Below are 144,179 nucleotides of genomic sequence, written 5' to 3' on the forward strand. Positions count from 1 at the left end.
TACTCTGGATTTCCAGCATCTGCAGAATCACTTGCATTTATTATCTTAATTCAAGTGGCTATATGAGTCAGAAAATGCAGAACTTAGCTCTGCACCACAAATAATTCAGCCATTATACTTAATAGGAGGTAACCAGAATTGTAGAGAGACAGTTTGGCCATAGTGTTTCTAAATGAAGATTTAATATTGTTATATCACCATTTTCCTACACTTCCCTGCCAAATGCTATGACTCATTATGAAGAGAATTTCTCATGCTTCCATTGCTGCTTCTCTATTCACTGCTGGTACTATGTGTTGAGTATGGAAATGCTATTCAACTAGATGGCATCATAGCTATTGATTTCATTCATGCCCTCCCATGGTGACCACACACCGACTTTTATGTCTACAACTGAATCTAACGCTATTAACTTGTGCATCATCTTTTCAAATCAACTGTTAACTGAGATCAGTTTGCTCAACTCAGATTTGAAACCAATGGAAGAGACGATCATATGAGCTTTAAGTCAGACAATTCCTTCTCAAAAAGTTTCACAATTAATAGTTAAATTTATTACAATAGTTATAATTGTTTTTGAAACAATCTCAAAAGAGTTCAATCTTAAAAGAAACTTATTATCAAAGCACCATATGTATATGTCACCAAATACTATCCTGAGATTATTTTTTGTGTGGGTATTCACAGTACCGTGAATGAGATGGAATGAATGAATGAGAAAGAAGTAAAGTGAATGAGATTTTGGGGAACAACGCACACAAAATGCTGGAGGAACTCAGCAGGCTTGGCAGCATCTGTGGAAAAGAGTAGTCGACATTAAAAGATTTTAGGGAGCTCAGTACCAAAATAAAAAATATCAAGAATACAGAAACATGCCTACCAAAGGGCTAGATGGAGTGCACTTGGAAGGGATGTTTCCATTAGTTAGAGGGTCAAGAATCCAAGGGCAGAGCCTCAGAATAAAAGGGACACCCTTTAAAAACTGAATGAAAGGGATTTCTTCAGCCAGAGGGTGGTGAATCCATGCAATTTGTTGCCACCAGGGGCCAATGAGGCCATGTCCTTTGCCGTTTTTAAGGCTGACATTGATATATTCGTGAATGGTAAGGGAGTTATGGGTTACACGGAGAAAGCAGGAGACTGGGGTTAGACAAAAGCAGTGAAAGTTATTGTAGGTTACAGAGGATCTTGATCAGTTAGGGAGTGGGCCAACAAGTCCAAACGGACTTCAATGCAGATAAGTATGAAGCAGTGCAACTTTAAAAGTCAAACCATTATAGGAATTATACTACAAATGGTAGGGGACTGCAAATTGTAATGGAATAGAGGAACTTAGGAGATACAAGTGCGTTGCTCACTGAAAGTGGTGTCACGGGTAGACGGGGTGATACTAAGGGTATTATCACACTAGCCGTCAATCAAAGCATTGAGTATTGGGGTTGGGACATTATGTTGCAGTTGTACTAGTTGCTGGTGACACCATATTTGAATGCTGTGAACAGTTTTGGTCAGCTCATTAATGGAAACGTGATTAAACTGGAAAAAGTGTGGAAAAGATTTATGAGGATGCTGTCAGGACAAGAGAGCCTGAGTTATTGGGAGAGGTTGGCCAGATTAGGTCTTTATTTCTTGGAAATAGGGGCAACCTGATAGAAATGTTTATAATTATAGAGGCATAGATAAGGTAACAGTCTTTTGCCCTCACACACAAAATGCTGGTGGAACACAGCAGGCCATCTGTAGATGCTGGAAATTGTAGATTTCCTCGTGTTTAGGCTTTTGCCCCAATAGGGGAGTACAAAACTAGGGGGCATAGATTTAGGGTGAGAGGGAAATGTTTGAAAAGGGACCTGAGGGGCAATCTTTTCATGCTTCTCAGGTGGTGAGTATATAGAATGAACTGCCAGAGTGGTTGAGAAAGACACAGCAGTATCAATCAGGAGGCATTTGGATAGGTAAGTAGAAGGGCAGGGCATGGAGGGATATGGGCTGAATGCAAGAAACTGGGACCAGCTGTGTGGGCAAGGTCAGCATGGATTCAATGGGCTGAAGGGCCTGTATCCAACGATTGAAAAACCTCTTTGAAATACCACCAAGCAAAATGTCACTTAGACCTCAAAAGCAAAATACTGCCAATGCTGGAAATCTAAAATAACAACAGAGGTGAAATTCTTTAAAAGGTCAGGAACCATCAGATCAAGAAGTTAAAAGGAAATATGGCATGCTTGTCTTTATTAGTCCAGACATTGAGTTCAAAAGTCAGGATGTTATGTTGCAGCTTTATAAATCTCTAGTTTGGTTGCATCTGGAGTATTATACATTTCCCGTCACCCCATTGTGGGAAGGATGTTGAGGCTTTGGAGAGAGTGCAGAGGAGGTTTACCAGGATTAGAGGGCTTGTGCTTTAATGAGAGGTTAGACAAACTTGGGTTATTTTCTGTGGAGCAGCGGAGGCTCAGGTGAGATCTGATTGATGCACCATCAATAACTCTCTGAGACGTGAGGCGAGATAAAGGCTTTTATTGGCTGGAAGAAAGAACAAGCAGTAATTGACCACCACACTGCATCCTGGAGACTGAGGCCAGGGCGGTGTCCCCAATCGCCTTTATACCGGGGTCTGTGGGAGGAGCCACGGTCAGTGGGAGGAGCCACAGGAGCAGTCAGCGGGGGGGGGGGGGGGGCGTGTCCAGACAGGTATATTTAGTTCACCACACTGATAGAGGTTGAAAAGATTGTGAAAGGCATAGATAGGGTAGGCAGACAGTTTCTTTTTCTCCCCAAGGGTTGAAATGTCTAATACCAGAGGGCATGTATTTAAGGTGAGGGAAGGAGATTTCAAAGTAGGTGTGGGGGCAAGTATTTTTTTTAAATTTTTTTAAAAAACAGATAGTGGTGGGTGTATAGAATGCACTGCCTAGGGTGGTGGTGGGGGAAAATACATTAAGGACTTTTAAGAGACATTTAGATAGGCAGATAAATGTGAGAAAAATGTAAGGATATGGACAATATGTAGGCAGTTCAATTTGCCATTTACTAATTTAACTGGTTTGGCACATTATTGTGGGCCAAAAGGCCTGTTCCTGTGTTTGTACCATTCTGTGTTCAATCTGTGGCTGGAAAAACTGATTCTGATGCAAGAATATTGACTGCAGCATTAATGCCAGTTCATGCCTCACTGATGTTTTACCTGCTGAGTATTTGCCACATTCTGCTTTTACTTAAGCATTCAAAGCCCTATAATTAAGGGCTGGTCACATTGTACATCAAGTCAGTCAGTCGGTCATTTAATCAATCGTGTAGGAGTGGGCTCTTGGGAAGTGCTTCAGATCCTCTCGTTATACTTTTATTGATGCCCCAATTTCTGCACTGGTTCTTAATATCTTTCTGAGATACCTGTCTGCTATGACGTGCCAGCCCTTTAACTGAATCCGTGGTAAAACTGTAAGGGCAAGATAAATAAATTCATCAGATTTTTTACAGTTTCTCCCATTTATTCCTGCAGTACAGGGCCAAGTAAAAATCTACTCATTTTTTTTTAAAACAGCATTATATTAAACCAAGTATAGCATTGATGTTTAATATTAGAGCAGTACAAATAGTTTAATAAATATTTCTAATAATCTGGAACTGCTGTAAAATTTGTGATTTTAATAAAGTGTTAATAAATTGGGTACAAGAGTCAGATACAACTGGTTGTCGGTTTTCAAACCAGCTACTGAAAGCCATAGAAAAGCACAAAAAGGCAGATTAACATATAATTTTAAGGGTTCCTACATCAAATATATCAACACAGAAATTCTTATATTTAATATAACCTTTCACACATTGTATCGGTGTGGAAAAGACGCCAACAGTTACAGAATGGCAAGGTGATACAAAATCCGTTCAGCTCTGATTGCACCACATAATATAATCAGATTTTTTTTTAACTGCATTTTTCATAGATTTACTAAAATAACTTGGTTTACAATAATTTTAAAAAATGTTAATTCATTTCCTCCTTCAAAAACAAAATGGATATGGTAAAAGAGAACTGTCTGGAATATAAAAAGAAACCTCTTCCATGTACAAATTACGGAAACTAGATGAACAAGAGCAGTGCAATATTTATTGTTTACAGGGTCTTTAATTCAAATTGAGAAAATAAACTTGCAGATTTCACTACAAAAATGTGTGTAAGCACAAAAACTACAAAAAGGTTTAGTATCTGAGGTAGTAAAGATACATAATGGCAGACAGTTTTGTTTGAAAGGCAGACTTCATAAACATTTAAAGTACAAAGTTCAAAAGATTTATGATTTACTTTGAACTTTGAAAGGTAGACTTTATAAACACTCAAAAGTTACAAGTACAAAAGGCAATTTTAACATGTAACAAAATAACTTAAATAACTTCCAACAGCTTGCTGTTTGTGAGCAATATAGTTTTCTTAAAAACAAATATCAACATTATACTATGTTTCACATACTAAATAGCAGAATGTATATTAGCGGGCTTACTTTCAAAAGGCGTACTTCATAATCTATGTTGTCCCATCTATGTATAGAGAATGCTAATTTTGTTCGGACATTTATTCAATTACTTTCTAAATTTCTAATTTATATATTCCAATTTGGCATTTTGGGCAAGTGACTGGAATTTGTGATATAGTCTGGTGTGAAATGATGTCACTAATTGAACACAACCCCTAGGATACTGCCTGAGGCCTGCTCAAAACTGGGCCTCAAGGCTTCTCTGCTGCAGATGTCAATCAAGTGTTTCAATGCAGCTCAAATGATGAGCTAATTCTGACACTAAGACAGGCTGCAGGTCAGGAGACATGGGTAAAATTTCAAGAGGGGGTGGGAAAATGAAGGGACTTTCAATGATGCACAATACTTTAGAAAACACGGGAGGAAAACACCTAATCTACTTGATTCAACAGATATATACGCAGTAAGGGGTCTCCAGCTGGAGACCCATAATCAACTGGATAGCATAAAAGGGACAAGCTCTGTTCAGTTGATGAAGTTATAAAGGGCCCAATACAAATATTAGGAAATCAGTTCAAGGCTTGTTTCAGTTGGACATTCTGATACTTAGAAGCTACTGGCTTCTACTTATAGATGCAAAACATCACCCTGAAAATATGTCTTTCACTCCTCTCCCATGATTGTACAAGCTGATTACTCTACCAAAAATACAATATTATCATCAATTAATTTCCTGGCCTGCAGGAATAACTGCCAGGTTCTTAAAGCACTAGATTAGTTCAACCTAATCATGGGTTTCAGTCTGAACCTTGGTGTTCAACAATTGGTTGTGTCATTGAGTTAGCAGCATGCTGTTAGACAACAGCAATTTAAAATTTTTAATTAATTTTGTTTATGGGGCAGTTCCATTATTGATATAATTACTGCTTATATGGTCTTAACCTTCTGCATTACCCTTCCTTAATACATGGTGCAGAAAGTTCTGGTTTGCAATAGATAAAACTGTTTCTGCCAATATCCTAACACAGCAAAAAAACCACAGGAAATAGTTGAAACACTTTCCTTTGCTTCTTCCAAGTCCTGTATTAAATGTGGTTACATTTGACCAGAGTCAAATGATTGCAAATATTCTGAATGCTTTGGCTCCAGGTGGATTTTTCAGGCTAAAAAAGAAGAAAAAAAAGAGTAAGTAAATGTTAGAACATGCTCTCTTTCAATGATCAATCCCAAATCTTATTACTTGCTGTAATTAGTTTTAGCTGTTTGTAGCACTTCTTTTTTTCCCACAAAGAACTAAAATAAAATATTTAACGTATATCTAATATATTCTACACATGGTATGTTACAGAGGGGCTACCCACATGTCTTGTTATTTCATAAACTCTGAATGTGGCAAAAAACAATTAAGAATAATTCACAATAGAATCTGATAAACAATAAAACTCATGCTCTGGGCTGTGAAGTTTTGGGCAAAGCTTGGAAATAAATTCTGTCCACCGTTGTTTATACCCAAAGCAGACATTTATGTCAAAGGGAGTTACTTCAAAATGAACTACCTCAGCCAAGCCATGCTGAAACAAAAAATAACTAAAAGATGAGAATTAGGGTGCTTTCTCCCTCCCCTTCCCCACCAAACTGCTTCTACAACTGACTTCTGGGTAGAACTTTTCAAACAGTATCTGAAACTGCTTGGATAGTAATCAACAGGAGTCACTGTAATAAAAGACTTTATTACTGGGGCATGTTTAATACTATTAACTACTAAATTCTTAATAGAATATTCTTTGTTTATAGTAAAAACTGCATTATTTCCCCCGTGCTCATGATGAATTGATTGTAACAAACACTTAGAATGTTCATAAGACAATTAAGATTCTTGAACAATATAGGTTTATGCACAGGCTTTGGAATCTTTATCAGAATATAATTTCTACAGATTGGTCCAGAATATTTTCCCCCCAATCTGACATCAATGCTAAGGAACTTTATTAATAAATTCTAAAATTCATCAGAAATATTTGCTGTTTGTCTACGAGATCCAGACATTTTGTAAACAACAGTTATAAAAACAGTATTTGTTATGATGTAATAGTAAGCAGCTTTTAAGGGGATAGGTTTTATCAGCTTACAGGAACCAGGCAGTTCTGCATACTATACCCTCTACTGAATTAACTAATTGCTTTGCTAAACATTGGGATGGGACAGACTGTTTCAGCCAGTTTGTGTTTCACATACCAAATAATGGTTCAATAAGCTCTGCTGTTCAAAATTTAACTCTGGCATCTGAATAAGTCTGCTGCTTTAGATTACAGTTCTAACCTTTCCGAGAATATTCCATTCTGGTACGAGCCAAAATAGCGTTGCTTTTTCTCAACTGGCATCATATCAATGTAACCTCCTTCATAATTACGAATAACCCCAGCATGGACCGCTGCTCTGCAAATACTGGACCTCTAAAGGGGATAAATAAATTATAAATTATTAATATCAGAAATAAATACATCTCTGTGCAACTTCTACCCTCAAATCAGAATTATCCAGATGACTAAATTAATTTGGATTTGAAATCCTGTTAGACAAATAAAATAGATTTGAAAGTGAAAATTTGCTTGCATTTGATATTTAAAATGTTTGACTTCCACAATAGAGTTAATAGTTTGTGCATGAAATCTTCATTCTAAAAACAGTAAAGATGTCAGGTGAATAAAGCATTTAAGGTGATGTATTTTCAACTTTGAAGGAAACTTTTCAGCTCTGGGGTAAGTAAAGAGGTCAGCAACCAGACCAAAATAAGTAGCATTGTAATCGCTCGAGTACGATGTTCTCCAGAGGGATTGTCGACCGGTTGGTCCTCAGTTGCTGTCGAGGCAGATCCAAGATCCACACATTCTGGTGCAGTATGGACATGAGTAAGCGGTGGCTGTGGTTAGTGGTTGGGTCATTTGGTTGTTCAGACTCTCCTTTCACAACTGCCGCTTGTTCCCTGTGGTACAGCGGAGATCGCTCTCATGCAATGCAACTCCTTCTTCAAAGGATTTCCTGCAGGTTAATCTATTGAGCGGAATTTCCCCAGGAAATAAAGACTCAATCGTAATTATAATGAGGAATAGGAATGAGTGTGGTGATGAAGATGAGCTCACTGTGTGTTCTACACAGGAAAGAGAGCTGTGGAAAAAGATTCCAGAGACAGCAGAGGACCCAGGCTGAAGACACAAGGTAAACAAAGACTCTGACTTATTAGAAGACAATTAAATAAGCAACTTTAGCTGTTAACATATAATTAATTACATTGTTCAAATACAAATAGTTGTTCTACATGAACTGTGATATCCAAAATCTGTCAAAAACACTGTCTGAAGCTCATCACAGAGTCCAATGAATAATACAGCTTTGACTCTTCAAGCCCATTTTATTGACGTGCAGGTCAAGGTATTGAATATTTTATAAACCCTCTCATGTTGGACACTCACTTGAGCTATAGTGCAGCCTTACAAAGAGCAAGGCTGTTTCTACTCTGATCTAATAATGCACCTCAGTCTCAGACCTGCAGGAGCTCATATTGGACACTCTCTCATCTCTGCTCACTGTCAGGGCCTGTGTGAAATGTAGTCAAACAGAGATTTTTACTGGAAAGGACTTTGTGTTCAGTACACTTCCATGATAAGCTCTACCTCAGGAAGGAAGAATTTGGAGATGTGAGTGGTACCAATCCCAGGGCCACCTGCTTGATGGTAAACATCACGGAAAACAGGAGAAAAGGCCAATCATTTCAAGTTTGATTGTCATCACAGAAATTTACAGCACATTACAAGACCTTTGGCCCACAAAGTTGTGCTGACCACATAACCTACTGTAGAAACTGCCTAGAATTTCCCTACCACATAGCCCTCTATTTTTCTAAGCTCCATGTACCTATCTAAGAGTCTCTTAAAAGACCCTATTGTATCTGCCTTGACCACCGTCGCTGACAGTACATTCCATGCACTCACCACTCTCTCTGTGAAGTCTGTGTGAAATGACACTCTGTGTGTCATCCTGGTTAATGGTTTTGCCACTGTGCAAATCAGCCATGCTGCCACCATCACTTGCAGGACAACTACGTCATTAACAGTGAGCCCTACTGACTTTGTTTCCTCCACAGGAAGGACTTTCCTTTTGATCGTGTACAACCACTTCCAGGCAGGACCATTGCTTGTGGGGGTAACACACCTTTGTAGTTAAGGACAATTCAACTGCATCAGCACTTTATCAGGCATACCCAAAAGCTGAACCAGCCTTGCATCTCTGCAGCTGAGAAGTCTTGACATCCCTTCCTTCTTCTGTTTTACTGGGTTAACCACTTTCAGCCTCCTGCAACAACGTGGCATGCTTTCAATCCTCACACCAGTCATGCTGTGATCACTGAGATTTCCAACTTGTTAAATTAGGGGCGGCATTGTGTCTAGGATCAACAAAATTACGAACTGGTTGAATTCATTTCATAAAAGGACCCCTACAGTGAGTAGAGAGAACAGAATGCCCAATCGGAGCAAATTTTATACAAGGTACAACAGATCTAACTGAACAAAATTTTGGGATAAACATGCTTATAAATGTTTGATGGCCATTTCTTGAAAATAAAATGTGATTTACTGGCTTCCTATAATCGTATAATCTGAAAGGTTATTACACAACATTTTAAGCAAGGGTTTCAACCATGTTGACAATTAAGAGCTTGTGAATCCTAATCAAGAAATTTCATTCTGGTACAAATTACACAGCTTCTTGTACTCCGCTAAAGTTAAATGAAGCCATTCTTTCATAATGAAATACTGGTTAGTCCTAAAGAAAACATAAAGACCCAGTAATAATTTTTGTAAATTTCCCTTTCATTGAGCCCTGTCATTTTAAGTCTCTCCTCTAATAAGATTCTGCTTAGCAGCTTCAGACACTCTATCAATACATGAGCATTACATAAAAACCAGATTAGATCAGCACTATTTACCAGAACCACACATAAACGTCTGAGTTCACACACCACAGAGAGATTGGTTTGTAGCTTGGTTGGAGGTGCTGTGTTTTGACTACAGCATTTGGTTGAGTCCCACTTAATTTGTCATGTGGACTTAAAAGATTACACTACTATGAGGTGGACAGAAAAGATGATCCAAGAATCCCAACCAATACTTACCCCACACTCAACATTAGTAAACGCAGATTATCTGGTTGATATCATATTCCTACTTGTAGGAGTTTGCTACATACAGTTTCCTACAAAAATGACTTCACTTCAGCATTACTTCCTTGGCTGAAAAGCACCTCGAGATGTGGCAATTGTAAAGAATGGTGAAAAGCAAATGCTAATCACTTCTTTTACTGGATGCTGGTTGTGGATTTGATAATAACATTAATACTATGTGCATCAGTATTTGACTGGTCTCAAACAAGTCCACACTATGTCATTTCTAATTAAATCACTCAATTTCAGCCCCAGGGTTTCCATTAATTGCTTGGCATCCTTCTGCAATGCATAACTAAAAATGTTTCCTTAAATTTCCATCACTTTCTTGCAGCATGACACAATAATTGCATCATCTATTGAACCAGAGGGGATAATTTCACTCAGCCCAAAACTGAACTGTTTCCATAACCTATGGACTCACTTTGAAGGATTCTTCATCTTATGGTCTCGATATTTATTGCAGAGATAATTACTATTTTGTTTCATTTTTCTTTTTGTATTTGTACAGTTTGTTGTTTTTACGTCTTGTGTGTGGCTTCTCATTGACCTTATTGTACTTCTTAATATTTATTGTGAATGCCTGCAAGAAAATGAATCACAGGATAGTATATGATGACATGTATACTTTTAGTGTGTTTCTTGCACTCAAAGTTAACAGTACTTATAAATAGATAGTATTATTTTGTATTCCAGGTAAGCTTTACAAGTGTCATTATTTTTATGGTGCAGTGTTGCTCCTGAGAAATTTCTGTGAATTTCGATGCATTTTAAATAGATCACAGAGCAACACATACAAGATGCTGAGGAACCCAGCAGGTCAGGCAGCATCTATTGAGGAGAATAAACAGTTGATGTTTCGGACCATAGATGCCGCCTGACCTGCTGAGTTCCTGCTGTATTTTGTATGTTACATAGAAACATAGAAAACCTACAGCACAATACAGGCCCTTCAGCCCACAAAGTTGTGCTGAACATATCCTTACCTTAGAAATTACAAGACTTACCTATAGCCCTCTATTTTTCTAAGCTCCATGTACCTATCACTGTCGAGTTAGATCAAGGAATGAAGAGCTTATTAGAACGTCTCAGATTAAAGACAGATTGAAGACCATGGTTCCTCACATCATACGACATGGCACATAATGATGATGATAATGAATAGATTAGGCATCAGTTACATAGAATTGTTTTGTCCTGGATAAGATTGAGCTTTGAATTTTGTTGAAGAGGTATTCATCCAGGCAAGTGAAGAGTATATTCCACCATACTACTAACCTTCCTTGGAGCTGATAGAAAGGCTCTGGGGTGTAATGGGTTCTGCTGAAAATAACTAGTCTCTGATGTCCTATTATATATTCACATATGTATCTGGTCCAAGTAAACTTCTAGTCAATTATAGTGTCTAGGACTTGGGTAACAAGAGGTTCTTGCTCCTCACTGGAACCAAAAGAAAGCATGTGCTGGCATTAGAGATGGTCCAGAGGAGATTTATGAGAATGATCCCAGGAAAACATTAACATATGAGGAGCATTTGATGGCTCTGGGCCTGAACTCACTAGAGTTTAGAAGAATGAGGGGAGATCTTTTTGAAGTATACTGAAATTCAAAGGCCTAGATGGAGGGACATGCAGGGGATGTTTCCAATAGTGAGGCAGTTTAAGACCAGAGGGCAGATCCTCAGAATGCAAGGGGATCCCTTTAGAACAGAGATGAGGAGGAATATCTTTAGCTGGAAGGTGGTGAATCTGTGGAATTCATTGCCAGAGATGGTTGTGGAGGTCAACACAATGGGTATATTTGAAGCAGAAGTTGATAGGTACTTAATAAGGGTGTTAAAGTTTATGGAGAGAAGACAGGACAATGGAGTTAAGAGGGATAACAGATCAGCTGTGATCAAATGACATAGCATCTCAAAAGGCTAAAGGCCTAATTCTGCTCCTGTGCCTTATGTTCTCATAACAGTCTGTCCCTCACAAGCAGCTAGAATTGGCCTCCCTCACCTTCTCCAGAATGGTAGGACAATATTGTAGTTAGAGCAGCAAGCTACTATACTGTATATCCCTCTCCGAGGTAGAAGAACATGCCCACAGAGCAGATTCAGCTCTGAAAGCAGTAGGAATTTGTGGGTGGTTGCACACCTGCATTATAAGAATACTCTGCTCTTCTTTATGTATCCTGACTGGAGTCAACAGCCAAGTGCAGAGTGGTTAAACCTCATCACCCACCAGCTACTCATTGGCTTGGCATAGCAACGGGAATACAGTGGCACAGTGAATTGGCTTAACGTGGAAATGTCATGAAAAACAATATCAGGGTGACTGCTGTCTAGAGGCCAGGTGAGCTGGTTACAATCACAAGCAGAAACTACATTTTGTAGTGAAAAACGATAGAATTTCAGCAGAGTTCCCATGGTTGTCCTCCAAGAGGACCACAACATTGCCATAGGACTTGGAGGCTTGCGTGCCTCAATGACCTGAAGAGCTATGTTGGCTGGAGTCAGGGCCTTGTGCTTTGAATCTTGATAAGATCACCCATGGTAAACAGGTCAAAGGGTAGAGGCCAGACTAAGAGTTGTCCTCCAGTTTTGATGGTTCAGCTCAGGGCTAACAACCTTGACTGGTTGTTAAAAATTGTTACAGAAACAGCAATGAAGAATCCTTCTATATTTGTGTGACAGAAATGAAGGGTATTTCTGTAATTGCTGTTTGCCTTATGATATGCTTGTAATCAATCACCTTGTCTACTTTGCCTGCTGTTCTTTATATACAGAAAAGATGAAAACATAAACAGGAAAAGATTAGAGCCATGGACCTTTCCAGCCACAGGCAGACCAGTCTAGGTAAGGCTCTATGGCTGCAACCGTACACATGTCATCACTTCCATGGAGAATCACAGTCTCAGAAGTCACAGCTTCTACAACTATGTGTGTTTCTTAAAAATGTCTAGTAGGAGGGCTCCTCCTGACTAGAGCCCTATAGCCCTCCCTTTTGCTGGCACTGCTCAGAACTTCTCCTGCTCTTTAGCTATTTAGGCCTTCTAGTTGTCCCTACTGTACAGAGTCCTAACAGTGGGTCCCTATTTGTGACAAAAGATATCTAGATGCTTCATTGCAGCTTCTGCTCGGTTGTCTGTGCAGAAAATATTGAGATTATTTCTTATTCAATGAAGGGAATTAAGTTGCTCTTCGATTATCTTTTTTTCTGTATGCTTTGCATATTGTATTGGCTGGATTATAGTCACAAATTTCCTTTTCTAAGATCTTCTGGCATGCATATACACTCAGTGGCCACTTTATTAGTTACAGGAGGTGTACAAGTATGTGTGTTTTGGCACGGTATCCATTCAAATTCACACATATCCCATTTACACTATAATGCAAACCACAAAATAAAAGTCACCAACACCATTTCGAATGTATAACCTGCACGCCATTAGTAAATAAAGTCAAAATCATGCACTTCAGCAAATTAGAAAAGGAATATTGCCTCATGAATGCCAGTGTTTCAAGCTGTGGATACTTGATGGTTTATGTCTGTAAATCTGGTGATAAAATGTTGAACCTTCATTTGTATCCTGAATAAAATACTGGAATGATTACTGTAAGATACATATTTCAATAAAATAAATTTAATATTGAGTTTGGAAGCCTTAAAAATCTCATTTTAATTGGTGTATACGTACTGGTGTGTAGGCATATGAGGGATTCCCTCTGAGATTTAGAAGGGAAACTTTACAGAGTTCATATAAACTCTTTGGAATAAGTGAGGTCTATAGCGTATCAGGTACATAGTTTCAAATGTACAGTAGATTGAGAATCAATTTTAATGAGTATAAAAACACTACAAATTTTGCAGTACATTCAAAAGGTATGAAAAATTTATTACAGAAGTCAATTTTAACTTAGTTAACCCATGCTGATGTAATGTGGAGCTGCCACTTGTAACATTTCATACTTTTACCACCCATGGATATATGACTTACTTCCCTTCATTAAATTCATTCAGGAAAGGATGGCATTACTGAAGCACTGTTGTTCTCTGTACCTCTACTGTAAAAATTTCCACAGAATTTTGGCAAGAGAAAAGTAATAATAAATATCAGTTTGGTTTTTGATTCTAATTTCTCTGGAAGTACATGTACCTCAAACATAGAACCTGAGCTGGTCCAAGTGGCGGCATCCTTCCTAGACTATATTGTATAAATAACTTTGACAATCAAAGTTATTTTCCCCCCAAATTATAAGCAGGATCATTCCAAAAATCACAGTCATATTTTGCCTAGGAACTCACAACAACTTAGAGTTTGAAAGTTGTGATTCTTGGTCAGATCAAACCAGCTACACTGGAACAAGAGCAAGTCATATGATCAGTATGATTTCACCTAGATACAACTGCTAGCATGATCTACTCTAGCTGAAATCAAATTTTACATTGTAGTACGTGCGAATTGGATTGGCAGTAAGCAATCCAATTTCTCAGCAAATATACCCATTTTTTGTTTAATAAAATTCCATCAATTCCAGATTTAAATGCAACACTTAACGACTTGTGGATAAGTTCATAATCTCCACCACCCTTTGTGAGGAGAAGCTTTCCTCATCCTGCTTCTGAAAGACTTGCTTCAAACTTTTAGACAATGGGTTATGTTTGAGACATCCAGACCAAGATACAATTTCTCTATCCATCTACTTCACCAGTTCATCTTAATGATTACAAAACTTCAAGGAAAATGTACATAAATCCTCCAAATTTGAGAGGATACTCCCTTGGTGTGTGCAAATTAGTCTTACAGCCCTAGTCTTTAAATTCAGGTGTCATTCAGGTAAGTCTTCATACACTCTTTTCAAGATCGATATATTTTTTCAATTATGCTGCCAAAACAGTTCATTGTATTCTGGGTGTGATTTAACAAGAGCATGTGTATACCTAGCAACTTACAATCTCATATAGTCCTTTTTATCCTCTTAGTTCATTAACCCTTTTGGGTTATTTTCTATTTACCTCTTTGGTATTTTAATGTTACAAAAACATGGGTATGGCAGACAACTACCGGTAACAGTTATTAATTATCTGGGCTTTCTTGCTCACAGTTTATCAGTTCAGTTTTTTTTAAAGCAAATCACTTTATGGTTTTGTCAGCATGTTTCATAGAAAATGGAGACCAAACTCATCAATCACCTTTTGTTATTAGGGAGCCAAAATGAAAAATTTCTAACTAGGTTGTCATTTCTGTGAGTTCTACTTTTTGTTTTGTTTAGTGGAAAAAAAATCTCAAAATCTTAGAAGCCTTAATTTTCTATGGTACACTGTTCATAATTTTTTTTAAAAATTCAATGTATTTGATAATAAAAATGCACAGCATATCAAAGATTGTAGAGCTCCAAGATGCAGAGGGATCTGAGAATCCTGGCACATGATTTGAAAAATGGTAACATGCTGCCAGTACAAGCCAGATAATAAAAATAATAGAATGAGATCCTTATTTCTGGGGGAGTTATGCTTCATTTATGAAGGGCATTGATGAGACCACATCTACAATACTAGTCACCTTACTGAAGGAAGATATTAGTATGTTGGCAGCACTTCAAACAAAGATCCTAGACTAATAGCTGGGATTGACAAGACAGCTTTATGAGGAAGGGATTGGCAATTCAAATTTCAAAGTTAATTGTTATGAAAGTACACTTATGTTACCATATACTACCCTGAGAGACATTTCCTTATGGACATTCACGGTAAATAGAATGAAACACAATAAGATTCAAGAAAAACCTGTTTTCAATATAAGATCCGTTGGAGATTAAAAGATGTAGAATGAACTTGGCAGGAAGATCCTGAGGGATCTTCCCAGAGTAGAGGCAGAAAGAATATTTCATCTTGTTAGAAGTTACTGAAGTGTGAGGTACTGTGGGAGAGTTGAGATTAAAATCCAGGGTGACATGGCTTTCCCCCAGCATAGCCTCGGCTGCATTGGTTGTTAACGCAAATGACACATTTCACTGTATGTTTCGATGTACGTGTGATAAATGAATTTGCATCTTGGCTGATCTAATTAAATGTTTGAGGAAACTTGAGCAGTTGAGTGGCTCATTTTTTTATGTTAATATATTATTATGATACTTTGAAAACAAGTTCGACATAATATTCAATGAAAGAAATTGAGATGATGTCAAACCTTTTACTTGGAAATGGTCAACTTGATAATTATAATGTGAGAAAAATTATTGCACTTATGTTCTTGCTTTCACATCCCTTTTGAAACATCTTAGAGAGCTTTAGAGTTAATAAAGTACTTTTGAACTGTAGTCGCCATCATAAAATAATCAATTTGCAGACATCAAATTGCAACAAATAGCAAAGCATAGTGACCAGGGGAACAATTTTAGAATTGCTGATTGATGGATAAGCATGAAACAGCATTCCCGTTCTTCCTTAGAATAGTGCCACAGAGTGTATTAAATTGTTTAAGGGTGGACTAGATGGTCTGAAGGGCCTGGTTCAGTGCTGTCCTTCTCCGTGACTCTAGGCCCACATGAGAAAACTGATAGGGTCTCGGTAAAAATGCTTCTCTGCTTTGCATTCAGTACTACACTAGTGTATTGGTCCAAATTTTTGTACTCCACTCTCTGGATAGGCCATGAACCAGGAAACTCCTGAGTCAGAAGTCAGAGCACCACCAGCTGAGCCACCACTGACACTGGTAATATTAAGTACCTTATACACTAACTAAAAGAAATTATTCAGCAAGAGCCATTCTAGCTACTTACATCAGAGTAGAATCGGGTACCAATTACCCGCGCTAGATGTGGATTTTCTTCCATACAGTTTGATGGACAATACATCCTGAAAATTGGGAGGGGAACACACACATTCAGAACTTTAGTCAAGTAAAACAGACACAGGTATCAATAACATATGGGCCAAGTAATGTGATATTCATTGTTAAAAAAGTACTTTGTTAAAAGCAAGTTCCTGTCCTATGAGTGCACTACTATACAAGTGATACACAAAGCAATTTAGCTTTTAAAGTCAGTCAGCTTTATACATCCTTCATTTGTATCAGAATCAGGTTTATTTGATGGCAAAATTTAATAAAAAGTACAAATGTAAACACATTCCATCTCTACATCCAGAAGGAGCAGTGAAATATACAGGTGTCCAGCTTTGAAAAGATATAACACATTAAGAAGATATTCTAAAAGGGCCAATTTAAGGTTAACCGCTGATGGCCAGATTTTCCAAAATTTAATAAAAACAGCAATGACACTGAGCAAGGAGCAGCTATCAGTAACTCAAAGTTACTAATTACCTGAGTCTATCGAGGTGCTCTACTCCTGTAATTGTCATTCTGCACTAATTCCAACCCAGTCCTCTGTTCTCTAGACTGCATTCAGGCTCCACAAGCCCACATTGACAATGGAGAGGGACCATGTACCAAACAGGTTAGTCAAGTGACTCACTTACCTCGGACAATGTGAAAATGGCTTTTTGAATGTGCACATTTGATACGCTTTAGTCTGGCAGGTAGCAGATCGGACTAGAGAAAATAAAAGTTACAGTGAATAATAATAAAACATAATTGGAATAAAATATTTAGAATTTACATTTAAGGAACTAACCTGGTACTTCGGAGATAGTAAATGAATTGGCAGGTCTATATTTACTGAATCAAAGGAAGAAATATGTTAGCTGAAGACCACAGAGAAGGTCAATCAATAAAATATAATCAAATATAGAACAATAAACTTCTTTTATAATTGTTGCAAATATCATCATGAACACTTTTCTTAAAACACTTCCTTCTAACTCTCTCTTCCTTGTCACTTCCTCCATTTAATCTCACAGTCTTTCCTTCAGAACTCAAACCCACAACTTTTCCTTTCCCTCTAGTTGCCTTCATGTTTAGCATAATGAACAATGGGGCACTTTAACCAGTCCCAGAGTAAGACTCCAGACTGGGTATGACATGCACTGGATAAAAAAGGTATTAATAGGTCCTTTGGATAAATTGTAGTCTCTTTGTGCAACATCCTGGACCTTCACAAATAAGAGAAAATCTGCAGATGCTGGAAATCAAAGCAATACACACAAAATGTGGAGGAACTCAGTAGGCCAGGCAGCATCTATGGGCCAGAGTAAACAGTAAATGTTTCTTTTTCCCAGGGCTGAAGAGGACACAGATTTAAGGTGCTGGGGAGTAGGTACAGAGGAGACCTCAGGGGTAAGTTTTTTTACTCTGAGAGTGGTGAGTGCGTGGAATGGGCTACCGGCAATGGTGGTGGAGGCAGATACAATAGGGACTTTTAAGAGGTTTTTAGATAGGTACATGGAGCTTAGTAAAATAGAGGGCTATAGGTAAGCCTAGTACTTTCTAAGGTAGGGACATGTTCGGCACAACTTTGTGGGCCAAAGGGCCTGTATTGTGCTGTAGGTTTTCTATGTTTCAGGTCAGGACCCTTCATCAGGACCGTTCTGTTAATATGGTTGCTTGTGTGAATGCAGTTGCTTCTTGGGGGCTAACAAAAGGCACTTTTTTCTTTGTAAGATTTGTTTTTTTATTGTCTAAAGACAAATCTACTCCAAGAAAATTGGGTTATGCAGGGCTACTCCATCAATGAGCTGCTTGTTTATTGGAGTAGCTGGACTGGTGTTGGCAGCAGAGCCAGTTGAGATGTTGGAGGAGCCCACCGGGGTGTAGATCACGTTGCTGCCTGCTACTCAGAAGCATCTTAGTTGCTGCAGTATAACCGTGGGAGATTGTCTTGGACATTTCACTTGTGATCGCAAGACTCTGTTGGACAGAGTCAATGAAAGATGCTGCAGGCCTGTTGCCCTTGCCTGGTGGTGGGACAGTCGACGTGGGAGCTGCGTAGCTTCAGTTGTAGCAAGAACTAGGCCTCAAGCCTCGGGCTTGCCTTGCTGCTGCAGACCAGGTGACTGACGTGGAAGCATTTACAGCATGGTGTCTGTGCTCAGCTGGGGACTGGCCTCATCCTTTGGTGTTGCCCTCCTGTGTCTGAGCGGTGGAAAGACAGGCTGATCTACATGTGTCTGTACACTGCCAGGAGACTGTACCATCAATTGCTAGACATTGACACTCAGGAACTTGGACTATATGTAGGTTTTCTTTTGAGTGAATATGCTTCTTTGCTCGCTATTTTGAATTATGTTACTGGCTATTTTTGAATGTTTTGCACCTTGGCCCCAGAGCAACGCTGTCCCTTTCAGCTCCATCTATGTATGGTTTGAATGATAATTAAACTTGATTTGATTTGATTGTGATTTGGATATTATCATAGACCTTCAACCTCTTGAATTTTGGATCACAATGCTTCTGTGAGTGGGTAATGGGATTGCATAGGGACCTGGTCTGGAATCTAGCTGTGTTAGACATGGTGAGATTGAGTGCTTGGTCAATTGCTCCTAGTACAAGGCTCTGGAGCTTCTGGCAGCATTGATCAGTAAGGTTCACACTATGTTTGCAGGGATATGCGCATCTTCCAGTCTCAATTAAATGTTCTACCCTCTTATAGCATTGGCACACTGCTACACTCCAAATTGCTCATCTCGTCCATGACTCAGTGACAAACTGTCAATAGACTTCATTAATGAAAGACTGTTCTAATTTCTTCACAAGGACTACCTCAAGTCCTTTGAACTTATGCACTATGGAGAACAAATATTCAGGAGTAAATCACAAAGTGTTCCAGGAAGATTCAACACTCCTGATCCTTCGGCGTGGTGCTGCACATATCGTAGTTTCACAGTAGAGAACTAATTGCTGACTCTTTGTGTTGGTGGACAGAGGCTGTAAATGAAGTCAAAAATGCTTACCCGAGTGATTGGACCCCGTTGCGGTTAGATTTTATAAAGAATGGCTTCTTTCCCTGTCTTGTAATATCTACCCAACCACCATCGTTGTCCAGTACTCCATAATGCATTGCAGCTCTACAAATGCTTGATTGCTGAAAAGTACACATGATATTAATGAATATTATCATCTTACATATGTGAGAATCTATCTGAAACAGAACACTATAAACACAAGAGATTCTGCAGATGCTGGAAATCCAGAGTAACACATACAAAATGGAGGAACTCAGCTGGTCAGGGAGCATCTATATAGAGGAATAAAGAACCTGGAAAGGATGGGGTTGGTGGGGCGAATAGAAACCAGAATAAGTAGGTTGGGGAGGGAAAGGAATACAAGCTAGAAGGTGATAGGTGGAAGATAGGTAGGAGGTAATAGGTGGAACAGGTGTAGAGCTGAAGAAGAAGGAATCCCATAGGGGAGGAGAGTGAACCATGGGAGAATGGGAAGGAGGGGGACCAAAGGGAGGTGATTGGCAGGTGAGGAGAAGAGAAGAGGTAAGTGGGGAGCCAGAATGGGACTGGAAAAAGAGAGGAGAGAGAGTGGGGAATAAATTACCAGAAGTTGGAGAAATCAATGTTCATGCCATTAGACCGGAGATTACCCAGATGTAATATGAGGTGTTGCTCCCCCAATCTGAGAGTGGCCTAAGGATGCCATGGACTGACGTACTAGAGAGGGAATGGGACCTGGAATCAAAATAGTTGGCCGCCAGGAAATCCTGCTTGTTGCGCAGGACACTATTGTACTTTAGTAGGGTACTAACAAAGATTGTATAGATGTACAAGTAAGTAAAGTTCAGAAGTATGACAGGAAACAGGGAAACTCAACATGGACAGAAAATAAACTTTAAAGTGGGCTAGTTAATAAATGTGTCTAATTATGGAAACAATAAGCCTAATTTACTTAGGATACAACAGCCAGCTTTGGCCTCTTCTGAAAAGTAACGTTAAAGTACTTTGGCCATTTTTTGAATCATTCCCATGAGGTCTTTTAATTATTGCAGATTGATAAAAAATTATCAATAGAACTCCTCAAAAACAGCTTTTATATTCTAGTAAGTGAACAAGCTTTATGCCTTCAAAACGGGAAAAACCAAAATGATTATCATCTGACACAGTATGGATTACTTTGTTTAAACTCACCATATCATAATGCAGAGTCCCAATTACTTTTCCTTCACTATACAAGCAACCAGCTGGGCATTCATATCTATAACAAGCGAAATAAGATTAAAGATGGATGCTTGTCTAAATTTTACAAGTTTATTACTTTCTATTTCTATTTCACTCAATACATCAGAATTCCAATGAAAATAATGTTCTGAAAACAAGGGCTTCATTATCAATTGGTTTCAATTTAAACTGAAGATTAAAGAAGCATTTTTTAAAATGATTTTGTTACTTGACTAACTGGTACAGTACAGGAAATGGGTTTTGTCTCCATTTCTCACCTATTACAAGTAGTTCCCTTGCATCTGTCACGTAGTTTGGTTTCACAGGACACCAGCTGAGCTGTAGAAGAAACAAATGATGAGATTTTTCTGGAATGAGTTTCAGAATAGACGTGGTATCCCAATGCATCTCAAAGTAAATGTATTATCAAAGCACACCTGTGTCATCATATACAACCCTGAGATTCATTTTCTTGCGATCAATTACAGTAAACACAAAGGGATCCGTGAAAGACCACACCCAACAGCCAGGACAATAAGCAATGGTGAAAGAAGAAACAAACTGCACAAATACAAACAAAAGAAAAATAAGCAATAAATATCGAGAAAATGGGATGAAGCATCCTTGAAAGTGAATCCAAGTCAGTGGGAACTGTGTTGGAGCAAGTGAAGTTGAGTGAAATCACCCCCTCAGCTTCAAGAGCCTGTTAATTGACCTGAACGGTGGGGAGGGGCCTTGATGATGGATACTGCTTTCCTGTGACAGAGCTCCATGTAAATGGTCTTTACCAGTGGTGGATTGGGCAACATCCACTACTTTTTGTGGCCTTTTTTGTAGAAGGGCTCTGATAATTCCATACCAGGCTGTGATGCAACCAGTCAACATACTTCCACCACACATCTACTGAAATTTGTCAAAGTTTTAGATGACATGCCAAATCTTTGCCAAAAAAAAAGAGGTCCACCATACTTTGTTCGTGATAGCACTTATGTGCCGGACCCAAATCAGATCCTCTGAAATGATAACAAAAGAACACTTCTCTGCTCACCCTGATGAGGACTGGATCATAGACCCCTGGTTTCTCCTCCTGAAGTCATTACTCATCTCCGTGGTCTTGCTGACATTGGGTAAGATGTTGATGTTATACGAATGCAATTATGCCGTTAATGCGGTCTTGTGTTCTTAAGATATCACTATTCTGGGATTTTATTGTTTGTAGAAAATGCTATTTTACAATCAAGGAATTGTGAAACTACATCATGTATTAGTTCCACCACTCAATCCTTTAGCAGGATAATATTACAAATCCGTGATATTAACAGCAATTTTAGAATAAATGACAATTTCAGACTTATCATTGGGCTAATTTGTTCTCATAATCATATGGCAAGGTATAACAACAACAACTACATGGCACTGCAATTCATTTCATTCCCACTTCTCACAGCATTCCAAAGTACCTATCCTTCCACATCAATAGTTGCTTCATTTGAAGTCCCCTTCCTCAAGTTCATGGCATCTTCCTCTCCAATCAACAAGAAAGCAATAACTATCATTTCAAACTCGTTCCCTAATATTCGCAGTACCAAAATCCCCTTCCAGTAATACTTATTCTGCTGCTTCCAATCTGTTATAAAACTATAAGACCATAAGATATAGGAGCAGAATGAGACCATTTGGCCCATCGAGTCTGCTCCACAATTCGATCATGGATGATTTATTTTCCCTCTCAACACTTTCTCCTGCCTTCTGCCTGTAACCTTTCAAACCCTTACTAATCATAAACCTTATTGACCTCTTCCTTAAATATACCCAAATGACTTGGCCTCCACAGCCATCTGAGGCAATGAATTCCACAGATTTACTACACTCTAGCTAAAGAAGTTCTTTCTCTTCACTGTTCTAAGGGGATGTCCTTCTCTTCTGAAGCTGAGCCACTCTTGGGAGCATCATCTCCACATCCACTCCATCTATATTCAGTAGGTTTTAATGAGATCACCCCCGTTCTTCTAAACTCCAGCAAGCACAGACTCAGAATCATCAATGCTCCTCATACATTAACCCCTTTAATCCTGGGATCATTCTTGTTAACCTCCTCTGGAGCTTCTCCAATGCCAGCATGCTTCTTCTTAGATTTTGGGCCCAAAGCATGCTAAATCACAACACCCCTCTACTCTGATGTGCCCAAAACAACTTGGCTGATTGCCCTACTGAACAGCCCTTTTCAACAAACAAGGGTTATTCAGTTACTTGCCCATTTCAATTATTTATCTATGTTCAGTTCAAATCTTTCTGACCCTTGCTTCTCATATGATACTCGTGAAACACTTCTAGATCAACAAGCATTGACAATTGTTATTCTGTTGTAATTTTTACCTCTCCTGATAGATTTTTGCACCTTTATTTGTGTCATTACTATTTCTTTTTATTTTGCACACTCACTTCTTGTCATTAATTTACCCCCTGACTTCTGACTTTCCAGAGACATGATTTACTGTTCATTCCTCCTTTCCATGATCCTGTCCCATTTTATCCTATAACTTCCCAATTGATTTCATTTCTAAAGAAAGATCAGTGACCTGAAGCAATAACTCTTTCTCTCTCACACACAAATGCTGCCTGGCCTGCAGCATTTCGTCTTTAGAGCTTCAGCATCTACAATATCCTGCCCTTGTTTTAGAAGGATGGCAGTGTGGAGAGACATCTCTATCAAAGGAAGTGTAAAGCGCTCGTTCCCTCTGCTAGCCTGTTAGTCACCCTTGGGCAAGGTGTAGCACCTCCAGCACCCCCCCCCCCCTGATCAGGTCACATAAAGCCATGGGAACATGTGGTGGATGGTCGTATGAGCAGCTGGCACATATCACAAGCCCTGGTTATGCGACCACTGTCACAAAGTAGACAATCTCTGAAGAGTATTCATAATGGTTGGGGTTACCAGCTTTGTAAAGACACTGCCCAGAAGGCGGCAATGGCAAACCACTTCTGTCAAGACCATGATCACCCACGTCATATGACACAGCACATAATGAATGGCTGAATTTGTTTTAGAATATAAAGCAGGCCATTCTTACACATTTGCTGGGTGTTTATAATCTCATTTGCATCAAGGTGCTCTGTTCTTGTGGATTCGGTTTGTGTCCATGGATTCAATGGTGTTTCCTGAGGTTTAGTTCCTTGTCTTTCCACCTCATTAGTTTCCTCCTCTGGTTCCGAAGGAGAATAATATGGATCTGGTCCATCAGCTTCCAGATGAAAGAAAAAATGAAAAGGGATAAACGACAAGCAAGATTTTTCTAAAGGAAATTAAAAATTGCCATTCAAAGCTACAGAAGTAAGAGTGTGAGTGAGAGTGTGGAAAGAGCTGCCAGAGGAAGTGGTGGATGAGGGCTCTAATTCAACATCTAAGGGAAATTTAGATAACTACTTAAATGGCAGCGGTATTGAGGACTATGGTCCTGGTGCGGGTCAACAGGACTAGGCAGGATAATAGTTCAGCATGGACTAGATGGGCCAAAAGGCCTGTTTATAGTGTTCTATGACTGTTTTAAATAGGCAATCTCTTATTTTTAATGTGATTCTGAGATCTAGATTCTCTCATAAAGAGGAAATATTCTCTCTACATCTACCCTATTAAATCCCTTTGATCATATAAATTTAACTCAGTTTGATTCTCCACATGCTCTGCCTGACAGCATTATTTTTAGATATTGTTGCATTCTGTGTGTGTGTGTGTGTGTGTGTGTGTGTGTGTGTGTGTGTGTGTGTGTGTGTGTGTGTGTGTGTGTGTGTGTGTGTGTGTGTGTAGGCCTCCGTTAGTCTTAATAGACCATCGATTTGCGCCTTGGAAAGTTTCCAGGCTGCAAGCCTGGGCAGGGTTTTTTAAAAAAATGTAAGACCATCAGTTGCCCAAGCTGCAAGTCACATGCCACTGATGTTGTCCAAGGCCACTGATGTTGTCCAAGGGAAGGGCATTAGGACCCATACAGCTTGTTGCAAAGCAATGTGTGGTTAAGTGTCAAGGATACACACACAGCCTCAGCCAAGGCTCGAACTAGCGACCTTCAGATCACTAGACAAATGCCTCAACCACTTGGCCATGCGCCAACTACATTCTGTGTAGATACCACATGAAAAGCCAGACTAAAAAGAATATACAGATGCAGAGGAATCATTTTGCCAATTATATTTTTACCTGCCCTTTAATAAAACAATTCATGCTAATTCTTCTGCCCAGTGTCCTCAGTAAAGCTCTAGATCAGTTTCAAGCTCCACTTAAATTCTCTTTCAAAACTGTATAAAATCTGACCCTCTAATTCATCTTGAGAAAGTATTCCATATTTATTAATATATTGCTCCTGCCACATTAGTGTAAACACTGAAGACTAAAAAAAACTTCTCAAACATCTGAGATATTTTTATCTGCATTCCACTCACATGGCAAACAATACAAGTCACAAATGCTAATACAAGAACTTAAGTTATAGGGAATTTCAGCTGAATTTACAGCAAGATCAATATTTGGAATATTCAAACATAGATGTGATATGTGTACAGGGTCTTTAATATCATGGCTTATAAACAATTTTCAAAGGTTTTCAGTATAGAGTAGAGTAAGCTAATAGTACATACCTTTGTAACATTGATTATCTCTGCAGCTTCCTCCATAGCTTGGAGGACAGGCAGAACAAGGAGACCCATGTTTATAAGGAGCATGGCCCCACCAATTTCCCCTGAAAATAATAAGCATAGGTATATTAAAATAATATTTCATGGAGGGATGTTTATTATACTACACAATTTTTCCAGCATAACTATACAGTCATTTATCCCCTCATACATTTTTTGCAGAATTTTTTTAAAATCATCTTTATCTTTGACTGGAGATTTGAAAATAAATTGGAGATACTATCATTATTTCTCAAAGTGACCAAACAAGGTTACAGGCCATAATTAAAAGTTTACTTTGGCATGAGTTGTAGGAATCCCTACCTGGTGAATTACAGCCAGAGAGTCCACAGTATCCAATCATGCTGCCAATGCCCCTTTCTCCCCTTTCTCTTCAATAATCCCAATCTCAACCCAATCAGCACTCCCTCTAAGTCAATCCACCTTCCTTCCTCAACAATTATATCCCACACCACCTACAGCACTATTCATTTTTAAAAACACCCAGTCCCATTCTACTGCCTAACTGTTTTGCTCTGTGAGTGGACAGAAAAATACACACTCACAGTCGACAGTGAAATGCTGCAGATGAAAACCCTTTGTGGACAATCAAACTGCTGTGAGTACCCTTTTGGTGCATCGCATTCTAGGCCACTCACATAGATGGCAATGACCTCATGCAGAGCTGCTATTCTAACCTGTTACAGCCCACAGGTTAATTCTAATACTGGAATCAATCCCTCATGTTGGATGTGCAATTATGTTGATACTTCAGAAACGTTAACTACAATGTCATTTATACAAAACCTTGGAAAAAAAAATTACATGAGGTTCTCAGGTTAACCAGAATATGAAAACACTATTAATACTTGGCAGATTATAGGCATGTTACATTTTCTGGAAAATGGTGTGTAATTTTCTCAGTAATATACTGTTGTGTATTTTAATATTTCAGAAATATTTGAGTTTTATATAGAAGGCAGCATGATGATGTATGCATTTCATGTATGTATACATATATCCTGTAATGAATCATTTAAACAACGTAATCTACATGCACGCACCTCGCTTAAAGTAAACTCAAAGTTAGACCCGTATTTTGGACTCCCATCTTTCTTAGAATTAATGTTTAATGTTTTGAAGTTACAGAATATAATATATGTCAATGGAATTTCACTTTTTCCCCCTATATATATATAGTTTTACTCACTTAGGAGAGTAATTGCAAACTAGGTAGACAGCTTGTTGCCACACCTGGCCCCAGACATTCATGTTTATACATAAATTCATGGCACAGCCAACTTTGTTACTTGTTGCCCATACTACCTAAAAGAAAGAAAACAGAAAAGTAACTTGTATTGCATCTGACAGCATGCTCATGGTACTACAAGGCATAATAGGAAACAACTAGAATCATACCCTCCAAACTATAATGGCAATCTTTTTTCTTCCTAGAATGTCCCTTGAGATTCATGGTAACTAGTTACCCCTGTTTCTCTACCCAGACAGATTTTGTGGTGTCTGCTAAGGCCAATATGGGAACTGTTGCCCATTAAATAGTCAAGAAACACCTTATGTGCAAATTGCAAGGGCCCACATTCCTGCTATTTATGCAGAGTGGCACATGGCTGCAGGGTTCTTAATATCATCCCAAATACTCTTTCCCTATTTTGAATGGTCATGTACGTATTCCCAGCCTCTTTAGAACATCTGGTATTACAATTTCACAATAAAAATCCCAACAAAGTGTTAGTTTTACTTTGGAATCAGGTATTTTCAAACTAATTTCATATAGGTTTAACTTAAAACAGCAGACACATAAAGATCTTACTCAAGTTAACTATACCTGGGTATAATGGGTGCACACTGGACCATCACATCTAAAGGGACACCAAGGGTTACATTCTTGTGGATAAGGATATACAAAATCTCTGACTTCATCATACCAAGCTTGAACATGAAATGTAGGAGGCCGGTATCTGAGGATTTAAAATGGAAAAACAAATATACAATTTCTGAAGACAAAAAATAGCATAAACAATACAAGTTTATTTTAGCCTTTTATCGCATACAATACCTGCCCCAGTGCACACCCAGATTCTGCCCTATAGAAGGTAGGAGATAACCAGGTCCATGCTCCCAGAGACACTGTGAAGCCCAGGATTCTGCAGACCTTTCCAGTTCAACGTCCCACGTCTGCATAACAAATGGTTTAAAAAGAAGTTAGTTCAGAAACTTGGAAGGTTCACTTTCCAAGAAAGATTTCTTAAAGTATAAAATTTGTAACCTATGATGACACAAAATAATCAGTTGTTTTCTCTTCAGACCAGTAGAGCGTAAAAGAACTCTGTATAAAGCTCCCTATAGAAGTTAGAAATTAGCTTTGATATAATAAATTTTCAATGTTTTAATAGCACAGAAAGAGTTACAATAGAACCAGAATCCAGCAGTAGAGATACTTGTACTTTACAGTTTGAAGTTGCTTCCAAGTTTGGAAAACCAGCAGCTTAACTTCACTATAGACATCAAATTTTGACTAGATATCTCTGAAAGTCTTATGGCCAGATTTCATTTACTTCCATATTTCAGTAAATACATAGACCACTGAAAAAAATACAAAAATAATAGCTTGGATGACAAACATTATAATAAACTGATTCTATAAGCAACTGTTGAGGTGATGGCATAGACAGGCTGCTCGGTGGGGGGGGGGGGGCGCAGAAGGAAAGGTTGCCTAAAAAGTAACACAAGGTAGGTTACTGAGAATTGGAACACCATTGCAGAAAAATTAACATAAGAAATAAGAACACACAGACTAAAAGAGGTAATAGAAATATTTGGGAGAAATAATAAGGAAAATGAGAGTTTCAGGGAAAACATTATTTGGAGTTTAGAATATGACACCAGATGATTATGAACTAGTTACGTTCATAAAGAACTACCGGTAGTCAGTTCTAACGAACTGAGAGGAAACCTATCATGGGTGCATTCAAGGAGCAAGAGAAACTAATGAGAAGTCATAAGGATTGAGACAAGGCCTTCCCACTGGTTCATCTTGCTTATAGCTTGAAAGTAGTGGATAGATATAATAGAGAGAGGATGAGAACACTGAAGGTTCTCATATAGAGAGAGGTTTGGAAATTGAAATTATACAAAGAAAATGTTGGAAACAATTTTCAAGACAAGACAGCATCTTTAGAAAATGAAATGGATTTAACATAGTCAGTCTGAGAGCTATCAACAGACCTCACCTGAATATTTATATTCTAGATTTGTAGCATCTAACTATTTTTTCAATTTTCATTTACTATTGAGAGGTTGAATTGGATGAGGGCACGAGATAGAGGGGAAAAAACACGGAGGTATAATTTCAAACACAAATTAACACATCAAAGCCCCCAGTAAACCATTAGGATTATAAATTCACATCCGTACATTGTGTCAGAGTCATAACGCAAAGATTTTTACTTCCTCACGTGGGATGCATGTAAGTTTTAAATAAATTCTAAATTCTTACTCTGCTTAACATTCTTCACTGAAATAAATGGAAAAGAACAACTAAGCAGTTTGTAACACATCTTCCACCATCAAAATTCAAATCTCAACTCTAAAGCAATTGAAGAGAACAAGTGAAGGTGAAGACCTGATTATGGTAGAGGTCTCCATTCCCAGTTTCTGATCCATCTAATCCAAAACTGGATACAAATAAAGATGCACTAGTCCAAATATTCCAGATTAAAAGGAAACAGTAAAAGGCTAAAGAGCCTGTTGCAGGTTGGAAATAAGAGAGTTATTCAAAGAAAGAAGCAAAGAAATTATCAGCCACAACAAAACTTTGAAAATCAGACTGAAAATCTTATACATTTGGCTGAGTCCAAGAAAAGTGCTGACAGCCAAAAGAGGCAGTCCACATCATTAAGACCTGAAATGCACATTAGTAATCCAGGACTATAATCAAAATACTCTGTACAATTTTGTAAAGAATGTCTAGGGGATAAGCAAGGGTTTCATATTTCAAACTTCAATGTTAAAATGGGAATGTGTTCCAAATTAATCCCATTGTTTTTGGGTCAGCTGCTGGATACATTATTTTTCTTTGGAATTTCCTTTACGTAGCTTTAGGTAAATAAAACTGCAAAATCTTGAAACTGGCATTAGAGGAAGAACAATGAGTAAATGCAGAGTCCCAGCATCATCAGACATGGTCTGAAAGGAACCCGGTGGGTAACAAGAGGATGTCCTTAATTAGTATCTACAGCCTGAAGTCCCAGTTCACCAGAGGGGGTGAATGGTGTCAGCATCAGCTGTCAGGGATATGCTGTTAGATAGTGAGGGCAGAAGAGAGAGACTTTTCCCTAAGGAGCTACAAAACTATTGTTCCAAGTGCAAGCAAACTGACCCTCTCCGTACTCCAGTCATTATCACCAGAATATCTTAATGACCGGGCATTGAAGCACAGATGACACATTCACACAATGTAATCTTCATGTATGCCTATACTGAATATAATGCATTAATATTTGTTCTAATTATTTAACTGACTTAATATAATGTCATTTTCAAATTTCCTAACATCACTTAAAGAAACTAAGCCTCCACACAAGGTGTTCAGACTTTGTGACTCTCCATGCTGTGAACGTATCTGGCAAGATCACGGAATTTCTTCCTGCATTGCTCCACTTTACAGGGAATCTCAAATGGGATAAACTTCAAAAGTCTTTAGCCTCCTGGTACATAGGACCACTAAACTTGCATGTCCTTTTGAGTTTATGTGGGAGCAATCTCACTGCCACCTCCATCTTACACAAGGAATACTTTAGCTCCATGGCAGCTGAAGCATTCCTCCTGCATGGCTATTATGGGGGGTAGTGGTGGGGGGGGTGCAGAAAGGGGGAGAAATATTTTTAAGCACTGACATGCTTATCCAATTGCAATGCAGCAATGTGTTGAGAAAAGGGGTGAGCTCCTTTAGGAATCACTCAAATCTTGCTTTTGTTTTTTTTTAAAAAAGTGGGTGTACTTGGTACAAATTTACAATTTCTATATTTTTCTGTTATTATAGACAATAGGTGCAGGAGTAAGCCATTCGGCCCTTCGAGCCTGCACCACCATTCAATCTAATCATGGCTGATCATCCACAATCAGTAACCCCTTCTTGCCTTCTCCCCATATCCCTTGACTCCGCTATCTTTAAGAGCTCTATCTAACTCTTTCTTGAAAGCATCCAGAGAATTAGCCTCCACCGCCTTCTGAGGCAGAGCATTCCATAGATCCACAACTCTCTGGGTGACAAAGTTTTTCCTCAACTCCGTTCTAAATGACCTACCCCTTATTCTTAAACTGTGGCCTTTGGTTCTAGACTCCCCCAACATCGGGAACATGCTTCCTGCCTCTAGCGTGTCCAACCCCTTAATAATCTTATATGATTCTATCAGATCCCCTCTCATCCTTCTAAATTCCAGTGTATACAAGCCCAGTCGCTCCAATCTTTCAACATATGACAGATCCGCCATCCCGAGAATTAATTATGTATTCCATTGTACTGCTGCCAAAAAGACAATGAATTTCATGACATATGCCAGTGATATTACACCTGATTCTGAATTTTTGGGCAAAACAAAAATCACTGAGCAATGTTTTAATGGGGAATAAAAAAGCATCAGTGCACTTCAATTTCAAGGCACAAGTACTTCTGAGGACCTATAAGTATTTTGCTCCTGTGCAACACTGCTTCATATGAATCCCACTAATCTCTACAAACACACGTAATTTAAACTTTTCACCTCCTTCCACTTTCACCACCTTACCATTCCAATTCCATCTTTTCTCGTGTGCAGTCATATTAAAGTTTGTCCAAAATGTAATACCCCATACAGAATCACTTCTGCCATCATCCGCATGGTGTTGGAACCCTGCAGTGAACATGTTAAATATAAACCCTATCCTCAAACCTTTATCGCTATCCAGTACACTCCAGACTGATATTCCCCTACCTTCACACCCAGCGATGTAATGATCATCCAGATTCACCTTTCTTTGCAGCCGTTCTCCTTCATTCCACCATGGGTGTGTACAGTCTGCCAATCTAGTCCTACTCTCTGGAACTTCCTCCCAAAACTGCTTGCTTCCTTTTCTTTTGATATTCATTGTTTAAAAGGACATCCTTTTGACCAGACCTTCGTTATGGCACCTCAGTGCTGCTTCTCCTTACTCGTCTGCGTTCCTTGCTGTTTGTGAGACATTTCTGTGCTCTCTTATTCCCTACTTGAGAACTGTGAAAGCACCTCAGTAACTGTAAGTGTCTGCAAATTTCTGAAAGGAATATGATGGGCATTGTAGTTGAAAGGCAGCATTTTCTCCTCCCCGCTCTGTCAGAGGACAATGGAGACAGCAATGGCAAACAAGCAAGGACTCAAGCAAAAGACACGACAGTCTGGGATTCACACTTGGCCTCCTCCCCAGCTTCATACCTTGCTCCACCTTCCTCTTCCCTCAGATACCATCATCATCAGCCCTTTCTCACTCCCAGCTTCTCATTCTATTCCCTCTCTCCCCTCCCCGTCTGACTGTCATCCTCCCCACCAGGATCCACCTACCGCCCACCAGCTCTTGCTCCACCCTTTCCTTCCACCTTCCTATGCCAGTCATCTCTCCGCTAGACCTCAGCCTAGATGGAAGGTCTCAAACTGAAATGTTGGCTGTCCATTTCCCTCCATTGATTCTGTCCACCCTGCTGGGTTCCTCCAGTATGTTGTGCATTGAGTTACTTTTTAAAAAAAGGATCGCTAATCCATCATCTTGACTCAAACACTAATCCATGCATCATACCCTCATAATCTACATATAAAATATCCTATCAGGACTTTTACCTTACTGTCAATGTTCCCAGTCCTCACTCACAGAACATTGCTGAAATCTTCACAAACATCCCTCACAACCTACACAGTATGTCAGTCAGTTATTCAGTCACAATACCCAATCAGACAACACAATGTTTAGTGATATACTTTTTACTCCTTTGCAAACAAGATAGCATGCAGATAGGCTGATGGAAGGAGGAGGATAAGAGTGCTGCTGCACTATCTTACTCAGAGCTGGACCTTGAGGATCTGGCTTTGTACTTGACCTTGACAGGGCCGCAGTATTCTGAACTGACCAGCTGTAGTTCCAACCTTGGGAGGGACCGTCATGGGGTCTGTGACCAGAAAGTGTGATTTAACCTGTAGTTAGGGTCCTAATAGCCAAATAGCACAGAGTCCGGCCCTGTAGCTCACAAGGGTAGGGAAAGGAAGAGGAAGGCAGTAGTAATAGGGGACTCTATAGTCAGGGGGTCAGATAGGCTATTCTGTGGACGCAATCAGGAGACCCAGATGGTAGTTTGCCTCCCTGGTGCCAGAGTTCCGGATGTTTCTGATCGTGTCCAAGATATCCTGAAGTGGGAGGGTGAGGAGCCAGAGGTCATGGTACATATAGGTACCAATGACATAAGTAGGAAAAGGGAAGAGGTCCTGAAAGAAGAATATAGGGAGTTAGGAAGGCAGTTGAGAAGAAGGACCGCAAAGGTAGTAATCTCGGGATTACTGCCTGTGCCACGCGACAGTGAGAGTAGTAATGGAATGAGGTGGAGGATAAATGCGTGGCTGAGGGATTGGAGCGGAGGTAGGGATTCAAGTTTCTGGATCATTGGGACCTCTTTTGGGGCAGGTGTGACCTGTACAAAAAGGATGGGTTACACTTGAATCCTAGGGGAACCAATATCCTGGCAGGCAGGTTTAATAGAGCTGTTAGGGAGGGTTTAAACTAATTTGGCAGGGGGATGGGAACCAGAATGATGGAGCGGAGGAGAGGGAAAACAGAAATAGATCTAAGGTAGTGAGCAGTAAGGATTTCAGGAAGGACAGGCAGGTGATGGAGCAAATTTGCAGCCATTGGGATGAGTTGCAGTGCAATAAAGTTGCAGTGCAATCAATGCAAAAAGTACCAAATACTGGACTTAAGGTGTTATACTTAAATACACACAGCATAAGGAATAAGATGGATGATCTTGTTATACAGTTACAGATTGACAGGTATGATATTATGGCCATCACTGAGACGTGGCTAAAGGATGCATGTCTCTAGGAGCTGAACTTCCAAGGATACACAGTGTATCGGAAGGATAGGCAGGAAGGTAGAGGGGGTGGTGTGGCTTTAATGGTAAGAAATGACATTAAATCATTAGAAAGAGTTGATATAGGATCGGAAGGTACAGAATCTTTATGGGTTGAGCTAAGAAATCGCAGGGGTAAATGGACCCTGATGGCAGTTATCTACAGGCCTCCAAACAGATGCAGTGACGTGGACTACAAATTACAACAGGAAATAGAAAAGGCTTGCCAGAAGGGCAGTGTTATGCTAATTGTAGGAGATTTTAACATGCGAGTGGATTGGGAAAATCAGGTCGGCACTGGATCTCAAGAGAGAGAATTTGTAGAATATGTACAAGATGGCTTTTTAGAACAGCTTGTTGTTGAGCCAACTAGGGGATCAGCTGTACTGGATTGGGTATTGTGTAATGAACCAGAGGTGATTAGAGAGATGGAAGTGAAGGAACCCTTAGGAGGCAGTGATCACAACATGATTGAGTTCACTGTAAAATTTAAGAAAGAGAAGCCGAAATCCAATGTGTTGGTATTTCAGTGGAGTAAAGGAAATTACAGTAGCATGACAGAGGAACTGGCCAAGGTTGACTGGAAAGGAACACTAGCGGGAAGGACGGCAGAGCAGCAGTGGCTGGAGTTTATGAGAAGTGAGGAAGGTGTTTATGTGAAGCAGAGTCATTCCCATTCAGATATGTCCATACATGGCCTCCTCTACTGCCATGATGAGGCCAAACTCAGGCTGGAGGAGCAACACCTCATATACCGTCTGGGTAGTCTCCAGCCCCTTGGTATGAACATAGAGTTCTCCAACTTCCGGTAATTCCCTCCCTCTCCCTTCCCCATACCACTTTCACTCTGTCTCCTCTTCTAGCTGCCTCTCACCTCTCATGACTCTGCCTTCTTCTACTACCCATAGTGCTTTCCCCTTAGATTCCTTCTTCACCTCTCCTGTCTATCCCCTCCCTGCTTCCCCTCCCCCACCCCTTGATCTTTCCTCTGATTGGTTTTCCACCCTCCCCCCACCTTCTTTACGGGGCCCCTGCCCCCTCCTTCTTCAGTCCTGACGAAGGGTCTCGGCCCGAAATGTTGACTGCTCATTTCAACAGATGCTGCCCGACCTGCTGAGTTCATCCAACTTGTTTGTATGTCTAGATGAAAAACGTTTGGCATCATCAACCTAGCTTGCATATTCCCAGCAAATTCTGGTGTAGCACGTAACAACAACTTTATCAAAGACCATTAAGCATTATGTAGGCCACAAAAGGTACACAGTGTCCACCAATCACCTGATTTGAATTAATTCAGCATTTCTTCTAAAAGTAGGAATTTTGGAGTTGAAATGTATATGTTTTTTTCCAAATCTAATCTTATAACCTCAGATTTTTAGTCCCACACTATAAAATCCTAAACTTCCCTTCATTCCAGCTGTCCATTTGTAGTGAGCACTTCTGAACAAAGTTAACAGACTTCTTACTTATAAATAAGTTTACCTAGTATAAATAGATTTCTTTAATGGCTGCTTTCAGCTTCTGAAAACTCTAATGCACTCATGTGGAATTAGATGAAAATGAAAATGCCTTTTTTAAATCTGTATACTACATATTACAATGCTTTTTTATCCCAGCATTTAATGCTGGGCAGTTCTGCTATTTTCACAGCTCTGACAACAATGAAGTCCCAACTACATTACTTCCCTTTCTATATGATTGATTTCGGGGGGACAGTTATGAGAACAATTTTGTTAATATGCACAACTTCTACAAACTGTGCTTAAAGATAAAAAAATTTAGTATTGTGACTGTGCAGTCACATCATTATTATAGTAACACCCCTGTAAAAATGAAGGTTGACAAACTGGTATTTGTTACAGGCTTAACAAAACTGCTATAGTCCAAACGACAGAATGAAGAAACCACCTTTTGTTATCCTGTTCTCTACCAAGTCTGTTCATTCATGATCACACATCATTTGCATTTCAATCATTCACCAGTCTTCTGCCACAAGGGATTTAGCTGTTTATTTTCAATCCATGGAGGCACTCGGCTCTACTCACTTTTCCCAGACCAAGCCACCAGTGCGGTCAATCTACCGTTTGTACCACACTTTCAGCTCTGGAAACATTATCTGTATGTTCTTAAGGCAAGGAGGCTTTCATAGACTTAGACTAGTATGTGCACACATGAGCAAACACTTCCTGAAATAGATGTTTCACACAGTTATTAATGATTGTGGCCAGTGCAGATATTAGTGGAATTTTGCATTAATACCACTTTATTTCAAATTCATTTCAGTAATTGTTTTTATATAGAATTGATAATGAATTTATCAATTTGTTTTTTTCAGTATTCAGTGAACCAATACTACACTTCAAGTATGACCCAAGGTTTGATCAATTTAAGCATCAGGTCGAATTGAAAAGGTTGGGTACGGGCCTAATTGAGATGTTGGGGCCTGAGCCCAAGAGCGTATCAAAGTGGCAGGACCCAGTCTGAGGGCAAGGAATGAACTGAGGTTTGAACAGTTTAAGTGCCAGGTCGGATTGAAACGGTCAGCGTGTCAGGGCCAGAGGCCAGGGATGGGCTGATTCACCTCATTACTCTATGAGGTTTACTCATCTCTGTACTAAACTGAGGCTGTGGCCTACTCTTGAATTGGCTGCAGTGATGCCTGGCTTCAAGTCTGTGGACTCACTTTCATGAACTTCATTTCTGAATGAGACTTGCTTACTTGGCACAAATTGTTTGCACAATTTGTTTTTTTTTTAACCTCTCTGCACATTGGGAGTTCGACAGACTTCTTTTTTTAAAAAATGGGTTCTATTGGGTTTCTTTGTTTTGTGGCTGCCTGTTAGGAGACAAATCTCAAGGTTGTAAAAAAAATATACACACACACACACACACACACACACACACACACACACACACACACACACACACACACACACACACACACACACACACACACACACACACACACACACACACACACACACTTCTTAACTATTTCCATGAAACTTTAGTTAATTGGGGCAGCTATTTAATTAAACCAAAATGTACTGGTCCAAGCGTGTCCTAAATACCCAGAATCCACTGTATTTAGGAAGTATAATAACTACATTAATTAGCATTACATAAATTACTGTGAAATCAAAAGGAACAAAAATATTTAGAACATAAGAGATAGGAGCAGGAGTAGGCCAATCAGCCCCTCAAGCCTGCTCCGCCATTCAACAAGATCATGGCTGATCCAATCTTAACTCTAGTTTTCACCGAATCCCACAAGGCAACAGTGCCAACCAACAGGGCACAATGCCGCCCATTTTATTTTATTATTCATCCCACCCAAACCCATGTGATCACCCGGGGGAAAAAAACGAGTTGCCAACTGAGGAGAAAAAATCTGGAAAATTCCTCTCCGACCCATCCAGGCTATCGAAAACTGGTCCAGGAGATCACATGGCTGATCTAAACCTAGCCTCATGTCCACTTACCCGCTCGCTCACCGTATCCCCTAATGCCATTTATCCAGGAAAATGTCTATCTCCGTTTTGAATTTATTGAGTGTAGTAGCTTCCACAGCTCTCTGGGGCAGTAAATTCCACAGCCCCACTACCCTCTGAGTGAAGAAATTTCTCCGCATCTCAGTCCTGGAACGGCATCCCCTTATTTTAAGATTATGCCCCCTAGTCCTAGTTTCACCCATCATTGGGAACATTCTCCCCGCATCCACCCGATCAAGCCCCTTCACAATCTTATATGTTTCAATAAGATCGCCTCTCATTCTTCAGAACTCCAATGAGTAGAGTCCCAATCTACTCAACCTCTCATCATACATCAACCCACCCATCCCCGGAATTAACCTAGTGAACCTTCTCTGCACTGCCACAAGAGCCAGTATGTCCTTTCTTAAATATGGACATCAGAACTGCACGCAGTACTCCAGGTGTGGTCTCACCAATACCCAGTACAACTGCAGTAAGACCTCCCTGTTCTTATACTCCATCCCCCTAGCAATAAAAGCCAGCATTCCATTGGCCTTCTTGACCACCTGCTGCACTTGCATACTAACTTATTGTGTTTCCTGCACCAGGACCCCCAGATCCCTTTGCACAGAAGCACTTTCCAGTTTCTCTCCATTTAGATAATAACTTGCTCTATTATTTTTCCTGCCAAAGTGCAAGACCTCACACTTGTCAGTATTATATTTCATCTGCCAAATGTCTGGCCAATCACTCAGCCTATCTATGTCCCCCTGCAGGGTTTCAATGTCCTCCGCACTCATTACACTCCCTCCCATCTTTGTGTCATCAGCAAACTTCGATACGTTGCACTTAGTCCCTTTCTCCAAATCATTAATATAGATTGTAAAGAGTTGGGGTCCCAACACCGACCCCTGCGGAACACCACTAGTCACCAACTGCCAGTCTGAGAATAAACCATTTATCCCAACTCTCTGTTTTCTGTTAGAAAGCCAATCCTCCACCCATGCCAGAATATTATCCCCAATCCCATGATTTTTTACTTTAAGTAATAATCTTTGGTGTGGCACCTTGTCAAATGCCTTTTGGAAGTCCAAATACACCACATCCACTGGTTCCCCTTTATCTACCCTATATGTTATGTCCTCAAAGAACTCCAACAAATTTGTCAAACATGACTTCCCTTTTGTAAAGCCATGCTGACTTTGTCCTATTAAGCTATGTTTATCCAAATGCCCTGTTACTGTTTCCTTAATTATCGATTCCAACATTTTGCCAACCACAGATGTTAGGCTAACTGGCCTATAATTCCCAGCCTTCTGTCTATTGCCCTTTTTAAATAAAGGAGTTACATTAGCATTTTTCCAATCTGCCGGGACCATTGCCGAGTCCAGCTAGTTTTGAAAAATTATCAATAATGCATCCACAATCCCGACCGCCACTTCCCTTAAGACCCTAGGATGCAAGCCATCAGGTCCAGGGGATTTATCCACCTTCAGTCCCATTAATTTATCAAGTACCATTTCCTTGGTGATTTGAATCATAGTTAGCTTCTCTCCCCCTAGAGCCCCCTGTTTATCCAGTGTTGGGATATTTTGAGTGTCCTCAAAATATTTTGAGTGACAAATTTCATCTACCTTTTAATGATGAAGGTCAGCAATCACAGTCAAATGAGTGGGGCCATGTTAGATACACCAGCCATGGCAGAGGCGACAGATATGAAGCATATCCATGCACTTTGCTCGACGATCCAGAAACCCCTTGGACTTAGCGGGAAGTCCAGTTGGATCCCAGCCAAAGGCAAGCATAGTCAGGCCCATGGTTTATCTTTGGTTGTTAAAGAACAAATTATTTCAGTTGCCATCCTTGACCAAAAGGAATACTTCAGCATTGCATTCAGTCCCATGTTCTAATGTCAGTCAGGAAGTACGTTTTCTATTTATGGATTTACAAAGTATATTTTATAAAAAAGAACATATAATTTCCCCATCCTCCAAATGGCTTAATTGACATGCATTACTATATGCAATAAGATACAAAGACTAAGAAGCTTTCTGAAAGAATGGCAGAGGTGCAGAGTGACAGTAAGCAGAGGGGTGAAGTAAAAGGTCCAACTTAATAAAATACACAGCTGTAATCTACAGGAGTCAGTTTAGCTTGGGAAAGGGATGTAGAATTAGGAAGGTATTAGGCTAGAACATACTAACATGCTAAATTTCTCGGCCTTGACTAGAGACCATCATGATGATTATTCACCTCTCTTCCAGGCCACTGTACTGATGGATGAGGGCATGACAAAGCTGTCTATGGTCACTGACATCATTTACTTACCACCTTCTCCATCAAGTGTTAATAAAAGGTTTCAGTAAGCGTTCTGCAATATGTGGCAAGGCTGAAGGATTTGGTAATTTGAAATGGAAGGATAAAGTGCATAAAGCAATGTTACATAGGAGCCCTGAATGATGGAGACTAGTATTAAGTATGAAGCACAGGGTGAGGTAAATGGCACTGTTTTTGAAGGAAGGATTTGTTATACCTTTAAATGAACTCTGATCATGCACACAAATTCATTACGCTTCTTGTGCACTACATCCATTTCTCTGGGACTTCATTCTTGGAACTGATTTCAAATGCAACCTGCTTCCACTGACACCTGACCATTGATCTGCAAGGAACACTGAGACCTGCAGGAAGAGTTCTTTCTCTTCATCCACAAAGGCAGTCAGAGGCAGGGTGTTTAACCTTTCCAACATTCAACAATTTGCTTATTGATCATTACAGAATGTCTCTCTGGTGCTTCTCACTCCCACCCTTCTCCCCAAACATGATTCCCCTCTCCCTGCCCCCTTCCCACTCTCAGTCCACAATAGAGACCCCTATCAGAATCAGGTTTATCATCACTCACTTATGTTATGAAATTTGTTATATGTGGCAGCAGTACAGTGCAATACAAACATTTACTACAGTACTGTGCAGAAATCCTAGTTGTGCATATATATATATATATATATATATATATATATATATATATCTCAAAGACTATTGCACTGTGCTGTAGAATGACTTCCATTACTAGCAACAGGTAATAAGCACCTCGAGAAATGGCTTCAGTCAATTTCAGTTGGTGCAAGTCAACCACAAAATTAGACCTTGCAAATATTCACAATACACAGCAGAGTTAGCACTGCTAAATTCACAATAATGAGATAGGAGCATAAAATTTGTGTGCATCTTAAACCCAGGACAAATTTCTCACTTTGTTTCAGCGCGTTTTTCAATCTAGTCCTGAGCACAATTATTTATCTGAATCCCTCTTTCAATAAGTTTTATCATTTTCATGACAGAGAAGTCTACAAATAAACTTTATTCAAATCATACCAGTAGAACTTTATTCATTAAGTTACCGGTAACTTTCTGTCCCAAGAATCAAAACGTGTCACTTGATATGAGAAGTTCTGAAAACTTGGATTAGGCAGTAGTAATGTAAACAACAACAAGAGACTGCATTCACGTCAAATCAACTTGATTCAAATTAATTTTGCTTTTACTGTGTAAATTGGCTTTCAACTCCAAGAAGGCAGGCCAACAAGGTGTAAATGGTTCACTGTTTCATCCGCTTAGAGCAAATGTTACAATATCTTGCATTTTTAGCCTTAGGAATACTCACTTGCTGTGTTAAAGATGACATGAACCTCCAATGGAGAAAGCAACTTAATGCAAGTTAATATGATCAAATTTGGCAATTAAAGAGCACAAAATAAAATTCACATTACTGAACTGTTCATATTTCCAAGCACTGCATTTCTTAAAAACTATGTATTCTTAGATAATCAATTAATATTATAATGCATAGAACAGACAATTTTGCAGATAAGATTAAAATAGTTTTTTGGTTGAAAAATGCCTGATACAAAACTATTGAATAATAAAGTAAAATACCAATTATTAGTTTATTCCTAGAAATAGTAAAAGCTTAGTTAGTAATTTTGGATCTCCAGGCAAATTAAATTTTAAAACCAAAACAGTGAGTTGCCTAAATGGTGGAAGAAAGTCTTCAATAAAAATTGAGATTTGGAACAATCATAATGGTCTCCTTAGAAGTTCGATATAACAGACATCTTTGTTCTTTACATCCCCTGGCAATGGTGTGCTAACAGTCTTCCAAATAACAAAATAGTTCCTTTCATAAGCAGAAAGAATTTAAAAGTTAAAGAGAAGTCAATTTTTAAAGCTCAATCCACATTTACACATAGTACAGGTTTCTTAACCAATACTTGCAGTAAACCACTGTTACCCAGGAATGAAATTGATCATTTATGAATGTGATGAACAGTTAATGATGCTCAGGAAAAGCCTTTTGTTTTGAGCATGACGCATTTCAAAATTTCAATGAAAACATGCATTTTGTGGTATTTTCTTTCTGTGTTATAATTAGATTCCACTTACAAGGTTTGTGTCCACCAGTACTAGGTAAACTATGCTGAACCCAGCTGCCGCAGCACAGAGGCCCATTTTAGCATTACTTAAAAGGAGACTAATCCCAGAGCTGGACACACCCAGTGGAGTACACCAGTGTGAACTGGACCCAAGAGGAATCAATTTAAATAACAGCCTCTCCGATAGTTCTCCACCAGCACCATCAGCCACCTTTTATTTCCCCCACCTCAAATTTCATGACTCCACCCCCCACCTGCAATTTGCCAAATCAACCTCAATCCCTCTCACCAACAGCCCAGCACAAATCTTACCACAAGCCCTCAATCAAGCACAGATCATGATATTGCTATGCTCGCCCCTTGGATGATCATACATGTCCCTCCAATTCCCAATCTCACAAAACCAACCAGCTCCCCAGCCCTCCCTTTGACATGATAGCCTGGTCCCTGCATTTACAGGACCTCCTTAACTTATTCATAAAGGTAAAGTGAATGAAGGAAAGGCCTTTCTCCACATAACACTATTCCAGAGATCTCAGGCCCTTCATCCCATTCTCTACAGTTTTGCAATGGTAGTTCAACAACCAAGACAATTGTTCACACTGCCTCATTTAATGCACATTTTTTGGCATCTTTCAGCTTCTGAGCCCAAAGCTGCTCAAGGATTTTCTTCTGAGACCACCAAGGACATTCTTTTCATAATGGAACTGCTTCTTCTCATCTACCACAGTAACGTATTATCCTTCCAACCATTGTTTGCTTGCCCTTCCATGTTATCCAGAGTTCTGCAGATGGCTACCAGAACCAAATGAGATAATGCCAAAATCAATGGAGTACTAATGTTGAACCGTTGATTAAAAGAGGAGAAAGGGATCAATTGATTTGTACTAGCCTGTAAATCTAACTTCAAAAAATGGGCACATTATTGGATTCCTATGAGGGATAGTAAAATGCTTCATTTAGAATGGTACAGACTAATCATATATGGATTTGTTAAAGGAAGGTCTGACTTATTTAGTTGAATTTAGCGTAAGAAGGCAAAAGGAAAGTTTGATTAAGGCAGTGTATTTGATCTACTTTACATGGATTTAAGCAAAGTTTGTGAAAAGGTTCCACATAACAGTCTTTTTGAAAAGGAAACAGCAGATGGGATCAAAGAGAGAAGAGCAAATTATGTCAAAAACTGGCTCCTGGCAGAGAAAAAGAATGATCATGATCAACTCTGTTTCGGTGATTGGGAGACCAACACTTAAGAGTCTCCATGGGGCTCCTTACTTCCTTTGTTTCTGACCCGTATAATAATGCTTCATTTTAAATACAGGCTTAGTGATAAGGATGCTTTCAGTTGATCAAGGCCGCAAGTGTGTGATTCAAATGGCACATCTCCAAGAAACTACTGCTCATTAAGTTGTCTCAACAGTAAGTTCAAAAGTAGAAAAGCTTTGTATTCCTTGCATCAAAAGCTTAGAAGCAGAATGGAAATAGCATTTGATTGCCCACTAAGTTTAATTGACTGGAAAATTATGCATTACCTGCAAGTGAATTTCCAATATTAACTTTTCCAAATTGATTTCTGACCACTAAAACAGCAAATCAAAGGGTAACCACAACACTTTTGAAGTAATGAAGTCCAAAATAATACAAACATTTTTTTTGGGTGGGGTTCTCATAAAACATTTTTCTTGCACTGATGAACACAAAAAGCTTGCCTCTTATTGATGTTTCACCACGACTCCATACAGTAGATCATGCACATATTTTTACTCTTTGATAATTAGCATGATATTTTTTGTAAATCTGTCATTTTGAACATTTAGAATCACAATTGATTATATATGGCAACGTCCTGCTTGGCAGAGGGGTTTGAACAATGTAATGTCATCTTTTGACATGGTTTTAAAGGGGTGAGGTAGAATAACGAGCCCTTCCAAAGAAAGGGCTGGAAAAAAATGTGCAGACATAAAACACACTTTCTGGTTTAGCCACCTATCAAATGTGCAAAAGACTATGAGAATTAGATTTAGAATCAGATTTATTATGACATGAAATCTGTTGTTTAATACTGGCAATCTTTCTGAATGTCCCTGTTATTTAGAAGCAACTTAAAAACTAGACAAGGTTTAAAATAAAAATCAAACAGACTAAAAAAAATTGAAAATAATATGTCTCAGGCTATAAACAGGTTAGAATTCTTAAAACTAATTAAAAATGTACAAATAAGTTCACTTCACTGGAGTAAGGTACAATGGACTATCCTTCACCCATTACAGGGGCAGAAGGGTAGAAAACATGCCATATTGTGATTTTCACTAAGTCAAAGCTGCATCAGGATCACAAGTGTCAAGAAATACAGGTGGGGAAAAAAATTAAAGCTTTGTTTACTTCCCCCTCGCGCTCCAACACTCACACGTAAATTCTGTCGCAGCAAACTTTATGCTACATCTCAAATATTTATTTATATTTAAACAATACAGTGCAGAATGGGCTCTTCCAAACCTTCAAGACGCACCACCCCTGCACCCCCCCCCCCCAATAACCCTGATTGAACCTAACCTAATCACAGGACAATTTACAATATCCAATTAACATATCCAGTACGTCTTCGGACTGTGGCAGGAAACCGGAGCATCCAATGAAAACCCATGCATTCCACAGGGAAGATGTGAAGAGATTTCTTACAGACGGCGCTGGTATTGAACTCTAACACCCTGAGCTGTAATAATGTTGCACTAACAGCTACACCACTGTGCCTAGCATTGGAGGGAGTGATTTGTTCATTCTACAATGGCAAATTTCCGTAACCTCAAGCGCCATAACACAGTGGTTGCCTCTATATCATAAAGCATTTACCTCAAACAATCACAGCCATTCCTCTTCATAGAATTGAAAAGCTCACTGATCCAGCGACAAGACTAACCTGGCACAGTACAATAGGCAGATTCCTTAGCATAAATATCTACATAATTCCTTAAGTGCTTCATCACTGAACTCAATTGGCAGTGGAGAAAATACCAGAAAAGAAGGTCCAGCAAATTAAGGACAAGATTGTTTTTTTCCAAGATGTTCCACTCTTACCAATTTCAGTGCAACTTCACCTGGTGTATTTTCAGTTCGCACATTGTAAATCCAATCAGGATATAACTTTCTACAAACAATTTGAATTCTACCTAACACAATGAGAGGATGATACTTTGACAAAAGTATATGTCAGCTAAAAAAGTGCTATCTTCCTGAAGATATCCTCACCTAATGAATTAAATTAGTCTTTTAGTTCATTACTTAAAAGGGGCAAAAATACACCTGTATATGTTCAGTGATTCTGGGGGTAAAGAGGAATTCCACATAAAATGCTCTACTGAATACTTATCAGGAAATATGCTCTCTTTACACAAGCTGGTTGCCTCCCCGCAAGCAAAAAAAAAACATCAGGTAATTACCCAAAAACAAATCCTGCACATATTGAAAATGGAGCAGTACCACCTCAGCCACAAACTGTTCCAGCTGCTGCCATCTGGGAAGCGGTACCGCAGCACAAAAGCCAGGACCAACAGGCTCCAGGACAGCTTCTTCCACCGGACCACCAGACTGATTAATTCATGCTGATACAATTGTATTTCTATGTTATACTGATTGTCCTGTTGTACATACTATTTATTACAAATTACTATAAATTGCACGTTTAGACAGAGACATAATGTGGAGACACATCCTCCTCATGTATGTGAAGGATGCAAGTAATAGTCAATTCAGTAAGTACTATACTCATACTGCTCAATACGTCACCAGAAACTGCCTTAATATAAACAAAATATCCACTTGAAAAAAAGCAGTTGAACAAGGTAAAAACACCAGAAACTAGCTCAACATCAATTTATAAATCTATGTGCAAGTACAACCAAAGTGTTTATTATCTTATTGAGTTCTACATTTCCTCTATAAACTGAAGAAAATGTTCTATTTCATAGTGCACATGATATTACAAACAAGACAGTTAACAAAATATATGGCTGTGTCAATTTAAATTCTTCTCTTCACCTGTGTAGACAAAAGAAAGTTAATATGAGAACATAGATGAACCTTGGTGTAAATTAAGATCATATTGGTCACTTACCCCTGCATTCTTCTGCAGGATAATATTCTGCTAGTTTGCTGCTCATGAGGAAATATAAAGATCCAGTTTATAATTTCTGACTTCCTTCATGCTTATGAAAGTCAAAACAGTGTTTTTACTACATAACCAAAAAGGGTGCCTTGGGACTTCAACTGGAATTTGACAATAATGGTAAATGAAAACTTTTTCAAAAAACTAAAGATCAATGAAATCCTAAAATGATTTCACATTCTGGAAGAAGCTTTATTGGTGAAATAGTGCCACAAATATTTGCAATAATGTGTCATAAGATTTCACCTCCTGATATTCAAATCAGGTGAACTCTTTAAGGAGATCATGACAGGGAATTCCTTCATTCAGAGGGTGGTGGGAGTGTGGAACGAGCTGCCAGCAGAAGTGGTGCATGCGGATTTGATTTCAACATTTAAGAGAAGCTTGGATAGGTACGCGGATGGGAAAGGTATGAGGGCTAGAGTCGGGATGCAGGTTGATGGGACTAGGCAGATTAACAGTTCAGCATGGACTCAATGGGCTGAAAGGCCTGTTTCTGTGTTGTAGTGTTCTATGACTCTACAACTCTAAATTAAATTGGTATCTCATTTATTTTTAAACTGATTAATCCCTTCACTAAAACAGTAGAGAGATGTGTCTTTTGCATCCTTATTGCACTGGCAATGTAACTCACTGCTAAACAACTATGTTCCAATTAACAAATGAAAATAAAATGTATAGTAAAAATAATTATTACCCTGCATTCACCAATTACACAACGAATTTTGTAGGAAGACCATTGATGAAGTAGGCTAAAGGTTATATTAAGGAGGTCATAAATTATTCTAAGGAGCAAAGTGTATTTAGCGTAGCAGCAAAAGTAGGAGAAATGCAATTGCTGAGAATGTAAGTATTTCTGAAATTAATGTAGTTCTTATTTTTCCCCAATAGAAATAGCAACATCCTGTGAGCATGATTTTCTTCTGAAAAAGTTCATGTTCTGAAAGAACATACAAAATTTCATGTAGCTCATTATATAATAACCATTAGAAAACTCTAAATTTATATAACTCAATAACAGGAAGCTTATATTTCTCCCAGAAATCTAGCACAGGTCTAACCATAGGTAGAGCAGGAGATATTACTGGTCTCTTCCACAAAGGAAATATTATTTTACCACATGAGGAGTTGGAAGTCAAAAAAAATCATGAAGTCCTTATAAAGTTGCCGTTAACAACTTATTTCATGACTTTGTAGTATAATGACACAATATTCTAAAAGTTCATTTGAATATTGGTGTTGCCAGTCTTATTAAAGAGCGATGCTTTGCTTGTGCACATCATTGAACTAATATAAGACCTTAAGTCCATAAGATATAGGAGCATCCAGATATTTGGCCCATTGAGTCTTCTCCGCAGTTTCACCAAGGCTGATCCAATGTTCCTCTCAGCCCCAATCTCCTATCATCTCCCATATCCCTTCAAGCTCTGACCAATCAAGAATCTATCTCATAATGGCTGTTGGCCATATTTCTGGCCATAACATACAACATTCTTAACGTTGAATTTGATTTTGTAGGAGTTAAACAATTCTAAAACAGACTGTGTGCACTTACCATATATTCCATATTAGACGCTCTTGGTGACACTTGACTTCTCAGTTTATTATGCAGATCCAAGATTATTTGTCTATCATTATCTGTGATAGATCTCTTTGCTCTTCTGGAATTCCTCGGGGGTTCATGTGAATGCGTATAATTTGACTTGAGCAGATCTAAAATACCAGCCGCTTTATGGTCTGTTTCCGCTGCCAAGCGTTCTTCGCGATCTTGTAAAAACTTTGCCAGCATTGCATCCAGTTCTGAAGTAACATTGGGGAGCATCATCGCCGCGGCGACTTGTGCAATAAACAGTAGGGCAGTCAGCCTCACCCATTCCCATTCTGCACCCTTCATGATGGAACGCACTGGGATTATCTCCAAGGAAGTCGGGACCTGTCCAATTGTGAGGCTGCAATGAGAAGAGCGCGCTATCTGCAGGTTAGAGAGCTCCGTGCATCAGTTTTAACCGAATAAAAGCAAGTCAGCGGGCCAATGCAGGGAGGAAAGTGTGCCGCTCGCGTTGTCATGGATACGTTCTAGGACGCCAGTAAATGCAGCCTCTACGGACATTGAATGCCGTTATTTTTTTTTAACTAAAAGCACAAAAGCGGGAAAATCAAGTTCACGTACACCTTGAGCTAGGTCCTGGTTGTCAGTTTGCCTGGGAGGCCGATCCACTGACCGGCCAGGAGCAGCTCAGGTCCGCGACCAGCCGCATCCCCGAGGACCGGTGAACAGACCGGCGGGGAGGGAGAGCAGAGCAGCGCCCGATGCCCGCGGAGAGCTGGCGATGGGGCGAGTGTGTCCGGACACTTACCTTCACCGTCCTCACAGCTCGGGATGATGTGGAAGAGAGCAAGCCGTCGGGATTTGGTGGTGTTGTTACTGGTAAAAGTCTGCTGGACCCGGGATGCTGGTGCTGCTACCACCGCGGCTACTCTGCCGGCGCTGCGGGAGCGGTCTGGCGGCGGCGCCTTTATCCGGAGCCGAGTGACGTGTCGACCCGGGCCGGCACCGCGCCGTCCTCGGGCAGCGCACAGGGCGGCGGTCCAGACGTGGGGTGGGCCAGCGGGGGCTGAGTGGAGGGGCAATCCAATTGAAAAAGGGACAATCCAGTCTCAGCCAGGCGGGAGTAGCCTCTGCAATTCACGATATGAAAAGACCCATTTAGGGGAGAGGAAAAGTTCAAGGAAAGGGGAACTCCGCAAAGAAGTTGTAAACTACCGAAAGGGATCATCCAGGACAAGAAATTGCATGGGGGGGGGGCAGCCTGTAGAGAGGGCAAGCGGACAAACTCAGAAGGCAGTACTTCTAAATGAGGGTAGACTGTGGACAATTTCCCCAGAATAGACGTTGATCAACATTAATCTGGGGGGGGGGGCATTCAGAGAGGGGGATGTAAATGAGGCTCAGGGAAAATAGAACAAAGAGCGAACTAATAATAAAAAAATAAGTCGAGAGAAAATAAAACTACAGGAATTTGGAAATTTCAGGATTAGGTAGCACAAAGGCGCACGACTGACAAGAAGAACAGGCCAGAACTAACAATGGAAAAAGAGAAAGATCTGGTACAATACTCTCGAAAGTGTTGGGGGGGGGGGGGCGGGAAGCGTTTAAAAGAAACAATTTGGCCGGCAGGACATAATGTAGTGAATTATTGCATGGGTAGCTGACTAGTCTTATTCAAAAAGATAGGGAAAAATCGATAAGATGGCAAACCAATGGTAATTTAAATGCTCAGAGTTTAAATCAGTAAAGAGGAACAGTTCGAAGAAAACTGTAGGGAAGCAATATCAACTGAGGGTTCGCTGAGTAAAGGCAATTGTTCGGAAGAGCAAACTGTGGAGACCAAAGATGGAGTAATGCAAAGCGGGGAGCAGATGACAGCTATCCAGAGAATGGAGTCAGCAGAGAGAAACGAAAGAGAACAGTTTGTAAAATGGAATAATCTGGAGAAGTTTGCAGCAGAGAGACAATGCAGAAAAGGTGGAGTGGGTGGGATTCAGATTTTGATGCATTTACTTCAGAAGCAGATTGCTAATTTCTCCCAGCGCAAGATCACATTTCCATTACAACCAGATTACCTGTCTAATACCTCATTCACATTTTCAGAACCACCTAAGATGTTATTTTGTCAAATAGTACTGTTATTTTTTTTTCAGGATTGAGTCATCATCGGAAAAGCCAACACATTTTACCTATTCCTAATTGCATTTGAACTGACAGGTTTGCTGGTCATTTCAGAGAGTACCTAAAAGTCAACCACCTTGCTGGTTCTAGAGTTACGGATATGCTAGACCAGATAACAATGGCAAAATTACTCCATTGAATAATATTAGTAAACTAGATAGTTTTTTTTAATGACAATTCACTGTTTCCTAATTATTTGAAAGCAAATCGCAGGAACCAACCACCTCTTGATGGTCTTTGCCCATACTTTTCAATGCCTCAGCAAAGAAATCAGCATGATCACAGACCCCACCCACATTAGACACTCTCTCTTCTCCCCTTTCCCAAATGACAGAAAATACAACAGTCTGAAAACACAAAACACAAAACCAGCCTGAGTACAGCTTCTATCCCACCGTTATCAGATCCTTGAACAGACCTCTTGTATGATAAGATGGATTCTTGGCCTTGTATCTTGTACTTCATCATTTACCTGCAACGCATTCTTTCAGTAGCCTTAATACTCTATTCTGCATTGTTATTCTTTTACCTAGCTCAATACCCTGTAATGATTTGACCCGTATAAACAGTATGCAAGACAAGCTTTACAATATGTTGGTACTTGAGACAGTAATAAACCAACACCAATAAGCCAATACAGTACTGGGTCTTCAAGTGGAAATGCTGCAACTGTGCTAAATCATACACAAAATGATTTTGCGTGCTTTTTACACATAAACATTGGTAAAATGAGGCAATTATTAGGGAGATTAAGAGACCACTTCACTGAGCACTATGCTCAGTCCACCAGAAAAAGTGGGATCTCCCAGTGGCTGATCATTTTAATTCTACTTCCCATTCCCATTCCGCCGTGTCAGTCGATGGAATCCTCCACTGTCGCGATAAGGCCTCACTCAGGTTGCAGGAGCAACACCTTATATTCCATCTGGGTAGCTCCAACCTGGTGGCATGAACATTGGTTTCTCGAACTTCTGGTAATGCCCCTCATCTCCAACCCCCCCCCCTCCAAAATTCCCCATTCACATTTCCCTCACTCATCTTATTCCCTTACCTGCTCATCGCCTCCCTCTGGTGCTCCTCCCCCTTTTCTTCCTTCCATAGCCTTCTGTCCTCTCCTATCAGATACCCCCTTCCCCAGCCAGCCCTGTATCTCTTTCACCAATGCTCCCTTCTCCAGCTCTTTGCTTCACCCTCCCCCTCCAGATTTCACCTATCACCTTTTACTTCTTCCTTCCCTCCCCCAACTTTCTTAATCGGACTCCTCATCTTTTTTCCCTCCAGTCCCGATGAAGCCCGAAACATTGACTGTTCTTTTTTTTCCATAGATGCTGCCTGGCCTGCTGAGTTCTTCCACCATTTTCTCTGTGTGTTGCTTGGATTTCCAGCAGATTTTCTCTTGTTTGCTATTATATATTAATCCTGCAGAGTGAATGGGTAGAAATGGATAGGACAAGGGAATTTCTTGAGTGACACCAGGGTTGTCCAAGTGATTTCAATCGCAATGGAATCACCAGGTTAATAGATTAATAAGACAAGATGGAGTGAAAACAAAGGGACGCATTAATACTGTGAAATGCAGGTCAAAACTGTTACTGAGACCAGAAGGCAAAAACAGAATGTTGAAAAGACCAGCAAGACAGGCAGTGTCTGTGCAGAGAGAAAACCTGAATTAATATTACAGATGGATAATCTTATTAAAAAGTGCCTATTATGATACAAGTAGAATTTATGAGATACCTGAAATTGTTAAATTTGATGTTGAAAAGATGTCCAGATGGACGATCAGGTTCTGCTTATCTTCCATCAGGGTGTTTCATGATTTCCAACATTTGCTGTTTTTCATTTGATTTTCATTCTTTGGGGTCAAGATGATGGCTTCTAGTGAATGGATCAATGGTGGGAAGTTAAGAGTCTGACGGAGCGTTTGTGAATGTGGAGTTAATGTGGCAGAAATCTGTCTCCAGAGTTGGAGCAGCAAGTGGGGTGGCCAGAAACAAAAGATAATGTGTTATAAACACAGGGTTGAAGGAAACTGCTGAGGAAGTCACAGCAATCCCGTTGCAGGGTCTCAGACTGAAATGTTAACAAGCACCCATCATATTCACAGATGCTGCTTGACCTGTTGAGTTCTTCTGGGATTCTGTTTGTGTTCCAGATTCCAACATCTGCAGCGTCTTTGTCTTCAAGTCACAGCATTGTTAGGGTAACATCTAGACCACTGCAAATATATAAAATTGTATCTCATTTTACCTGTTTTCCTATCCAGTGAAAGCAATATTGTTGAATTAATTTATTTAATTATATATATTAAAGAATTTATATTATTTGCCCACTATCTATAGTTTAATGGTCAATACGTGGAACTGGGTGAAAGACCAGCCTTGGAAACAATGGACTGCAAGCAGTCCTTGACAACCCTTGTCCTCCCATAGATGCTCCTGAACTGAGGACACTGTTAAGAGTCAACACACACAAAATGCTGGAGGAGCTTAGCAGGTCGGGCAGCATCTATGAAGAGCAGTAAACAGTTGACATTTTGGGCTGAGACCCTTCATCAGGACTGGAAAAGAAGGGGGAATGAAGCCAGAATAAGAAGATTGGTGGAGGAGGAGGAGTACAAACTGGCAGGTGATGGGTGAAACTAGGTGAGGGGAAGGCTGGTGGCTAGGGGATGGGGTGATGAAGAAGCTATGAGAGAACTGGTGAAAGAGAGAAATGTACAGTGACAGGAGTTTCATGGGGACACAAGAGACTACAGATGCTGGAATCTAGTGTAAAAAAAACAAACTACTGAAGATGTTTTGGCAGCACTTGTAGAGACAAAGAAGTGATCAACACTTTGAGTCAAGAGTGCATCTGGACTGAGGGTGTAGAGGGAAGATAGATTGCTACCGTTACTGAATAGGGAATCGGGATTGTCTTCACTGGTAGCACAACCAAATGAATGAGAGATCGTCCTACTTCACTCTCAGCCCTGATTCAGGATTCAAACCTGAAAAGTCAACAATTTCTTTGCACTCTGCTTGATCTCATAAGTTCCTCCAGCAACCTGTTTTTTTGTAGTAATTTCATGGCGTCAAGCCTAGGGGTCTTTGCTGATTCTACTGTAACCCTTCTATCAGTGCCTATCTCTATTCTGCCAACTAGACTGTTGCTCCTGCTTCTAAGAAGACGCAGCCTGAAGCCGGATCTTTCAGTCCCCAGAGTTTCTTGAAGTTGTCCTGTAGAGTCAAGTGAAGTCTCCTTCATTAAAACTCAACAGCCCTCTACCAATGTTGCTGCAGCAAAAGGCTAGTTCTCTATAGAAGCTTTAAGAAGGATAAAGGCACACAGAAGGCAGGCTGTATGGGGAAACACTAGGGTGATATGTTGGTATTTGTACCATTTTTTCAAGGGTTTGTGGGTTGATTGTGTCCAAATAAAACAAGCTGGATGGCAGTTTTCCATAACACAAAGCCGCAGCATCTGTGCATGCGTCAGGAAACAAGGTGAATAAAAGGGCACAAGAAACAGCAGATTCTGGAAATCTGCAGCAAAGTACAAATGAGCTGGAGGAGGAACTCAACAGATCAGGCATAGTCTATGTGGGGAAATGAACATTTGACTTTTCAGGTCAAGACAATTTTGTGTTTATTTACCAACTATTTTTTCACATAAATTTTATTCCACATTGCAATTTTTTTTGGGTAGCAATTTGTGGATTCTGTAATGGGGAATTTCCATAACCCGAACAGCCCTGACGTGAGAGTTGTCTGTATGGTTTTGGATATGGCTTAATCTTTAATATTTGTCTGGAATATTGATTTTGCCGGCACTTATTTTGGTAATCTGGTCAATTGGACATTGTACTGGTCTGCGTCAGAGGGAAAGCGAGATGCGGAATGCGGAATCGGAATTGTATTCTTTGGCAACACAGCCGAATCAACAGGCAACAGACAGCAGGACAGGAAAGGAGCTGTCTCAGTTCTTTCATTCATTTTCAGGGTCATGACTACAATGGTGAGACCAGCGATTACTCTTAATCCCTAATTGCCCTTGAGAAATCGGTGGTGAGCTGTCTCTTGAATTTCTGCAATCTTCCTGGCGAAAGTACCCCTACAGTGGGTTTTTCTTCGAGTCAGGATGATAAGTGACTTAGAGGGCAATCTCCACAGGTTCCTTTGTCCATGAGGGTTTGTGAAGCATGGTCAGAGTAGCCTGGGTGATCATCTCTAGCAGAGCATCTCTAACATCTCCTCCAACATTGCCTTTCTGCCTTCTGTTCCTCTTCCACTTCCTCCACTTCTTGCTTCTACTATGCAGCTGCTTTACTGTATAGCTGGCGGTAAAGTCTGAACGTTTATTACTATGAGGATGTGAAGCATACCACAAATCCTAAATCTAGTCTAGAACATAGAATAGTACAGCACATTACAGGCCCTTCAGCCCACAATGTTGTGCTGACCCTCAAACCCTGCCTCACATATAATCCCCCCCACCTTAAATTCCTCCATATACTTGTCTAGTAGTCTCTTAAATCTCACTAGTGTATCTGCCTCCACCACTGACTCAGACAGTGCATTCCACGCACCAACCACTCTCTGAGTGAAAAACCTTCCTCTAATATCTCCCTTGAACTTCCCTCCTCTTAACTTAAAGCCATGTCCTCTTGTACTGAGCAGTGGTGCCCTGGGGAAGAGGCTCTGGCTGTCCACTCTGTCTATTCCTCATAATATCCTGTACACCTCTATCATGTCTCCTCTCATCCTCCTTCTCTCCAAAGAGTACAGCCCTAGCTCTCTTAATCTCTGAGCATAATCCATATTCTCTAAACCAGGCAGCATCCTGGTAAATCTCCTCTGTACCCTTTCCAATGCTTCCACATCCTTCCTATAGTGAGGTGACCAGAACTGGACACAGTACTCCAAGTGTGGCCTAACTAGAGTTTTATAGAGCTGCATCATTACATCACGTCTCTTAAACTCTATCCCTCGACTTATGAAAGCTAACACCCCATAAGCTTTCTTAACTACCCTATCTAACTGAACATAGAACATAGCACAGTATAGGCCCTCAGCCAATCTTTTAACCTACTCTAAGAACAATCTAACTCTTCTCTCCCTCGTAGCCCTCCATTTTTCTTCCATCTGTGTGCCTATCATGCCAAGTACCAAGATATTGCTTGAGGGCAGCACAGTGGCATAGCTAGAAGAACAGTTCCCTCTCAGCTCTATTGACCCAGGTTTGCTCCTCACCCCGGTGCTGACTACGTGGAATTTGGGCCTCCGCCTGTAACCACGTGGGTTTCCCTAGGGTACCAGAGTTTCCTCCCACATCCAAATATATGTGAATTGGCAGATTGATTGGCCACTTTATTTTTCCCCAAGTGTGTCGGTGAGCTGTAGAATCTGGAGGAGCTGAGGGAAACGTGGGACGAATAAAATGGGATCATTGTTGGATCTGTGTGATATTTGGTGCACTTGCGGTGGACCAGAGCAAGGAGCCAGCATCCTCTGTGACCATAACCTACGGCTAGTGAACCACACCTGGTCCCTCAATATCACTTCCCTGAATAAGAAGGCACAGCAGCACCTCCACTTTCTGAGGAGATTGAGGCAAGTGAGGGTGCCCCATTTCCACTCCCCCACCCCCAGCATCTTAACTGAATTTTACAAGAACACCATTGAGAGTATCCTGACAAACTGCATCTCCATCTGGTTTGGGAGCAGAGAACATCGGACTGGAATTTCCTACAAAGGACTGAGAGAATCAAGAAAATTATCAGGAGCACTGAACACGCAAGGCCCTTAGTATTAACAAGGATCCCACCCGATCATCCAGCATCCTCAGACACCCGACCATCCAGCATCCTCAGACACCTGTCCATCCAGCATCCACAGACACCCATCCATCCAGCATCCACAGACACCCGTCCATCCAGCATCCACAGACACCCGTCCATCCAGCATCCTCAGACACCCGTCCATCCAGCATCCTCAGACACCCGACCATCCAGCATCCTCAGACACCCGTCCATCCAGCATCCACAGACACCCGTCCATCCAGCATCCTCAGACACCTGTCCATCCAGCATCCTCAGACACCCGTCCATCCAGCATCCTCAGACACCCGTCCATCCAGCATCCTCAGACACCCGACCATCCAGCATCCTCAGACACCGGTCTATCCAGCATCCTCAGACACCCGACCATCCAGCATCCTCAGACACCCGTCCATCCAGCATCCTCAGACACCGGTCTATCCAGCATCCTCAGACACCCGTCCATCCAGCATCCTCAGACTCCCGTCTATCCAGCATCCTCAGACACCCGTCTATCCAGCATCCTCAGACACCCGACCATCCAGCATCCTCAGACACCCGTCCATCCAGCATCCTCAGACACCCGTCTATCCAGCATCCTCAGACACCCGTCCATCCAGCATCCTCAGACACCCGTCCATCCAGCATCCTCAGACACCCGTCCATCCAGCATCCTCAGACACCCGTCCATCCAGCATCCTCAGACACCCGTCCATCCAGCATCCTCAGACACCCGTCTATCCAGCATCCTCAGACACCCATCCATCCAGCATCCTCAGACACCCGTCCATCCAGCATCCTCAGACACCCGTCTATCCAGCATCCTCAGACACCCGTCTATCCAGCATCCTCAGACACCCGACCATCCAGCATCCTCAGACACCCGTCCATCCAGCATCCTCAGACACCCGTCTATCCAGCATCCTCAGACACCCGTCTATCCAGCATCCTCAGACACCGGTCTATCCAGCATCCTCAGACACCCGACCATCCAGCAGGAGATTCCGATGAACAAAGAGAAGAATGGTCAGGATGGGAAACAGCTTCTTCCCTCAGACCTTTAGGTTTCGGAACTTCCAACCACATCACATTTGAAGTGTCACTGGATAATTTGTACTACACCCTACAATATTTAATCTGTACATTTTTTACCAATGCATAATTCATTTGAAGATTTAATTCTTACTTTACTATGTTATTGTATGTTATATCTGTGTTATGTGCATTACTGTGCCTTAGACCCTGGTTTGGAGAAACGTCGTCTCGTTTGACAGTGTACATACACCGTATATGGTTAAAAGACAATAAACTTGACTTGAATTCTTGTAGCCCAGAAGCCACTGTGACTTTGCAATGGAGAATTCAGCAATAATATCATAATATCACAATGTGACCTATACTGTATGTTATGCTGTGGATAATCACAGGATTATTCTCACTCAACATCTAAGTCAATGCAATAACTGAAGTTCCTTCCAATTGCAGTGCATATATGATGTTTGGAATGCCGTCAAAGATACACTGTGCCATAGGGCTGCTGCAATAAAGTCAATTCTTTATACTCAATACAACCATGGCCCTCTGACATAGTAAGTGACAAGCATCCAGTTCTTCTGAAATGGACTGTCTGTGACCTCCCTAATGCAATATTAGATGATAAACTGGGATATGCCGCAGTCTACGTCAATCCTGATGTTTACTATTGGCAATGTTTACAGCTCTGCTGTGGGAGCTTTTGCTGCAATATGTCAGATGGGTCAGTGAAGAGTTTTTAACTGAACTACAGACACCTCACTCACAAACCTTCACGGAGATTTCAAGAGGAGAGTTGTTCCCTGAAAGTACTGGGTGGTTGTGGGCTTGTGTTCAAGGCTTTCCCCTCCTTGTTGTTCCTCATCTGCCTACTTGCCTTCACTCATTCTGCCAATTACTCTCCACTAAGGAGGGTCCTTTGTCAGCATCCAGCTGATAATTAACACAATCTCCTTCAGTTCCTACCATGAGGTAATACACATATTGATGCACCATCAATAACTCACGCTGAGACTTAGGAAGAAATATCGGCTTTTATTGACTGAAGAACAACACTACATCCTGGGAAAATGAGGGAGAGCAGCAGACCACAGTCGCCTTTATACAGGGGTCTGTGGGAGGAGCCACAGGAGCAGTCAAACAGGTATATCTAGTTCACCACACATATCTTACCATTTTCAACAAGATCTCGAACCACCAATCACCAAGCCTCCAAATCTAAGCAATACCCTATAAACTAATTCATGTAACTTAAGTATAATAAATTATCTTATTTTTTGGTACAAATGTGAGTTGCTACTTGCTGATGAATCTTCCAGGTCTGTTTGCAGCATTGCTGAATTCTAATTTGGCAGAATTGCTATTAAGTCAGTGTTTCAATCTGACTGATGCCAGAATCTGCCCACTCTCCATGTTCAAAGAAAGCTTTAGAGTTGCACACTCTAATGTCCTTCACAATATAACAACCATCATGACCATAAATATGCATATACATTGGATGCTCTCTTAAAATCAAATTGACGCCAATAGCAACAAATCTGTTTCTTTCCAGCTATGTAATCTATGGTGATAAATAGCTTAATAGCAAAACTACACAGGCTTCAGTTCTGAAAGCCTAGAACTAGTCCTAAAATTCAGAATTTCAGCTGTACTGTGTCACATCTTTGACTATTTAAAAACGTCTTTTTAATTTGCTTTAATATAAGCATGATGACCCTCACTCAATAATTCAGGAACTGCTTCATCCCCACCACTATCTGTCAAATTTCTGAATGGTCCATGAACACATGAACACTACCTCATTATTCTTTTCTTTGCACTAATTTTGTAATTTATAATAATGTTATGTCTTTGCACTGTTTTGCTGCTGCAAAACAACAAATGTCATGTCCTATAAGTCAGTGATATCAAATCAGATTCTGATTTTTAGATTGCATTAAATTGTAATTGAAAAGAATTGTAGCCATCTTGTGGAGATTTGTTGTAGTTACAACTAAATTAAAGGTCTCTGGTATATTGTCTGGAATGACAAAAAAAGAAAAATAAGAGCTTTACAAAACCCAAAACTTAAATTAAATGAATTAAATACACCATTTTCTTGTTAACAACCAAATTTTAATGTTTAAGAAGCAAGAAAAGATGAAAGAAATTTAATATTGGAAAACCAGAGCAGAAATTGATCATTGGTATGGCTGTTCTACGACTTTAAATTGAGTGGTAAAGCAAATTGTGAAGAACACACAGAGAGTCTGTAGAGAGATATAGATAGGTTAAGTGAGTGGGCAAGGGTCTGGCAGATGGAGAACAATGTTGGTAAATGCGAGGTCATCCACTTTGGAAGGAAAAATGAAGAAGCAGATTATTATTTAAATGATAAAAAATTTGCAGCATACTTCTATGCAGAGGGATTTGGGAGTGCTTGTGCATGAATCGCAAAAGATTGGTTTGCAGGTGCAGCAGGCTATCAAGAAGCCAAATGGAATTTTGGCCTTCATGGCTAGAGGCATTGAATATAAGAGCAGGGAGGTTATGCTGCAACTGTACAGGGTACTGGTGAGGCCGCACGTGGAGTACTGCATGCAGTTCCGGTCTCCCTACTTGAGGAAGGATATACTGGCTCAGGAGGCAATGCAGAGGAGGTTCACCAGGTTGATTCCAGAGATGAAGGGATGAGACTGTGAGGAGAGATTGAGTCGCCTGGGACTGCATTCTCTGGAATTCAGAAGAATGAGAGAAGATCTTATAGAAACATATAAAATTATGGAAGAGACAGATAAGATAGAGGCAGGAAAGTTGTTTTCACTGGTAGGTGAGACTAGAACTCGGGGACATTGCCTCAAGATTTGGGGGAGTAGATATAGGATGGAGGTGAGGGGAACTGTTTTTCCCAGAAAGTGGTGAATCTGTGGAATTCTCTGCCCAATGAAGCTGTGGAGGCTACCTCAGTAAATATATTTAGGACAAGGTTGGATAGATTTTTACATAGTAGGTGTATTAAGGGTTAAGGGGAAAAGGCAGGTAGATGGAGATGAGTCCATGGCCAGATCAGCCATGATCAGGCTCGATGGGCCAGATGGACTACTCCTGCTCCTATTTCTTATGTTCTATAAATTTGAGCACAAAGGTATTCCTGAAAAATACATTGCCAGAATTAAATTAGGCTATTATTATGCTCCAGGTCATAAATTAAAACAGTAATCAGATATCTTAATTATGTCAATTATGACTAATGACTTTCTGAGATCTTCAACAAGAAACTGGACTACACTGAGCTGTGCTGTTCTCGTACTTTCAGGACAGACGAGGACAGCAGTAAGGAGCTGACATTTTGGACGGAGGTCCTTCATCAGGACTGGAAAGGAAAGGGAAGAAGCCAGAATCAGAATAAGGTTTATTATCACTGGCATGCGACGTGAAATTTGTTAACTTAGCAGCAGCAGTTCAATGCAATACATAATCCAGTAGTGAGAGAAAATTAATAATAAATAAACAAGTAAATCAATTACGTATATTGAATAGATTTTTTAAAATGTGCAAAAACAGAAATACTGTATTACTGTATTAATACTGTAAATATTTTTAAAAAAGTGAGGTAGTGTTCAATGTCCATTTAGGAATCAGATGGCAGGAGGAAGAAGCTGTTCTTGAGTCGCTGAGTGTGTGCCTTCAGGCTTCTGTATCTCCTACCTGATGGTAACAGTGAGACTTCTCCGTGGATTGTCACCTTGTCGTGGTGGAGAAGCTTGTGTGGTCCTGAGATCCCGAGAGCGATGCCGTCTTCAGCTATGCTGCTGGTAGGGTCACCCGTGGCGGTAAGGTCGAGGGTGAGGTCCCTGACAAAGAACAATCCAACCAAGACCTCAACAGTGGAACAGGCGGATGAAGTTACTTCGAACTCAATGGCTGTGAAGGCAGATGAAGGCTGCAACAAATCCATCAGCTCCAATCGTCGCGGTTTCCATGCCATTGGAATCAGTTGGTTGATTTGTGAAGTATCGTGTGCTTCTTGGAGTGCAACATCAAGTACACGTTAAGCAAATACACACACCAGCGTCTTCGCTCCGTGGGCCTAAATAGATCAACGGAATGAAGACCATCATCCTCAACCTCGAGGGATAGCCATGACGACGATGAACAGTGAGAAAAGGTCATGCCCTGGGTGCTAGAAGTCCTTAATAATGGACGCTGCCTTTCTGAGACACCGCTCCCTAAATCTGTTGTGAGTTCTTTGTAGGCTAGTGCCCAAGATGGAGCTGACTAGATTTACAACCTTCTGCAGTAGCCCCTCCATACCAGACAGTGATGTAGCCTATCAGAATGCTCTCTACAGTGTCATTTTCTTTGTATGTATCATGGGTTACTAAGAACAAACCATATTCCGGAAGAATTAAAACTAGAACTTTTATTTAACAGCAAACAGCAACCACGTTTAACACACAAGCTTCTCAATCATTCTGTCAGTTTTGTGCATGCAGTCACGTTCTGACACATGACACATGATATCACCACATCTTCCTTTCCTTTAAAAAGAAAACAATTAGCAACATTAATCAAAACAAATACATAATTTAACATGTCTATATCAGTCTCTTTGGGGGTTTATGAACACAAGTAGACCTTCTAAGTGGTTCACACAGTTCTTGTGTTTCATTGTTATTTCCTGGTCTGCATCAGTTAATGGAAACTCTGAAGTTGGCTCTTTCTTGAGGTCTTTGTGATTTCTTCTTAACACTGCTCCTTTTTCTGTTTGGACCATGTATGATCTGGGTTGTACTTCTTCAAGTACTGTAGCTTTCTGTGTCCATGTGTTCATTTTGTCTTGTATCCTCACTTCATCTCCTTGGTGCAGTTCAGGTAATGGATGAGAACATTCTGTCAAAGTATGTTTTCTGCTTTGCTTTGTGTTCATCTTTCCATCTTTTCACTTGTTCAGCTCCCTCTGTTCTCAGAAGGCTCTCATCTATTGGCAGATTGGATCTCAAACATCATCCCATCAAGAGCTGAGCAGGTGAAAATCCACATTCAAGTGGAGTACTGTGATAGGCTAACAAAGCTTTATAAAAATCACCTCCACTATCTTTTGCTTTGTGCATCAGTTTCTTGATAATTCCTACTGACTTCTCAACCAATCCATTGGACTGAGGGGAAAATGGACTAGATGTTGTAAGAACAAAGCCCCATTGATGAGCAAAATGTCTCATGCATTCACCATTGAATTGTGGACCACTGTCTGTGAAAACTTCATCAAGTACACCATGTCTGGAAAAAAACTGATTTCATGCATGTAATTACATTCTCTGCTATTGTTCTGCCCAAACCACACACTTCAGGATACAAGGAGTAGTAATCTGTTATTAATAGATAATCTTTTTTTTCAGTTGCAAACAGATCAACGCCTACATTCTGATAAGGTCTCTCAGGACTAGAATGTGGATGCAGTGGCTCCTTAGGATTGTTAGGTTGGTATTTAAAGCAAATTCAACAAGAAGACACCAATTCTGCAATTTCTTGATTCATCCTGGGCCAAAACATCACTTCCCACACCCTTCTCTTACATTTTTCAATACCTAGGTGGCCTTCATGAATTTTCCCAAGCATTTCTTTTCGGAGACTTTTAGGATTCACAATTCTGCTACCTTTGTACAATATCCCATCCACAACTGAAAGTGCTGATCTGTCATTCCAATATTCTTGTACTTCTGAGGTACAGTCATGCTTATTATTAGGCCATCCAGCCATCACCACTTGTATTACCTGAGTGAGAATTTTGTCCTCCGTCTCAAAATTCAGCAGATCCAACTTTTTGGGAGCAACAGGTACAGTTTCTGTGACCATATGAATAAATACCTGAACATCAATAACATTCTTGTGACTGTCTTTTGTTGTTGGATCCACAGCTCTGGAAAGTGTGTCAGCCATGTACATGAATTTTCCAGGTGTGTATGACACATTCAACACAATTCTTTGTAATTTGATCATCATTCGCTGAACTCACAAAGGACAGGCGCTTAAAGTTTTGTTAAACAATACAGTCAGAGGCTTATGATCGGTTTCAACATCAATAGATTGCCCTGACACAAACTGATGAAATCTCTCACAAGCAAACAGAATACTGAGCAATTCTTTTTCAATTTGGGCATACCTTGTTTCTGGATCAGATAATGCACGAGATGCATATGCCACTGGTAGCCATTCCTGATCATGTTTTTGGAGTAATACCGCCCCTAAGCCTGCTTGAGATGCATCACATGAGATTTTGATGGGTCTGTCAGCATCATAGAATTTCAACACAGGTTATTTGGTGAGCACTTTCTTGAGATTTTGCCATGCCTTCTCCCGTTCATGATTCCAGCTCCATTTGTTTTTCTTTTCTGTTAGTTGCCTGAATGGAGCAAGCTGTTCCGAAAGATTGGGTATGAATTTTCCCGTGTATTTGACCATTCCCATGAACTTTTGAACATCCTTTTTACATTGTGGTCTTGGCATGTTCTCAATAGCAGAAACCTTCAATGGATCAGAACGCACACCCTCATTGCTGATGATATCACCCACAAAGGTAAGTTCAGTCACTCCTAGCTGATATTTGTCTTTATTCAACTTCAGGTTTGCCTTGCGTGTTGCCTCTAAGACTTGTCTAAGTCTGGTGTCATGCTGTTGTTTAGATGATCCCCAAACAATAATACCATTATTATATATCATTAACAATAACATTAGCAAACTGTGACATAATTTCTTCACGAGTAGGCAATGTGAAATGCTCTCTTTTAATGGCTCGAGTCAAGGCTCTTGGATCCAGGCAAATCCTCAGTTTTCCATTTTTCTTATCAACAATAACAAGCGAATTGACCCATTCAGTTGGTTCATCAATTTTTTTGTATGACTCCTAACCATTTTGTCAAGCTCTTTTCAGTTGATGACGTAATGCAAAAGGCACTTTTCTACCTGTATGTACTACAGGTGGCACTTTGTTGTCAATTTTAATTGTGTGCTCTCCTGGAAGACAATCAAGCCCTTTGAACAAGTCCTCGTACTCTTATCAAGTCACTGTATTCTGACTCTGTGTCACTGTCCAGGACTAAGACTCTTTTCACCAAACTCAGTGTCTCATAGACAGATAAACCCAATATTGACTGTACATTCTTAGGCACAACCACAAATGAAAGCATGTGCACCATATTTTTGTGTGATACTTTTGCCACACATGTTCATGTCTGCACCTGAATACCCAGTCACTTTTATATTTGTCTGATGTAGCTTTAATGCATTGAACTTGGATTCTGCAAGAACATTTACTTGTGCTCCAGTATCCAATTTAAACAGAATATTGTTTTGGTTCACTTGCAATGGCATAGACCAGTCATTCTTACTTTGTTTGTTTTCACAAAGCTCATCAATATAAAACTCCTCACGTTTTACTTCTACTTTCAACTTCTGCAACACCGTGAAAAATGATTGCTCTTAGCACAGTTGATCTCCTGGGACCTTTACGCACAACAGACTCTGGAGTTTAAAAAGAATGGTGCCAAAAACAAAAGAAATCCAGCAAGTGAGCAAAAACATCTTGTTAACTCCACTCGCTGGATGTTTTTTTTGTTTTTGGCACCATTCTTTGTAAACTCCAGAGTCTGTTGTGCGTAAAAATCCCAGGAGATCAGCAGTTTCTGAGATACTCAAATCACCCTGGGCGGTAATTAGTTTGGTTATTTCAGCTTTTTTCTTAAAGATGTGCTGGGAGCGCACCGGCTAGCACTGCACCCCGATGCCTGCTACTATGATGGACTGATACCGAGGCTTGGGCCTGCTCCGGCATTCCGATCTAAGGACTCATTACTGTTGCTCGCTTCTATTGTTTGCGCGATATATGTTCCCCCCACCCCTTTCTCTACACATTGGGTGCTGGTCTTTTTTTAAAGTGGGTTCTTTCGGGTTTCTTGCTTTGTGGCTGCCTGTAAGCAGACAAATCTTAAGGTTGTGTGATTCATACGTTCTTTGATGCTAAATGTACTTTGAAACTTTGAAAATACAGTATATTCAGTAAAAGACAAGAATGAAGAAAGGCAAAGGTGTGAGGATACTAATCAATGAAGCTGCTGCTGGAGCTGATGTACTTTCACATTCAAAATCAGAATCTTTTTGGTTAGAGTTAAAGACCAATGCCAGATCCCTATAGTTGCTTTGTTAATACTACAGTGTATAAGATAGAGCAAGGCAAAGAGGGGAGGAAATTAGAAGGCAGATTGCTGAGAGATGTAAAAACTTTAGAATGGTGAGTCATTCAATCATTCACAGAGAGCTTATCATTTTCTTCTTACCCCATCTTAGCCCTGGGTGTTGGGACTGGAGGCAAAGCTTGGGACCGGTTCTGCTCTGTGGTGTTTACTCTGCTCTCCTCGGTACTGAGGTACTGCTCTGGGCTTAGTGTCTGGGAGCTTCGTCATGATTTGCCCCGCTGTGTAATGAACTGAGACTGAGGCTATGGACAGCTGCTCTGGCCTTCAGGTCTATGGACTCAATGTTGTTCAGAATGCTGTTGCTTACTTTTATTGTTTGCGTGTTTTGTATTATTTCTCTCTCTCTCTCTCTGCATTGGATGCTAGTCTCCCTTTTCAATTGGGTTCTTTTGGGTTTCTTGTTTTGTGGCTACCTACAAGCAGACAAATCTCAAGGTTGTAAATTTATACCTACTTTGATAGAAAATGTACTTTGAATCTTTGAACTTTGAACCCTAGTGGAGCATGGGTCGCCAACAGCAGCTCTCCTGGGCCAGTCCTTAATATTGTCCCCATGTCTAGCCTACCTTCGAAGACTTCTCCCAGCGATGAGGTCTTTGGAGCTTCTGTTGCTGTTTCTGTAGTGCTGGGATTTCAGGAGATGGGGATGCTAGCCACATGCCCAAAGTTCCTCCTTCCAGCTCCAGGCATGGGACAGTCCATGGTGGTGCTGAAAACTTTGCTATGTCAAGTAAAATTATTATGGTGTTTGTTTTAGTATTTAGGTTGAAATCATCACTAATAAGCTGCCCGAAAGCAGATTAGATTGTAATGTGCAGGCCATTGGGATTTTGCAGAATTCTGCTATGTATACTTTGGAACAAACATAAGTAATGTTCATTATTTGACTTTTGTGTAACATAGCTTTCCATGAACAGACCAGCTTGGAAACTCACCCAAACTTGTGTTGATACATAGTATGACGATTTAAAATTCTAGACATGTGAATGGAATCGATAGATGAGAAATTACAAATCCATTTCTGCTCGTAAGTTAACTCTGACATTAATTTATTTCAAAAGTTATGCTAACAAAATTCCAGGCTTTCATCATATCACAATATAGAGTGTCATTTCTTGAAACAGGATTTAAACTGATTATCCTCCTGTGAAATCATTTAATTCCTCTCTTGCTTTTGAATGGATTACTGTCTAATCTCTTTCTCTAAGTATATATTTTACAACTCAGAGTCAAATAATAAGGTTAACAAATGTTCTGCTATCAAAGAGCTATTGCTTTCTTGAGGTGGCATTTTTGGAAGAGTGCAGTATGTCCACCAGATGGCCACAGAGGCAAAAGAATCCAGACTTGGATCTCAGTCTTGAATCTCAGCAATCCTACCAGGAACCTGTATCAATTGTAAATTAGCATTAAGATGGTAACAGTCTGCATTCCACAAACAGAATTAGTTGCAAGAGCGGAGAACATACACTCAGTGGCTACTTTATTGGGTAGCCTGTACATCTGCTTGTTAACGCAAATATTTAATCAGCCAATCATGTGGCAGCAGCTCAATGCATAATAGTATGCAGACACGGTCAAGAGGTACAGTTGTTGTTCAGACCAAATATCAGAATTTGAAAGAAATGTGATCTAAGTGACTTTGACTATGGAATGATTGTTGGTGCCAGATGGGGTGGTTTGAGAATCTGAGAAACTGCTGATCTCCTGGGTCATTCACACTTAACAAGCTCTATCATTTACAGAGAATGGTGCAAAAAACAAAAAAAAAATCCACTGAGTGACAGTTCTGTGTGCAAAAACACCTTGTTAGTGAGAGAGGTCAGAAGAGCAAACACGAGGAAATCTGCAGATGCTGGAAATTCAAACAACAACACACACAAAATGCTGGTGGAACACAGCAGGCCAGGCAGCATCTATAGGGAGAAGCACTGTCGATGTTTCGGGCCGAGACCCTTCGTCAGGACTAACTGAAAGAAAAGTCCGACCACATCTTACTGGGGACCTTCAACCCATGTGTGTGTCTATCTGTTCTGTTCACCAACTATCCAGATAAAACATAGAAACATAGAAAATAGGGGCAGGAGTAGGCCATTTGGCCCTTCGAGCCTGCACCGCCATTCAGTATGATCATGGCTGATCATCCAACTCAGAACCCTGTACCTGCTTTCTCTCCATAACCCCTGATCCCTTTAGCCACAAGGGCCATATCTAACTTCCTCTTAAATATAGCCAATGAACCGGCCTCAACTATTTCCTGTGGCAGAGAATTCCACAGATTCACCACTCTCTGTGTGAAGAAGTTTTTCCTCATCTCGGTCCTAAAAGGCTTCCCCTTTATTCTTAAACTGTGACCCCTTGTTCTGGACTTCCCCAACATCGGAAACAATCTTCCTGCCTCTAGCCTGTCCAATCCCTTTAGAATTTTATGTTTCAATAAGATCCCCCCTCAATCTTCTAAATTCCAGTGAGTATAAGCCTAGTCAATCCAGTCTTTCTTCATATGAAAGTCCTGCCATCCCAGGAATCAATCTGGTGAACCTTCTCTGTACTCCCTCTATGGCAAGAATATCTTTCCTCAGATTAGGGGACCAAAACTGCACACAATATTCTAGGTGCGGTCTCACCAAGGCCTTGTACAACTGCAGTAGAACCTCCCTGCTCCTGTACTTAAATCCTTTTGCTATGAATGTCAACATACCATTTGCCTTTTTCACTGCCTGCTGTACCTGCATGCCCACCTTCAATGACTGGTGTACAATGACACCCAGGTCTCGTTGCATCTCCCCTTTTCCTAATTGACCACCGTTCAGATAATAATCTGTTTTCCTTTTCTTGCAACCAAAGTGGATAACCTCACATTTATCCACATTAAATTGCATCTGCCATGAATTTGCCCACTCACCTAACCTATCGAAGTCACCCTGCATCCTCTTAGCATCCTCCTCACAGCTAACACCGCCGCCCAGCTTCGTGTCATCCGCAAACTTGGAGATGCTGCATTTAATTTCCTCGTCTAAATCATTAATATATATTGTAAACAACTGGGGTCCCAGCACTGAGCCTTGCGGTACCCCACTAGTCACTGCCTGCCATTCTGAAAAGGTCCCATTTACTCCCACTCTTTGCTTCCTGTCTGCCAACCAATTCTCTATCCACATCAATACCATACCCCCAATACCGTGTGCTTTAAGTTTGCACACTAATCTCCTGTGTGGGACCTTATCAAAAGCCTTTTGAAAATCTAAATATACCACATCCACTGGCTCTCCCCTATCCACTCTACTAATTACATCTTCAAAAAATTCTATAAGATTCATCAGACATGATTTTCCTTTCACAAATCCATGCTGACTTTGTCCGATGATTTCACCTCTTTCCAAATGTGCTGTTATCACATCTTTGATAACCGACTCTACCATTTTCCCCACCACCAATGTCAGACTAACCGATCTATAATTCCCCGGTTTCTCTCTCCTTCCTTTTTTAAAAAGTGGGGTTACATTAGCCACCCTCCAATCCTCAGGAACTAATCCAGAATCTAAGGAGTTTTGAAAAATTATCACTAATGCATCCACTATTTCTTGGGCTACTTCCTTAAGCACTCTGGGATGCAGACCATCTGGCCCTGGGGATTTATCTGCCTTTAATCCCTTCAATTTACCTAACACCACTTCCCTACTAACATGTATTTCCCTCAGTTCCTCCATCTCACTAGACCCTCAGTCCCTTACTATTTCCGGAAGATTATTTATGTCCTCCTTAGTGAAGACAGAACCAAAGTAGTTATTCAATTGGTCTGCCATGTCTTTGTTCCCTATGATCAATCAGTTCTGCGTGAATCACCCGCATTGCATACTGGGAACTGAAGTTCTTTATTATGTACAGACATAATAACTCAGTACCTTCCTCAGAAAAGACCCCAGTTATCCAGAAACCTGAACCCCTGCCCCCTGCACCAGTTTCTCAGCCACACATTTATCTGCCAAATGCTCCTATTGCTACCCTCACTAGCATGTGGAACAGGGAGAAATCCAGAGATTACTACTTGGATGGCTATGACACGATTCTAGACACACCAGTTAAAATGGTGCCAGGCACAAAGGCAGCAAGTGTGCAGCAATAAATGTGTAAGCATTTGCCGTTCATTAGCTCCATTCTCCCTGAGAATGAAGAGCTAATACAGGACATGTACATAGCTTTTTGAACTATTGTCCCTATTTCCATTCACTGTTCTCACTCTTATACTGTTATTCCATCTAAACATCTTTGCCTCTCACTTTGCTCTTCTGCAAGTTGAATTCAGTTATTTCTTTCCATTTTATGCTTATAATGTGGTTTGTTGCATGGTGGTGTCTGAAAAGAGGATGCTGTCCAGGTTGCATGCCATCTTAGACAATGTCTCCCATCCACTCCATAATGTACTGGTTAGGCACAGGAGTACATTCAGCCAGAGACTCATTCCACCGAGATGCAACACTGAGCGTCATAGGAAGCCATTCCTGCCTGTGGCCATCAAACTTTACAACTCCTCCCTCGGAGTGTCAGACACCCTGAGCCAATAGGCTGGTCCTGGACTAATTTCCACTTGGCATAATTTACTTATTATTATTTAATTATTTATGGTTTTATATTGCTATATTTCTACACTATTCTTGGTTGGTGCGACTGTAACAAAACCCAATTTCCCTCGGGATCAATAAAGTATGTCTGTCTGTCTGTCAAAATAAGTGCCTTCTGCTTTGATGCTGTGTATTACTGAGGGAGTGGTGTATTGTTGGAAATGGTACTTTTTATGCAGCACATTAAACTTCCAATTTATTATAAAAGAGTGGGATTATACCTTGGATTCCTAACAAGCACAGTTGTTCCTCATCACCAGTATCACCAAAATAGGTTGTCATTAGATGGACATTATATCACAACCATTTTTTAAAATCTTGCTGTGCATATGTACTTGTATATTGGTTTTCAGTGTTTCTGACAATACAAACTAAATATCAAAAACTATTCTTTTAACTTAAAGCAATTTGAGACCTTTCATGGGTTAAGGGTGAAAGGTGAAAAGATTTTGGGGAACATGAGGGGAAATCTCTTCACTCAGAGGGTTGTGAGAGTGTGGAATGAGCTGTCAGCACAAGTGGTACATGTTATCTTGATGTGGATGTTTCAGAGAAGTTTGCATAGGTACATGGATGATAGAGGTATGGAGGGCTATGGTTCTGATGCTGGTCGACAGGATTAGGCACAGACTAGATGGGCCAAAGGGACTGTTTCTGTCCTTTACTTTTCTAAGACAATGACTTAAGATTATGAGAAGTAGTTATAAAAATACTTTCTTTTTTCTTTCTGAATCAGGAGTGTAGAAAGAAGCCAACTGTAACCGCTGGAGTGATTGTCTGATGGTGATATTGTGAACTGTTAATGTCAGCTAGGGGGATTATTCTCATTGGAGCACCTAATGAAATAAGGCCACATTGCTCATTTATTCATGTAACTCAGCAAAATAGTAAATTTGGTTAAAATCTTCATAGCAAAGTGTTTATGCCATTGCTGCTGGCAATGTAATATCAGTTGTAGAAATATCTGTATCAGTCTCTGAGCATGATAGCTTATCTGAATGGGTTGGGTTTGGAGTGTAGCTGGAAGTTCTACAGGTATTCATGGATGCCCATCGGTAAGTATAGGCCTTCTTTATTATTTTCTTTTATATCACCAATGTCAATTTTTGCTCCAATGGCAGCTGCATGTGTTCCTGCTTTTAAAAAGTAATGTTTTGGAGAGCAGAGATTTCTAAGCTCAAAGTTGTGCAGGTTTGCAAAGGCCCTGAGTTTATGCCGTGCTCAGTCTATGGTTTTTGCTACAGATTTTGTTGCAGGAGTGATCATGGCACTGTGGCAGCCATCACAGAGAAGCCTGGCTTCCTGCATTGTTGTAATCCATTGCTCCTCAGAATACTGAGAAGTACTGTCCTGGGCGCAGGAATTCCGACAGAAAGATCCCCACGACCTAGACCCTTGAGGATGATCTTTTCTCCAGCTTCTCTTCATCTTTCTCTTACCAGAGTGGAATTTCCAGAAGGAATTGCACCCACCGCTACCAACCAATCCGTAAGGAGAGTGCTTCCCCTAATTTGTTGAGAGTTACTTGTAAGTTAACTCAGCCAAAAATAAAAGAAGCCAATCAAAGCAAAATAGCATGTAAATGAAAACCACAGCTCAGAACTTATACCTATTGCAATTTGTGGACAAGTTGAAAAGCTGATGGTTACAATATAAGTAGAGATGGAAGTGATCTCTTGGTTGTGATTGGACAGTTGGACCCTGTTGGTTACACTAATGAGAAAGTTACTTATTCCCGAAACTTTGAGCATCCATTTCCCTCTATAGATGCTACCTGGAGGTACCTGGAAGAACACTGAGTTCCTCCTGCATTTTCTGTGTTGCTCCAGATTTCCAGCATCTGCAGCCTTTGCCATGATCCCTGCAGAAGGCTGTCCATGTAAGTTGAGCACCACTGGAATTGGGAAATGGGCAGAATTGCAGTAGTAAATCAGCCTCCCCTTGCTTCAATTCCTAGCCAATTGTCATATCACTTTGCAGAATGAAGTGTAGATTGCAGATTAAGTAAAGGGAAAGAGAAAAATGTAACAGGGAAACAACAAAACAGAAGTGAAAAGAAAAACAAAGAGGATGAGGGAATGATGATAAAAACAAGCTACCAAGCACAATAGCTATCTGAGGGAATGGTTGCCAAAAACTTTACGCCCAGATCAATTTTCCTTTCTCTTCAAAACAATAGAGAAGAAAATCTTTTGCAATGTGTAACAAGTGATTGATATAATACCACCAACTGATTATCTGCTAAAGATGTTTAAAATTTGCCTAAGATGTTCAATTTTTCTTACAAATACCTGGGGTGATCTATTAGAATTTACTCACAGCTATGAATGACATTTCGAACAATGAAATCTAGAAAAAGTTTTTCATCAATTTTTATTTACCACTCATGGAACACAGTTGAAAAATTATTATTGTACTATTTAAACAGTCAACTTTCAATTGATAGTAGCTTGTGGATTTCAAAGTGGATGGCAAATCGACGGCGGCACATTTTACGTATCAATCTTACAAAGTTATTTTAAGCACAGATTCAATACTATTGGTAGGTTTGGTACAATACAATGCAATGTAAAATTAAACAGTTAATCAATTATGTTTTATACTGCATAGAAAGCTGTTCAGTTTTCCAAACAATTTATTTTTCAACAAGCTTAATTTAGTTAACTAACCCAACAGATAATAAGCCTCGTTTTCTTGCTTATTAAATAGCTTTCCAACTATGCTGTGGAATTACTGATAAAAGGCTAATTTTAACATTGCCAGTGATGTAAATAGGGAGATATCAGATTGGCTGCATGTTCAACTTCTACCACTATATTTTCTATTGCCTGAAGCAAAGTTGACCTCAATGGACCTTTAAAACCCTAACATTTAAAAAAATAGAATAGTTGCAGAAGAGTTTTTGGTTCCTCTGCCACAGGGTTTTGTAGATTTTGATTTTGTCAAGCTAAACGTGTACATTTAAGGCAGTTTTAAGCTTGACCATAAGGTGAAATACATGTTATTTTAAAATACCAATGCTGTTAATTTTATATTTTAAAACAGCATTTTAAATACTAAATGCACAGCACTAATATTTTATTTTATTGATTTAATAAGAAAGTTGTGCTACAATTCTTTGAATATATGGGACATCAAAAATTGTTGAAATTCCATTCATAAGAGGGAAATTTAGAGCAGGGACAACTGAAGATCCTCTTTGTCATAAAGACACTAAAGAAAGTATTAAGTCTCTTATTGCTCTTCCAGTTCTAGGCCAGTTCTTTATTATAAAACATTGGCCTTCCCAGTGCACACCAAGAGTGAACGTTACATTAGAGGGAGCCATTTAGATGGACACGTAACGTAAAAATTTTTACTCTTCATGTATATGAAGGATGTAAGTAAGAAAGTCAATTCAATTCAGGATGTATATTTCTGTAAGCACCTGCTAGCTTCAATCAGATATCCTGGGTGCTCTCAATTTAAAATTGCAGTTAGCACAGTAAGGAAGGATGGACGTGTTCCATTCTGATTGTTGCGACAATTAAGTTTTTCTTCGACCGATACCTACATCTAATTTTCCATCTAACAGCAAACTTGACTTTGATTATTAGGTAGGCAGCATAGGTTGTTTAAACCCACCCCATCATAGTTGTGTGATACAACCAATGACACCAGAAGCTGCAACAGTAAGCCCATAGGTTTAATGGATAAAATTGGCAAAATGACTTTAACAATCCAAACCAAAGTTTCAAAGCATTTTCACACTGGGTTTCATCATTTTGATGTCATATGGCCATAGAGAGGTACAGTAGTTTTGACCCATCAAGTCCATGCTGAACATCATTCACTTAAACTAATCCTAAATTAATTTCATTTAAAAAAAAATCTTGCCCCACATTGCCATCACCTCCTCACACCTGATTCCACACCTTACCTACAGAGTCAGTGTAGTTTACAGTGGCCATATAACCTACCAACCCACATGTTGTTGGGATGTGGAGGTAAAGCAGAGCACCTGAATGAAGCCCACACACTCATAGGGAGAACATGCAATCTCCACAGAGACAGAACCAGAGGCTAGGATTGAACCCACATCGCTGTGAGAAAACAGCTCTACTAGTTGCTCCACTGTGCTGCTCCTTTTTGCGGCTCAAGCAGATACTATAAAGAATTATAATCTAATTTCAGTGGATTTACATCATCTGTAGACCTGTACATCAAAACTTTAGGCAGAGAATTTCTCTTGCTTGAAACTACAGAGGAGATTGCTGTGACTTTGTTCATTCTTGCTCTGGACAGCTGAATTTCTCACAACTAAGGAGCAGCGAATGGATTTTCCACTGAGGGTTTCTGTTATGGTTTGCCAGTGCTTGACAGAACAGTACAGATTTTACAGAAAAATAGTCATCCTGTAAGCTTCAAGGCTTCTAAGAGACTTTTCACTGAACAAATGAGTATTTGTTCCTTATGCCATTCTGTACTGTGACAATTAAACACTCCAGAAAAGGATGAAGTGTTCGAAGATTTATATGATGAAATAAAACTTAGAACAATTTTTTTTCTGTATAAAGGACTTCTTAATTTGCTGTTATTCCTTTTTCTTAGGTAACTTTCTTGCCTACCTAGAATTTCAGTCACAGGAAACTTATATTTCGGTCACTGTGCAGTTAAAATATATTGAAGGATCAATCATGAACAGTGAACAGCATTTCAGGTGCAGTACATGATCCAGCTTGAAATAGCTTCCATGTCTGAGACCCATACTTCTCTGAGCACATAGCAGTTATGTCAACTGGTGTGCACCACACTTTTCATATCTCAGCTTCAACAGTGGAATGTGAGTACACAGATACATCACTAGAGATAGGAGAGTCCACAACAACCGCCCAGATGTAATAGGACAGGATAAATTACACAGGGAAGAAGGCCCCAACAAACTATGGATTCACTTTCAAGGACTCGTCATCTCATGTTCGTGACATGTATTGCTTCTGTACTTATTATTATGTTGTATTTTTATTTTTCTCAGCTGGTAAATCCTGAGGTATTGCTCATTTCTCAATCACTAGGAACTTGCAGACTATTCTAGAGTTGTTTAGTATTGTGGCTTTCTGGAGATTTACATAAATATTGCTGTGTAGCCCTAATTGTTTAATGTTATTGTGTAGTGACTTCGGAATGATACCAGTTGTAAATATTGGGACGAGGGGTATACCCTGTTCATGTTCCATAGTCTTCCAATTTCCTCTTTTATTTCAGCATATTTCTGGTGTTTTTTTACTTATTGATTTCCGTATGCTGTGTGTGTGTTTGGAATGGCTATATCATGGCATGGTAACGTAGTGATTTACAGTACAGCTGACCTGGATTCATTTCTCACTGCTGCCTGTAAAGAGTTTGTATATTCTCCCTGTAACCACATGGGTTTCCTCCCACAGTCCAAAGACGTACCGGTTGGTTGGTCATTGTGAATTGTCCTATGATTAGGCTAGGGTTAAATCGGGGTATTGCTTGGCGGTGTAGCTCGATAAACTGGAAGGACCTATTCTATGTTGTATCTCATAAATATATAAAATAAATCTATTAAGTAAATTGGTCTTGCTTGTTTATTCTGTAATATTATATCCAGACAGTTATTATATTACCTAATGTCCCATCCATAATAATGGATCAGTCATAATATAATTTGTTGGACTCTGACTCTGAAACTGGATCAGGCTTGTATTTGTAGTAAGGTATGTTGTCTTTTATGAGTTAATATCTTAGAGCAAGATTTTGGTGAATGATGGATCTCACTTGATTGTGCCTGTGTAAGCAATCAGATTGAGTTAAACTGCTACAGGATCCTGTAATGTATTGGATTGTTTCTGGTTTCTCTTGGCATTTTCTGCATTTATCAGCTTGAATTTGTTTCTCTTTTGTTATGTATTTTTGATATTTTTTGTGTTAACCACCTGAATTGTCATGAAGAACCCCTATTTCTGGAAAGAGGCCCCCAACTCTGAGCCAGGCGTTCCGTGTTTCCTTGTTTACTGATTGTGGACCCTGTTGGCCCAATCTTTCATTGATTCTATTATGGTTTTTGGATTTAATGTGTATGCCCAGAAGAAAATGAATCTCAGGGTTCTATACAGTGACCCTATATGTACTTCGATAACAAATTTACTTTAAACAGTCAGACCTTTCTGGGTAGCGGGAAAGGTCACTGAGTGCATGTGTGTGTTGAGAAGGAGGTGAGGGCAACCAACCTTCCCCTCAGATGTCCTTAGTTACAGCCACAAACTTCAAATCTGTGGACCGCTATTTCCATAACCACCTTGACTTCCTTTACAACAGATCACTCAAAGATCTTTCAAGCGTTAATATTCCAGAAAATTGATAATATATTGCCTCTAAAATGTTTTTCAGCGACATGAAAATTACAAATGCAAATTACTCATTAAGATTATTCATCCCATCTTGCATCACCTACTTTAGGAAGGTTACTTTAAGTAGAATTAACCAAAATAACAACAAGGAACAGGGAGAAAAGCTCTCAAACCCAATTGTGTAATTTTGAGAAATTTTTTCCATTTGAACATCCATTAAAATTAATTTGCATATCACTAAGTAGGAAACTCTGCCATAAAGCGATAAAATTGAGCAGCTGTTTAGAATTATGGATAACAATTTGCAGTGATAACATAAGCTACTTAACTTACTGTGCTAGTTTCTTGAAAGCCAGTTTATCAAATACACCAAATGGAAAATCCAAGTCATAGATGTTATTAAAGATGATTTTAAAGAGTTTTCCTTGTCATATTTGAGAAGGTATGGTTTGACTAACATAACCAAAAAGGTGCTGGTCACAAAAATTACCATTTTAATCAGTGTCCAGTCCACCACCCCTGTTTAACCCAATTTTAGACCATAAGACTTAGGAGCAGAATTATACTGCCTATCAAGACTGCTCTGCCATTTGATCATAGCAGATTTATTATTGCTCTCAACCTCCTTCATTTGCCTTCTCCATTATCCTTGAAGCCCTTACTAATTAAGAATCTATCAACTTCCGCTTTAAATATACCCATTGACTTGGCCCCCACAGCTGTCTGTGACAATTAATCCCACTGATTCGCCATCTTCTGGCTAAAGAAATTCCTCCTCATGTTTGTTCTAAAGGGAAATAAATTCATTTTAAATAAATGGCAATGACTTAGAATGGCTTTTCGGGACCATTTGCTAGTTGAATTAGAATATAGTAGTCGGTTTCTTAATAAATAAAAAGATAGATTTTTTAAAAAGTTTTACAATGACCTTGATAAAGGCTGAACATTGATCACCTTGGAATACAGCAAATAATGGACTGGCAAAATATCACAATGAAAATATTTTGATTAGTAAGGGAGTTAATTTATAACTTTCAGCAGTCTGAGTCTGCAGTTCTGAATCTGCGTAAAAAATCACTAAAGCTTGTATTGCACTGAATGTAGTTTGCACTAAAAATTCCACAATTTCAGAGCTACTATTACCGATATTGAAAAAGATACAGAACAACCAAGGATGAAATTCAGGCCTCTTTGTTTAAGGCACAAATTGGAACCATGTTTAACTTATAAAAATACCTAAATGATTGACTAATCAGAGTTTACCTAGTAAAAAGGTCACCATTTGTGATTTATTGTGCATAATTACTAATGCCCTAATAACTGAACAATTTAAGACTGTTACACTTTCCGCAAACTTCTTCATTTCTCCTCTAGTTTATATTAATTATAAATGTGGATTTTTAAAAGTAAATCCAAGCAGCAAAGAGCAATAAGCAGAAAAATAGAATATTGATCTGTTATTGTAATATTACAAACTCAAAATACGGTAGAAGCTGGAGATTTGAAATAAAAAGAGGAAGTACTACAAACGAATTTCAAATATTGACTATGCATATTTCTCCATAGATGCTTCATGACTTCTGAGTGTTCCCTGCACTTCAGTTTTTGTATATTTCCAGTATGTCTGGAAAATATCCCATGACCTTTGATGTAATCATACATCCTATTCCACCAAATTTGATATTGAAGTACTGATGACCATCTCCTCTTGGAGCCAAGCAGTTATCTGTGGCATCGGCATAAGTGCTGTAATTATGTGACACTGACTTCTGTCGTGCCTGTGGATGTATTGCCATGTTAAAGACACGAGGAAAATAATACTTTGTTTAGTTTAGAGGGAAAATGCCATCAAAGCAAAGGGCCAAAAATTATTTAAGAAACAAAATGTTGAGGACCTCATGAAGATATAGATTGGAGTCCTCAGAGGAAGAAGAGTAAACATGTAGTCATTGACTGTGTGGGATGAAGTGAGTGCAATCTCCTGTAAATATTGCAGATATGTTACTTATTTTTGGCACAAGAGCCTGCTCATGTGCTACCTGATGCAACAGATGTGTTTGTGTCTGAGCTGCCTGGGGCTACGGTTTATAAATTCCAACTGTTATGGAAAAATATATGCGATCAAAATGTGATCATTATGATCAATAGCACCCTTATGACTGTCCTATTTGTTTCTCTATATTTTAATATCTTAACTAAGTACCTTGAAGTTATGCCTGACATGATTGGCAGGGATTTTAAATAAATGATTAGCACCACATAAGCTTTAAGAACTAAACTGCCCTCGTTATCCAGAGCAGAGCTTATTAAATTATTTGCAATTGCTTTAATTAATGCTTTCTACAAGCAAATCCCTTAGCTTATCTGACTGTCCCTCCAGTTTTAACAGTATTCTAGGCATAAACCTAAATACACCCATTATGGATAAATAACAAACTGCTTTTCCAAGTCGGTAATGTTTCATCATATCTATGCACAAAACCAGCTGGATACTGCTTTCTATTCTCACCTGCAAATAAAAACATAGCAATATTCTGAAGTTTTATGCTGCTTCTCCTCATAAATACAGTGCCCTGTGTTGATATACTAAAGTTTTGCATTTCCATGAGCTAACTCGGTGAAAGTTAAAAGCAGTAAAATGATAATATTAAATATGTCTGTAAAATGGTAAATTTTTCAGTGATAATAATGGGTATATAATATGTTTTGCAAAGTCTTTTCAGCTGACTAGTAACTCGGTTTGAGGAACTAATGTTCCTATTGTGGCATTGGCAATGTATTCTGTAAACAAATCACTTGAACCAGTATAAGTAGTTTGAAGTTACTCGTGGAAAGCACTGATTGTTGTTGCAGGTTCCTCCATAACTGGGTGGGCAGGCTGAGCACGGTATTCCAACTTTATACGGTGCTTCTCCAATCCAGTTTCCCCTAAACAAATAGTAAAACAAGCTATGAAGTTCCAATGCTTTTTTGACAGAGGTTTAACAGAAAACTTTATATGCAAAATGTAATTAATACATGCTGCTGTAAGACTAAAGAGGAAGGAACACCTATCAATCCTCATAGAAGTAGAGAGAAAGGGAGCAATTTTCAAGTTCCTGGGTGTCAATATCTCTGAGGATCTAACCTGGTCCAATATATGCAGCTATAATGAAGACAAGGCTGTGGCTATATTTCATCAGGAGTTTGAGGAAATTTGGCTTGTCACCTAAAATAGACAAAAACTACAGATATACCATGCAGAGCACTCTGACTGGCTGGTATGGGCTACTGCACAGGACTGTAGTAAGCTGCAGTGGGTTGTAAAATTAGTCAGCTCCATCATGGGCATTGGCCTCTGTAATATCCAAGACATCTTCAAGGAGCGGTGCCTCAGAAAAGCGGCTTCCACCATCAAGGAACCTCACCACCCAGGACATGCACTCTTCTCATTGTTACTTTTTTTTAGTTTCTGTTTTTGACTGCTTATCTCAAATTAACTGTTTAATATACCAATATGCAGTACCTATATATTTTCATGTTTTAATGTTTTACAACATTGAATCAAAATAGATTTAATTTGGCTCTTTTGACACTGATCAACAGAAAATGATTCTTTCGTGTCAAAGTGAAAACTAATCTATATAAACTGATCTAAATTAATTACAAATATAAAACATAAAATAATTGAATACATAAGTATTCACCCTCTTTAATATGACACACCAAATCATCTCTGGTGCAGCCAATTGGCTTTAGTATTCACATAATTAGTTAAATGGAGATCACCTGTGTACAGTCAAGGTGTTTCAATTGATTGTAGTAAAAATACTCCTGTATTTGGAAGGTTTAACTGCTGGTGACTCAGTATCCTGGTAACAAACTACACCATGAAGACAAAAGAATACTCCAAGCAATTCCACGAAAAGGTTATTAAAAAGCACAAGTCAGAAGATGGATACAAGAAAATTTCCAAGTCACTGAATATCCCTCAGAGTACAGTTAAGTCAATCATCAATATGGCACAGCTCTAAATCTGCCTAGAGCAGGCTGTCCTCAAAAACTGAGTGACTGTGCAAAAAGGGAACTAGTGACAGAGACCAGCAAGAGACCTATGACAACACTGGAGGAGTTACAAGCTTCAATAGCTGAAATGGGAGAAACTGTGCATACATCTGTTGCTCGGGTGCTTCACGGGTTGCAGCTTTATGGGAGAATGGCAAAGAAAAAGCCACTGTTGAAAAACTCTCACATGAAATCTCAGCTAGTGTTTGCCAGAAGGCATGTGGAAGGCTCTGAAGTAGGCTGGATGAAGGTTCTATGGCTTGATGAAACCAAAATTGAGCTATTTGGCCACTAGACCAAACACCACACATTATCAAAAACACACCATCCCTACGGTGAAGCATGGTGGTGGCTGCATCGTGCTGTGGTGATACTTAATTGCAACAGGTCCTGGAAGGCTTGTAAGGCAGAGGGTAAAGTGAATGCAGCGAAGTACAGGGAAATCCTGGAGGAAAACCTGATGTGGTCTGCATGAGAACTGTGATTTGGGAGAAGATTTGTTTTCCAGCAAGATGATGAGCCCAACCATTAAACCAAAGCTGCACAGGAATGGCTTTAAAACAACAAAGTTAATATCCTGCAGTGGCCAACTCAGAGTCCAGACCTCAATCCAATTGAGAATTTGTGGCTGGACTTGAAAAGGGCTGTTCACTTATGATCCCCAAGCAATCTGACAGAGCTTGAGCAGTTTTGTAAAGAAGAATAGGGAAAAATTGCAGTGTCCGGATGTGCAAAGCTGATAGAGACCTATCCACACAGACTTGAGGCTGTAATTGCTGCCAAAGGTGCATCAACTAAATACAGACTTGAAGGGGGTGAACACTTATGCTTCAATTATTTTGTGTTTTATATTTGTAATTAATTGATATCACTTTGTAGAGATCTGTTTTCACCTTGACACAAAAGAGTCTTTTTCTGTTGATCAGTGTCAAAAAAAGCCAAATTAAATCCACTGTGATTCAATGTTGTAAAACAATAAAGCATGAAAACTTCCGGGGGGGGGGGAGGTGAATACTTTTTATAGACACTGTATACTTTAATCCAGTTCTTTTTCTATGTTTATCTTGTATTTCATTGTACTGTTGCTGCAAAGTTAACAAATTTCATGACATGTGGCAGTAATATTAAACCTTTCAAGATGGGACCTTAGAAGTGTGCTTCAGAAAGCTTTGAGTTGATGGACCTTATGGAAATCTGGTACTTTATTGCCTGAATACACTTTAGTCTAGAGAATTCAAAGGAAGATAATAGAGCAGGTCTGAAAGCATACCTTGTAACACTTGCTCTTAGGTGTTTAAAATGTGTTTAGCAGTGTGATTAATTACACTAGCTATCAAATCATTGACAATTGTTGGACATATTTTGATATAATTTATATTAAATTGAGCAAAAGTGTTTCATTTATAAATTGCTTAGGAATCTCTGCTCTTTAAGACATTTTCTTTCCAAATGAGAGGAGAAATAGTTCCATTGCTAAAAATTTCACAGCTATTGTACCAGAGCTAATTCATGATGGCTCAATGTGTGAGTAAGGAAAAAACATCTAACATTTAATTTGAGAGTAGGTTTTTAATTAAAGTATTTGCTAACTTGCTCTAAATCATTCTTGTTCAATAGGGACCTTGGGTGCTGACTTGGACATCACTGTCAGTGGGATAGCAATTTGCAATTAACACAAGCCCTTTGATCCAGTGTGGACCACACATGGAATTTACACAGACTGCTTATTAACGTGGTTTCGACAGCTGGCTGCTGCTTACTGCTGTCTTTATTCTCCTACTGCATCACCACCATTTCGTGAGTAGCTATGCAACTCTTCAAGCCGACACAAACTAAAGCCAGCCCGAACCTCTTAAAGGAGAGATGGTGAGAAGTCATCCCAGGGCTCATATCAGTGTGTTTGATAGCCAACGCTGAACAACAGTGAGAAGAGGCACACAGATTTTCAGAACCCCAGAGGGCTTGGTAAAGGACACAGAAAGAGCAGTGGAAGGAAACAGCTATCAAAGTCAACACCAAGTGACAAGGTTCAGTGAAATTGCTGCAAGGCATTCAGTGACCTCACACATGGTCAGATCAATGCAGATTCTCAAAGCTGCCTTCTGCCAACTATGTCCCTAGGCTCACTCATTGTTCACTGTACAGCATTCCTGTCACTTAGGCACTATCAACACCGAGCACTCTTGCCCTCCATTCCTATTCCCAACATACAGTCACATTTTTACCATTATTCCACATTACTTGCACACACGCTCCTTGACTGCAGTCTTGCACGATGTAACATTATCGTTGGGAGGCCCAGAACAAGGTGAACAAAGTTTGTTGGCCCTCTAAGTCGCATTCCTTGCTATGACATCTGTCAAAGCTATCATCTTTTTGAGAGCTTCTGAAAGTTCCTGATGTTAGCTGGTAGTCATAGTCGTAGCACACTTCAGTACAGAAACAGTTCCTTCAGCCCATCTAGTCCATACCAATCTGCCGAACCCCATCAGACTGCACCCAGATCCCTCTCATCCATGTTCCTTTTCAAATTGCTCTTAACTGTTGAAATTGAATATGTGTCCACTACTTCCACTGGCAGTTAATTGCACACTCTTACTCGAACCCTCTGAGTGAAGAAGTTCCCTCTTTAACACCTCACCTTTCACCCTTAATCCATGACCTCTAGTTCTAGTCTCAACACCTCAGTGCAAAAACCCTGCTTGCATTTACCCTGTCTACGCCCCTCATAATTTTGTATACCTCTATCAAATCTACCTTCATTCTTCTACATTCTGAGGAATAAAGTCCTCACCCATTCAATTTTTCCCTATAACTCGGTTCCTCAAAACCTGGCAACATCCTTGTAAATTTTCTCTGGACCCTTTTAATTTTACTGATATCGTCCCCATAAGTAGGTGACCAGAACTGCACACAATACTCCAAATTAGGCCTCACCAATGTCTTATACAACTTAAATTGACATCCCAATGCCTGTACCCAGTACTTTGACTTATGAAGGCCAATGTGCTAAGAGCTATTTTTATAACCTCAGTTCAAGAAATTAAGGATGTGTATCCCTCCATCCACTTGTTCTACTGCACTCCTCTGTGCTCTGCCACTCACTATGTAAGTTCTACCCCACCCCTGGAGTGCAACACCTCACGTTTTTCTGCATTGAGTTCCATCTGCTGCACTTAGTCCATTTTCCCAGTAGTGAACTAGATGTGTTTTATTGTTAAAAAGTCTTATAGTTAACATTACAAATAATAGATTTCTATTCCAGACATTATTTTATTTAAACTTTCCCAGCTCTTGCAGTGATATTTAAGTTCATGTCTCCGGATGAATAGTTTGGGCTTCTGGATCTCCATTTTGCAATTTGACGACTTCACCATTGCGATCTGGCAGAAGATAGTTTTCACTCCATATAGAACCTAACCATTCTATTAATTTCTCCAGCAGGTTACTTCCAATATTGAAAAGCTGGAAAGGTTAGCCCAGAATGAATTTGGCGGCTAATATCAAAGGAGTTCAGCCTGCCGGTGGCGTGGTGGTACCTGCGCCAGGCTTCGAATCCAGCCCGCTCCTTGAACGCTTTCCACCCGTGCTGGGCTGAGCATCGAGCCAGCAGCTCAGCCTCGTAAAAGAAAAAACCGACATGTGCAAAAGAAAGGGCAAGGTTGCCACCCGATGCGCCACAAGGCACGGAGAGGAGCAACAAAAACAGAAGAATCAAATAAAGTATGTAAGTGTACAGAACATACAACTAATTAGATAGGTAAAAATGAAATGCAATTAGTTGGGGTAAATCTGAGCACTTACTTTGGAGCATAGTTGCATACAAGGTAAAAAGCCCGTCTCCAAGTGGACCCCCAGACATACATGTTGTTGCAGGTATTGATCGCACACCCTATTCGGTTGGAAGTTGCCCAAACCATCTGAAACACAGCAAGCGTTGTTTTCAGTTATTATGCGATTTAGACTCTTGAGACATTTTAATAAAAAGTCTGATGAAATATCAAAAAGGTTTTACCTGGGTGTAGTGAGTGCACACTGGTCCATAACATTTCAGGGGACACCTGGGGTTACAGTCTTGAGGATATGAAAATCTGTAATCCTTCACTTCATCATACCAAGGTTTTACCAGCTGTAGAATATTTCGATAGCTACTCGGAATAATAAATATTTTAAGCTATTAGATGTTTGCTGTAAGGCCAAAGCACTAAACACTTGCATTTATTTAGCGTTTAACTCATCCGCCAATCTATTTCATAGACAATCACATAAAATGAAGAGAAACACACACAGAATACTGCAGGAACTCAGCAGGTCAAGCAGTGTCTATGGAGCAGAATAAACATTCAATATTTCAGGCCAAGACCATTCATCAGGACTCAAGTCAAGTCAAGTCACTTTTATTGCCATTTCGACCATAACTGCTATGTACAGTACATAGTAAAAATGAGACAACGTTTTTCAGGACCATGGTGCTACATGACACCATCCGTATCAAGTGTAAAGGAGAATGATATAATTGTTATTCTGGATCCGATGCAGCACAAAAAACAAAATAACATGAAGAACACAATACTAAGAAAACAATAAATATAAATGCATAAAATAGCTTATCTACATAGATTGATTGTAAGTACATAAAGGAACTAGGTACAGGAGTAGCTGTTCATCAGGCGATTCTGACAGGAAATGATGAAGAAGTGGTGGTGGGGTTGTGGAGGGGTAGGTTAGCAGGTTAGTCGGTGGAGGTGTTGATCAACCTGACTGCTTGGGGTAAGTAACTGTTTTTGAGTCTGGTGGTCCTGGCGTGGATGCTGTGTACCCTCTTCACTTGGGACAAGCTGTCCATGAGCAGGGTAGGTGGGGTCTTTCATGATGCTGCTGGCCTTTTCCTGGCATCTTTCTGTCCCACAGCCTCGCCTCTAGTCCCATTTCACTGTGCACCGGTGCTCCCCAGGGCTGTGTGCTCTCCCACTGCTGTTCACACTGCTGAGACGCGGCTGTGTCACAGGATTCAGCTCAAATGGTGTCATCAAGTTTGCGGATGACACAACAGTCATCGACAACTATTATGAGATGGAGTACAGAGAGGAAGTAGAGCGGCTGATGGATTGGTTTGAGGAGAACAATCTAAGTCTGAACATGGAAAAGATCAAGGAAATCGTTGGGGACTTCAGGAAGGTGCAGGCGAACCATCCCCCTCTGCAAATACATGGCTCCTCCACAGAGAGAGTTAAGTGCACCAAGTTCCAGGGAGTTCACATCACGGATAACTTCACCTGATCCCTTACTATCACCTCCCTGGACAAGAAAGCACAAGAGCGCCCCCACTTCTTAAGCAGATTGAGGCAAGTGAGGCTATTCCCCCCCCCCCCCCCCCCCCCCCAGGAGCACCATTGAGAGCATCCTGACAAGATGCATCTCCATCTGGTATGGGAGCAGCCAAACATCGGACCGGAAGTCCTCACAAAGAACTGTGAGAACAGCTGAGAGGATCACAGGGGTCTCCTTATCATCCATCGGGGACGTTTATCAGGAGCGCTGCATACTCAGGGCCCTTAGTATTATTAAGGGTCCCACCCATCCATCCAGCCTCCTCTTTGACTTCCTACCATCAGGCAGGAGACTCTGATGCATAAAAACAAGAACGGTCAGGATGGAAAACTGTGTCTTCCCTCAGGCCATCAAGCTTCTGAACTCCCTGCCACATCGCATTCAAAGTGTCACTGGTTAATCTGTTCTGTACATTACAATATCTAATTGATGCACTTTAGTTTGTTACTTATGTGTGAATCATCTGTAGATCTCATCCTTATTGACATAAGCTATTGTTGTTATGTTATGTGTACTACTCTACACTCTAGTTTGGAGAAACATTGTTTCATTTGACAGTATACATGTATATAGTTAAATGACAATGAACTTGACTTGACTTGAGATGAAAGATGCTTTGGTAATATTCACTGAAAAAAGGAATATAGACCAGGAATCCAAATAATACCCTATCTTCTTCCTATGGATTCAGAGAATCTTTCATATTGCTATGAATTACTTAAAAAAGAATGCTGATTTAACATTTTCAGCTGAAGAGCTTTACCTCTAATAATTCAGATCTCTATATACGGCATTAGAGTAGAAGGGTCTCAACCCAAAATGCTGCTTATTTATTGCCTCCACAGATGCTGCCTACCTTGCCGAGTTCCTCCAGTAAGTGTGTGTAAGTCAAATTCTCAGGTGGGATCAACTTGCAGTCTACCAGCGAGTGATCATCTTAGTCATTTTTCTTGGGATGACAAGATCCTGTTGGACATTGTTAATGACGAACGCTGCAAGTCCGATTCACTGATATATTGGCGGTTGGCGGGGTAGCTGCATTGCCTCGGTGATAGCAAGGACTAGGCCTCAAGCCGCGGTTTTGCCTGTTTGCAACCTCCCACGAGAGAGGTGTTGGAGTTGGTGCTGCCAACCCCTCCACCCCCCACCCAGTGTTCATCCGCAGGAGACCAGTGGTATTGTATTTGACTGCAGACTCATGCACCGTTCATGGACTTGGGGTCTTGTACTATATATTTTTGTGTGACTGTACTTTATCGATATCTTATGTGCTACTGTATATCTGCCTTGTGCTGTGTGTGACTGTTGGTATTGTGCTTTGTATCTTGGCTTTAAGCTTTTTCGTTTAACTGTATTCATGTATGGTTGAATAACAACTAAACTTGAAATTGTAACCTTGTGGATAGGGAATGATCAATCATACTAAGATGATAATTAGACAATGAGTGGACCCAGCACATTATAACTGTTAATTTAATCTAACATTGTAGTTTTTCAATACAAGAGACCTAACATACCAAGTGTGAATTATTAGTACATTTTCCTTAGAATATGTTTGCATGGTGCAGCTTAAATCCATTACAGAAACCTTACTGCATCATTTTATTCCCTATTTTTATTTCCTTTTTTTTTTGAAAAGGAATCACATCACTGTAAGTTTTGGGCTGTAAGTTTTGGAATTTTTCTCCAATCCTGATGAAGGATCTCGGCCCAAAGCATCAACTGTACTCTTTTCCGTAGATGCTGTCTGGCCTACTTCTTCCTGGCATAGAATTCTGACTCTGTAATTCATGTTATACAACCTCATCTTCTCATGTGGGATCCTAGACTGACTAGAGCAGGGGTTCCCAAACTGGGGTCCATGGACCCCTTGCTTAATGGTATTGATCCATGGCATAAAAAAGATTAGGAACCTTTGGTCTGGAGGATCTGAAATCAGCAAAAATCTGCAGTAAGAACTCAATGAGTCAAGGAGTTATTACAAATCCCTTTCCTCCCACAGATGCTGCTCGATCCATTAAGTTCTTTGTTTATTCCTCCAGACTCCAGCATCTGCAGTCTCTTGTGTCTCCAGATCTGAAATTAAATCATATTCTGCCCTCAAATGGCATGCATAGTTATCAATATCTACCACTGGAACTTAGTATCCTGATTGATTCTTCCCTTGCCTATTATTGGGTGATTGAGATCAACTGTGATTTCACCAGTAACTGCTTGGCTGAGAGCAGCAAATTAGCACAAGTGGGAATGGGAATACAGATCCTCCTGGTTGATATGACTCAGGATACAGAGATAAGCAAATCTAAAAAATCATTCACCGTCCGGAGCGAACTGAAAGATTTTGTCCAAGGAATCTCAGTAAATATTTTGGTCCATGATCCCATATACAAGTGGCAGCCCAAGATTCAGCAGATTTGGCAAGGTTTTCATCCCATATCTGTATTAAGGTAAGAAGAAAAAAATCACTTTGCATTATAAACTAAGATGTATGCCATATTTTCCAACAATTACATGATATACTGCACTCGTGGCTCAAGAATATTTCACATTTCATATTTGCTTAAATTTCAATTGACTATTCCTGCTCAGAAACTATGGCTAAAGGATATATTCCACCAATGAGCACCCTTCTTTTGAATATGTAAGGTATAATCTAAAGGGTGTCATAGCCGGAGGACATAGTGGGGGCAAGCTCCACTACCTATTAAATGCTCCCAATGTCTTATACCTCAAATAGCCTCCGATAACCAACAGCAGCTCCTGGCCTTCATTTGTGACTTAGTTACCAAGCCCGGTGGAACCATTTCTACTGACAGATGAAGAGACAAAGGCAAGTTACTGGTGCCTTAAAACCAGTCACTTCAGCTTGCCGGCCGAGGTTGGCAGCACATCTAGGAGAAGGAAAACTCTGATCTCAAACCTCCGCTGCCTTGCAACTATACCCGCTCATGCGGGAGTCTTTGGGAGTAAACCCCAAGGAAAAATATGGAGCTGGGATCCCTAAGGCAGCCCTACATTGAGTTCAACACTGACTGGCAACTCCTGCAACGCCACTGGTGCCAAACTGTATCGGTCTCTGCTCTTCCTTAGTGTTCATCAGCTATGTGAAGAGGGGGGAGTCTGCTGCATGGACAACAGCTCACTCTCCATATTGTACTGCCCTGGCTTGTGAGTCACATGAACAGTTAGGATGCTATATCAATGGTCAACCCCGACCAACGGAGGGCCTTATTTAATCAATGTAGTTTATATACACAAAACAAACTAGAATTGATGCATGTATGTTGAAGCTCTATGTAATGTTTTCCCCTATGTAGAATCCCATTTATAGTTCTTTATCCTTATTAAACTGTATTCCCTTTAATCAACACTCTGGGCTCTTCCTTTCTAATATATCTATCAGCTGTTACCATTCGCATAGGACACAGTGTGATAATATCATTTCAATCTATGTTACTCAAATTGCCTTCGGAAAAAAATGTCTCTGACAATTTCAATAGCTGAAATCTCCAGAGGCAGGTAAGATTATGAAATTGCATGTATTACCCTTGATGAAGCGTATTCACGGAATTGTCAGTGTAACTATTGTTCTCAAAGCAGTGATTCTGGCAGCTGACTAAATAGTCAGCACCCATATCACATACCCCACATCGCAGGATGGATCCACACTACCCAAATGGCTTAATTAATGAAAACGTCTCCCTTGGCTCCTGGAATTTTTCAGTTGAAAAGTAATAGATGATGAATGCAGAAGTGAATGGAGAGGAAAGAATCAGGGACAGTGAAAAGCAGTTCATAGACCAAAGGGTTAGGGTAGTGTTGGAAGTGGCTGAATTGCAGAAGCTAGTTGGAAAATGAAGACAAGAAGGAATGGCAGGGAAGAGGTCCAGGAGGAGGACTCAGACTGGTATCTGTTATAGCTGCAATCTGGGCCTCACTACAGGTTTAAGCTTCCACTCCAGTATATAACATGCCAGAAATTTTGGCTTGTGCTACAATAGAAACTTAACTCTATGAAATGGATGGATCCACAAGAGTGACAAAGGAGTTACCCAACACTTCCATGCTGGAAAGGATGGGCTCCAAGCTCTGTACAAAGCCCTGTGTATGGTAAATGCAGGTGTTCAAACTCCTTGACTTTACAAAATAGCTTTGGGTCAGGCACCAAAGATTTCATTATGCATACAGTTTGTCTAGCGTTACATAGAAATCTACAGCACCTTACAGGCCCTTATGCCCACAGTGTTGTGCCGACCATGTAACCTACTCTAGAATCTGCTTAGAAGTTCCCTACCGCAGAGTTCTCTATTTTTCTAAGCTCCAAGTACCGATCTAAGAGTGTCTTTAAAGACCCTATTGTATCTGCCTCTACCACTGTCACTGGCAGTGCATTCCAGGCATCCACCGCTCTCTGTGTGAAAAACTTTCTTCTGACATCCCTCTTGTACCTGCTTCCAAGCACCTTAAAACAACACCCCCTCATTTCAGCCATTTCAGCCCTGGGAAAAAGCCTCTGGCTATCCACACAATCAATGCCTCTCATCATCTTATACACCTCTAATCCTCCGTCACTCCATGGAGAAAAGGCCAAGTTCACTCAACCTATTCTCATAAGGCATGCTCTCCAATCCAGGCAACATCCTTGTAAATCTCCTCTGCACTCTCTCTGTAGTATCCACATCCTTCCTGTAGTGAGGTGATCAGAAATGAACACAGTACTCCAAGTGGGGTCTGACTAGGGTCTTGTACAGCTGTAACATTACCTCACGACTCTTGAAAGCCAACACATCATACACCTTCTTAAGAGTTGTAGAGTCATACAACATGGAAATAGGTCTTTCCATCCACCAAGTACAGACGTTTGTAGATGCTGACCATCAAGCACTATTCCTTAACTAATCCTATTACACTTCTTTCAAATTTCCATCAACTCCAGCAGGTTCTACCAATTTAAAGTGGCCAACTCGCCTAATAAGCAATGTGCTTTTGAAGTGTGGAGCACATGGAGGAAATCACTATGATGACAGAGAGAACATGCAAAGACCATGCAAACAGGCCCAGTGGTCATGATTGAACTTGGGTTACTGGTGCCATAAGGCCATTGTACCACTGCTGTGGAGACTTGTAGGCTGTCACACTGAAACTCCCATGTTAACCCTTTGCATCAGAACATGATTCTACTTTGCTGTCTTGGAACCCTGACATATAGACTTCAACAGAAACAAAATTGCCAGAAAAACTCAGCATAGCGAGTGTGTGTGTGTGTGTGTGTGTGTGTGTGTGTGTGTGTGTGTGTGTGTGTGTGTGTGTGTGTGTGTGTGTGTGTGTGTGTGTGTGTGTGTGTGTGTGTGTGTAACATTTCAAGTGCATGATCCTTTGTTCACAACAAGGGTCACAGACCAGGATTATTGACAATTTCTTTTTCAATTGAGGCTACCTGACCTGTTGAGTTTTCCAGCATTTTCTGTATTTTGACCCCAGACTTTCAGCATCAAATCCAATGACAATGTTTCTTCATTTTGCTTCCTTCATGTTCATTCAGGACTAGTTGGCCAGGTTACTGTTCTCAGCAGAAACATTGAAGGATGGTGTTGAAACGAAGTGAGCAGGTTTGGGAGGACAGAGAGACTGTGAGGGGTAGGGGAGGCATGCAACAGGTTGAGATAAGGCAGGTGGCAGAACAAAGCGTATATGTTTACTCTATCCCATTTAAGGAAATATTGGGAGAGAGAGGAAAATAGAGACCTTTGAGAAAGATAGTAAGGCAAAAAGGATATCATTGTATTCAATGGACTCAGCCATGATGTTGGACTCCACTGAGGACATGCCAAATATGACAAGCACTCTCTCCATCTGCACATTCCTGTCCCTACCATTTGCTATTGCTGGCTCCAATTACACTGCACATTCTTCTCCACGAGAATGCAAAGTGTAATTGTAAGGATTGTACAATGTGTTTGGGTAAAGGAAACAGTCTGATTGCTGCTAACCTAAAACAGAAATAATGATAATGATCAGTCAGCACGAATCTGGAACACAGCCCTCACAGGGTCAATTCAGTGCAAATTAGCCACTCGAAACCGACAAATGCTTTCTAGCACCACCAAATGAGATGTGCTTGATTTTAGGTAATACAGAAAGAGCATATGTACTGAACCAGATCTGAATCGCTTGAATTGGGACAAAGAAAATGAGCATCCAAAACTACAGTCCAGACTGATTTGAACATCACTCAACAGCAATGGAAAAGCCTGCATGCTACACGGTTTCAGCTTCTAGCTTGCAGTGCCAGGAGTGAGTAGCTAAAAAAAGATGTGGAAAAAATCCAAAAAAGGGTGTGTAATATCTGTCTGCCAATGCAAATTTGGCCATGTGGTATTCCATGAGTCATAAGAAACCCTGGAAAGTTCATAACCACACCACTACTTCTGGTCTGACAGGCACTTGTTAGACCATGAATTAGAAACACATTGTATTCCTGAAGATCTGTTCCTCGTCAATAGGTCAACAAAGAGCCATGCATTTTCCACATGGACCCTACGAAAATGAGTCATAACTTACCTCATATTATTCTTTTGGGTGCCCTTTCAAAACAGGCAACACTTGTAGTTACAGCATTAACAATTGTTTTTCTGTTACAAAGCAATAGATAAATACTTGGCATTTAACCACTGAAATTCCCACAAGGGTTAGTAAATTTAGACAAGTGTATTTGACTTGATAGGATTGAAAGCCACTGCTGTTCTAAAATTACATGGTGAATTTTGCACATAGTTGTCATCTGAAATATGAAATAAAAATGGAAAATGCTTTGAACACCCAGAGGATCAGGTGATATATTTAGAAAGAGTGTGATGGTATTGGGTTTGCTGACTGCAAAGTTCTAAACTCAAATGAAGACCTTAAGCCCTATCAGATATATACTGTATAGTCATGAGTATTCTCACTAAAGGGAGATTATACTATAACTACCTAATTTTATTATTTTATTACTAGTTTATTTCCTTGTTTATTCTGCATGGTGAGTTTAGCTGCCAATATCTACTATATTGGCAGTGGGTCCCCACTCTTCTAGCTAACAAAGTAGTTTAAACACATTTAATTTATTTTCAGTGATACACATTTAAATCCAAACAACATTCTTATAACATATTTAAAGCTCAGAGAATTTCTATCTTATAAAATATTTCCAAATTAAAAACCATTCCTAAGACAGAAAGGATTTCTAAAATATATTGTTGGTACCATTCCTATAAATAAAGACATATCAATGATGCAAATGAACAAAACGTCCATTGCAGAAATCTAAGCTAGACTAATCGACCTTAGTCACCCCTTCTACTTGTCATTCCTCGTGATGTTCTTCAACCATTCCTAATAACCCTGAACTGAACTGAACACCTATACTGCACCTTTTTTCTACCACTTGTTTGACTTCACACTATATGATAGTTCCTCAGATGCCCTTTTTTATACAATTAGCTTAAAAGCATCTAGGAGACATAGATCTCAGCTTAATGTTCACAGTTCATAATTAATGCTGTACAGATAACTTCCTTGAGTACAGAAACATTCCAGCTATAAACAGATCAGTTATTTGATCTGCTTAATGATATTATCCATCTGGTCTGCAAGCTTCCTTGAACTAAGCAACTTAGAGTCAGCTTGTCTGTTTGAAACAAGCCAAATTAAACAACCCATTGTCTTCTACTGTGCCGTCAAGCAGCAATAAGAAAGGTGTAGTAAGGCCCATCTTAATTCTCACAGATAGAGTGTCTTCCATATGCAGAGCTTGTTTGCAAAACTTTTCTATAGACAGTAGTTTTTAGCTTCAAGATTTTTACTGCTTTCCATTTATAGGGACTTCCCCTATAAATAGACAAACTTCCCCTCCTCCTTATTCTGACCTTTTCCCCCTTCTTTTCCAGTCCTGAAGAACAAAGCAACAGACCATTGCAAGTCACAGTCACCTCTGTAGACTGAACAATAGTATTCTTCAAAGTGAATACAATTTGTATTCACAATTGTACTTGTGAATAAACAATAAACAATTTTACTTGTTTTTTTGCCAATACAGAAAGACCACATCAAGGTAGTGAATGTAATACAATAGATCTATGTTCACTTAAAATGCAATAGTAAGTGAATTACTATTTCACCTTAAAGGTACTAAGTCTTTGTATGGTGGTAAATGATGAGGTCAAAGAGAGGGTGTTCCACCTTATTTACTGCCAAGGGAGAGCAGGTCTCCCTTCTCCAACAACCAAAGCTGAGAGCCTTCAGCAGGAATTTAGAATCTATAAATAGCTTAATATCTAGAATATATTTCAGGTTCATGGGGACATATGCTATTTTATTGTTAAGAAAGTAGAAATAATACAAAGGCGTCCTGATGAAGGGTCTCAGCCCAAATTCTAACTGCTCATTCTTTTCCATAGATGGAGTAAATAGTCTATTTTTCCTGTGGTGGGGGTATAAAAAAAATAACAAGTCATGGTTTTATGATGAGAGGAAGGAGCGTCAAAGGGGATTTGATGGGAAAAGTTTTTTTTTAAAAACACAGAGGGTGATTGATATCTGGAATGTGCAGCTAGAGGAGGTGCTGAAATCACATACAATCACTGCATTTAGGAAACATTTAGACAGACACTTAAATAGGCAGGTCCTAGCGTGGGTAAATGGAATTAGTGTAGAAAGAGTAAAAAGATCAGCATGGAGGACCTGTTCTGTGCTGTATAACTCTATAAGTCCAGGAGCCATGCCACTTAAAAAAAACAATGGTTGCTATGCTCCTGGCATTAACTCTACTTTTCTATGTAATCGCCGTCCCCCTGTTAACTCCAACCTGTCTCTCTCAGCCTTGAGCACAGTCAGTGATTCTTCCACAACTCTCTGCACTGAGAATTCCAAAAGGTCACAACTCTCTGACTGATGAAGAACCTCCTCGCTTCCACCTGAAATAATTCATCCCTCATTTTATTCACTGAGTTTCCCCTCTTCCAGGTCTCGTCTTTCTTTCCATCAATTGCCTTTCTTTCCAAACTCCCTCTTCCTTTTCCTCAGTTGATTTTCATTTTGATTTCACCATCTGGGACCATTTCTTACTCAATTTGTACACTCCTTTGTATGAAAACATAGAGCATAGAACATTGAACATTACAGGACAGTACAGGCCCTGTGTCCCACAATGTTGTGCTGGTCTTTTAAACTACTCTATAATTAATCTAACCCTTCCCCATTACATAACTGTCCATTTTTCTATCTTGCATATTGCTACTCAAGAGTTCCTTATATGTCTCTAATGTATCTGCCTCCATCACCACTAGAGTGGTCCTTTCTCTCACTATGCTCTGTGTAAAGAATGTACCTCTGACAACCCCCTACTATAATTTCCTCCACAAAAAAGAGAAGATTTGCAGATGCTGGAATCCAGGCAACACATACAAAAAGCTGGAGGAACTCAGCAGGCCAGGCAGTGTCTATGGAAAGGAGTACAGTCTTGAGGTCCCAAGGAAGGGTCTTGGCCCGAAACATCAAATGTACTGCTTTCCATAGATGCTGCCCAGCCTGCTGAGTTCCTCCAGCTTTTTGTGTGTGTTCTATAATTTCATCCAATCACCTTATAATTATGTCCCCTTGTATTAGCCATTTCTACCCTGGAAAAAGGTCTCTGGCTATCCCTTCAATCTATGTCTCCTATCATCTTGTACACCTCTATCAAGTCACCTCTCATCCATTTTCTCTCCAAAGAAAAGAGCCTTTGCTCACTCAACCTATCCTCATAAAACATGCTCTCTAATCCAAGCAGCATCCTGGTGAATCTCCTCTGGACCCCCTCTAAATCTTCTTATACTTACTATACTGAGGCAACCAGGAAGGACACAATCAGGCTGCGCAGGTCAAATCAGGCTGTATTCAGATCAGCAGATGAATGTGGTTGAAATGCACTGAAATTCAAGACTATGTTGAGATATAGAGGTCAAAGAACCTTGGAATGGAAGAAATATGCAGACTAAATGGAAATGGAGCCAGCTTGCAACTTTTTGTGTGGACCATGATATTTTCAAAGCCCAGTCTTAAGTGGAGGTAACAAAAGAAACAAAAGAATGAAATGTTGAAATGATAAACAATACAGCGGCATGGTAGGTGAGCTGACCACATAAATTGGTAGATCTTGATGGAAACAGAACGTAACTTAAGACATAGAACATTAGAGCACAGTACAGGCCCTGTGGCCCATAATGTTTGCCAACCTTTTAACCAGTTCTAAGATCGACCTAACCCTTCCCTCCTATATAGCTCTCCATCTTTCTATCATCCATGTGCCTACCAAAGAGTTTCTTAAATGCCCATAATGTATCTGCCTCTGCCACCTCCCCAGCAGTGTGTTCCACATACCCATCACTCTCTGTGTGAAGAAACTTACCTCTAACATCCCCCTGTACTTTTCTCCAATTGGCTTAAAACTATGCCCCCCATATTAGTCATTCCGGCCATGGGGAGAAAGACTCTGGCTACCTACTTGATCTATGCCTCTTGACGAAGTAGAACTTCCATTTATAATTTTATGAACATATCTCCACTTGAAAGAATTGCTTTTGAGTCATGCAAAAGAAAAATTTAGAACCCTGGAAAATCTTATACCGTTTGAGGCTTACTGAATAATAGTGTTTGTCCTAGCTCCTCCATCATACTATAGTATTTTTCTCAATTCCAGCATATATGGAAATCTTCAAAATATAGGACATAGAAAAATACCAGTAGTAGGTCTTTCAGCTCATCAAGCCTGCATTACTATCCACTTAATGAATGCTAGAACAGACTTGAAGGGCTAAATGATCTTCTCATTCTTCTACTTCTTATGCTACCTCTCAACCTAACTATTTCAGTGCAATACAAAATTCTGCAAATCCTAAATCATCCACAATTATCTCAGTTCATGACATTTGCCATTCACCCATCACCCCAGTGTTTACTAGTCTGCATTTGTTCCAGGTTAAACAATCCTTGAATATTAATAAGCATTTTGGAAATTGCCAAGATGAACTTGCGGTCCTGTATTACATAGGAATTTGATTCTTGCTCCTCCATCTCAGTGCCATATTGCAGATTTCTTCCCAACCCTTTGATGCATTTTCTGTCCAGAAATCCACCTCTTTCTGGAATATATTCAGCAAGTCAGCCTTTTGCATGGTCAAGAATTCGATAGGTTTCCTGTCCTCTAAGTGAAGAAATTTCTCCATGCTTCACTCACAATGTCCATATCCAAAGATTTTGACCCTTGGTTCTGGACCTTCACAGGTGGGGGAAACACCAGGCGGTCAAACCATATCAGAGCTTCGTGTATGTCAATGTGATCTCCTCTTGTTCTTTAAAACTTTAGTGAATGCAGGCCTAGCCAACTCAATCTCTCCTAACATGAGAGCCCCATCATACCAATAATGCCCCTAGTAAACTGGGTGAACTTTTTTCATGTCCCCTTTAGGAAACCTAAACTAGCAACAATATTCCAGATGTTGTCTTACCAAGGCCCCGTACAGTTGAAGCATAAAGTAGTAGTAGTGCGATCACTCAGGGCAGGTATGATGTTCTCTCAAGGGGTTTTCCTTTAATGCCTGAGCGTGACTTTGTTTAACATGGGGAGACTGATACAAGGGCAGCCACCATGTGATCTTTGACAGACCGGGGTCGGGGTCCAGTGGCATGGCATGCAAGATGACTGGGGACCCTACACTGCTGCAGTCTACCTCCGCCTTCACTGCTCTTGCAATGTGTCGTCATCTTCCACCAGCTCCACCGTTGAGGTCTTTGTTGGATCGTTCTTTGACTGGAACCTCCTCGTTGACCTTACTGCCAAGGGTGACCCTATGCTTCAGATGGCATTGCTTCTCAGGATCTCAGGAACTCACAAGCCTCTTCACCACAACAATGATCCTTGAAGAAGCATGATGTCCTTGTTGCTGCACTCAAAACCTTTTGCTGTGCTTGCACATTTGCTTTCAGTAGTTTGCATAACAGGGCACTTGAATCTCTTCATACAACAACATTTCCATATCTATCGCTTTTACGTTTCTCCTACCAAAGTAGAAAACTTCAATTTATCCACATTATTGTGCATCCACCATGTGGATGTTCCACTCATGGTCCACTCATTCAACTCTCTGGGCTGCCTTGAAGATTCTTTGCCTCCTCACAAGTTGTAATCCCACTCAATTTCATAACTTGTTATTATCAACTTGGGTTTTTTCCCATTTACCTTAACTATATTTCCATTAGCTTTACAGATTTTGTCACATATTGTTTCAGAATTATTCTTCAACACTCTTGTAGCTTTTTCTCTCACCTCTCATGATATTGTCACTATCTATTTTCACCATCATCTACTTCTATTCCAAAAGCTTCTCCTGGCATCAAACATCAGATTAGTGTAATTGCTCTGATCTTCCTCTCTGTAATTCTATTAAAGGGAAGGAATGTCATTCAGTATGCCTCCTCCTTTTCACAATTGATCTAATGCCATCAGAGTTGTCTCTTTTCCATTTAGACATGGAATTGTTGAGGTGCACAGCACAGAAAAAGGCTCTCAGCCCATCACATCAAAGCCTACCATTCTGCCCACCCCACCTGCCTATATAGATTTGTCTCCTTCTATGCTTTGCCTCTGTCTAAATGAGTCTTAAACATAGAGACTGCAACTGATTCCTCACACTCCCCTGGCAGAGTGTTCCAGGTATCAACCACTCTGTATTAAAAACCTTACCCCAGATTGCATTTAAAATTCAATCCAGTCACTTTATCCAGTGTTCTCTTCTTTTTGATACCCCCAACTATGGAACAGAGATTCTCACAATCTTGCCCTCTCATAATTCTATATACATCAATCTGGGCATGCCACAACCTCCTTTGTCCCAGGAAATTTAACCCTAGGCTATCCAATCTCTCTCATAACTGAATTCCTCTGTATCCTAGTGAATCTCCTCTCCACTCACTTCAGTGCAACTATATCCTTCCCAGAGTGTGACACTTGGAACTGCACACAATACTCCAACTATGGCTGAACCAGTGTTTGGCAGTGTTACAACATAACATCCCAATTTTTATTTTATATGCCTGGCCTATGAAGAAAAGCATATTACATTCCATCCTCACCACTCTAAGTATCTGTATTGCTACTTTCAAGAATATTCATTTGAACCCAAAGGTACCTGCATTTATAAAAAATTACTTTCATTTACGGTCTATGTCAGTAAGTGAAGAATAATGTGGATAAATGTGAACACCACCAATTTTGTGCCATCCATAGACGTACTAACCATACTTCCTACATTCACACCCAAGTTGTTAATATATCACAAACAACAAAGTTCATTGTGTCGTGCATTACTTTTTACAGATTTCCCATCAGAAACACAATGTCTCACCAATACATCCTGCCTTCTATCATTAGACCAATTTAGGATCCAACTAATCAAGGTTGCCTCAGATTCCATATGGCTTAACCTTCTGGACCAACCTAACACGTGCAACTCTATCAAATGCCTAACTAAAAATGCCGGAATTCCACTGCCCTGCCTTCAAGAATGTTTTCAGTTGCTTCCTCAGAAAACACCAATCAAGTTAGTGAGACAGGATCTCCCACACACAGGACTTTAGCTCATACCCTGCTTTTCCAATTCTACATAAATCCTTTCTCTTTCTGTGCTGTAATGTTCTATGGTTCTATGATTCTAGAACTTTCTCCAGTTGTTCCACTCCCACAGATGTAAAGCTCACCTGTCTTTCATCTTACTGACAGGATTCTGTTCAGGCCTGTTGGTCACAATTGTGGGAAACGCTGGCGGCACCCTGTTGTAGAATTTAGAATTGCTACCACTCCTATACTTGGTGGTTACATGCCCCTTACTATTTATGTAGTTAGACCTTTGCTTTACACTATCAAAATATGGCCCAGATCCACTATAGTTGGTTCAAGTAGCAACTATTCAGCAATTCTGAAAATCCAGGGAGTTCTGGAACACATGGTTTCTGCGTCCTTCCATCAGTTCTGCGGATGAACCCCACCTTCTCTATTTGTGTGTTTTGAAATTTGCCCCCATCTTTAGGACACACATAGTATAGATAGTTGTAAGGCAGAAGCTGTTGCAGCCTCTTTGAAACTGTGCATTGTGGCCAAATGCCCTTTAACACAGGTACTTAGAGATTCTTTTGCAGTCTCCAAAAGCCACAGTGCTGCTCAGTTGAAAATTGGCTTAGTCTGTAGAAGCATAATTCTGAACGCATTTCTGTTTGAATTACCATCCATTGGGGAATTAGACTTCTTACTTTTTCAATTGCTTTGGCTAGGTCTGCAATGTAGATTTTTTCCATACAAATAATAAGGTCAGTGTTAGGATAACTGCAAATTCTCCGGCATCATTTAGATAATACCGACAATCTATTGGCACTCTTCACGACCACAAGTGACAGTTTGCCTCTCACAGTGCCAGCAAAACTGGAGGTCCAGAGGGACTCAGGCAAAAGAACTAAGAAAGCAGAACAAGCAAAAGCATACACTCTCCCATAGCTTCAAGGCAGAATTAGAAGGAATGTTCTGGATTTCTTGGATACAAATTATTAAGAAGAAATCATTGTTTCATGTGATTATTCACAATCCAGTTTGGCAGAGTCTTAAATTGGGAGTATTGTGAGCATTTTTGGGCCCCTTATCTAAGAAAGGATATGCTATCTTTGGAGATGGTCCGGAGGAGGCTCACAAGAATGATCCCAGAAATGAAAGGGTTAACATATGAGGAACGTTTGATGATTCTGGCCTGTACCCACTGGAGTTTAGAAGAATGAGGGGGATCTCATTGGAACCTATTCTAGATTTCTGCCTCCTTCCATCAGTTCAGTGCGTGGGCCCCAACTTCTCTATTTGTGTGTCTTCTTTATCTCTGTAAAGAATATTCTAAGTTAAAAGGTAATTTAGTTTTCCAATGATGAGTTGGTAGTTAGCATCACCCTTGATGTACAGGTCTGTCTGTATTGATAATAATGAATGTGCCATTTAAACCAGTGAAATTGCCCCCTTTGCATTTGATGTTCTGCCCTTTCTGTTTCTCTTCTTGTTTTTATGTGACCTTTTCAACTGTGCCACCTCTAAAGTCTGTTTTTCCTCTTCTGTGTAAACATTTCAACCTCGGCTAGAAACAGTTATAAATGATGCTGGTGAAAAGCCGACATCCTTTTCACCATCAGTTTGTTGGTGGTCTGTCATTTTCTAAAGCTGCAGGCCAGCTGCTGTTGAACCGTCATTTCAACCAATCCAATCAAAATCAAACATATATTTCTCAGTTACCCCTATCCACTTACCTAACGCTCAGTGGACAGGCCATGTTAGAAATTGATATCTGAAGACCATTAGCTGTGACTAGCATTGCTAATACCATAGGATTTCTCCATGTCTGTTGTTTTAACCTGCTTCGTTTAATGGAGTTAATGACAATTTAACTAGGAGAGATATGTTATTAAACATCCATCCCAAACATCATTCATAACAGTATCTGTACCATTTTTTGCACCAGCATTATATAAAACTCTTTCTGGTAGAAGTTCAAATATTTATTCAAGAGAGGAAAAACAGACTTAAGCAGTTACATAGTTGAAAAGGTCCCAAATTTACCAACAGTCATTTCTAATTTTATATTACAACCTAGTTACTATACATAAGGGAAACATTTCTTTAGGAGCAATTAATTGTAGTTATACAGTACTCTGCAAATCTATTAGGTGCACCTATATATAGCTAGGGAGCCAAAGACTTCTGCACATTAATGCACATGGTGAAAATAGGAAGGAGGTGCAGAAACAGGAATAGGAATGCTTAGCTTCGTATTAGCTCAGTAGTATTAAGTGTTATTTGGTAACTGGAAAGACATAATATACAGTACTACACAAAAATCTTAAGCACCCCAGCTTTTGTATATGTGTGTGTGAGTGCCGATGACTTTTGTATAGTATTTCCACCTTAATAAAGCACTTCAAGTACTTCCTTGGAGCATTATCTTGGAACATTCATCCAACAAATGTTAAGAGATTTTATAACAGATATACATATATCCGACCATAAAGCTAGTTTTTAAATGAGCATCATAAAGGAGTAAATGCTGACGTTTAGTGGGGGGATTCAAGAGCTTGGGGCTTTGGCAGGCTGAAGGCCTAAGGGAAAACAATTCAAACTCAAAAGAGAATCAGGGAATACAGAGAATTTGGAAAATTTCACAACTGGAGCAGATTGCAAATACAGATTGGAAAGGAACCTGGAGACATTTGTCAAAAAAAATATTCCAGGTCCTCCCCAGGTTAAGGCAGGGTTTCATTTCTGAGAGCTGATCCTAACTAGAACAGTTTGCAAGTCAGAAATGTGCCCACTAATTGAATTCCTACATAGCACACAATGCCTGTAGCACTGCAGTAACTGGCAAATCCATTTCGCAAGACTCCCAAATGTTTGCTAATATTCAAGGCATTGTTTAATCTGGAACCACTGTACAGGTGATAGGTGAATAGAACACATTTGAATTGGGATACTTTTAGACGACTCTAGATTTGCAGAATTTAGAACTGCACTGGAATCGTAAGGAACTGGAAAAGGAGGAGGCCAGTTAGCCTTTCAAACCTTCTCCTCCATTCACTAGAATCATGGCTGGCCTTCTATCTCAGCAGCATATCGGCACTATCCCCATATCCCGTGACACCCTTAATATCCGAAAATAAAATCATCTCTGTCTGAATTGATTGTGGTTGAGTATAGGATCAGAGGGCACATCCTCAGAATAGAAGGATATCCCTTTAGAACAGAAATGAGAAGAAATATCTTTAGCTAAAAGGCTGATGAGTCTGTGGAATTCATTACCATTGATGGCTGTGGAGGCCAAGTCATTAGGTATTTTTACAGCAGAGATTAATAGGTTCTTGATTAAGGGTGTCAAAGATGGGGAGAAGGCAAAAGAATGGGGTGGAGAGGGAAAATCAATCAGCCATGATAAAGATGATAGAGCAGACTCGATGGGCCAAAAGGCCTAATTCTTATGGTCCTTACAGGCTTTCATTCTGAAGATTCACCACCCTTCCAGTTAAAAAACATCTACTCATGCCAATCCTGGATGGTCTACCCCTTGCTTTAAGACATTGGCCCTGCTTCCAGAATGCTCAGCCAGAAGAAACATCCTCCCTGCATCAAGCCTGTCGAGCCCTGTGAGAATTTCATGCATTTCAATGAGAGCAAAGCTATGGATATACATTTCAGCAACTTATGAACTGTAAGCTAAGAAGATTCAGCTGACATTACAGCAATGGAAATGAATGGCTTACATTCTTTTGCACAACAAGGGCATGCAACAATAGAATAAGAAGAGATTAATTAAATACCAAGAGTTGGTGGCCAGTTAAAGGTATCTGGGCCAACTAAGCAAATTTCTTAGAAAGCTTCATCCAATCTAAATAAGATCAGGCAAACCTCTCCATGACATGCAAGTTCAGGACAGGAATTTGCCATGCAGCTCATTCCAAACATCATTGGTTACCCTTTTATTCAACTATTATGCATATCTTGCTTGTCCCATATGGGCACGCCTCAGTGAAACCTAAATTTACATTGCAGGCACAATGCTGAAATGTTGATGTTCAGATGTCAGGCCAGGTTATTACTGGGCATGACAACTCGGAAACTAGTGGGCAGGCCAAGAAAATCCAATACTCTAAGAAGCTTAACAAACCAAAATGAGGAGAATTTGTTTCCTCCTTATATATGGGCAATTCTAGTGACTGAAAGACTGCATTACTTTTTGAATCTGCATGGAAAACAAAATCAGCACCATAAATGCCCATAGTTATAGAAATCATATTAGCCCAATGAATTATAATGGAGAAGTGCTTCTACCATATCTTGACTTTCATCAAAATTTCTCTAAGAACTATGTTTTAGACAAATGAGCAATAGTTCTGATTAATTGAGCTGATGCCTCTATCTTCCTGTTTCCCAATCATTTTCTAAAAGACCATGAGCTAAGAATTCATAATAACAGCAGCACGTTTCACTTGGGGGTGGAAGGAATTGGGAGCTTAGTACAAAATGGAAGGCTGCTATATTGTGTGATTGGAGAAACTAACTGGGAGTGAATCAAAGCAACTTGTGTTGATCATCCTAGAAAGCAAGAGCAAGAGGAATTTTTGGGTGAACAAAAAGTGTCCCACTATGTTAATTGCACAAAACTTAATGGTGGGGGGGGGTGGGGGCGAGGTGAGAATGCTTAAACAGAAACAAAGAGAGACACCATTAACTTAGATATAATTGTACTAAATATGCTACCAATAAGCATAGACTTTCATTATGCTTATAGTAGTTTGAGGATGTCTACATTTAGCCTTTCATACCACTTATTGTGCCAGAAATCTGCTGTACATAAATTTCAATAGTTATTTTTTAAATTTCAGCAAACTATCTACCTATGTTGATGAAAACTATGTCCATTCATTTATTGGTCTGCTGCCCAGCAATACTCTTTCATAGCTCAACTTAAAACAACTGTCATGAGCCCTGCAGCTTGCCACAGAGCGTTGAGCTTCTAGGTTTCTTGAACACCTGTATTTACAAACTGTTATCTTAACTAGAGCCATTAAGCCCTTGTGTTTTTGGTTTAATCTGGTCAAATTAGTTGTGACTGGCGCAGCCTATGAATATTTAAAGAGGACTCTCATTCAGTGCCTCAGAGTTGAGTTTCTTGAAATTCTGTAATTAATTGTACGTCCTGCGGAGGGCAGTAATACGCCTAGATGCGTCTATACTGCCGTAAATAGAAGAAGAAGAAGAAGAAGAAGAAGAAGAAGAAGAAGAAGTAGAAGAAGTGTCTTAGAGGAGTCATTGTGTTGGAGAAAATGAATTGTCTAGTATTGTTGTTGCTTGGATGCTCCTCTGAAACTCTGTTGGTATTCCTACGTTTAACCTCTTGTTTCTGTCTCCTCCTAGGGATCCTACTGTTTCTCTGATCCTGGGTCGAGCTGTGAGCCTGCCGTCTACAGCTCCCGGGTTGAGTGGGTGCCTCCGGGACAGAGAAAACCTGCCATTCCTCCACACCCAGGTCCTGTCCTCTGAGAGCACACCATGACAACAGCTTAATGCACTTTCCCAGTTGTGTGAGCCAGACAGAAGTGAAAAGTCTGACAGCTTTGAAGCGTTCCAAATTTTGCTTCCTAATGCCTTGCTTCAGTGATAATGTTTGGAAATAGTTGCATATTTCCTACCACCCCACCCTGACCAGAACACCTTACACTCTACAGCTTCACACCATCAAGGCGACTTCATTTGCAGTCTGAAGAAGATACTGCTTTTCCTAGGGCAATATGTTGTGAATGAGAGGGGCACAGAGCCAAGAGTAAAAATACAGCACAACAGGGGAAGTAGGTGTCGAGCTGCAATCTTCCATGTTGCCAGACACCCACAGTCTGAACCTTCCAATTCCCATCTCTGCCGGAAGGGCTTGCTGTCCTCCAGTGAAAGGTGTACATTCTTTCAGGGGGAAGCTGCATAGCTACAGTGCAAAGTCTGTCTTGCTTCCAGCACAGGGCTCTTTGGATGGGAGATCCCCTCAGAAAAAGACATGCAAAGTGGAAAGGAGATCAGTTTGTCAGCCTGAAATTAAAAACAGAAAATGCTAGAAACACTCAGAAAGTCAGGCAGCATCTGTGGAGTGAGTCAGTACAAACTGAAACATTAATCCTGTTTCTCCTTCCACAGATGCTGCCTGACCTGCTGAGTGTTTAAAGCATTTTCTGTTTTTAAGATTTCCATAATCCACAGTTATTTGATTTTCAAGCTCACCAGCTTCTCTTTCGTACCCCACAAAATCTTTACAGTGACCGCACTATTCCTACATTCAGCCTTCCTCTTTGTGCTTATAGAAAACATAGGGAACATAGAGCATTACAATACAGTACAGGCCACAATGTTGTGCTGATGTTAAACCTATTCTAAGATCAAACAAACCTTTTCCACCTGGATAGCCCATGATATTTATCATCTACGTGCCTATCTAAGAGTTTCTTAAATGTCCCAAATGTATCTATCTCTACCAAGATACCTGGCAGTACATTCCATACACAACACTCTCTATAAAAAAACACTTAAGGATAAGGAGTGTCCTGTGCAGGAAAAAAGGGAAATTTTTTGGCAAATCATGATAGATTGCTGCCCCAGTATATTCCAGCCGAAGGAGCACATACTCAAGCCACCTGGCTATGAACCTCCTCCTCCTCCTCTGCAGTGACATCATCAGTAATCAAGCTTCCAATGAAGAAATAAAAGTTAACTGATAATGTTGATCTTTTATCTTCAATGAAATGTTTTACTTAACACAAGGTAAAACACAGCTGGGGAAAAAGTAGTGTGAGTTTCAAGCACTTGGAATGGATATTATGGCAACTCATTGAGAGAATATTCACATCATTGCAGATCTGAATATTTTTGACATAATTTATTATGAGAGTTTTGCCTAAATAATAAATATACTGTTCATCTATGCTGGACATGAGGCATCTTTACCCAAGAGTAACTGGTTGAGATTAAATCAAAATACACCAGTCTCTTAATACTTTTGCTGTATTTGATTAGTTGTAAGGCCAGAGTATCTTCAGAAGCTGTTGGAGGCTCTACTTGTTGTTCAGAAGAATAAAATGAATCTGATAAACCATCTAACACAATATAAACATTGCTGAAAAGGTGATCTTCTTTAACATGGCTTGTTGTATCATATGCGCTTGAACGGAAATGAAAATATTTTCATTAGATCTCTCAATTTATTATGATAAAATGCACATAAATTTTCAGAAAACACAAAGGAAGTATTACTAATCTCAACATTGCAGATGCTGGTTGGTAAAAAATTGGTTACTGTAAAAATGAAAACTGAAATAATCTTTGCTTGTTTTATGCTTTACTTTTTCCCCTTATTTCTTTGATTAGTAAGTCTTATATTCTGCAGGTTGATCAGCAAGTATCAAAACTATTAAGTAGGTTAGTTGACCTTACAAACTGTTGCCCGAGATATTGATACCATTAAACACTGAAATAGCTTTTCAAAAAATCTCGCAACAGTGCCAAATGTGCGGGTTCAAAAAGATTGAATTTTTGTATAAATCTACTGGCTTTTACAAACAATATTTTATCACCATTAATTCTTCCATTATAGAGCTCACTGAAGGGGGACTGGATTTCTTAGCTGTAATATTCTCTTTCCTTTCGGTGCTGGACAGTTTTTTTTCTGATTTCTCTCAGTTTCCGTTTTTGGCATTCGTTGCAATTTTTAAAAAACCGCTCAATTTTTTTTTGAAGAACTGCGGTTGCTTTGGTTCTGAATTTCAAATGGTTCTCTATCCGGCAGGGGGTGTAAAACTATTAAGGCTTTTGGAAATCTGCTATCGCTTTCCCTTTGCTCAAACTACACCACGCCTATGGCACAGTGATTGGCGAACGTGCAGACGAGCGGAGGGAACTGATTCAAAGCAGCCCGGTGAACTCACCATATACTCCATGTTTGCAGCAGGTGGGACGACGCGACTTCGAACTTTATTGTGGTAATCGAGAATAGCCGAGATGTCATTCTGGGAGATGTATCGCCTCCGTCTGGTTTTAGGGACATTCTCGGGTCCAGGATATTTTCTCCAGGATAATTCTTTCCCACTGAAGTTTGATGAGAGGAGCGTGTCGCTGACATTAACTGAAATAAATGCACTTGTTCCCTGGAGAGCGCACAGTAACCTGATTAAACTTAATGTGGAGCAGAGTCTCATGGTTGCCGAAGGGTAAGCGGAGCACTGCAAATCAGAAGTTACACTGAATAAAGAACAATATGTGCAGGGAGATCAGTATGCATATACAGTTTCCATTTTCAATAGATAGCGTGGCTGAGGAACTCGTACCAATGCATACATTAACTATATATCATCCTAATATCGATATTCGTTTGCAAATAGACAGAAACATTCAGATAACTGAAATATAAATGGGTTTTCACTTACTGCAAATCGGCTGCCTGCTGGATCCAGTAATTTGATTTTTTTTTTAAAATATACTTAACGTAACGATAAGTGTAGCTCACCTGCTGCTTACAGTCACCGGCAAAAAATATAGTCCGAGCCCTCCTAAATTTCGAAGGAGTATTGAAAAGTGTCCTCCGATGTGAGAGAGGTAAAACGGTAACGTGAACGCTGGAGAAATCGTAGACGTGAGAGGGGTTTCTTCTGGTCTAAGACTGCTGTTATTGTGCTTTTATATTGGGTAAAACGACCCAGGAAGGCAAACACTTTCTCCTTGATGATGGTGTCTTTTTAACTCTTCACAGTCCCTGAGTCAGTATATTATCAGTTGGAGACCCACCTCCTTCGCTGGCCCTCTTTTCACTGTTTGCCAGACTTCCATCATAAGCTATTCCAAACCACATGTGCGTGTGATCGGGAGAGCTGGCAGGGGAGAACATTGTGCGTGGTGTCAGTACGAAGAATAAACCGTGTTTTCCATCTCTGTTTTGAAAGACGGCAGCAATGTTACAGACAATGATTCGGAAATGGTCCAAATTATAGTTCTGAGAGAGTACAGTCATCTTATAGTGAAAAGGCGCACAAGACTGGTATCTTAAACACTTTTTTTTTATTAAAGTCTTGGAAATTAAGTCGATAAGGTGCAATTTTACCTGAAGAAGATAATGAATTCGGATTTTTAAAGCTTTTGTTTATCCAGTCGATTGTAAAACGAGACCGTCTCTTACACCACCTGCTTTAGAAGTTTACAAGTGTTACGGGAGACAGACTGCTGAATCGTTGTCTTTATTCGAATCTTTCTGAATGACGTGCCAAGCAATGTCGAATTAATAGCGCACTACACAGCAGTAAATCTTTAATAATAAATTTGCCCCCAAGTGAAACAGAAAGATAATACCGCACCGACGTCCAAACCAGTTTTATTTTGCAGGTGTTATGGGAAGGAAAGCTACACTTTGCATTGCAGAAGGACTTCGGGGACTGCATATAAATGACTGGCTGTATTTTAGAGGAATATTTGGAGCCTCGGTGGGGGACTTTAAGCATTTTTCCAGCTGAAACATCACACCACACACACACACACACACACACACACACACACACACACACACACACACACACACACACACACACACACACACACACACACCTGCAATTAATATTATCGGTAAAAACCGCAAAGAATCATACTTTGCAGTTATTCATACTTTTCAGAAGCGCGCCGGAATCTTTAACTGTCACTTCGATGCGTACAGTTCGCGACGTTTATTTTCAGTCAAAGAGCCACGGTTTCAACCGGGTCACATTTCACGCTGCAGATCAAATGGATACGGAGAGCGAAGTGACGCACGAACTCTAGCGAAGAGGCTGCAGTTCTTTTCCGTGAAATCTACGTGTTGACAATCATTGCTTCAGGCAAAGGACAGGAATTCTCCAAAACAAAACATTCCGGAGAGCGTATTTGTCCCTGGCGGGAATCAATTATTCCCACTGCTCTGATCCCCACAGCCCTGCATAGTAAATCTGGAGATTATCCAAAAATCAGTATTGAGATGAGCAATCTTACCTCAGCCACTTTCTTTATTCTGAAAATTAAACAGTCAATGGACTTCCAAAACCAAGATTTGACCAACTGGTTTATTTTGCCACCCACGTAATAACGACCAAAATCGAAATTATTTTTACAAGCAGTGTTTTTTTATTCATGTTATTCAGGATCAGCGTGCCTAGGTCAGCATTAGTTGTCCCTCTCTCGCTATTGGCTATGTCAATCGCTCAAAAATGTAGCCTTGAAAAGATAACCTTAGATAAACCATTGACATTGTCAGAAGCATGAGGGTTTTGGACATCTGAATCACATGCATAAAGAACTTTAACAAATTAGAATGTCACAGCTCAATGAAAACATCTGAAGAATAGCTATTGGCCAGGAGATCAAGAAGCTATCATAATGTGTTCTTGGGATGGGAATTCCATCCTTACTTCTCCATGGGCACCGGAAGGCAAAGGTCCAACAGAAAAACTGTGGTCTAAAGAACCAGTGATGGATGACGAGACTACAAGAATCTCAGCAACTCAGATAAGCCAAAATATACATGGGTTCTTCGATTCTCTAAAGGCCACCAATGACCAATTAAGACTGTGCCCTACTGAAGTATACAAATGTTGCGATCTCATTAGAAAAAGCAGCAATTAATGCACAATGGATGGAATACAGCAAAGAACTCCTTAACAACAGTCACCCTGATATGAACAAGTTATACATTCCAACCATACTCACACTCCTGAACAACAAAAGGTGGAAAAGGACATACCAAACCTCGGGAGCAGATTGTATCCACATTGAAATTCAAAACAAGGCAGCCAAAAAGCTTCCATCATAATTCCGCAATCTCATTGGTTGCCTCTGGGAAGAGAGGGTTATATGAAAGGACCTCCAATACTGCTGTAATACTGATCACATTCAGGAGGTAAGGCAAGTCCAACAGTGGTAACTACAGAGAAGACTACCTGCTGTTTGCCACAAGGTAAGCCATTACCAAAGCCCTCCTTATGCTCCTGGAATTGCAGAGTCATTTGCATAAATCTACAGGGACACAGGGCATGATGATCACCACACAACAAGTGAAAGAAACATGCAGTGCTGGTCACTGTGTTCGGTCCATTTCAACATCACTAAAGCCTTTGACTCCATCAATTGAAAGGTCCGGGCGAACAACCTCCTCAACTTTGATTTCACACAGAAAGTTTAAGCTTAATTCATGACTGCATACAGGTCATCATTGAAAACAAGAGGTCCACAACACATCTAATCACAATGAAAACCTGTATTAAACTGCTATCAATTCTTAAAAACTTTTCTTAACCTTTCTCTCTGCAATATTTCAGCTAGCTTCGAATGAACGTCCTGCAGAAGAGGAGCAAATGGGAAACAGAATGGTAGCAGGACTCCAAGGCCAAGATCACCGAAACCTCAGTCAACGTCTATTACCATGCCTTCGGAATCCAAGCTTCAGTCCATTGTTGACTTGTTCATTGGAATGTACAAGACCAAAGATCTTCCAAACAACCTGCTTCCATTGTCAACACTATCTTTCATCAATAAAAGTTCACAACAAGACCCTGGAAAACATGCTATATCTGAGAAATCACCTCTCAGTGAAGGCAGACTTTGATCATAAAGTTCACAATTGTCTTCAAAGCCTTTGCTCCATCAAGAAAACATTTTTTTGAAGAAAAAGATCGTGGACATGGAACAAAATTAGCAAGCAACAATGATTCTTGTTTTCCTATGTGTTCCTGAGACCTTGACTATATTCATGGCATTGAAGAGGTCACTGCCTGTGCTGTCTCTGCACTGTTATCCAAATTTACTGGCAGTGAACCAACATCAATGTCCTTTCCAAAGCCAACATTCCCCAGCACTAAAGCTTTTATTGCACTCACAGCTCCATTGAACTCACCATATCTTCCACATACTTGACACCAGGCTCCTGAGCAGTGAGTTCCAAACTCTGCCACATATAGAAATTACCAGGCAGGAAAAGGGAAAAATATTCAATGATGTGCTGAACGCCTCCTTGAAGACACGAGATGTCTCCACAGACATCTGGGAACTTGTGCATCATACTGAGAACCTCAAAGCCATGCATCGGAAGCACACACAAGACTGAAGGAGCACACCAGCTCACAAATTGCTTACCTGCTTGCCTTGCCCGGCAAGTCCTGCATCATCTGTGGAGGAGACAATTGTTCCTGAACCACTACCACCCTCCCCCCCCAAAAATATCAAATGCATCCTGAAGAATCGTCTCCAAAGAAGAAAAAGAATTACCGACCAGTGCACTGTAAAACCTTTATTTCCCTATAAAAGTGCCTTGTGCTCTTTTATATCCATTTGAGAACGGAATCGGGATCCCTGATTGATTCTAGAGCCAGACATCGGCACTCCCCACAGTGCAGCGCAACCTCTGTACCTTTTTCTCCTTCATCCTGTTTGATAATCTTAACCCAGGCAACCTGTTCATATTCTATACCTTCACAGTATGGTCCGGGTCAATTTTGACCCGGCCCAAGAATCCCCTCATAACAAGTGTCTATACCAAATTTTGAACCACTGATCTATTTAGAATGTATAAATAGCCTATCTGACATTAATAAATGGGTGATTAATCCTTAATTAATATTTCAGAGATCTAAAATTCATTTCAATAGATACGGGTCAAATTTGACCCGGAACAGTCTCGATGTACAAAAATTTGTAGCATCTGTACAACAGTATAACATTTTTAAATATTTGCATTTTTCCACATTCTGGGTCACTTTAGGAAAAGCCATCAAATTTCAGCTAAAAATAGCATTTAGGGTGTTTTTACTGCTGTCAAATGTCAAAATGAGTCAAATTTGACCCGGACAGTATGTAAGGGTTAAATAATGACTTGCATCCACTCTAGTTTTGTCAGTTCTATACTGAATTATTGACAGATATTATATTCAAGTCCTGAAGTGGAGCTTCAGTCTTCAAATTACTGACTGCATGGCCAGAGTGCCAGCACTGGGCTCCTGCAAAGCATTTCCCATGTACCTGAATTCAAATAACTATTGTCTAGGAAATATTTTCCACATTATTCTCATGCCTTCCATCGTTATGGTTCCCAAAAATGTATTTGCACAATTCTTGTCAATGCATTCCTGGCCAACTGACAGTAGTTCAGCGATGGTCCAAGCGTAGAGGGAGAAACTCAGACACAAAATGAACAGTTCACTAAGTTTTAATATGAACTGCTCAGAATAAAGGAAAATAATAAACACAAGGTCAACAGGGCAGCTAACTAAAAACTCTCAGACTAACTAAAACCTAACGCCTTCACTGAGGCTTGAAAGCAGTCACCTGGAGCTAAATTAACACAGCTCCTTTAAAAGCATCCGGCTAATTCACTATTCATGTTTCCCACAACATCTATTAAGGGAGTGTTGTCATCTGTACTTCGAACTAGACTTGACAAGTCTGAAGCAAAAGGAGGAGAGTTAAATACGATTACAAAGAAAACCTAATTGGCTGGTAGGCGGACATTTTCAGGAGTGCAATTGGTGTCTTCTTTCGGCTGCCCGACTGCAGGAGTGCCCTGACTCCGTGACAGGGTCCATGGCTGTGACGCCAACGTTCAAAATTCTTCTGATGCAAGCTACCTTTAAATTCCAAATTTCCTTTCAAGCCTCCTGTTTTAAAGCTTACCATTATCCCAGTTGTTGGAGAATTAGATTCCATCATTGTCCCAACACCTTTTTTGCTGCTTAGTTGCATCCCACCACTAACAAACAATGCAGAAGTGGATATAACCTAGCAAAGTGGTCAGTCTACAAGAGTTACATTCCTGAATCAAGATTACTGAAACTTACATTGATATAGTTGATGTTCAGTATGAAAGTATCTGTATAAGGGCCTTAATGGAAGTGCAAAAATGCTTGGAGTACAGCTTGCTGTATGTGCAAATGCACCTGACACTTTAATAATGCACATTGACTGTGTAAATTTGGGTAATCTGGGTTGGCAGAGCAAAGATCCTCTAATAATCTGCCTCAATTGGATAATTTTGAGTCCAACAGCGAAGATTCACAATGACAATCTGCAAAGTGTGGACCAGTCTGCATATCTTGGGAACTACCTCCAGGCATCAATGGTGAAGCTTACCACCCGTTCAATTTGAGGTGAAGGGTATTTGAAGATCAAGACCTCAGACCTGGCAGAAGACTCATGGTCCATAGTGTAGTGGTGATCCCTGGCCTCCTAATGTGGCTCATTAGTCACCTCAAAACGCACAAAACCAGAGCAGAAAGAAGTTATTCTCAGTCCTGAGAGACTGCCTGAAAAAAGAAATGTAAACACTGTCAAGAAAGGAACTGGTCTTCAAATGCAATAACATTTGGGTTTTCTTCTTAATCATTATGGGCACAAAGTGAAGAGAACTGTACGGTTTGATGGAAACATCCCCACGGAATAGTACAAATCCAGAGTTGTCTCCATGAGTGTCATAGAAACACTCCTGCAATAAAACCAAAACACTAAGATTTCAAAATGCCGAATTCTGTTCCAAAAACTCTGAGGAAGAGCAATTCGCCACTTGTAATTTTTTTTTGGTTAAGAAGGTGAGCAGGAGAAATCCTGTTGCATTGTATTCAAGCATTGCAATAGCATGCTTCAGGAAATCCTAAACTTTCTGAGGTGAAGTACAGCATTTTATCAAAGTCATTGAGTTTATGTGGTTGAATACGTGAAGTTAGATTTTGTTTTAAGAATGTAGGGGCATTAATCTTATTTCAAGCTAATGTTAGAATTAATAAGGTTGTACAGCACTGAAAAAGGCCCTTTGATCCACTTTAACCTGCCAACTGCCTTGCCCATCTATACTAAATCCATATGTTACCATTTTTTTTATCCTTCCGTGCTTTTCCTATTTGAATCTACCTAAATAGCCCTCAAACTGGTAATTGCATCTCACTTCACTACCTCCTTTGGTAGAGAGTTCCAGATATCAACCACTCCCTGTGTAAAAATCTTTTCCTGCAAATCCCCTTTAAAACTCTTTCCTCTCAGCTTAAATCTATGCCCTCTTGTTTTGTAATGACCACCGCATTTGACAAGCCTCTCGATCTCCTCTCTGTATGCTGCCTCGTCACTGGGCCAGTCACTGTTGCATCATCAGCAAACCTGATGATGCAGTTTGAGCTGAATCTGGCAGTGCAACCAAGAGACAGCGAGGTGTACAGCAGCAGACTGAGCACACGACCCTGGGGGCACCGGTGCTCTGAGATGTCGCTGCCAACCCAGACTCACTGGGACCTTTCCATCCAGAATTCTAAGATCCAGTTACAAAGAGGGGTGTTGAGTCCCAGTGAGGATGGTTTACCCACCAGCCTCTGAGGGAAAATCATGTTAAATGCCAAGCTGAAGTCAATGAAGTCAATGAAAGGCATGGTTTTCTAGGTGGGGCAGGACGGAGTGGGATGGCTTGAGCAGTAGGCAAACTGGAAGGGGTCCAATTTAGCTGGAAGACAGGATTTAATAGAATCCATTACCAGCCGCTCAAAGCACTTCATGATTATTAAAGTCAGTGCCACCGTGCGGTAATCATTTAGGCCAGTTACCATTGCTGTCTTGGGCACCAGAGTGACGGCGACTGCCTTGAAGCCCACAGGGACAGTTGACTGCCTCAGTGAGATATTAAAGATGACCATTAAGATCTCTGTAGCTGGTCCACACAGTCCCTCAGCACCTCACCGGGTATGTTATCCATTCCTGCAGCTTTGTGCGACGTTAGGCTTTCATAGGTTGAGTCATTTCTTCACCACCCAATCTGCCTGCATTGCCACTTTCAGGGAACTGTGATCTTGAACTCCAATGTTGTTCATCAATATTCCTAGCGCCCTAACATTTATTGTGTATGTTCTATCCCTATTTGACTTCCAAAAATACAGCACATCACACTTCTTAGGATTATTCTATCATTAAGCATATTACATGGGAACTGCAAAGCACCAGCCACAATAAGCATTGGCTAATCAATGAATAACAATGGACTGAAACTTACTTGTATAGAGCTATTGGTATTTATCAGTGTAAGTTCCAGTGAGGTTAGCGAGCCCTGCTCAATGGCAGAAACCTCTTTCAATATTTTTCTTAATATTATATGAATTGCATGGATATAAATACAAAGTTCATAAGGATACAAGTAATACAAATTACATTACATTTAATTACAGTAATAGGATCACAGTATCCCATATTCCAAATCAATCAGGTAGAAAAAAAATTGAATTATGAAATGAAATAAAGTAGAATGATTGAATTTTATTTTTAAAAAAATCTACCCCCACGACCAAAATGAGCTGGTTGGTGAAAAAGAGAAAAAAAAGCCTTTCCATATAATAATATTATAATAATGATGTTTCAGAACCATACTTTAATAACAGTTCAAAGATTATGAAAATAACTCAGAAAGGATCCCCATAACATTAGAAAATCATGTTTAGAATCAGAAGTTGAACAACAAGTCTTCTCTAGATCAAGGCACAACATAATTTCAGATAGCCATTGAACATGAGTGGGCGGGGCAACCTCCTTCCATTTGAGCAAGATCACCCTCCTGGCCATAAGAGTCATAAACCTTCTTTAATGGACCTGTCTTTTAAAGAATGGGATAGATTGGGTAGTAAACGATTTCAGGATTTGTTTGATGGAGGGAATTTTTCTTCTTTTGTGCAACTTGCAATGAAATTTAACCTTTCCAATACTCACTTTTTTTGATATTTACAGATTAGAGATTTTTTTAAGATCCCAAGTACATACATTTCCTGCAAGCCCAGATAAGCATATAATAGATACAATTTTTAATCTGAAACCCTTTGACAACGGTTCAATATCTCACATTTACAGTCTGCTGTTGGGACTGAAAAAGGCCTCTTTAGATAAAATTAAAGGAGACTGGGAAAAGGATTTACAGATTCTCATATCTGAAGAGAACTGGAAGACTATTTTAAAATTGATTAACTCTTCATCATTATGTGCTCATCATTTTTTATCACAATTCAAAGTGGTACATAGAGTTCATATGTCTAAAGCCAAGCTCTGTCGTTTCTACGCAGATATTTCCCCCTACTGTGATAAATGTACTAATGGAGTGGCCACACTAATTCATACGTTTTGGACATGTCCAACCCTTGAAAATTTTTGGAAAGATGTATTTCAAACTTTTTCTGTACTCTTCAATGTTAGTTTTAAGCCCAATCCCTTGACTGCCATGTTGGTATTGTTGAGGATAATATTACAAAACTGAGGCCATCTAATCACGGAAACCCCTCAAATGTACTGATGGAATACAGTGGTGAATTTTTAAATGTTGGGTTTTTTAACCTATTTTAACGTCTCTTAAATATTTCAACTTTCCAGGTCTGGGAGGGGTAGGCTTGGGGAAGTAGCGTAAGAAAGTACTGAGTATGGATTGCAAGTCCTCTCTGCAATTATTTTTGATGTATGGCATGGAATACATCAGAAAGGGTTAGGATCCATGACTTAATTAAATCTCAGTAAAGCAGCCAAGTTATTTAATCAAAGACCCCTCACAGCCCAGACATTTGTTCTTCTCCCACCATACCTCCCCCATACCCCCGCCAACATCAGGCAGAAGATAGAAAAGCCTGAGAGAATGTACTACAAGATCAAGGACAACTTCTACTCCATAGTCATTAGACTATGAAACGGACCCCTCGTACATTAAGATGGACTCATTTCACTTTCTCCGTAGCTTAATAAATTAATCTGGATTCTTTTGTATAACACACAAACTTCTGGAGGAATTCAGCAAGTTAGGCAGCATCTATGGAAGGGAATAAATAGTTAACGTTAGGGGCTGAGACCTGAAAGGAAGGGAAAAGAAATTAGAATAAGAAGGTGAGGGGAGGGGAAAGAGTACAGGCTGGTGGGTGATAGGTGAAACCAGCTGAGGAGGAGGGGAATCATGGAAGAAGCTGGATAGGGAATGAGTGGAAGAGGTAAAGAGCTGAAGAAGAAGGACAATGGACAATGGAGGAAAGAGAAGGAAAAGGAGAACCAAGGGGAATTGATGGGTATATGAGGAGAAGAAAAGGGATGAGAGGGTAATGAGAATGGGCAATTGAAAAAGGTAGAAGGAGGGATGGAGGAGAAATTACCAGATTAGAGAAATCAATTTTCATGCCATCTACTTGGAGGCTACCCAAATGGGTTTATTCCTCTCCATCAATGCTGTCTGACTTATTGAGTTCCTCCAGCATTTTGTGTGTGTTGCGAAAGAATGCAGAATAAATTATTTAGTTACAGTGAAAGTGAAGTGAGTCTATCTTATTGTATTAGGATGTAAGTCTTGCTGAAGATTTCCAGCAGCTGAAGAATCTCTCGAGCTTACACTTTTCTACATTCTGCTATTGTTTTACCTTGTACCGCCTCAATGAATTGATCAGCATGAACAATGCAAGGCAGGTTTTTCACCATACCTTGGTACATGTGACAATCTTAAATCAAATGATCATTTTTACCAATTGAAATTTTTAAACAACCTCAAAGGATTAAATGTCCCATTCTGTTCTTGTGACTTGAGAATAAATCTTTGCAGACATGACCACAGTAAATTCCAACGCAGCTGCAGAATAATTCATTGTGCATCACATTGCATGAATTTCAAAAATGGCACATCTCTGACCTCTGATCTCCACAGTACTTCCATGAATATATTACCTGTTTTATGGCCATGTGGAATTGAAAAGCCTTAAAAGCCTTGAAAAGACTTACAGTATATTTCTACTTTTTTATATTAATCTTCAGAGCAACCTGTTTGGAAGAATCAAATTAGGATTGCAGTAAATCTCATGCGAAAGAGAAGGCAAGGAAGGCTTACTGTTATAGTGACCTTTCATGCCATCATTTTGCTTCTGTTATCTACATTGCCATCAGCGCACCATTGTGAGATGAAACACAGCTCCCTGGAAACTCTGTGTTTCCCGAGTGAAATAAGTTTGAACAGAGTCAAGCTCAACAATGTTTATAATGGCCAAGAGTCCAAAACATGATATTTCTCAAGCATGTGGCAGGAAATTGGCAATATGCTCCAGAGGTTAATAGGATGACTAATGTGAGAATAGAAGATTTGTTCGGGGTAATTCTCTTTTGAAGATGGTGGTAAAGTGCAAATGAGCTGAGGGAGGGTGGATGGTAATCAAGAATAGAATCTCTGATTAACTTCTCTTTCCCAAGCATAAGCGTAGTGAAATGAATCGTGATATGCTGCAATTGCCACCCAACGTCATCCAACTCAGACTAAAAATCGAGCTGCCTCGCCAGTTTGGCTCTCTCAGACACTGTGCTGTCCTGTCCATTTATTCATACAACCAGATGTATAATTCTACGGAGTTACCCATTTAAATGTCATTTGAACTAGCGGCCAAAGAGCTGATTTTGAACTTCAGAAAGGGTAGAACCAGGGAACACAAACCAATCCTCACAGAAGGATCAGAAGCAGAGAGAGTGAGCAGCTTCAAGGTCCAGAGTGACAAGATCTCTGAGGATCTAACCTGGTCCCAGCATATTGTTGCAGCTATAAAGAAGGCAAGGCAGTGGCTATGTTTCATTAGGAGTTTGAGGAGATTTAGTTTGTCACCTAAAACACTCAGAAACCTATGTAGGGTGCATCACTGTCTGATATGGGGGGGTGTCAAGCAACTGCACAGGATCAAAGTAAATTGCTAAATTTGTAAAATTAGTTGCTCCATCATGGGTACTAGCCTTAGTAGTGTCCAATACATCTTCAAGAAGCCATGCCCATCATTAAGGACCCCCACCACCCAGGAAATGCCCTCTTCTCATTGTTAACGTCAGGTAGGAGGTAGAGAAGCCTGAAGGCACACACTCAGTGATTCAGGAACAACTTCTTCCCCTCTGCCATCTGATTTCTAAATGGACATTGAATTCATGAACACTACGTCACTACTTCTTTATTTATTTATTTTTGCACTACTTATTTTAACTATTTAATATACACATATACAATTACTTTAATTCATTTTTCTATATTTATCATGTATTGCATTGCTGCCACATAGTTAACAAATTTCACAATATATGCCAGTGATATTAAATCTGATTCTGATTCTGACTTACAAAGAACAAATGAGTCAATTTGGTGTTCTTATTGCATTCTGTGATTTTCATTTTTGTTTAGCGAGTTGGGTTACAACAGGTCTTAATTTTTATTTAAGTGCATTGGTCTGCCATGGAGAGTGGAAAAGCTAGTGCTTGACATAGTCGTTATGTCAAAAAGTTGGCATCGAGCTGATTGAAAATCAATGTTCTTCCAGACTAATCTCAATTAGCAGCCATTCTATTAGATTGGCATGGTGCAGGAAACTGGTCCTGGAACTTATTGTAATATGGGGATCTAAGAGGCAAGCTTTTCACACTGAGTGTGGTGGGTATATGGAATGATATGCTGCAGGATGTGGCAGAGGCAGGTATAAAGACGAACATTCGGACTGATATGTGGATAAGAAAGGTTTAGAGAGCCCTCAGCTGCATCAGCTGGAGCATGTACAGGAGTCAAAGCCAAGGAGGTGCTGTGATAGGAATTCACAGAAGCAGTGGCTAAAACATCACAGACAACACAGATCGCCCAAGAATAAAAAGCTCGTCAACAGTCAGGGATGTGCATTTTGCAGGGAAATCTGCCTTCATGTTGAACTCTGGGCTCAGGAGAGGAGCTCAGGACACTACATGGCGTGCTAGTGGCCATGAGTCTCCCAGAAATCCACTGGAGATTACTATCAAGGTAATCAGGGCACACATCTAGAACCTGCTTTGCTTCCAGAAGCTTCCTGTAGTTCTCTCCAGACAGCCGACCATGCTTCATCAACACCTGTTGTCTCCTGCACAAATTCAATATTGGGGATACCCACTCCCTTCATAAGCTCCTCTAGCAACAAGGGAAAGAGAAAGACACAGAGGAGGCAACAGGAACTGGGCGCCCTCAATCTTAGCCATCAGGTGCAACCCACTCCAAATGTGTCATCAGGACAATCTGATTTTCCTGTGAATCTCAGGACCCCACTCCGTGAGCCCTGTACTCAAGCAGAGGGCTATTAAGCAGAGAAATGATGGGCCACAGTATTAACACTTGCTGGTACTTCAACACGGGGAGTGAACCCTGTCTGATAACAAGTTGACCAGAAGTAGAGCGAGGGGAAGACAGGGAATTCCTTCACCATCTGTAATGCATGAACCGAGTGAGCAGTACTGACAACAGCAATCAAGCTTCATTCAGTCTAAGAAAGTGGATTTATTAAGGCCCTTGCAGGGAAACATTGTGACTAAAATTTGCACACAAGACAAATCAACAAAAGAAGACCCAGCCAGCCCCAGATGGATGATACAAAAACCTGAAAGCACTTACCACTAGGCTACAGGGCAGCTTCTGTCCCACTGTTAGCAGACTCTTGAATGGAACTCTTGTACATTTCGATAGATTCTTGACTTTACAATCTACCCTTTTATGATCGTGCACTATACTGTTTACCTGCACTGCATCTTCTGTGTAGCTGCTACACTTTATTCTGCATTATCATTGTTTTACCTTGATCTACCTCAATGCACTGTCCAATGAGTTGATCTGTATGAACTGTAAGCAAGAGTAACAGCACAAAATTCTGGAGGAACTCAACAGGGCAGACGGCATCTACGCAGAGGAACAAACAGTCAATGTTTCAGGCCGAGATCCTTCATCAGGACTGAAAGACAAGCTTTTCCTGGTATCTTGGTACATTTGACAATAATAAACCAATACCAATATCAATAGAACAACTGCCAGCATTGACAGCTGTTGGCAGTGAAGCCTAGAAGATTGAAATTTTGAAACTTTGAAACAGCTGCTTCTGAACAGATTAACAACTGGGAATGTATCTTCTCTTTGTTCTGGGAACATGTCTTCACTTTTCTTCATCCCTCCCCTGCCCAGTTTCACCTATCACCTTGTGTTTCTCTCTCCCCTCCCTCACCTTTTAAATCTACTCCTCATCTATATTTTCTCCAGTCCTGCTGGAAGGTCTCGGCCCAAACCGTCGACTGTGCATTTTTCCATAGATGCTGCCTGGCCTGCTGAGTTCCTCCAGCATTTAGTGTGTGTTGCTCGGACTTCCAGCATCTGCAAATTTTCTCTTGTTTGTGATTGGATTACCACACTGCAAAGTCTCTTCCAGGGATGCCAACCCTGAAGAAATTTAAATCTTCCCTTCATTGGGAGTTCTCTGCTCCCCCTCTGTGATTTGCTACTCTCCGACTCTTCAACCACATGCTATCCCAGACACGCTACTACAGCCATGTATCCTTCCTGGGAACATGTCTTCTCTTTACTTCACCCCTACCCTCCCAGTTTCACCTAGCAACTTGTGTTTCTCTCCTCCAGCACTTTGTGTGTGTTGTTTGACATCTCTGTAGTTATGTTTATTAAGGAGGTATCACGATGAAGCTTTATCTGAGGGACTACCAAGGTACCAGACCTTCTGCTAATCAGTGACCTCACAAGTTGAAATACAGTAACTATGTAGAGCACCTTAGAACATAGAACATAGAATAGTACAGCACATTACAGGCCCTTCAGCCCACAATGTTGTGCCAACCCTCAAACCCTGCCTCCCATATAACCCCCCACCTTAAATTCCTCCACATACCTGTCTAGTAATCTCTTAAACTTCACTAGTGTATCTGCCTCCACCACTGACTCAGGCAGTGCATTCCACGCACCAACCACTCTCTGAGTGAAAAACCTTCCTCTAATGTCCCCCTTGAACATCCCTCCCCTTACCTTAAAGCCATGTCCTCTTGTACTGAGCAGTGGTGCCCTGAGGAAGGGGTGCTGGCTGTCCACTCTGTCTATTCCTCTTTATATCTTGTACACCTCTATCATGTCTCCTCTCATCCTCCTTCTCTCCAAAGAGTAAAGCCCTAGCTCCCTTAATCTCTGATCATAATCCATACTCTCTAAACCAGGCAGCATCCTGGTAAATCTCCTCTGTACTCTTTCCAATGCTTCCACATCCTTCCTATAGTGAGGCGACCAGAACTGGACACAGTACTCCAAGTGTGGCCTAACTAGAGTTTTATAGAGCTGCATCATTACATCGCATCTCTTAAACTCTATCCCTCAACTTATGAAAGCTAACACCCCATAAGCTTTCTTAACTACCCTATCTACCTGAACATAGAACATAGCACAGTATAGGCCCTCAGCCAATCTTTAAAACCTACTCTAAGAACAATCTAACTCTTCTCTCCCTCGTAGCCCTCCATTTTTCACTTCACTCATCACCCATGGTTCTTTCACCCTACCATTCTTTATCTTCCTCACCAGGACAAATTTATCCCTAACATCCTGCAAGATATCCCTAAACATCGACCACATGTCCATAGTACATTTCCCTGCAAAAACATCATCCCAATTCACACCCACAAGTTCTAGCCTTATAGCCTCATAATTTGCCCTTCCCCAATTAAAAATTTTCCTGTCCTCTCTGATTCTATCCTTTTCCATGATAACGCTAAAGGTCAGGGAGCGGTGATCACTGTCCCCCAGATGCTCCCCCACTGACAGATCTGTGACCTGACCCGGTTTGTTACCTAATACTACTTTGTAGATCTAGTATGGCATTCCCCCTAGTCGGCCTGTCAACATACTGTGACAGGAATCCATCCTGGACACACTTAACAAACTCTGCCCCATCTAAACCCTTGGAACTAATCAAGTGCCAATCAATATTAGGGAAGTTAAAGTCACCCATGATAACAACCCTGTTATTTTTGCACCTTTCCAAAATCTGCCTCCCAATCTGCTCCTCGGTATCTCTGCTGCTACCAGGGGGCCTATAGAATACCCCCAGTACAGTAACTGCTCCCTTCCTGTTCCTGACTTCCACCCATACTGACTCAAATGAGGATCCTGCTACATTACTCACCCTTTCTGCAGCTGTAATAGTATTCCTGACTAGTAATGCCACCCTTCCTCCCCTTTTCCCCCCTCTCTATCCCTTTTAAAGCACTGAAATCCAGGAATATTGAGAATCCATTCCTGCCCTGGTGCCAGCCAAGTCTCCGTAATGGCCACTACATCATAATTCCATGTATGTATCCAAGCTCTCAGTTCATCACCTTTGTTCCTGATGCTTCTTGCATTGAAGTACACACACTTTAGCCCTTCTACCTTACTACCTTTACACCCTTTATTCTGCTGCTCTTTCTTCAAAGCCTCTCTATATGTTAGATCTGGCTTTACTCCATGCACTTCTTTCACTGCTCTATCGCTCCGGGTCCCACCCCCTTGCAAATTAGTTTAAACCCTCCTGAACCATGCTAGCAAACCTACCAGCAAGGATATTGCTCCCCCTCGAGTTCAGGTGCAACCCATCCAATCTGTACAGATCCCACCTTCCCCAGAAGAGATCCCAATGGTCCAAAAATCTAAAACCCTGCCCCCTGCACCAACTGCTCAGCCACGCATTCAACTGCCATCTCCTCCAATTCTTACCATCACTATCACGTAGCACTGGCAGCAATCCTGAGAACGTCACCCTTGAGGTCCTGTTCTTCAGCCTTCTGCCTAGTTCCCGAAACTCACACTTCAGGACCTCATCTCTCTTCCTGCCTATGTCGTTGGTCCCAACATGTATCACGACTTCAGGTTGCTTTCCCTCTCGTACCAGGATGTCATGCACCCGGTCAGAGACATCCCGGACCCTGGCACCCGGGAGGCAACAAACCATGCGGGTTTCCTTCTCACGTCCACAAAATCTCCTGTCTGCTCCCCTGACTATAGAGTCTCCAATGACGACAGCTCTCCTCTTCTCCGTCCCATCCTTCTGCACCACAGGGTCAGACTCAGTGCCAGAGGCCCTGCCACCGTGGCTCACACCTGGTCGGTCGTCCTCACCAACAGCATCCAGGACGGTAAACTTATTATTCAGGGGAATGGCTACAGGGGTGCTCTGCACTACCTGTGTACTCTCCTTTGCTCTCCCCCCTCGGACTGTCACCCAACGACCTGCTTCCGGCAGCCTAGGTGTGACTACCTCCCTGTAGCTCTCACCTTTGCAATAACAGAAGGCTAGACAGTGTGGTAGATGAACCTACAGCCATTTGTAGTGCAAAGAATGATGACAAAGATGTTGTCAAGTCATCAGGAATGCTAATCAATCATTGCAGTGTAAATGAAGGGTAGGGATAGTCATGTGATGCTTTATGCTGTATTACCAAGCAAATGTTTGAAGACAAGAAACATGAAGAAGGTGCCAGTTACAGTGTTTGTTAATGTCCGAGATGAGCATGTGTCCTGTAACTGAGCAGAGGGTCTCAAGATTAATGCTCAGTGTAATGTGAGCAAGCACAATGTCCTACTCATCCACATCCTTGGATCCTCTGGAAGATGTTGGGTTTCTAACCTCACCTTCTTGCCACCTTCATCTCTTGACATGCATAAAACTATTGACATTATATAACTTTCCAGAAAAGCTTCATTGATAGGTCAGGGCCACAGGAAGGGTATGCTGTGCTGGCCTTCAATCTGGAATAAGAGATCTGGTTGTGTCAGAAAAGTGGAAGGAGAAAATTAGATAAAGTCGGAGAAGCAGGCAATGAGAGTAGATGGTAACAGTGTGATCCCTGACTACAATCACTTTTCACAGATGTTCCAGATGGCCTACATTACCCCAGCGACACTTCTGTCTTCTTGCTGGGGAAATTGGCTTAAGCACTGGCACTATTTGAAACAATGAATTGTGTTCACAGTGTGTCTGGTTGAAAGCACGTTCAGCAAATGAAGAAAGGATGAAGGTTACACCATTGAAAATTATTGCAGCATGCATTATTCCATCTTTCAAACCTTGCCAAACACTCCATCTGCAATCCTCATTGAACTACTGATGCTAGAATGATTTAAAGGATATGTTTCCAGGAATTTCAAAGCAATAATGGCAAAGGAAAGCTTTTATGCTCATGTTATTAACTGATCACTCCCTCTGTTGGTGGCTTATGTGATGCTTACAAGACCCTTTACTTTCTAACCCTCACCCTCCCACTATCCCCATTACCACCGAGCGCCCCAACCTCCTCAGGCCACCCCTCCCCCTTCCTAAGGCTGCACCGGCCGGTATAAGACCGAAGCATATTGGTGTGAGAGGCTGTTGACTTGCTGAGCTGACATGGGGCATAGAAAATGGCATTTCCCAAGAAGCAGCGCAGGGAACCCAAATGCTGACATCACCATCACTGAGAGAGGACACCTTCTCTCTTCATTGTGCTAGAGGAACTCTTAGGTGCTATATCCCCAGCAACTCAAATTATACAGTTTCTGCACTTACTTCCAGACATGACCAACAGACCTAGTCTACTCCTCGTTGGAAGCACGAGGCTCCAGATCACCAGCTCACTGAGTTCACTCCAGGTTGCAGCGGTCTTCTGGAGCTCTGAGGCAAGAACCTGCTCCGTCACAAATTTCATAAGCACAAGTGATTCTACACAAGCTGGAAATCCAGAGCAGCACACACAAAATTCCGGAGGAACTCAGCAGGCCAGGCAGCATGTATGGAGGGAAATAAACCGTTGACATTTCAGGCCGAGACCAGGCTGCCTGACCTGCTGAGCTCCTCCAGCATTTTGGGTGTGTTGCTGTGTCACACATTTCCCCATGGGGGCGCTGATGCTGCCTGTCTGAGAGCATCACACAGATGATGTGGTCCTGACTCCACCTGAAGTGAGAAGCTGGTAATGGTTCTCTCTCGTGCTCCTTCACATCTCTTTAACTGTCACAAGCGACTGTACAATACAGCAAGTATTTTGACATGCTTTGTCATCAGCCTTCCTCTTATCATCCCCATATAATATTCTGGAGCAGTGCAGCTATGGGGCCTCTTCCCCCACCAACGGGCTCACTGTTTGCCCTGTGCTTTAGTTTAACTGCAGCACATTGACAGCCTCTCCAGATGAGATGATGACACTCATCTCTTTTGTTCATCCTTGTCAGTGCTTGGTACTTATGGTGTCAACAAAAATGACAAATACCTCCTCCTTTTCCTTATTCACCTGCTGTCCCTCCAGGGTGGCCATCGTGCACAAACAGGATATGGGGCGCAAACTCCAAACAGAAGAGCATAATTTGAGTACATGCCCCCAGGCAGGGAGACCAGCTCACCTGCAAATAAATACGGACAGAGTATTCATTGCAGGAGGAAAGGGTGGGAGGCAGAGATTCAAAGATTCAATGTACATTTATTATCAAAGAATGTATAAATTATACACCTTGAGATTTGTTTGCTTACAGGCAGCCACAAAGCAAGAAAGCCGAAGAAACCAATTAAAATAAAAGGAAGACTGTAACTGTTGAGCTGAGAAAGAGGGAAAGAAAACACACACACACATTCTGAACCAGACTGAGTAATTCCATTGCTTTTCCAGGAGAGGAATTTTTCTTTCAGCCTTAGAAGCAACTGTGACGATTTGAAGGGTGTGTGTGTGTGTGTGTTTTGGAGCAACTTAAGCAAGCAAGGTACATACACCTTCATCAGTTCCAGCTCCCAGCTGCGGGGGTAAGTCACTCTGCTGGAACCTCCATTTCCCATCAGTTCTGAGGCATAGTGGTACACCTGGCACAGAGAACAGACCCCCTATGCTGCAGACCATCGATAAAGATGGCATGATGGTTATCATGGATGATGGCATCACCGTCTGGTATGGAGGGGCCAATCTACGTCATTGGAAAAAACTGCAGAGAATTGTGAACTCAGCCAGCTCCATCACAAGCACTAGACTCCCCAGGACACCTTCAAAGATGCTGCCTCAATTAAGTACAATTACCACCCTGGACTTGTCCTCTTCCCATGCTATCATCCAAGAGGAGGTACAGGAGCCTGAAGACACACACTCAATGTTTCAGGAACAGCTTCTTCCCCTCCATCATCAGATTTCTGGATTGTCAATGCACCCATGAATATACCTCACTACTTTTGCTCTCATTTTGCAATTTTTATATACAATGTATATATTTCTTACAGCAATTTATAGTTTATTTTATTTATTGTACTGTGTTGTTGCTGCAAAACAACAAATATCATAACATACGTCAGTGATAATAAATCTGATTCTGTCGCTCCATTCTCTCGTTTCGGAAGTCACAGCAGTGAACACATCCCCAACAGTTCCTTAGCAGAATGGAAAGGGGGCCTTAAGGGCTGAAGCCTTGGTGTTAGAAGTACAGAAATGGTTCATCAGGTTTACTGAATTCAGGAACTCACTGTTGGAAGCTGTACAGATTGTGTTTGTAGACCGCACTGGATGCTTCAAAAGCACATAGAAGTTAATATAAGGGTAACAATTGCTTATCATACCCAGTCTGCACTGACATGAATGGACTCAGGCTAACAGGGCTGACACTGCTGGTTAGAACTGATCCAATTTCACAGCATGTACTTGCCATAAGTTGGAGGCTTTCCAGGGAGATGGCACTGATTGCTCCATGTTTTGACTTTTTAGAAGTGTTGTTTTATGTCTTTCCCTTATTTTTCTGCCAAAGCCAAACACTGAAGGTTATATAATTGGTACCATCTGTCATTTCTTTTGCTTTACCTTCATCATGCAAAGTCTTTTGTTTTCAAAATCACAATACAATTATTTTCCTGAAAACAAATTTGATTTTTGTTGCGCTCCTTTCATCTGACTTTTTTTGACCCAGAATTTTTTAAAAAATTAAAACCTACATGGAATGCAGAAAGAAATTGAAATATGTACCATAAACAAAAATTAAGCCTTCCTATTTTAAAATCATTATTTTATCATTTTAATTTTTCACTTCAGAGAAAGAGATTCCACACTTGTAAGCTAAGTTTTTTTCATGAACGTAGACGTTGTCCAGTAATAACTATGTTGGCTTTTTGTCAAAAATGCTATTACTCCAGACTGAGCAAATGTTAATACTTCTGTTCTTTGTTAAAGCACGATCGTCTGTACAATTTTTTAAGTTTGTGTCAAATCACTGATTCAAGTGTATCTGGAAAGACTGCAACAGGATAGTCTGAGGGTCATTGACAATACACAATACCACCTCTATTCCCCACACTTACAAATGGAAGACGTTCTGTAAATGCACACAGATTTTGGAACTGTGTGGAGGATGAGTAAGTAGAAGCACCATCAAATTACAGGCATAAGATTACTTCTAACTTAACTGAGCTGCACCTGTAGCAGTAGGGTATTTAATTTTGTATGCATCTGGAAGCACTCACTAATACCCTCACCAATATCCAGTACACATTAGAAATATTCTTGCATACAGATACCACACTGCTGTACTGGCACCTAAAACTATTACTATTAGTCCAACTTCGCACCTGTATTCTGATCAACATGAATTGGCATTATGTTTCGTTTATTACAAAAGGATGTCCACACAAAGAATTTCTTTGTCTTTAAAGCTCTTTACAACATCCTAAAGGAGCAATAAACTCTCTAAATGTACACGTTCATCTTCCCATTTGGGGATAATTGGAAAAGACCTCTAGTCCTCCTTGAATGTAACAACTCAGTGAACTTGCAGCTGATTAAAATCTAGGCTTTGGCTGGGAGATCCTGATAGGAGAGACAATGAGGGCAGATTCAGCACTATTTAAAGTGGATGTTGATCCATGAAGGGAACTTTGTGGTCTGCAGTTTTTCCATATCTCACTCTCTACCTCCCCATCCTAATGTAAGAAACAGCAAATAGAATATTATTAAATCGGAGCTTACAGTTCCCCTAATTCTCTGTCACTATCACCACTCCCTTTCCCATTTTAAGGCTCCTTCTCCATCATGTGACCCAATTTGCCATCTCTCAAATCCCATTTTTCAAAAGCATTTTCTCCATGATACCTAATCCCAAATTAACCCCTTCCTGAATCTTCCCTCACTTTATCCTGATCTTCAAATGACCACACCATTTATAATTTTCTAACCACACCAATTCCTGCCTCTTTAACCCTCAACCCAATACCAGTCTCAACCACAATCTCTCAAAAGCCATCATTCTATTCCCTACATCCTTTAACATGCCCCATCTCTCTGAATCCCTCCTTAATTTTTTGAATTGCAGTCCATTCATAATTCCCATTCGCCTAAACATATCTTAGTTTGGTGCTTCTTCTGCTCAAACGTAACACTGAAAACCACAGCTGTATCCCAGTCCTCTCTCAAAGGCCTCCTCATGCTCACCAGCCCTTTCATTGCTCCTACACACTGAGCTTCCCTTAGATAATTCGGCTCAACCCTATGCCTGTCTCCAATATCCTTGTCTTCTCTAAAGACATTATCTAAATACTCCACAACTTTTATTTTATACAACTCTAATTGTTAATACTGAAACATGATTATTTCCTAACTCTCTTTGTCTTTTCTAAAAATCCCATTGGTAAACAAATAGACTTCAATTGTGTAGGCTTCAGCATTATGGCTGCTTCATTATCCTGCACAAGACATTACGTTAAGATCAATTTATTCATTTAAGTTATTTGTGTTATTTCTGATATTTTATATATAGTGCACAGAACTTCACTCCTTTTAAAAGAACGAGCAACCCTTTATGGTTTAAGTGAGGCTGTTCCATTAGTACAATGTACCTAGGCCTCAAAGATCATACCAGGAATCTGAAGATTTCCTTTCTATGCCAATCTTTCAGTGACATGATAAACTAAAGCTACATTGCATTAAACGCAGTGTGCAGCATACGGAGGAACCCTGGGGATGTTCTGCGCTCTACTATAGGAAACATTCAATTGAATTTTTCAACACAAAGGAATCATGCCTGTAGTTGTTCACTTTACCATTCTAGGCCTTCTTAGCTTCACTTGATGATGCCCAATTCTTGGTAACTGAGACACCAGGACGGAGGACCATGCCTACAGAAGTGGCTATCTGGTAGCACTGAAATGTTAAATTTTATAGCTATTACTGAGTTAATTGTTAATACTGAAAGTTTGCTCTCTCCATCTGGACTCTGGCCTCAGTTCCACAGCTGGTTCTATTTCTACAGCTAGACAACCTGAAAGTTAGGTTGGCAAATCTGCAACATTCAGAGAAGAACATTCAGACCTGAAGGCAATAACTCTTGAATATTTCATGCAAAAGTACTCATCCTGTGTGACACGTGGGTGCCTATACTTTCACAGCTGAGTGGCCAGATTCTGCTCTAAATGATTGGGTTGGATCTCAATTAATGATGAGCTGGAGTACAGGAAGGAGATAGAGAGTCTATTATGATAATTCTGAAGGAACAATTCCAGTTGAGGTTGGAGGTGACATTGGATGCACAGTCAACTCTGGCAGTGTATGCAAGACATACTTCCTACAAAGCGACACCCAATAGCATGAATGGCAGCGATGCTTCACTACCAGTTGAGCCTGACGCCTTCAGTACACGCTTTGAAAGGGAGAACATATCTACAACTTTGAGGATCCCTGCTGCACCTGTTGACCCTGTGATCTCTGTCTCAGAGGTCGATTCTGGCCTGTCTTTAAGGAGTGTGAACCCTCGCAAGGCAGAAAGCCCTGATAGAGTACCTAAGTAAGGCTCTGAAAACCTGTGTCAACCAACTGGTGGGAGTATTCAAGGACATTTTCAAACTCTCACTGCTACAGTAGGAAGTTTCCTCCTGCTTCAAAAAGGTAACAATTATATCAGTGCCTAAGGAGGTAGTGTGAGCTGCCTTAATGACTATCATCCAGTAGCACTCACAAGTACGGTGATGAAGTGCTTTGAAAAGTTGGTCATGGCTAAAATGGTGCCGCAGCAACAACCTGGCACTCAACGTCAATAAGACGAAAGAGATGATTGTAGACCTCAGAAAGGGTAAGATGAAGGGACACATACCAATCCTCATAGAGGGATCAAAAATAGAGAGAGTGAGCAGCTTCAAGTTCCTGGGTGTCAAGATCTCCGAAGATCTAACCTGGTCCCAACATAACGGTGTCGTTATAAAGAAGGCAAGACAGCGGCTATACTTTATTAGGAGTTTGAAGAGATTTGCCATGTCAACAAATACACTCAGAAACTTCTATAGTTGTACCATGGAGAGCATTCTGACAGGCTGCATCACTGTCTGGTATGAAGGGGCTACTGATTATAAATCTAGTTAGCTCCATCTTGGATACTAACTACAAAGTACCCAGGACATCTTTAGGGAACAGAGTCTCAGAGGGCCCCATCCATTATTACCAACAGGTAGGAGGTACAGAAGCCTGAAGGCACACACTCAGCGATTCAGGAACAGCTTCTTCCCCTCTGCCATCCGATTCCTAAATGGACATTGAAGCTTTGGACTCTACCTCACTTTTCTTTAAAATATACAGTATTTCTGTTTTTGCACGTAATTGATTTACTTGTTTATTTATTATGATGTTTTAATTTATTTATTATTATTTTTTCTCTCTGCTAGATTATGCATTGCTTTGAACTGCTGCTGCTAAGTTAACAAATTTCACGTCAGATGCTGGTGATAATAAACCTGATTCCGATTCTGACTCAGCAAGGACCTGGACCCACTGTAATTTGCCAATCACCACAACAAATCTACAGCAGACGCAATCTCAATGGCTCTTCACACAGCATTAGCTCACCTGGACTATACAAACACCTATGTCATGATGCTGTTCGTTGAAAATACGAGGGGTGATTGATAAGTTTGTGGCCTAAGGTAGAAGGAGTCAATTTTAGAAAACCTAGCACATTTATTTTTCCTACATTTACACACTTAGTCCAGTGGTCGTGGAGCATATAGATCACTTCTTTGTAGAAGTCGGCATCTTGGACCTCCAGAGTGGTTCACAGCAGGGGTGATTGATAAGTTCATGGCCTAAGGTAGAAGGAGATCAGTTATTAACTTCAAGCTTTCTGCATAATTACTCAAAGCGTTGAAGTGCACGTGCATGTAATGAGAGCTGTATAACTCATCTCCTTCTACCTTAGGCCATGAACTTATGAATCACCCCTTGTAGCTCATCATATAACGCCATCATTCCTACAATCCGGATCAATAAGCTACAGCCTCTGTATCTCCCTCTGCAACTGGATCCTCAGCTTCCTAACTGGAAGACCACAATGTATGGATTGGTGATAATACCTCCTCTTTGCTGATGATCAACACTGGTCCACCTCAGGCGTGTGTACTTAGCCCACTGCTCTATGACTTCTATACCTATGACTATGTGGCTAGGTATAGCTCAAATGACACCTATAAATTTGTTGATGATACCACCATAGTTGGTAGAATCTAAGATGGAGATGAGAAGGCGTACAGGAGAGAGATATACCAGCCAGATGAGTGGTGTCGCAACAACAACCTTGCACTCAATTTTATTAAGACGAAACAAATGATTGTGGACTTCAGGAATGATAGGACGAGGGAACATGAACCAATCTTCACTGAGGGATCAGGAGTGGAGAGATTGAGCAATTTCAAGTTCCTGGGTGTCAAGATCTCTGAGATCTAACCTGGTCCCAACATATCGATGTAGCTATAAAGAAGGCAAAACAGCAGCTGTATTCCATTGGGAGTTTGAAGAAATTTGGTATGTCAACAAATGTACTAAAATTCTTCTATAGATGTATCCTAGAGAGCATTTTGACAGGCTGCATCACTGAGGGGTTGAGGGGGGGTGGGGGGAGGGTGCTGCAGAGGGCCAAAAGAAGCTATAGAAAGTCGTAAAATTAATCAGCTCCATCTTGGGTACTAGCTTCCATAGTATTCAATACATCTTCAAGGAGCGGTGCCTCAGAAAGGTGAAATCCATTATTAAGGACCCCCATCACCCAGAACATGTCCTCTTCTCATTGTCACCATCAGGTAGGAGGTACAAAAGCCTGAAGGCACACACTCAGTCTTTCAGAAACAGCTTCTTCCCCTCTGCCATATGATTCCTAAATGGACATCAAACCCATGACTACCTCACTTTTTTTGATATATATTATTTCTGTTTTTGCACCATTTTTAATCTATTCAATATACATTTGTATTTAGTGTAATTGTTTTACTTATTTTTTGTTTTCTATGTTATCATGTACTGCATTATACTGCTGGGGCTAAGTCAACAAATTTCATGACACATGCCAATGATAATAAACCTGGTTCTGATTCTGATGACAACAACCATTTCTTCAATGTCAGCAAAACAGAAGAGCTAGATATTGACTTCAGGAATGAGGAGGGACAGAGAACACACCACTGTTTGAATCAATGGTGCTCAAGTGGAGATGTTTCAGAGCTTCAGCTTCCTTGAATAATACATCACATAGATGGTGATAGTCTGTCCTGGTCTAACCTCATAGATACCAAGGCAAAGAAAGTGCACCAGGACCTCAGCTTACACAAAGGGTTAAAGAAATTCACCATGTTTCCTTTGACCCTCACCAAGTTTTATAGACGCACCAGAGACTGCATCTTATCCAGACGCATCACAGCTTAGTGTTGCAACCATTCTACCCAAAACCACAAGAAATTGTGGAGTTGTGGAGACAGCTCTGTACATTATGACAGCCTATGGGCTCTGCCTAGTCTTCTCGTTGCCTCAGTAAAGCAGCTAAAGACACCATCCACCCCAGTCAACCCTTCTTCTCACTCTTTCCATCAAGCAGAACATACAAAAGCCTGAAGGTACATACCTCCAGGCTCAAGGACAGCTTCTATCCCTTTGTTATAAGACTATTGAATAGAACTGATATCTAAGTATTTGGATATATAGATGGACTGACTAAGGATAGTCAGCATGGTTTTGTGCGTGGTAGGTCATGTCTAACCAATCTTATAGAGTTCTGCAAGGAAGTTGCCAGGTAAGTGGATGAAGGCAAGGCAGTAGATGTTGCCTACATGGACTTTAGTAAGGTATTTGGCAAGGTCCCAAATGGGAAGTTGGTCAAGAAGGTTCAATCACTTGGTATTCAGGATGTGATAGTAAATTGGATTACATACTGGTTTTGTGGGAGAATCCAGAGAGTGGTAGTAGTGGGGTGCATCTCTTACTGGAGGCCTGTGACTAGTGGTGTGTTGCAGGGATCAGTGCTAGGCCCTTGGTTGTTTGTCATCTATATCAATGATCTGGATGAAAATGTGGTAAACTGGATCAGCAGATTTACAGATCACACAAGATCGGGGGTGTAGTGGACAGTGAAGAAAGCTATCATGGCTTACTGAGGGATTGTAACAGCTGGGAAAATGGGTTGAAAAATGACAGAAGGAATTTAATGTAGACAACTGTAAGGTTTTGCACTTCTGTAGGATCAGCCAGGGTGGGTCTTACTCAGTGACCAGTAGAGTACTGAGGCGTGTGGTAGAGCAAAGGGATCTGAGAATGCAGGTACATAATTCGTTGAAAGTGACATCACAGGTAAATCAGGTCATAAAGAAAGCTTTTATTAGCCTTCATAAATCAATGTATTGGGTACAGAAGATGGGATGTTATGTTGAAGTTGCATAAGATGCTGGTGAGGCTAATCTGGAGTATCGTGTGCAGTTTTGGTCACCTACCTACAGGAAAGATGTAAACTAGGTTGAAAGAGTACAGAGAAAATTTTCAAGGATGTTGCCAGTTCTGGAGGACTTAAGCCATAAGGAAAGATTGAATAGGTTAGGATTGTATTCATTTGAATATAGACAATTGAGAGGAAATTTGATAGAGGTATACAAACTTATGAGGGCTATAGATAGGGTAAATGCAAGCAGGCTTTTTCCACTGAGGATGGGTGGGTCTACAACCAGAGATCCTGGCTTAAGGGTGAATGGTGAGAAGTTTAAGGGGAAACTTCTCCATTCAGAGGGTTGTGAGATTATGGAGTGAGCTGCCAGTACAAGTAGTCCAGGCAAATTCAATTTCAATATTTAAAAGAAGTTTGGATAGGTTCATGGATAGTAGCGATATGGGAGGCTTTGGTCCCTGTGCAGGTCATTGGGAGTAGGCAATTTAAATGGTTTTTGGCATTGACTAGATAGGCGGAAGGGCCTGTTTCTGTGCTGGACTTCCCTATGACCTCTTGAACAATAAGATAAACTATTGACTACACCAGGCTCCTTGTCAAGGTCTTGCACCTTATTGTCTACCTGCACTGCACTTTCTCTGTAGCTGAATCACCATATTCTACATTCTGCTGTTGCTTGTACTACCTCAGTGTACTGACCTTGTAAAATGATCTCCATGGATAACATGTAAAACAGAATTATTAGCAATATTCAGGGACTGTCGCTATTCGACAGGTTAATGGTGAGATCACACCTGGAAGACTGTGCACTGTTTTGGTACCTTTATGGAAGAAAGGATATGGTGGCACTGGAAGAAGTTCAAAAGAAGCTAATTCCAGGGGTGTGATAGTTGTCCCTTCATGAGCAGCTAGAAAAACTAGGTCCATGTTCTTTAGAGTTTAGAAGATTGAATGATGGTCTTATTGAAACATTTAAGAAAAATTTATATATGTACATGGATTATGGAGAGTGATGGTCTGAGTACAGGTCAATGAGACTAGGTAGAATAATAGCTCAGCACAGATCAGATGGGCCAACAGGCCTGTTTCTGAGCTGTGGTATTCTATGGATCTATAATATGTATGATCCTGAGGCTTGTAACAGTGTAGATGTTGAGATGTTTCCACACATGAGAGAATCTTGAACAGAATTCTCTCACAAGATATTTACAATATAAGCAATGGTTCAGTGGTTCCATATAATATCAGAGAATGTATACAAGATACAACCTGAAATTCTTACTCTCCACAGACATCCATGAGACAGAAGAAAAAAACCCAAAGAATGAATAACAGGAAAACATGAGAACCCCAACAGCAAAGCACCAACCCTCCACCCTCTTCTTCCCCCACCTGCCTCAGCAAAAACATCAGCCCCCAACCACCCAGTATGCAAGCTACTCCCCCCCCAAATAAACAATGATCTAGGATACATCAAAAATCACTGTTCACACAATAGTTCAACATGCCACAGGTGCGCTCACTCTCTCCCTCTCTCTCTCTCTTTCTCTCTCACAATAAAATAAGCAAATAACAGTAAGAACTTAAGCTCACAGAGGTGATTCCACAGCCACGAAGCCAGTCACAGCCAATTCAGGAGCCTGTTAGTCGCAGGCCACAGCCTCAGTTCAGCGCAGAGATGAGTAAACCTTGCAAGCAGCAAGATAAACACTGGCGGGACCCTCTCCTCTGGTCTCAACACCTTGTAAATCGGCCAAACAATGGATCATTTCTTGCTCTCAGACCTGGTCCCTCAAGCCTGGGCCCCACCACCTTAATTCAGCCCGTACCCAACCATTCCAAGCTGGCCCAGTACTTAAACTGGTCAAACTTCAGCTTGTTTCTCGCACTTGGGCCCAGGTCCCGCCACTTCGATTCGGCCCGTACACGCCACACCGCAACCATCCCGCACCTTCGAGACTTCAGTTCACACTAAAAAAAGCTCATCCCCAAAGGGAAGTTACAGGCTATTGATCACAGTGATTGTGCTCCAGAAGCAGTGTGATGAATAAAGTAATCAGTAGTTTTGGTTGCTGCCAGTGAGTCGTCGCTGTGCTTCACCAGTGCCATCTTAAACCAGTTGGTGTTTCTGGTTTGAGGTTTGTGTTGCATTTATTGATTGTTTGCTGCTGTCTTTTTGGAGGTTGCTGGGGGATGAGATAATTGGTGTGCTGTAGGTAGGAGAAGCAATTGCACTGTATTTTAGTTCTTGTTATGAAATAATAGGTAACCAACCTGCACTTTTGCAGTTTGCAGTATTGGGGATAATGAAAATGCCTGCACTATAATTTGCTAGATTACACTATATTCCAGCACTGAGTCACAATTTATGTGTACACTTAAAATGCGTCAGATATTGCCTTTGTATATTTTGGCAAACATGGATCTACAGGATGCCAACCTTCGTCTATAGAGATCAACTATTGGTTCAGCAGACAAATCTAATCCTCTGTTGACATTATGTTCAGTCCATAATTCATGTACTGTGGGAAAACAAAATTATGTTAATCTATTATAACATTAAATTTTGCAACAGGACAATACTTCTTTCTCAATCCAAGTTGTGTAAAACATATGCCCATTTTCTTTGCATATGGAACCATTACTCCATGGGAATCATTGGTACTCATCTGTTTATATTCAGATGTCTCTCCAAAAGATTGCCACAGTTAAGATACAGAGTTCTGACAAAAAGAATATTTTTAACTGGACAAACAGAATCAACATGAAATGGCTGAAACATAGTATTTCATGGTAAGGCATGTATGTTTGAATTGTGCTTTGCAAAATCTGTTCAATTTTTTACTCAAAAGAAACTTTGTGCATGGCCAAAGTCAGCCAACTGTGTAGCTCTGGGTTGAAGCCAACTTTCATTTGTTCTAGTTTGTTTAATCTGGAAGGCTAATAAGTTGGGGCACAATGTTTGAACTGCTATTATAAAGTGATTCCTTAAAAGTATTGCCTGTCTGCAAAATTCACCTCCTCAACTCTTACAGGCATGGTTCCATGGTTTCTCAACATCCTTTGGAAATGTACTGAACAAGCACAGCTCATGACAGTGTAAGCATAGCTTATTTAACACATGTACATTAAAATATTGAAACATACAGTGAATTGCATCATTCTGCGTCAACAACCTACAATCCAAGGATTGTACTGGGGGCAGCCTGCAAGTGCTGCCGTGCTTCTGGTGCCAACAGAGTATGGCCGCGACATGCTAAACTTAGCTGTATGTCTTTAGAAATGTGGGAGGAAACCAGAGCACCCGGAAGAAAACCACATGGTCATAGGGAGAATGTACAAACCTACAAACAGCAGTGGGCAGCAAATCCCTAATGATGATCACTGGAGCTGTAAAGTGGCTGTGCTAACCCAATACACTACAGTGCCATCTCTTCAGCCCCTTGTGTCTGTTTTGCATTTAATCAGTTGAAGTCTACCTCTTACATCAGTACCACTTTACTATACCAACCCATACCCCTCAATTTTCTTAACATCTAAAAGGCTACCATTGTCGGTTCTGAATATGTTTTCCACTCTATTAGGTAAAGAATTCCAAAGGTTCATTGCCTTCTGAATGAAGAATTTTCTTTTTACTTTGGTCTGCAATGGTCAGCCCTTAACTTGAAACAATACCCAACTTTAGATGTCCCATCGCAGAAAGCTTCATCTCTGCATTTGGTCTATCGTCCATAAGAAGGTTATATGCTCAGTATTAGGTACAGGAGTGGAATCCAGTTTGGTCTTCAGCTGCTATAGCCCATTCACTTCAAAGTTCGACATGTTGTGCTTTCAGAGATGCTCTTTTACGCATCACTGTTTTTACCACGTGCTTATTTGAGTTACTGCCTCCTTCCTTTCAGCTTGAACCAGTGTGGCCATTCTCCTCTGACCCCTCTCGCTAACAGAATTGGATTTTTTTTTTGTTTTTCACACCATTGTCTGTAAACTCTAGAGACTGTTGCATGAAAATCCCAGGAAATCAGCAGTTTCTGAGATACTCAAACCACCCCGTCTGGCACCAACAGTCATTCCACAGTCAAAGTCACTTAGATCACATTTCTTCCCCACTTTGATGACTGCACTGAACGACAACTGAAACACTTGACCTTGACTGCATACTTTTATGCATTAGGCATTGAGTTGCTGCCACATGATTGGCTGATTAGATAACTGCATTAATGAGCAGAAGTACAGCTGTACATAATAAAGTAGCCATTGATTATATGTTTTAATGAGATCACCTTTTATTCATCTAAACTCAAAGGAGTATAGACTCAGTTTGCTAACATCACTTCATGGGACAAATCCCTCCCATCTCCAGAAATTCATCAGCTGAACCTTCATTGCACTTCCCCTGTTGCAAGTATGTCCTTCCTTAGTTGGAGAGATAAGCCCTTTATAAAAAATTGCAGATGCGACCTCATTAGGATCCTTTATAATTGCAATAAGATGTCTACTCTCGTCTTACAATAAAGGCCAATGTTTTGCTTGCTGTGCTTAACGTTAACGTGCAAAGACACCCAAATCCCTCTGAACATTAATGCAAAAAAGCTGAAGATGCTGGAAATCTAAAACTGTTGTAAAAAAAAATGCAGAAACATTCAGGTCAACCTAAAACACTAACTCTGTTTCTTTAAGCAGCTGTGTATATCTTGTATTTTCTGTTTTAATTCTTTCTGAAAAATAAAACCTTGCACCTTCTCACCATTCAAAAAACATTTTCAACATTTCCATCTCTTCTGCCAAAGTGGATGAGCTGACATCTTCTACAATATATTCCATGTGCCCCTTCCTTCTTTTTCATAGGTAGTCCTTTGTGATCCAGGGTGCTTTACTTCCATTCCAATGATATGATGTTCGAGATAACCAACAAGGCGAATGTGGGGGTCGCAGATTCTTCCATGGATGAGCAAGGTATGAGTCCTGATGAAGGGCCTCAGGCTGAAATTTTGACTGTTTCTTCCTTTCCATAGATTCTGCCTGACCTGCTGAATTTCTCCAGCATTTTGTGAGTGTTGCCCAAGATTTCCAGCATCTGCAGAATCTCCTGTGATTATGATTTAACCCAGATTACAGTATGCTGGAAGATTTTGCACTCGTCTCCTGATCCTTCCATAGCATTCACTTTGTATATAATATTAGATTTAAATCATGGAGATTTGTGTCCTCCCTTATTTTGATAGCTTAATTGTTTAATCATTATCATGGTTTTTTACATTTGAGGAAAGCTGTTTTTAAAAACATTAACAGAACATGCCAAACCATATGGAAGAAACATGTGAAATTCTTCCACTTTGAAAACAGATGATTGACAATTACAAACTGTCCTTTGGAATGTAAATTCGGAGGAGTGTTTCACATGAGAAAGGTTCAATCCAGTTTTCTCTTTTATTTTTCAGTCAAGTCCTGTAAGAAATCATTTCAAATTCCATTATGCATTGATGAAAGTAACTAAAACCATCATGTTAATGAAGACACTGAACATTAATGAATCATTCAGTAAGTTCAAACACCCAGCTCGTACCTATCAACCCTGCAGCAGGTAATTAGATAAGTCAGCCCCTAATTCTCCTCAGTGTCTTTGTAATATTGGGCAGAATTAGTTTGGACCCAGAATTGCTTCCTTTACAGAATGGCTAGTCAGGAACTGTGTCAACAGCTGGTTTAACTGTGACGTCTGTACCTCAGCAGGCTGATAAAATGCTGTCAAGATTTGCCAAACAAAACATAGCCGCTTAAATGAATTATGATGTTTTCTGCTTGTATTATTCAGTGATAACTTCAGCAGTGATAAATCTGAGTGTGTCAGATTTTCTTATGTGAAATTTAGGTGCATCCATTGAATTGCCTTCCAGTGAGATTACTGAACCAAGTACCTCTTGATTGAGGTGAAAAATCACATCTGCAGACCTTGATCCCATTTTGTTGGTGACAGGATATATTTTCCTATCATCATTGGCAGAATGTCCCTGAAAGAACTTCCACACCTGGTCTAGAAGCAGAAGATTTCCCTTTATGAAGTTCAAAGTTCAAAGTACTTTCATTATCAAAGTATGTATATATTATACAACCTCGAGATTCATCTCCTTACAGGCAGCCACAAAACAAAGAAACCCATCAAAACCCATTGATAAAAAGATCGTCAAGCCCCCAATGTGCAGGAAAAAAACAAATCATGCAAACAATAAAAGTAAGCAAATAACATTCAGAACTGAAGTTCATGAAAGTGAGTCCACAGGCACAAAGCCAATCACGGCCAATTCAAGAGACCATCAGCTGCAGGCCACAGCCTCAGTTCAGCGCAGAGACAAGTAAACCTAGGGGAGCAGTGGGCTGAACATTGGCCCGCTCCTTGTCTCCAGCCCCGACACCCTGACCTTTTCAGTCTGGACCAGCATTTAAATCGGCTAAACGTAGTTCTGTTTGCAGTCAGCAAGTCATCGCTGTCCTTCACTGGCACCATCTTAAACCAGAATCAAGAGTTTTTAGTCCTGATACTAGGTTTCAACCCAAAGTGTTGACAATTCTCCCATGGATACTGCTTGGCCTGCTGAGCTCCCCTAGCAGATCGTTTGTTCAAGTCAAGTTTATTGTCATTTCAACAATAAGCTGCTGGTACAGTACACAGTAAAAATGAGACAACGTTCCTCCAGGACCCTGGTGCTACATGAAACACAAAACTACACTAGACTATGTGAGACAGCACAAGGCTACACTAGACTACGTAAAACAACATAAAAACTGCACAGGACTACATCAAGTGCACAAAACAGTGCAGGGCAGTACAATAATTAATAAACAAGACAATAGGCACAGAAGAGGACAAAATACAATATAATAATAAATGATGTAGATGTCAGTCTAGACTCGGTGTATTGAGGAGTCTGATGGCTTGGGGGAAGAAACTGTTGCACAGTCTGGTCGTGAGAGCCCGAATGCTTCGGTACCTTTTGCCAGATGGCAGGAGGGAGAAGAGTTTGTGTGAGGGGTGCATGGGGTCCTTCACAATACTGTTAGCTTTGCGGGCGCAGTGTGTGCTGTAAATGTCTGTAATAGCAGGAAGAGAGACCCCGATGATCTTCTCAGCTGACCTCACTATCCACTGCAGGGTCTTGCGATCCGAGACGGTGCAATTCCCGAACCAGGCATTGATGTAGCTGCTAAGGATGCTCTCGATACATCCTCTGTAGAATGTTTCTTCTGATTTCAGCATCTGCAGTCTCTTATTTCTCCACTCACCTTTTGGTACCAGGGAAGCTGAGCAGAACATTCAGGTAGATTGTTGCCTTTATTATTTTGACTGCCTGAGTGATGGTGAGTGGGAAAAATATGGGGAGGATTGCATGTCTGAATGAAGCTCTCTAGATTTTCCTTACATTAAAATGATTGAATAAGACAGTGGAAGTAAAATCCCTAAGATAATACTGTCCCCTTTCATTAAAGTTCGGTTAGTGTTGTACTGTGTCTTGGAAACTGAAAGATCTGAGAGAGACTTCAAAGGATCCAAAAATCTGCAATATTGTGCAACGCTATACAGGATATCTTGAAATACCTAATCACAGAATTTTGTGAGGCCTTTAAGGATTGCACCACTGTCATTCAGTAAGTAGATATAAGGTAGGGAGATCCAAGATAAACAAAGGGATTGACCATTAAAAGGGGAATTCTATATTTTCCAAACATTACTTATGTTGGAAAAGGGGAATTCTGTATTTTTCAAACATTACTTATCAACGATAGATCTCTTGCCAAGTTCAGAGATATGAGCACATAATAATCTGACATTTCACTATAGTACAGATGGTGCAATATTGCAGGTGCCAACTTTCAGTTCAGGCAAAACTTTAAACCCAATTGACCTCTTAGTTGAGCTCAAAAATGTCATTTTCCTCCAAAGAAGAAAGGGTACAAAATAGATATAAATTGGGTCAAGATTCAGACAAATATGGATGAAAAACTCAGTCCGTCCACAGGGCAGAGTAGGCATGGATGTGATCGGCCATGTGCAGGGACTGGAGCACTAGATTGCTTCTATTTTGATGCAAGGAGTCTGACTGGTAAAGCAGATACATTAGAACATTGTTCAGTATGAGGGAAAATAATACTGTTGCATTCACTGAGAAGTGGAAGGATACGACTGATAACTGAACTTCTCTGGTATTGAAGTTGCAGGTGTGAAAGGGGAAAGTGAAAAAGGAGGGATATTGCATTACTAATGAAAGAAGTCAGTAATGAGAGGGGCTTCCTTTGAAGGCTCTTCAAATGAAGCAGTACAGTAGAGTTTGGGAATTTAAAAAAGTGATGATCACCTGAGCTAGGATTACATGAAAGACCTCCAACAGTCATTGTGAGAACGAGGAGCAGATATGTACGTTTGTATTTATAGAGAGGTTAACAGAGTTATCTTGTAAAAGGAACAGAGTTATAGTAGGTGATAATAACTTCCATGAGATTAAATGGGATCACCTTTGTAGAAAAAGAATAGATAGGATGGACCTTTTTAAAGTTTATCAAGGAGAATTTTTCATGGCAATTTGTTGACAGTCCTAAGAATATGACAGTACCAGACCGAGCCCTCGGGAACAAAGCCAGAAATTAGATGAAGTGTCAGTGGGTGAGCACAACTTCATAAGTTTCTGAGCAGTCATAGAAAGAGATAACAGTTTGGAAATTAAGTGGCAGAACTGGGGAAATGCTGATTTCAATTATTCAGCAGAATCTGGCAAATGTCATCTCTGAGCAACTGCTTGGTACTAGTTATTACGTATTAGCTTATTATTGTGACATATACCAAGATACAGTCAAAAGCTTGTCTTGCGTACTGTTCATGCAGAATAAATCATCGCACTGTGCACTGCAAAGTAAAACAATAACAACGCAAAAGCTACAGGGAAAGTGCGGCACAGGTAAACATAAAGCGCAAGATCAGAATGAGGTGGACTGTGAGGTCAAGAGTCTATCTTATCATACATGAGTCTAGTAATGGTGGGATAGAAGCTGTCCTTGAGCCTGGTGGTATGTGCTTTCAGGCTTTTATGTCTTCTGCAAGATGAGAGAGGGGAGAAGCGAGCACTTCCAGGGTAGGTGGGCCTTCGATTTCACAGAATCACCAAGAAGCATAGACCAGAGAGAGGATGCTGGTTTCCATGATGTGCCGAGCTGTGTCTGCAACTCTCTACAATTTCTTATGGTCATGTGCAGATCAGTTGCCATGCCAAGCTTTTGTGCATCCAGATAGGATGCTTTCTATGGTCCATCAATAAAAATTGGTAAAAATCAATGGGAATATACCAAATGTTTTTACCTTCCTGAGGAAATAGAAGCATTGGTAAGTTTTCTTGTCCATGACATCGGCGTGATTGGATCAGGACAGGTTATTGGTGATGTTCACTCCTAGCAACTTGAAACTCTCAATCCTCCAAACCTGAGGATGCAACTTTGTGGTGCATCGGTGTTTAAAGTAATTGTGACAGAGCTATTGCTGTTTAGCCTTACTGATTGTAGTCTGTTGGTCTGGAAGTCCAGGATCCAATTGCAAAGGGAGGCACTGACTCTCAGGATTCGGAGTTTGGTGACTAGTTAGCCTGGAAGTACGGTATTGAAGACACAGCTGCTGTCCATAAACAATAGTCTGACATAAATGTTTTTGCTGGACTACAATCACTGTTTTCTGCAGCATTATTTCCCTTTGAAAGTTATGCTTTTGAATCTTCTGTATGACCTGGTGTCTTGCAGTATCCTGAAGGATTCGGCAAACTGGACCTTTGAGAATGCAGGTACAGCTGCAGCAGCCTTTGCTGGAGTGGAGTTCGGGCTAGATTGAAACTTTGGGCCGGATTAAAGCTTGGAGTCAGATCGATGTGGCGGGGCTTGGGCCGGAGAATGAGAAAACTAACTGATGTTCAGCTGATTTGAATGCCAAGCCAGACTAAAAAGTTTAAGGCGTTGAAGATGAAAGATGAACCGGTGTTCATATCACTTCTCCAATTTACTCACCCCAACGCTGTCCTGACTCTGCAGCCGCGGCCTGCTGCCATTGGCACTCGCCTCAGTACTGAAATGGCTCCGTGGCTGTGGACTCACTTCTGCGGGCTCTACAATTCACGTTCTGCGTATTACTTGTTCATTTTTTTTATTGTTTTGACGGTTTGTTCTGTTTTTGCACATTGGGTGGCAGTGTGAAATATCAGGAGGATGTTATGAGAATGCAGAGTGACTTGGACAGGTTGGGTGAATGGGCAAATGTA

The 144,179-nt window shown here is 40.5% G+C and overlaps 2 protein-coding genes and 1 long non-coding RNA gene across 3 annotated transcripts; 1 reads left to right on the forward strand and 2 right to left on the reverse strand.

Annotated features, from left to right (window-relative positions):
• Positions 1–3,918: 3,918 nt before the first annotated feature.
• LOC140725162 (cysteine-rich secretory protein LCCL domain-containing 1-like) lies at positions 3,919–48,321 on the reverse strand. Its single transcript, XM_073040257.1, has 15 exons — positions 47,978–48,321; positions 47,176–47,569; positions 27,481–27,599; positions 27,250–27,382; positions 26,614–26,729; positions 25,368–25,468; positions 23,810–23,980; positions 21,017–21,077; positions 20,709–20,775; positions 19,527–19,657; positions 17,312–17,355; positions 17,157–17,229; positions 16,460–16,535; positions 6,792–6,925; positions 3,919–5,635 (listed from the first exon to the last, which is right to left on the reverse strand). The coding sequence occupies exons 2-15, from the start codon at positions 47,512–47,514 to the stop codon at positions 5,584–5,586; spliced, it is 1,617 nt and encodes a 538-aa protein (XP_072896358.1). The 5' UTR covers positions 47,515–47,569; positions 47,978–48,321; the 3' UTR covers positions 3,919–5,583.
• LOC140725175 (uncharacterized) lies at positions 47,460–105,204 on the forward strand. The gene is made up of 3 exons (XR_012098286.1): positions 47,460–47,598; positions 82,874–83,155; positions 103,770–105,204. It is a non-coding gene; the product is annotated as an uncharacterized lncRNA (long non-coding RNA).
• pi15b (peptidase inhibitor 15b) lies at positions 71,384–108,274 on the reverse strand. The gene is made up of 6 exons (XM_073040270.1): positions 106,897–108,274; positions 106,319–106,612; positions 87,082–87,200; positions 83,448–83,580; positions 83,237–83,352; positions 71,384–78,316 (listed from the first exon to the last, which is right to left on the reverse strand). Exons 2-6 carry the CDS (start codon positions 106,586–106,588, stop codon positions 78,181–78,183), a joined length of 774 nt encoding a protein of 257 aa, XP_072896371.1. The 5' UTR covers positions 106,589–106,612; positions 106,897–108,274; the 3' UTR covers positions 71,384–78,180.
• Between the last annotated feature and the right edge of the window lie 35,905 nt (positions 108,275–144,179).

This window comes from Hemitrygon akajei, chromosome 1 (genome assembly GCF_048418815.1).
Source record: "Hemitrygon akajei chromosome 1, sHemAka1.3, whole genome shotgun sequence".
Taxonomy (NCBI): Eukaryota; Metazoa; Chordata; class Chondrichthyes; order Myliobatiformes; family Dasyatidae; genus Hemitrygon; species Hemitrygon akajei.

Coding starts and splice junctions, on each gene's coding strand:
- pi15b (XM_073040270.1), bottom strand. CDS start 106,588: ATGAGACTCTGCTCCACATTAAGTTTAATCAGGTTACTGTGCGCTCTC. Junction 87,201..106,318: donor CTGCAAACATGGAGTATATG/GTGAGTTCACCG, acceptor ACCTTAATACAG/ATATGGGATGAAAACCTTGC. Junction 83,581..87,081: donor CTTTCAGTTCGCTCCGGACG/GTGAATGATTTT, acceptor TATTCCGAGTAG/CTATCGAAATATTCTACAGC.
- LOC140725162 (XM_073040257.1), bottom strand. CDS start 47,514: ATGAAGGGTGCAGAATGGGAATGGGTGAGGCTGACTGCCCTACTGTTT. Junction 27,383..27,480: donor CTGGGTGTGCACTGGGGCAG/GTATTGTATGCG, acceptor TTAAATCCTCAG/ATACCGGCCTCCTACATTTC. Junction 16,536..17,156: donor CCATTTTCACATTGTCCGAG/GTAAGTGAGTCA, acceptor CCCAATTTTCAG/GATGTATTGTCCATCAAACT.